This window comes from Peromyscus eremicus, chromosome 1 (assembly GCF_949786415.1).
Source record: "Peromyscus eremicus chromosome 1, PerEre_H2_v1, whole genome shotgun sequence".
Taxonomy (NCBI): Eukaryota; Metazoa; Chordata; class Mammalia; order Rodentia; family Cricetidae; genus Peromyscus; species Peromyscus eremicus.
The window spans coordinates 112,458,976-112,603,154 of record NC_081416.1 but is presented as its reverse complement, the minus strand read 5'-3'; the positions used below and the strand labels follow the sequence as shown (position 1 = coordinate 112,603,154).

Sequence of the window (144,179 nt, the reverse complement as noted above, 5' to 3'; positions counted from 1 at the left end):
CAGTGGAATGAATGATTACATTAGTCAAGAAGTGAGAGACAATACAAAAAAAAGATAAAAACAAAAAGAAAGAAGCTGGATTGTCAAAACTTTGATCTAGGAGCAAAATTTTCAAATGTGTGTGTTCAGATATTCTTCTTAGCAATGCAGCAGCAAACTCTTTTACTTGAACACAGATATAGTGGGGAAGTTTTAGAAGGAATATCAGACTACTTTCTTTCTAGGTTCTTGCCCTCATAATTGAATTAATCAATAACCAGACACAAAAGAACATTAGGCAAAAGTTTTAGTTGAAAGAGAAAACATTGAAATCTGAACACCACATAGAAGAGAGAGTGTTTTTGTGAAAACCATGCTAACAAATGAAAAATGACTTTTTTGTTGTTAACTACATCAATGTATATCTTTAGTGTGATGTGCTTTGTCTCTTATTTTAAAGTAGACCTTGAGATAACATTGAGGCCCAATCAAACAAAATCATGTACAGCTAGTGGTTTGAGCTGTCAAGCATCGCAGGGCCATTTCAGTATAAATCTGTGTTTATAATCAAGTATCCCATAGATAATTTAAAGGACAGCATGTCATTCATAAGATTTGTTATTAACAGTGGTTTTGAAGATGTCAGCATATATCCCAGAATGGAGAGTCACTTTGGTTTTTGCTTGGATGATAGAGATAAGTAATTTGTCTTATTATGTGTGAGGCTAAGATGAAATAGGGTAAGAGAAGTGGGCATGGTTTCAAATCACGACTTGGGGTCCAGTAACCCTTTGTCAGAGTGACTACAAAACGTTGTTAATGTAATTGAGAGAGACCATACATTCCAAATATTGTACTTTTTGAGAAATGAAAACTCAATTAAATATAGAAGATACATAATTATTCTGATAAAGCATAGTCTGTCCAAAGAGATTTCATACATCAGAAATAAAATATTTTGTATTTGAAGACACTGGAAAGTTTACCAAAGAAAATCTTTCATGGACTTGGATAGACTGCCTACCCCCCGACCCCCAAAGTTCCCCAGAGTTCTCTTGAGTAGGAGCAGCAGGAAATATTAGATAGAAGAATATAGAGGGGGGAGATAAAGATAGAAAATACAGGATAGCCTCAAGAAAGCTTGGAACCTATTCCATCAGCCCCCACAACTGTCTCTGCCCTCGGGTACTTATAGGAATGCCAAGGTGGTGCAGCAAAAGAGACCCCCCCATTCACACCACAGCCAATGCAGACCATCTCAGGCACCTGTACTCAGGCTCATGGTCCAATCCTCCCTTCTATGCAGACCTGCTGGGTAAAGACACTAGGAAACCTGAAAATGGGATCCCACACATAGACAGGTGATTTCCTCTGCAATTTTAGTTGGTTCCACAACTTTTTTCTATTCTGTTATAGGAAAATTCACCTGCACATAGTTAGAGGTATGGCTTTTTTGGCCTACAGACAGGTTAATAAACACATATGGAAAATTGTTGTGTTAGTTTTTCCTCTGGAGAAATAATACCTACTCACACCAGATACAGAATCAAAGAAATACAAAAGTTACTCCAGCAAAGTACAACATGGTAAACCAATGAATTTACTGAGGTTCCTTATTTATAGTGGCATGGAGGAGACAAATCCAGCTATATAACAAAAAGTGCCTATTCATGAAATTGGTTACAACTCACAGTAGTGCAATCCTGTAGCGGTATGCATCATGTTGAGGTCATTTCACAAATCATAGAGAATCATATGAGCACCCAGGAGAGTCACAGATTCCCTTCTCCCCAACAACTTTTTAACATTTCTATAATTTTGAGAGAGGGACTTGTCTATATTTTTTAAGTCTCTAGAACATGTTTAGATTATTTAATTCTTTAGACAAATGAACTTGCCTTCTCTCATCTGTAAATAATATTTGTATTGAGGAGAAGTGGCAAAAAAAAGAGCCACACAAATTTCCACCTCTCCACTGTCTGGCCCTCAACCATAGTGGCCACTATTTATATTTTAGAACTTGGCTCATATAATCTTTCTCTAGATTTGCCTTTGCTGTAAGCATTTGGTATTGCTTTACAGATTGGGTCAAGTCTCCAGAATGCTTTGGTTCTACTGGTTTAGTTTCTCTGCTGTTTTTCTCACTACTAGACAGACTGGCATAGGGACCATACGTGGATTTACCTTTATTGCTCGCATACTTTCTATAGCTCAATTGGTATTTATTTATTTATTTATTTATTTATTTATTTATTTATTTATTTATTTATTAACTAAATGAAACTGATAAGAAAGCATAAAATGACCTAACATGGAATCTTAGCATTAAAATTGATCAATAGATTTAGAAGGTTATATTTCTCAAATGAGAACAGCTTTATCATACAAAGGAAGAAACTAGTACCATGAGTTTATATGTTAGTCTGATGTAACCTAATTTTCTGATCTTATAAAATATAAGCCCTGTTCTGAGTTTTTATTTACTCTATCAAAATATGAATTCCTATAATTGTCTTTCTAAAGTCAAAAATTACAAATCTTGCTTGTAACTTGTGAGGTACTATACCACTGAAAAAATACTTTGAAGTTTTAAATGAAGTGAACCCCTTGGGCAGAGATTTTGCTGTAACCTCCTCAGAGCACACTTGACATCACTGTTCCTCAGGCTGTAGATCAAAGGATTCAGTGCTGGAGGCAGCACAGTGTAGAGCGCAGAAAAGAGCCTGTCTGTGATTGATGGTACATCTGAGGGAGGCTTCAGGTAGACAAAGCAAGCAGTAGCTATGAAAACAGTGAGAACAGTGAGGTGGGGGACGCACGTGGAAAATGCTTTGGACTGACCTTTAGTAGTAGGAATCTTAAGCACAGTGGAGAATATGTAAAAGTAAGAGATCACCACACAGATAAAGCAAGATATGCCTACACACACACCAATTCCAAGACTCATATAAATGCCCAAAAGTGTTTGGGGGCATGAAATCCTTAGCAATGAGGAAATAGCACAGAAAAACTCTGGGATCACATTGGAGCCACAGAAAGGCATGGAAAATGTGCCAGCTGTATATATGGCTCCAAAGAGTGCCCCAGTAGCCCAGGAAACACCCACCATAAGAACACAGGCACCACCATTCATAATGACATCATAGTGCAGAGGACTGCAAATGGCAACATAGCGGTCATAGGACATGGCAGTCAGGACAAATACTTCTCCTGCTGCAAATGAAGTCATTAAAAATACCTGGAAGACACAACCAAGAGTGGAAATGGAATTGTTGTGAGTTAGGCTATTGACAAAGAAATTTGGAATGGGAACAGACACAAAGAAGACATCCAACAAGGACACATTCTTCAAGAAGAAGTACATGGGTGTTTGAAGCTGCAGGTCAATGGTGATAAGAGTGATGATGATGAGATTGCTTATTACAGCTGCCATGTACATCCCTAGGAAGAGCACTCCACATAAAGTCTGTAGCTCCTGGATGTCAGAGAACCCCATGAGGATGAATTCAGTTATTGCAGTGACATTGAACATACTGGATTCCTTTCAGGCCCTGTCAGTAGGAAAGGGAAAAAAAATGAATAAATATAATCATCTCCCTAAGTAATAACACTGATGTACAGAAAGGCTCAGTGGAAAAGAATTCAAGAAAGTATGTAACTTACAAACACATTTTCAAAAATACTCTCATTTCTTTCTCTCTGCTTCTCAGACTCTTGCCTCCTCTCTCTCTCCTTATTCTTTTTGTGTATATCTCTCCATCTTTCTCCCCTCCCTGACTCTCTTCTCTCTGACTTACCTTCTCTCTCTCTCCCTTTCTCTCTCTCTTTCTCTCTCTCTCTCTCTCTCTCTCTCTCTCTCTCTCTCTCTCTCTCTCTCCAATCTTGGATTGTCCTTAAGGCTCTATACGTGCAAACTAAGTTTTCTATGATTCAGCTCTGGAATCTTAACTCTTCTGAGTAGCATAAAAAATATGTGCTATTAATTAGTGTATAATTTTAAGTCTATGGTCATAGTTTAGGATGAAATTTTCATGGTTTTAGGAAGGTCTTGTTTCCATTTAAGTATTCATAAGCTATTATTTATGAATATGTCAGCAGGAAATAAGAAAGGACTTTGAATATTTGAATGACAGTGTCATGATAGTTTTAAATATATATCTAAAATTTACCTCAATATGATAATTACACACATATCAAAAGATCATATTACCTCATATAATATACAATTACTATGCATCAATATGCATAAACAAAAGAAAATGAAGAAAAATAAATACGTAAAAGTTAAAAATAAAATGTAGTGGTTACTTTTAATCTTATAGAAACAAACTTGGATTTGTATTAGATGGCTATAAGTTTGGACAAAATAAAATTGACCATTTTACTCAACATTTTTGTCTACTCCTTCTTAAAAGTTTTCATCAAGAAATCTTAAGAAAATTATAACTTAGATTTATATAATGCTTTACCTAAAACCACTGCAAATGTGCAGTGGATTGCAAAAGGTGAGATAAAAGCTTAACATCTCTACCACAAATTACTTTGCATTTGATTGTCTTAAACATTCAGAGAAACTGAAGCTCAACTGAGGACAAGCACTGTGTCTACCTCTAGCCAGTGGTGCTCTCCCTTAAAGGTTGAAGAAAAGATAGATTAACTAAGATATTTCCAATTTATTATCAGCATCTTTTACATCATCTACAAAGGACCACCCTGAAGTCTTTATTTATTTCCATAAACCTTTCTTGAACAGTGGAGGATTATAGGCAGATGACTCACTGATGAGGCTGACCTGATTATTACTCATCAGGAGGAGTAACAATCAAACTTGGAAGAAATATCAAACCTTCCAAATAATACATCTGGCTTGTATACAGCCTGCAAAGCAAATCAGGATTGCTCATCCTGACATTTCTCTTTAGGTTAAACAGAGATTGCCTCTCTAAACAGAGTCAACTGTAATTACTTGGACATTGTTGAGACACTGTGTGATCAGACTGAGATAAGAATCAACCAGACCACAGCCTGACCCAGTAGTTATTATGTACTTTCCCTGTTTAATCTTGGAGTTCTTGTCAATGTTTCAGAATACAAGGCTATCCAATATAGTTATATTTGCTAAATCCCTTTCCTAACTTTCTCTTTTATATTTAATGCTTGATTTCTGCCAAGATCAGATTCTCTTAATGTGCTGTAATGAAGCCAGTATCCCGATTGCATAGGTTTCCTTTAAAGAAACTTCAACCAAATATTCCCTCATTTTCTTGAGTATTTTTATAATGCTATATTCTTTGAAATTCACTTTTCAACATTATCTGGTATGTCCTGATACAAGTCAAGTGCTATATGTTCAAATTATATTATTTGGTTGCTAGGTCAAAATTATTTAGATAATTCTATACTTCATTGAAATACAAGTAGGCAAATCTCTCATTCTCTCTCTCTCTCTCTCTCTCTCTCTCTCTCTCTCTCTCTCTCTGTCTCGCTCTTTGTGTATGTGTGTGTGTTTACGTGTGTGTCCCATGAATAAATGATTGAGAGTAATATATAGGGTATGGGGGCAATCTCCACTAGACTGGGCAAAGTTAAGCATGTACAAGCATTTACAAATATTTTACTAAACAACAAAAAGTCTTCAAATGGCATGATTGATTGCAACAAAAGATCATGATTTATTTAAGCAGTCAGTTGGCTGCTTAAGCTTAAGAAAATTCCACCAACGTTGCCAGGACAAGTACATAGGACAAAGTCTTGTAGAGATGGCATTTAGGAAAGCACATTTCTAATGCAACATAAGATGAATTCTCTCTGTAATATTTACAGAAAAGCTATCTGTATACATAGGAAAAAAATTGTTCTACTGGGCTGAGATTCCAGACACTTGTCAGAATATTATAACCCTCAGGCTGAGGAAATACAGAAAGAGGGCAAATATGAGATATAAAGGTGAATAAACCACTACTAATTTACATTGATTTTAATAACCTTCCCAATTTCCTCTATATCTATAATATTTTTAAAATGTTATAAAGAGCATATTTTAACATTTTACCAATGGAAATTTGAAATTTGTACCTTACGAAAATTCAGATTCTTCACATTCCTAGAAAATTTATTCTAGATTTTCCAGCAGGTTGAATTGAGAAGATAATTTTTTTTTTCAAATCTGTAAGAGCTCAGTATAATATTCGATCACCTGAAAGGAAAATAGAACATGTAGCTTCATTGGGAAATTCTGATATCATATTCATATCATATTGAGGTTGTTATAAACTTGAAATTCTGTATTCGTTTCTTGTCCAAAGAAAATATAAGCAACAAGGAAATATTTTACCTTTTTATAAATTTTGATGTGTATTCACTTGAATCCATATATTATAATGAACATATTCCTAACAGACCTTTTAAAGTCACTTGCTACTCCTTGGGAGTCCCAAAAGGCAAATCTTTCTGGATAGCCTTACTAAGAATCCATGTAAAGACAATTAGTGTTGCAATAATTGCTGTTTTCTAAAAATGATAGTTATCAGTTCCCAGAAGATACATTAAAATAGGTCAAAAAGAACATGGTCATATTTTCCTCAGAATTAAATTAATAATGTATTTGTTTAGCTACACCATGAATAGAGACAATGTTAGACTAGGAAAAAAAATTACAAAATATAAAAATTAGGGACTATGTTTAAACACTCCTGTAATCCCACTTGCATTAATTACTTTTCTCAAGGCTGTGGCAAAATATATGGGGGGAAAAAAGACAACACGAGAAAGGAAGGACTGAGGTTAGCTCATGCTTTGCAGGTGGAGTGCATCAAGGCAGAGAGTGAATAGTTCAGGATCATGAAACAACTGGACACAGTGTACCAACAATGAGAAGGCAGAAAATGACTAATTATACACCTATACTGGTAATCTTTCCAGCTTCTGTTTTTATGCCCAGGAATTAAATATAGAAAATAGATCCACCCACACCCAGGGTACATCCTCCTACCAAGCTCAAGCCTCACAGGAAATGTGTTTAGAGACACTTGATCTCTAAGTCTTTAAGCCAAAATTATAAATTTCATTAAATTGATAGTGAAAATTAGCCATCTCAACTCTATTCCTTGTCAACTTGATGCCCAAATACATTACTTTTAAATCATAACCCTACACAGTGGTTCTTTAAGTCTCATGTTAATTTTATAATGACAAGTATATTTACCATACCTCTAAATATCCCTAAAGTCTTAGGAGTTCTAATAATGTTCAAACATCTGTTTTCCATGGTCTCAGAGAAATGACTAAGTGGTTAAAAGATGGTACTGCTCATGTCGAGGACTGAAGTTTGTTTCCCACCACCCACATTAGGAAACCCACGACAGTCCATAACTCCAGCTCCAGTGACCTGTCCCAACTTCTGTTGATATCCACAACCACATGTACTCATGACTTCATAAACATACATAGACATAACTTTAAAATAAAATTGATATTTTTATGTGTATGATCCAATTTTCTCTGGAAACTCAGAGAAATCTCTTGTGCGGCCTTTATACATTCAATGACACAGACTAAAGATTCCCATTGTAAAACAGAATAATGAATGAAAAGTAAGGAAAGAACATTTAAAAGCAAGATTAAAATCAAATGTGGCAAACAACAAAACTTTTATGTCTGTATTTAGAATCTGGGGTTTATGATAGAATCATCTGCATTCCCATAGCCTTGAGCAATCCCACTCATGCATATCTCCAACTTGTAGCTCATGTCATTGTGCTGGCTCTACAGTACACCTGCAGCTTTCCTTGTTAGACACACCATGCTCTTGGTATTGCAAACACCTTGAACTTTCATTATATCCTAAGGTTTACTTTCCCAGTTCCTTCTCAAACCTTACTAGAAGGAAATCTAAAATAGCTAGTCACATATTATCTGGCCTCTGCAGCTTCCTAGAATCTTGGTTTGAGTCTCCCTTAACTTATCATTCTCCTATACTATATTCCAGCAAACTATTGTGTATCAAACTTGTGATCCTGGTGATTTCTACTGTCAACTAACATACAGCTTGAATCCTGGACCACAGTTTCACTGACCTGTTTATGCTTTTGATGCTGATCTTGGGGCAATATTTCCCCAAGTAGGAATTTTGCAGTAGGGAATCTCTAAAACATGCTTAGTTGACGATCTTTTCTTTCAATATGTTAACAAGTTCATAGGTGGTGTTTTACTCTCAAAGGACCTTCCTATTTTTCCATGTATGAAATGGTATTTTTGAATACTGGAAGGAACTAAAGATGTTTTGTCTGTATTCATGGTTCACAACTTTAAATTTCATTAAAATCATTTCTTACCATTTGCCATTTGTAAGCTATTCTTATCTTTCAGCAGGATCTTATCATATGTTTGACTAAAAGCCCTGATTAGTAACCACACCACTGTCTGAATGTCATGCTTTCTTTAAGGTCCTATACCAAAGAATTTAGTCTAATATGTTTGAACTGACTCAACATTTCAGGATATTGGCAGACTGCATGCAGGTTCATTGTTAGAGTACAACAAAAATGCTTTGAGGCCAGTTTACAATGCCAATAGATCCCATGTTTCCCTTACAGAGCCTCAGAAGTCTCCACTGTTCCATTTTGCTAGAAATTTTGACCTATGAAGATTTCTCCAAAAGGTCCACCTAATCTCTGCATTCTTATGCTTTAAATTCTCCCACTTTCCTCCTGTAAATAAATTCTCAAATATTAAGAAACATATACTCAGATTAATCATAGCAAGAAAGCCACTCCCTGATTCCAATGTTCTGCTATTTACATTTCAGGCTATTATGACAAAATACAACAACGTAAATTAAAACAACAACATAATGAAAGTATTGCTCTTTTGCCTCATTGTTTGCTCATAGAGTCTATCACAAGGGGGATGTGATGATGGCAGATTCATGAGGTAGATGGTCAAAATGCATCTGTGGTTAAGAAGTAGAAAGAGGTGAATTCTCACACCCCACTTACCCTCACATTTTGATTAGTATGGGATTGACCCTACACCACAGAATGGTATCCCACAATAAATGGATGAGTCTTTCCAACTCAGTCAAACATCTTTGAAAGTGTTTGTATCTGAGATGATTCTATTGCTTCTAAGTCACTAGCCAACAAAACCATCCACATCCATATTCCTAATGCTTTATCATCTTAATAATTTGATTCTGAGGGACTAGGTAAAGACACTGATATTAATGTATTCACATATTTGGTAGTAAAGAAACACACGATGCCTTGAAAAACTTTGCTCAGTCACCAAAGTCAGTAATCATGAAAAGGAAAATTAATAAACATATTTATTTGGTTATTTGGACCCTAACATTAAAAGATGCTCGTTAAAATATTTAGCCACAATAACTCTGAATTCAGGTCCCAGTTGCTGTCACAAAGAAATGAGTGGGACACACACCCCTTTTTAATAATATAATATAATATAATATAATATAATATAATATAATATAATATAATATAATATAATAACGTGTTGTAGTTGTCACCACAACTGTTAGCTAGTTTACAGATGTCTCCACTGAGCATCAAAATAAAGAATACCATGTACAAATTTAATAAATAAATAAAATAAAATTAGCTATGTTCTTCAAAGACAATTTTAGCAGCAGTATATAGTAAACACTTCTAGAAAGACTACCCATATGGGAAAACGAGCTTTATACTAGGACACTCCTTAATGGACATAGTTTTAAAATTGCTTATGATGACTTTAAGGTTATACACATAGATCTGTACATTTCTCAGCCTTCACTCAAGAAGCTTTAACTTACAGTAGATAGTTGTTAAAACAGATAACTAAAAGTCTCTGAGATGAATAGAATAAGAGTCAACAGAATGTTCAGCCATAAGGGAACAAAAACCTTTACACTGCACTTCCAGTCCCCAAGGTTCAGGGATCATTTCCAAAGAGAGCTGGAAAGAATAGGAGGATTGGATGTGGAGGATGACTGCAAGGAAGCAACTTCTGGACATAGAGGAACAGCTGCACATATGAACTCCTAGAGGTTGTGACAGTGTGCATACAAGCTATTCAGTCCTAACTCAGACCAATTCTCAGCATGGAAAGAGGACTTGAAAATTAAATTCTATCCCTAGAAGAGGAGAATTGCCAATTCTTAGTTACTGGGAAAGAAGGGGTCGGTTTTCTCTAAGAGTTTAGTACCCAGTAAGTTACTCACTCTCTAATGGCAGATCACCGTGCAAGAAGATTTGGGCAGCACACATTGGTCTTGAAGAGTTATAATAAAAACAGCAAAAAGTTGAGTGACAGCAAAGTCAGTTAGATCCAGGAAGAACTGGGACAAGAATGTGATAAAAGTCAAACTCTCAAGGAATTAATGAAACTGGAATAAATAAATAATCATCATAGAAAGATTGGCTTGGTAAGATGTCCTTTATAAACTGCAGGTTCCCATGAAGGTATTCAAATTAATCAAACATGGATTCTTTTATGTGTGTTATTCACGGTATTACTAAAAACCTAGGTAACAGAATAATATTTTAATACTCATTTCCACAGCTCTAATATTATTATTATCCTAAAATTATCTTATTTTCATATATTTTTATTAATATGTAACACATCAAAATTCAGGTCAGGGAGAAAAGTTAATTTAAGTAACAAAGCTAGTGTGTGGTTGGTGTTACAAGTGACTATTTACTTCGTGGGAATAAAAGTCTCACAGATTTGAACTAAGACACTGATTTTTCTAACTCATGAGCATTCTCTCTGCTTTAAGTATGACCATATAAAATTTGCAATTAGTTCATGAATTATGCTGTTTAAAATCATCTTTCACTCTAAGATATTCTAATTTCTAAATTTAGAATATATTCAAACTTAAAAATTGTAAGGCTGTTATGGATTACTAGCAATTAGCTTTTGTCTACATTTCCCATCTTCAAATACTTCTCCACATTTCAGACATCAGAAATAGCAAAGTTGAATATTAATCTAATAATTATGCCTAGTTTCTCTTTATGTTCATCTCCTTCTTCACGTACACCACAAAGTGTACTTTACCCTATTCTCACTTCTGGAATTGAATGACGTATGAAGGGGTCAGGTTTGATGGGGAGAGCCATGTTCCACTCGTCTTTTGTAATAATTTGAAATAATTCAGTGGTTCTTCAGTCTAGTTTTTCTAATCAGATCTTTGATAATATTGAAGACCATAATATAGTAAATTATTTAAGGACACATGCCTTCTTTTCTGATTCTCTGCACGTTATTCACAGTTGTATCTATGTTTGCATTCCTGGTCCACATGCTACAGAATCATCATCTTCACAAGCACACCACATTAACTTGTCTTTACTATTTTAGTGGGTCAAGAATCATTATTATTTAATTTAATTATATGCAGTTTTGTGGCTTCAGGGAGCAGATGCTTGGTTGGAAGTATACTTGTAAAATATTCTTACCACCTGGAAATGAAAGAAAAAAAGGAAGAGATAAATAAGTGAATGAGCACAATGGAAGGTGGTGGACAACATGAGGGGAATAAAATTATACGTGTATATCAACAGACCACCATGAAATGCTAACTAAAGAAAATTTAAACTGAAGATCTTCACTTGCACCTTGACTGTTCTATTCACACACCAACTTGATACACATTTTATGTAATTCATGTCATGATTCATACAGACTTTGTGATGTAAATTATTTCTTAGTGTTTGCTTATAAAGTATCACTCACAGGCTCATGTTCTTATACTTTGTCCCCAGATGATCAAGCTGCTTTTATGATGCTTTGGACTCATCACAAAGGAAGATCTAGCTTGTGGATGGAGAAAAGTAGGGAAATTTCCTGAGGCTTAGAGCCTAGCCCTTTTTCTAGTGCTGTCAGCCACCTGGTCAACCAGTATGTGAAGGGGGCACTGAAAATCCTCTCCAAATTGGGCAAATCTCTCTAGATGTAAGGCCTTTCCTGACATATTAGACTAGTGCCTACTGAAACCAGGAGCCAAACTGAATCCTCCCTCCCATAAGTACTTGATGTCAGGTTTTCTGACATAGCCACAAGAAGAGTTCTAATATGAAATTATCACAGGCTTCTTTTATGTCTTCGCTTTGTGTTGTCTTCTTTCTTTCCAGGAATGTCTAGATCAAAGAAATATCAAACATGTTCTCACTTGAACAATCCTAAAGTAGGCATAACTAACTTTTCAAATTTCTGTGATCACCCCACCCCTTTAAGAATCTTCCATATAACAAAAGAAGTTTTCTTTATCCTCCTTCCCCCTCTTAGATAGTGTATGTGCCAAAGGATCTTGCCTAAAAGTTATGTATATCATTTTCCTTTTATTTTTCATGTGGTTATGTGTTTCATTGGAAGCATTTATTTCTTTTAAGTTAATTAACATCAATTTTAAAGTACATTTTGTTCTAAACCTTTGATGACACATTTTTCACCAGTTAGAAAAATATGTTTCTTCAAACTAAAAGATCTATAAGACTATCAGGAACAAGAAATGCATAAATTTATGTCTTGGTCTAGGTCCCTGGATCAGTTGAGGGGGCCATGTTGGTATCTGAGGACCATGCTGTCATAGGAGTCATTCCAATCTTGGTGTCCTGAGCAGCCAACCAGGGCCATGGTGACATCCTGATCTATGATGTTGCCAAGGACCATGTTCATAGCCCTATGGAGGCCAGGATCTGTGTTAATGTCCCTGGCCCATCTTGCCACTAAGTGCCATATGGATGCACAGCATCTGGGCCACAACCTGTAACCACATTGGTATCTGAGGGCTGTCCTGCTACTAGAAGAGTCACTCTGATTTGGGTGGCCAGTGCTGTCAACAGAGGTCATGCTATCATCCAGACCTGGGCTGTGGACAAGGGCCATGTCTGGGTCTGTATCCCTGCCCCAGCCAGGGTCTTTGTTGATGCCTGTAGCTCCTGAGACCCTCAAAGATTATGCCAATGCCAGGGGTCTGGGCTACCACGGAGACACATGTCGTTGTTCTGGGGCCACTCTGCCTTGGGGGCCAGGCTGGGCCAAGTGCCCTGCACTGCCACCTGGGGCCATGCTGACATCTGGGTTCAGGCTGATGCCCAGAACCATGTCTGGGTACATGATCCTCCCACAACCAGGGTCTGTATTGATGTCTGTGGCCCATGTTGCCACTAAAGACCACATAGATCCTTGGGGTCTGGGCCACAATCTGCGGCAATGAGGGTATCTGAGAACCATGTGGCCACTAGGGACATGTTGATTTGAGTGGCCTGACTGTCAGCCAGGCCATGGTATCATCTGGGCCAGGGCTGCTGCCAAAAGTGCCATGTCTGGATATGTGGCCCTACAGCAGCCAGGGTCTGAGTTGATGCCCATGGCTCCTGTTACCACTGAGGGCCATGAAGATGATCAGGGTCTGGTCAGCCACCTAAGAACATGTAAATGTCCAAGAACCATGCTGCTGCTGTGGCCATACTATTCTGTGTGGCCAGAGCTACCATCCGGGGCCATGGAGACATCTGGGAATGGGCCACTGCCTAGGGAAGTATGTTTCAGAAAAAAAAAAAGCTGAAAGGTGTTGGAAAGCTGAGAAGTCCTTTGATATCAGATATGGAGATATGGAATTTTGAATTTGCTCTGCTGCTTTTCTGTTTTGCTTTGGTCCACTATTTTCTCACTATGTTTCATCCCCACCCATCTGAATGGCAATGTGCATACTGTGCCATTGTGTGTTGGAAGCATGTTGTCTGCATTTTGATTTGATGGGGGATTACAATTAGAAAAATGGCATGATTCTCACCGACTTTGAATTTTGGAATTTTATGTGGTGTTGAGAATGTGAAGGACTATAAGTTTGAACTGAAATTGGACTGAAAAAAATTTCGAATTATGATATTGCTAAAAGCCCATAGGTCAGGGAATGGAATGTAGTGTTTGAATGAGAGTTCCTGCCATAGTGTTATATCGTTAAATGCTTAGTTATCAGAGAGTGGTACTATTTGAAAGAGATTAGGAGGTATGGCTTTGTTAGATGAAATGTGTTAATGAGGATGGGCTTTAAGGTTTCAAAATCCTAAGGCAGGCTAAGTGACTCTCTCTGTTGCCTGAGGATCTGGACGTGGAGCTCTCAGATACTTCTCCAGCACCAGTCTGCATGTATGCCACCATTCTCCCTGCCATGATAATGTTGAACTAAACCTTTGAAACTGTAAGCAAGCCCTCATTAAATGTTTTCTTGAGTAAGAGTTGCAGTGGTCATTCTGTTTACAGCAAGAGAACAATGTCTAACACACATACTAAATCAAAAGGATAGGTAAGCATGGTGAAAGAAGGAAACAAGGGCTCTATTGTTAGTGTAAACTGGATGGGAAAGACTGCTTTTTAGTGTATATTGTCTTCTGGAGACTCTGTTTTATCAAAATGAGCTTCAGACCTAAAAAAATCCAGTTTCTATTACTTTTCTACATTATTCTCACTTTCAATTATGTTAAGGACATTCTATTATGGAAAAGTTGGCCTGACTGTGCCAACTCATGATTTCAATCACTATTTGTACATTTCTTTGGCTACATTATAAGTAACCACCACAGTTATCATGATTACAGATCATCTCATTAAACACTATGGCTGATCATTACAGTAAGCACTACAGCTGAACACAATAGTAACAATTACAGTTTACCATTACAGCTGACCATAGTAAGCACCAGAGATGACTGTCACACAGCTGATTATCACAGTTATCATTACAGCTAATCCTTATAACTGTCCATCTTAGTGTCCACTTTACCTGAACACTGGTGACCACTGCAGCTGACCAACCAAAACTGACTATCAAAGATGACCAGAATATTGATGACTATGGTTTTCCATCACACTAGACACTATTAATGATGACCACTAAGACAACCAGAGTGACCAGTATGGCTGACCATCACAGTGACATTTATGAATTACCATCACAGTGAACAATTATGGTGATACTTTATTTGTGCTGAAATGTGATTTTATTTGTATGTTAATAAATAAAGTTGCCTAGGGAACAGAGCTAAAAGCAAGCCATTTAGCAGAATTCTGGCAGTGGTAGCACTCGCCATTAATCCGATCACATGGCAGGCAGAGTCCCTGTGTGGTCAAGGACATAGCCAAGCAGTGACTTGAACCTTTAATCCCAGTACCAACCATAGAGACCTGGAGGTCTGTATAGAAAACAGTGATAAGGAAACCATGTGATTGGGTTTAGAGCTAATGAGAAGGTAGAACAGAGAGGCAATAAAAAGACAGGTCACACAGAATAAGGTCTCTCTTTCATGGGAAGGATGGCAGTGAAGGGTAAGCTAAAGGCTAATCACTAGTGTTCTGATCTCTGGGGCTTTTAACTCTGTATTTGGCTCTGTGTTTCTTATTTAAAAAGACCATTTAGAGTTTCATTTACAAACAATACAACTGGCAACCATAGTGACCATTATGATTCACTAGAGAGTGGCACAACTGATCACTACTGTTATCTTCATAGTGATCACTATGGTGATCATGGCAGTGAACACTAAAACTGACCTCCTCAGTGACCACTGTCTTAATCAATGTTCTATTGCTATGAAGAGATACCATAACCAAGGAAACTTATAAAAGAAAGTATTTAATCTGTGCTTGCTTACAGTCTCAGAGGTGTAGTTCTTTTTCATGGCAGGGAGCATGGCAGCAAACAGCAAACATGGTGCTGGAAAAGTAGCTGAGAGTTCTACATCCTGATCTGCAAGGAGCAGGAAGAGAAAGACACTAGACCTGGCTTGGGCTTTTGAAAACCTCTAAGCTCAACCCCACAGACACATTTCCTACAACTAGGCCAAAACTCCTAATCCTTCTCAAGTAGTGCCACTCCTTGATGACTAAGTCTTCAAATATACGAGTCTAAGGGAGCCATTCTTATTGGAAGCCCCACAACTACTATAACTGACCATCAGAGTGACCACTAAACTCATCTCCATACTGACCATTACATCGGACCAATGCAAATGAACACAATAGTGACCACCTCAGCTGACTATAGCCGACCATCACAACTAACCACCACAACTAACAGACCACTATGACTGATTATCACAATGACCAGCCACCACATGTGACCATTACATTGACAACCATAATTGACCTCTATAGCAAACCATAATATTGACTATAGCTGACCATAACCACTGACCTTTACATTAAACACTATAACTGACCCCCACAGTGACCATGACAACTGAGCTCCATAGTTTCCACTCTATATGACCACTACAACTGCCACCATAGTGACTGCAACAGCTACCACTACAAGAGACCACAGCTGTGACCACTCTGGCTCACCACCACAGTGAACATAACAATTGGCCTTTCCATTAAACACTATGATTGACCACCAAATTGACCACTATAACTGACTTCTATATACAATATTAAAAACCCCAGTTGACTGCTATAGCTGACTATTACAACAGACCAAAATAGAGATCACTATGTTCACTATCACAGTGACCATTACAGCTGATCACCAAAGTGTTCACCATGGCTGACCACCACAGTGACCAAGACAATTGGCATCCATAGTGGTTACTACAACTGACCAAGATAGCTGACAACCACAGCTGACCATAGTCAACACTATAACAACCAAAGTGACCATGACAATTGATCTCCAAGTGACTGTTACAACTTGCCACAACACTAAGAAAAACAGCTGATCACCACAATGACCTCCACAACTGACAATCTAAATGACCACTACATTTGACCACTAGATCTGACTGTAATTGTGACAACTACATCTGATCACTACAGCTGATCATTTAAATGAACACTATAACTGATTGTCACAGTAACAATGACAACTGAACACAATAGTAACAGCTATAACTGACCACTAACGTCAGTTGCACAGCTGACTGTCATATAAATGACTACAGCTGACCGTTACAACTGACAATCTCAGTGTCCTCTTCCACTTAAAAATTTATTTTATTGTATTATATTACTTATTTTAATGTGTATGAATGATTTGCCTGGGTGCAAGTCTTTGCATCATGTTTGTGTGTGTGGTGCCTGAGGAAGACAGAGAGGCCTTTGAATAACTTGGGACTGGAGCTGAAGATATTTATGAACCAAGTGTGGGTGCTAGGAATTGAATCCAGATCCTCTGGAAGAGAAACCAGTGTTCTTAACCACTGAGTTATCTCTCCATTCCCTCTTCCACTTATAATCATGGGTCTTCTTAGTCAGCAGCCTCCTCTTGATTGCTCAATCCCCAGTACTACTCAAAAGAGCAAATAAGCCCAGTACTACTCAAGAGAGAAAACAAGCCACAATAACACCATCAAATCAAACCACGTGTAGGAATACAGTAAAATGCAGTTAACAGTAAACATGCCACTACACTGATGACCATAGGAAAGAGCAAAGGTACAGACAGAATACATTAAGAGTTTAAAATCTAATAAAGGAAAAACAATAATAAAGTACTTAAATATGATAAAGGGAAGCCTGAGGAATGTAAAAACGAAAGGTACAGCCAACTGTTAAAAAGGAATGCATATGAGAAAGAACCAAAGAAAAGAGATGAAAAAATAAAAATAAGAAATGAAATCTGGGAACAGTGTGGAACAAAAAGAAAGAAAAAGAAATCAATAATTTTTCCTTTCAGCTGAGATACTTGGGTTGGATCAGAGAATTCTCTTTCCTGTTCCTGTGAATAACAATTGGAACTCTGTAGCTGATTTCTTCTGAACTGTTCATCTTTGCTTAGGAGGCCTCCCTACCTCACAGTGTTTGAATGAGAGGCTAGTATGTGTCCTTACATATTATGATGATACTGTGCACATAAATCTGTGTTTTGATGTTGCATAGTAATCTGGATGAATTGAATTATCAGAAAAATGAAACAGAAGCATATGGACATAAGAATCAAAATGATTAGTAAAGTAGTAGCTGCTAGTATGAGCCAGGAGGTCTAGGAAGAATTTTGATGGTATTTTTAATTGGATTTGTTGAAAAGGTATTTCAGGAAGCAGATTACATGTGTTAGAGTTTGCTAAAAGAGCAGAAGGGAAACCACAGAGAGAAGAGATGGTGGTCATTTACCAGTGGAATCATTGAGTAAAGAAGGCAACCTGGGAGGAGTTGGACTTTGGAATAAATGGACACAGACAGGACAATTCATCAGCAGGGTCCAGTCCAATAAAGAAGTGTTGTAAAAGAATACCTGTTCCTATGGTTAAAAATATCTTCCAGAATAGCATTTTACAATTAAATAAAGTGCATCTAAGTGGAGATTCGTTGTATGGGTGATACTGGGCAGCACCCATTATGGGAACTGTCAGGTCAAGAGGATAGGAAAGAGTAAGGGAACATGTTTCCTGTACCTTTTGCTTTCCTCTTGGACAATGTCACAACCAAGACACTAAGTGTACATCAATCACTCTTCAGCTTGACTATTTCAATCAATGGAGCTTGACTCAAAATATCCAGGGTAACCACTCAGCTTATTACGTATTCCGGAGACAGGTATATCCCAAACCACAGAGACTCACCAGAGGTCAGAGGATAGTGTTGAGCCAGGATAAGCAGCAGCAAATGTAGGGTGAGCCCTGGAGGGCAACTGGTCTAAGTCATATTTCCATCCGACTCACATTACCATATTAAGTTACATTTCTTAGGAGGACAATGAGTCAGACAGTCTTTCCTATATGTGGTTTAGGAGAATTATCATTATGGCAGAGATTCAGAAGAGAATTCATCCCTGTGAGTTGGAATGGAGTTTCACAACTGAGAACTGGGACTCACAGAGTAATATCAAACATAGAGATAAAGAGAGAGGCAGCTGCATATCGGTATGAGTAAAGCAGCATATAGTCTAAGATCTGACAACTTCTGGTTTTCTCTGTCATTGTCTGTCTTTCATAAACAATTCTTGAACTTCCCACTCCATCATCAGTCACATACCTTAACTCACTCAGAAAACAGTCATAGCATAAATTTCTGACAGAAATTGAAGGAAGCTAGTTGCTCTTTATTTCTATAACTTCTTCCATAGTAACGAGGGTATAGTCCCTTCCTAAATGTTACCAGAAACTCCCACCTCATTTTATCCATCTATTTTGGAGGAGGGTCCTTTAAGTTTTATCCATCTCTGAGGTAACATCTCATAAGAACCCTTGAAGGGACATCATTTTTTCTTGTGATTACCATTGAATTTTAGAGACTAGAAATTGTGTTCTTGGGTTTACAGTACAGAACCCAAGGCAAAAGCCAGAATCAGATGTATAAGTCCTAGAGATACCAGGTCTATTCTTCCCCATAGCCAGTTCCTCACAGATTCAAAGACTGAAAATCTTTTCCCATTCTACAGGCTGCCATTTTGTCCTATAGACAGTGTCCTTTGCTTTATAGAAGGTTTCCAGTTTCATGAGGTCCTCTTCATTAATTGTCAGTCTTAGTGGCTGTGTTATTGGTGTTCTGTTCTAGCTGCAGCAATAAGACAACTGAAGAAGACCAAAGAAAAACACATTGGAAAGCAAGAAATCAGTGTATCATTATTTGCAGATAATATGTTAGTATATATAAGTGACCCCAAAAAAATCTACCAGGGAACACTTACAGTTGATAAATGCCTTCAATGTAGTAGCTAGGTAAAAGATTAAATCAAAATAATCAGTAGCTATCCTGTATGCAAATGATAAGTGGCCTGAGAAACAAATCAGAGAAACATCCTCTACAATAGCCACAAATAATATAAAATATAACTCTAACTAAGTAAGTGAATGACTTATATGGCAAAAATTCCAAGCCTTTGAAGAAAGAAACTGATTATCACATGAAAAAGATATCAGATGAAAAAACTCTCCTATACTCATGGATCAAATTAACATAGTAAAAATGGCCATCTTACCAAAAGCAGTCTGCACATTCAAAACAATTCCCATTAAAATTCCAATACATTTCTTTACAGACATTGAAATAGCTCATCTTCACATGGAAAAACAAAAAGCATAGATAACTAAAATAATTCTGCTGCACAATAATGAAATCTTCTAGAGGTACTGCCATCTATAATTTTATGCTGCCCCACAGAATTATAGTAATAAAAATTGCATAATATTGGCATTAAAAACAGACAGGTTGACAATGGAATCAAATCAAAGATTCCAATGTAAGTCTATATATACACCTATGATTTGTGACAAAGAAGACAGAAATATGCAATGGAGAAAAGAAACCATCTTCATCAAATGGTACTACTCTAACTGGATGTCAGCATGTAGAAGAATGCAAGTGGATCTATATCTATCACTCTGCACAAAAATCAACTCCAAGTGGATCAAACTACCTTTAACATAGTAAAAATGGCCATCTTACCAAAAGCAGTCTGCACATTCAAAACAATTCCCATTAAAATTCCAATACATTTCTTTACAGACATTGAAATAGCTCATCTTCACATGGAAAAACAAAAAGATCAGACAGAAAACAGGATACACTGAACTTGATAGAAGAGAAAGTGAGGAATAGAGTTGAATGCATTAGCACAGGAGTCAACTTCCTTATTGTCATAGCTCTGTAGACCTTGCTGGGTTTAACCTATATTTAATACATATGATTCATCTAATTTCACCAACTCTGTACCTGACAAAGTGTTAATATCCAAAACGTACAAAGAATTCAAAATTAGTGATCCAGAGACAAGAGCCCCCTCTAAATGCACCCAAGAATAGCACTTGCACTTGTTAACCAAAGACCTCAAAATTCTCTTTAGAAGACAAAAAATAATTAATACAGTAAAGATTATTGCCATAGACAATCTAAAATACCCACTGCTCTGGATCATCTTATCTACTATAGAAACCATAAATATGAATGAGAACCTAAGAGATTTAATGCCCTGAAAGAATGAAATCACTGAATGCCAAACTCAAGGGACACAAGTTCTAACTCTTGCTTTTATTTTTCTTCCCCTTCCTTTATGAATAAAACATCTTCTGGTTTTAATTTTAACTGTGTGTCATATCTCATTAAATGTATCTGACTGATGGTTTTGTCTCAAGCTATGCCATTATCCTAGGAACAGCTACTTCTTAGAGACCTCCTATTCATAATGAAGAAAACAACACACTAAGACCAGATATGTGAGTTTCAAATATGCTCTACTTAATAAGACAATCCCCTGGGAAGGGAAAATAGAAAAGGTTTTGCGAGTGGACTGGGGGTGGGTATGGGAACGGCAGAGATCAGGTCCGGGGATGGAGGGAGAGAGTACTGGGAGAGACAACTGGAATTGGTGGGCATTCTGTGGTTTTTGTGGAAACAGTGCAATGGAAATTCCCTGGAATCTACGAGGGTGACCCTTGTGAAGACTCCTAGTAACAGGGGATATGGAGGCTGAAGCAGTCATCTTTTGTATCAAGGCAAGGCTTTAAATGAAGGATTGGGACACCAAAGCAGTCACAAAGCCTTCAATCTACAACCTGAAGTGCCTGCAAGATGTGGTGGTTTAAAGGTGGCTCAGAACTTGTGGGAGTGTCTAACCAATGACTGATGTAACTTGAGACCTATGCCACTAGAGGGAGCCCACACCTGACACTGCCTGGATGGTCAGGCACCAGGAGATAGATAGCCCAGAAACCTTTGGTGAAACCAAACAGGCCTGGCAAAAGAATAATAATAATATTAATAAAATTTTTAAAGCAATGAAATTATTCCTAATTACACTCTGATATATTCTTAGGTAGCCTGGAGCTTAGCACTCTTAATCAGAAATGCTTCATCTAGCAACTGATAGGACCAGATGCAGAGACCCACAGCCAAGCATGACACAGAGCTTGGGGAATCCTGTAGAAGAGCAAGAGAAAGGATTGTAGGAGCCAGGGAGGTCAAGGACACCCAAAAATGAATGGGGTCCACAGAATCAACTAACCAGGGCTCATAAGGGCTCAAAGAGACTAAACCAACAATCATGGACCCTGTATAGGTCTATACTAGGTCCCCTGCATGTATATTATGTTGTATATTTGGTATTCTTTTGGGACTCCTAACAGTGGGAGCAGGAGCTATCTAAGTTTTCATTTGTTTTTGGACCCTCTTTCTCCTACTGGTTTGCCTCATCCACCCTTGTTATGAGGGTATGTGCCTAGAATTATTGTAACTTGATACATGATGTTTGGTTGATATCTCTGGGAGGCCTGCTCTTTTCTGAAAGGAAATGGAGGAATGGATCTGGGAAAGAGGTGATGTAGGAAGAGGGACAGGGAGAAGCGCAGGGAGAAGACACTGAGGTTCAGATGTAAGATAAGAGAGAAAAGTAAATTAAAAAGAAAAAAATGAAAGTATGGATCACTAGAGGCAATAAGTAAATAGCTTCCACTTATTGAGTATTAAAAAAAGAAATATCAAATTAATTGAATATTAACCTAATATCTATGCCTACTTTCCATATCCACTCTAAACTGTGCATTATTTATCACATCCCTCACTTCTAGAATGGAATAATGTATGGGGGTTTGTGATCATGTATGATGGATAGTAGCCATGTTCCATTCGTTTTTCTATAATTGGAAGTAGTTCTTCCACCCAGTTTTCCATGAATGGCCTTGATACTTTTAAAAGACATAAGATAGTTAATTATTTAAAGATACATTTCTTCCCTGAAGAGTCTCTGCTCTTTTTTGACTACTGTATTTATCTTCACATTCCTGGTCCACATGCTATAGACAAATCACTTCATAAGCACCCTACAAAGCTTGTCTTTACTATTTTAATGGGTCATGAATGACTACTAATTAAATTTAACGTTGTGCCATATGTGGTCTCTGGAGAAAATGCTCGGATGAAAGTATACTTGTAAAAGATTACTACCAGTTGCAGTTTAAAAGAAAAGAAAAATGAGATGAAAAGTGACTAGTACAAGAAAAATAAGAGGATAGTAGGGGAGAATACAAAAGAAATAAAATTTTATTTGTGTATTAAATAGCATAATAAATGGTAGCTATAGAAAACCTTTAATTAAAGATTTTTACTTGGGCCTTCACTGTTGCTTCTTACTCATCAGTTTGACATGGGTTGGGCATTATCCATATCAGGAATTCATACTGAGTTTATGAGACCAATTAACTCTTAAGGTTTGCTTGTAAAAATGTAACTTGCGGGCTCATATAATTTCACACTTTGTCTCCAGATGATCAAATTGTTTTGTGATGCTTTGGAATCACTAAGAATAGAGACCTAGCTTATGGATAGAAAAAAAATAGGGAAATATCTTGAAGCTTAGAGCCTGTTCCTGTTTCTTGTGCTTTTGCCTTCTGGTCAACCAGTATGTGAAGCAGGGTATTGTATACTCCTTCCAAAATGGTGAAGCCTCTCTAGATGCAATGTCTTTCCTGCCATAGTGGACTGGTGCCTCCTGAACCTGGGATCCTAACTGAATTCTCCCTCTCGTAGTCCTTGCTCTAGGGATTGTGCCACAGGAATGAGAAAAGTACTAATAGGAGTTATCACAGGTTTATTTTGTATTTTTATTTGTTTCATTTTTCCATCCTTCCTTGGAGAATTTCCTGGATCCAAGAAATATCAAAAATGTTCTCACTTGCACAATCCTAATGTATGCCTAACAAAGTTTTAAAATTTCTGTGGTCACACCACCCCTGCAAGAATCCTCCATGCAACAAAAGCAGATATCTTTATATTTCTTCCACAATATTTGATGTTATATGTGCAAGAAATTCTTGTTTCATGTATTTATATATTTCAATTGAAGCATTTATTTCACTTAAGCTAATTCACATCAATTTTAAAATAGGTTTGTCCCAAAACTTTGAGGACACATTTTAGATAATTTAGAAAACAAATGTTATTTCAAAGTAAAAATCATACACAAATATTATGAACAATGAAGTGACTGATCCTTAACTCTTATTCTATTCAATAATCAATTTTATAGCTTTAATGTTTATTCATTTCAATTTTTGAATAGGAAAAATTACATGTTTCTTCTTGTATAACATACTACAATATTGGACTGGAGAGATGGCTCAGAGGTTAAGAGCACTGACTGCTCTTCCAGAGGTCCTGAGTTCAATTCCCAACACCCACATAGTGGCTCACAACCATCTGTAGTGAGATCTGGCTCCTTCTTCTGTATACATAATAAATAAATAAATCTTTTAAAAAAACATACTACTATCTCCTGTGATTAACTCTTTACTCATTAACTTAATATATGCAAGAGACCAATAGATATCAATCAGTTAGGGGAATTGATTTGAATTTTCCTTCATACCATGGCAGAAAAGTAGTTCAATGTAGTGGTGGTTTTGGTAGTGTTGCTGTTGATGTTGGTAATGGTTGTGGTGTGGTAGTTCTCTCTCTCTCTCTCTCTCTCTCTCTCTCTCTCTGAGTGTGTGTGTGTGTGTGTGTGTGTGTGTGTGTGTGTAAATAATAATTTCTACAAAGAGACAATTAATTTGTAAGTAAGTGGGAGAAAGACATGGAAGGAGTGAATGGAGGAGAGCCTTTATTGGTAATGATATAAACATAGTACTCACTTATGAAATTATAGAAAATTAAAATATGTGTGAAAAATAAATCTGGAAAATATCTTTGCCTGTGCCTCTACCTTGAAGTGTTTTCTCTGGCAGTTTCACAGCTTTGTGTCTTGCATTAAGGTCTTTGAGCTCTTTTGAGTGGAATACTGTCCTCTGTCTTCGATACTCTTTCTTTTGCTTGGTTGAATCTATTGAAAATACTTCCAAGCATGGTTTTAATTAGACATAATGAGTTTATAATTTCTAACACTTCTATTAGATCCATTTGTTTAAAAAATCATAATTTTCTTTCTTAATTATTATTATTTCTTGAATAATAACAGAGGCTCAGTATTCATGTGTCTGGTACCTGTATACTTCTATATGAGTTTAATACAGTGAATGCTTTAATATGGAAGTATTATTTCATTATATGTAGCCTGTGGCTGAGGGGGCTTACAGTCTTTCTATGTCAATGTCTGTGTGTTTGTTTGTTTTTCTACGCTATTCTTGATGATTCATTAACCTCTTCTGCATCCTTCTTTACTGTATCACTGAGAGCTAGATAAGGCACATGGGTTTTTTCACACTCTAGCACTGTATTTAAAATAAGTTATTTGAATTTTAATTCAGTGGAATGAATGATTACATTAGTCAAGAAGTGAGAGACAATACAAAAGTAAAAAGATAAAAACAAAAAGAAAGAAGCCAGATTGTCAAAACTTTGATCTAGGATCAAAATTTTCAAATGTGTGTGTTCAGATATTCTTCTTAGCAATGCAGCAGCAAACTCTTTTACTTGACCACAGATATAGTGGGGAAGTTTTAGAAGGAATATCAGACTACTTTCTTTCTAGGTTCTTGCCCTCATAATTGAATTAATCAATAACCAGACACAAAAGAACATTTGGCGAAAGTTTTAGTTGAAAGGGAAAACATTGAAATCTGAACACCACATAGAAGAGAGAGTGTTTTTGTGAAAACCATGCTAACGAATGGAAAATGACTTTTTTGTTGTTAACTACATCAGTGGATATCTTTATTTGTCTCTTATTTTAAAGTAGACCTTGAGATAACATTGAGGTCCAATCAAACAAAATCATGTACAGCTAGTGGTTTGAGCTGAGTCAAGCATCGCAGGGCCATTTCAGTATAAATCTGTGTTTATAATCAAGTATCACATAGATAAATTTTAGGACAGCAGGTCATTCATAGGATTTGTTATTCAGAGTGGTTTTGAAGATGTCAGCATATATCCCAGAAAGGATAGTCCCTTTGGTTTTTGCTTGGATGATAGAGATAAGTAATTTGTCTCCCTATGTGTGAGGCTAAGATAAAATAGGGTAAGGGAAATAGGCATGGTTTCAAATCATAACTTGGAGTCCAGTAATCCTTTGTCAGAGTGACTATAAAACATTGTTAATGTAATTGAGAGAGGCCATACATTCCAAATACTGTACTTTTTGAGAAATGAAAACTCAATTCAATATAGAAGATGTATAATTACTCTGATAAAGCATAGAGTCTCTAAAGAGATTCCTTATATTATAAATAAAATATTTTGTATTTGAAGACACTGGAAAATTTACCAAGGAAAATCTTTCATGGATGTGGAGAGGCTGCCTACCCCCCCCCCAGTTCCCCAGAGTTCTCTTGAGCAGCAGGAAATATTAGACAGAAGAATATAGAGGGGGGAGATAAAGATAGAAAATACAGGATAGCCTCAAGAAGGTCGGGAACCTATTCCATTGCCCCCCCCACTGTCTCTGCCCTAGGGTATTTATAGGAATGCCAAGGGGGTGGAGCAAAAGAGACACCCCCAATCCTCTCCTCTATGCAGTCTTGCTGGGTAAAGACACTAGGAAACCTGAAAACAGGCTCCCACATGTGGACAATTGATTTCCTCTGCAATTTTAGTTGGTTCCACAACTTCTTTCTATTCCATTATGGGAAAATTCACCTGCACATAGGTGTGGCTTTTCTGGCCTAGAGGCAGGTTAATAAACATATGAAAAACTGTTGGGTTAGTTGTTCCTCTGGAGAAATAATACCTACTCACACTAGATACAGAACCAAAGAAATACAAAAGTAACTCCAGCAAAGTACAACATGGTAAACCAATGAATTTACTGAGGTTCCTTATTTATAGTGGCATGGAGGAGACAAATCCAGCTATATAACAAAAAGTGCCTATTCATGAAATTGGTTACAACTCACAGTAGTGCAATCCTGTAGCGGTATGCATCATGTTGAGGTCATTTCACAAATCATAGAGAATCATATGAGCACCCAGGAGAGTCACAGATTCCCTTCTCCCCAACAACTTTTTAACATTTCTATAATTTTGAGAGAGGGACTTGTCTATATTTTTTAAGTCTCTAGAACATGTTTAGATTATTTAATTCTTTAGACAAATGAACTTGCCTTCTCTCATCTGTAAATAATATTTGTATTGAGGAGAAGTGGCAAAAAAAAGAGCCACACAAATTTCCACCTCTCCACTGTCTGGCCCTCAACCATAGTGGCCACTATTTACATTTTAGAACTTGGCTCATATAATCTTTCTCTAGATTTGCCTTTGCTGTAAGCATTTGGTATTGCTTTACAGATTGGGTCAAGTCTCCAGAATGCTTTGGTTCTACTGGTTTAGTTTCTCTGCTGTTTTTCTCACTACTAGACAGACTGGCATAGGGACCATACGTGGATTTACCTTTATTGCTCGCATACTTTCTATAGCTCAATTGGTATTTATTTATTTATTTATTTATTTATTTATTTATTTATTTATTTATTAACTAAATGAAACTGATAAGAAAGCATAAAATGACCTAACATGGAATCTTAGCATTAAAATTGATCAATAGATTTAGAAGGTTATATTTCTCAAATGAGAACAGCTTTATCATACAAAGGAAGAAACTAGTACCATGAGTTTATATGTTAGTCTGATGTAACCTAATTTTCTGATCTTATAAAATATAAGCCCTGTTCTGAGTTTTTATTTACTCTATCAAAATATGAATTCCTATAATTGTCTTTCTAAAGTCAAAAATTACAAATCTTGCTTGTAACTTGTGAGGTACTATACCACTGAAAAAATACTTTGAAGTTTTAAATGAAGTGAACCCCTTGGGCAGAGATTTTGCTGTAACCTCCTCAGAGCACACTTGACATCACTGTTCCTCAGGCTGTAGATCAAAGGATTCAGTGCTGGAGGCAGCACAGTGTAGAGCGCAGAAAAGAGCCTGTCTGTGATTGATGGTACATCTGAGGGAGGCTTCAGGTAGACAAAGCAAGCAGTAGCTATGAAAACAGTGAGAACAGTGAGGTGGGGGACGCACGTGGAAAATGCTTTGGACTGACCTTTAGTAGTAGGAATCTTAAGCACAGTGGAGAATATGTAAAAGTAAGAGATCACCACACAGATAAAGCAAGATATGCCTACACACACACCAATTCCAAGACTCATATAAATGCCCAAAAGTGTTTGGGGGCATGAAATCCTTAGCAATGAGGAAATAGCACAGAAAAACTCTGGGATCACATTGGAGCCACAGAAAGGCATGGAAAATGTGCCAGCTGTATATATGGCTCCAAAGAGTGCCCCAGTAGCCCAGGAAACACCCACCATAAGAACACAGGCACCACCATTCATAATGACATCATAGTGCAGAGGACTGCAAATGGCAACATAGCGGTCATAGGACATGGCAGTCAGGACAAATACTTCTCCTGCTGCAAATGAAGTCATTAAAAATACCTGGAAGACACAACCAAGAGTGGAAATGGAATTGTTGTGAGTTAGGCTATTGACAAAGAAATTTGGAATGGGAACAGACACAAAGAAGACATCCAACAAGGACACATTCTTCAAGAAGAAGTACATGGGTGTTTGAAGCTGCAGGTCAATGGTGATAAGAGTGATGATGATGAGATTGCTTATTACAGCTGCCATGTACATCCCTAGGAAGAGCACTCCACATAAAGTCTGTAGCTCCTGGATGTCAGAGAACCCCATGAGGATGAATTCAGTTATTGCAGTGACATTGAACATACTGGATTCCTTTCAGGCCCTGTCAGTAGGAAAGGGAAAAAAAATGAATAAATATAATCATCTCCCTAAGTAATAACACTGATGTACAGAAAGGCTCAGTGGAAAAGAATTCAAGAAAGTATGTAACTTACAAACACATTTTCAAAAATACTCTCATTTCTTTCTCTCTGCTTCTCAGACTCTTGCCTCCTCTCTCTCTCCTTATTCTTTTTGTGTATATCTCTCCATCTTTCTCCCCTCCCTGACTCTCTTCTCTCTGACTTACCTTCTCTCTCTCTCCCTTTCTCTCTCTCTTTCTCTCTCTCTCTCTCTCTCTCTCTCTCTCTCTCTCTCTCTCTCTCTCTCTCTCTCTCTCCAATCTTGGATTGTCCTTAAGGCTCTATACGTGCAAACTAAGTTTTCTATGATTCAGCTCTGGAATCTTAACTCTTCTGAGTAGCATAAAAAATATGTGCTATTAATTAGTGTATAATTTTAAGTCTATGGTCATAGTTTAGGATGAAATTTTCATGGTTTTAGGAAGGTCTTGTTTCCATTTAAGTATTCATAAGCTATTATTTATGAATATGTCAGCAGGAAATAAGAAAGGACTTTGAATATTTGAATGACAGTGTCATGATAGTTTTAAATATATATCTAAAATTTACCTCAATATGATAATTACACACATATCAAAAGATCATATTACCTCATATAATATACAATTACTATGCATCAATATGCATAAACAAAAGAAAATGAAGAAAAATAAATACGTAAAAGTTAAAAATAAAATGTAGTGGTTACTTTTAATCTTATAGAAACAAACTTGGATTTGTATTAGATGGCTATAAGTTTGGACAAAATAAAATTGACCATTTTACTCAACATTTTTGTCTACTCCTTCTTAAAAGTTTTCATCAAGAAATCTTAAGAAAATTATAACTTAGATTTATATAATGCTTTACCTAAAACCACTGCAAATGTGCAGTGGATTGCAAAAGGTGAGATAAAAGCTTAACATCTCTACCACAAATTACTTTGCATTTGATTGTCTTAAACATTCAGAGAAACTGAAGCTCAACTGAGGACAAGCACTGTGTCTACCTCTAGCCAGTGGTGCTCTCCCTTAAAGGTTGAAGAAAAGATAGATTAACTAAGATATTTCCAATTTATTATCAGCATCTTTTACATCATCTACAAAGGACCACCCTGAAGTCTTTATTTATTTCCATAAACCTTTCTTGAACAGTGGAGGATTATAGGCAGATGACTCACTGATGAGGCTGACCTGATTATTACTCATCAGGAGGAGTAACAATCAAACTTGGAAGAAATATCAAACCTTCCAAATAATACATCTGGCTTGTATACAGCCTGCAAAGCAAATCAGGATTGCTCATCCTGACATTTCTCTTTAGGTTAAACAGAGATTGCCTCTCTAAACAGAGTCAACTGTAATTACTTGGACATTGTTGAGACACTGTGTGATCAGACTGAGATAAGAATCAACCAGACCACAGCCTGACCCAGTAGTTATTATGTACTTTCCCTGTTTAATCTTGGAGTTCTTGTCAATGTTTCAGAATACAAGGCTATCCAATATAGTTATATTTGCTAAATCCCTTTCCTAACTTTCTCTTTTATATTTAATGCTTGATTTCTGCCAAGATCAGATTCTCTTAATGTGCTGTAATGAAGCCAGTATCCCGATTGCATAGGTTTCCTTTAAAGAAACTTCAACCAAATATTCCCTCATTTTCTTGAGTATTTTTATAATGCTATATTCTTTGAAATTCACTTTTCAACATTATCTGGTATGTCCTGATACAAGTCAAGTGCTATATGTTCAAATTATATTATTTGGTTGCTAGGTCAAAATTATTTAGATAATTCTATACTTCATTGAAATACAAGTAGGCAAATCTCTCATTCTCTCTCTCTCTCTCTCTCTCTCTCTCTCTCTCTCTCTCTCTCTCTCTCTCTGTCTCGCTCTTTGTGTATGTGTGTGTGTTTACGTGTGTGTCCCATGAATAAATGATTGAGAGTAATATATAGGGTATGGGGGCAATCTCCACTAGACTGGGCAAAGTTAAGCATGTACAAGCATTTACAAATATTTTACTAAACAACAAAAAGTCTTCAAATGGCATGATTGATTGCAACAAAAGATCATGATTTATTTAAGCAGTCAGTTGGCTGCTTAAGCTTAAGAAAATTCCACCAACGTTGCCAGGACAAGTACATAGGACAAAGTCTTGTAGAGATGGCATTTAGGAAAGCACATTTCTAATGCAACATAAGATGAATTCTCTCTGTAATATTTACAGAAAAGCTATCTGTATACATAGGAAAAAAATTGTTCTACTGGGCTGAGATTCCAGACACTTGTCAGAATATTATAACCCTCAGGCTGAGGAAATACAGAAAGAGGGCAAATATGAGATATAAAGGTGAATAAACCACTACTAATTTACATTGATTTTAATAACCTTCCCAATTTCCTCTATATCTATAATATTTTTAAAATGTTATAAAGAGCATATTTTAACATTTTACCAATGGAAATTTGAAATTTGTACCTTACGAAAATTCAGATTCTTCACATTCCTAGAAAATTTATTCTAGATTTTCCAGCAGGTTGAATTGAGAAGATAATTTTTTTTTTCAAATCTGTAAGAGCTCAGTATAATATTCGATCACCTGAAAGGAAAATAGAACATGTAGCTTCATTGGGAAATTCTGATATCATATTCATATCATATTGAGGTTGTTATAAACTTGAAATTCTGTATTCGTTTCTTGTCCAAAGAAAATATAAGCAACAAGGAAATATTTTACCTTTTTATAAATTTTGATGTGTATTCACTTGAATCCATATATTATAATGAACATATTCCTAACAGACCTTTTAAAGTCACTTGCTACTCCTTGGGAGTCCCAAAAGGCAAATCTTTCTGGATAGCCTTACTAAGAATCCATGTAAAGACAATTAGTGTTGCAATAATTGCTGTTTTCTAAAAATGATAGTTATCAGTTCCCAGAAGATACATTAAAATAGGTCAAAAAGAACATGGTCATATTTTCCTCAGAATTAAATTAATAATGTATTTGTTTAGCTACACCATGAATAGAGACAATGTTAGACTAGGAAAAAAAATTACAAAATATAAAAATTAGGGACTATGTTTAAACACTCCTGTAATCCCACTTGCATTAATTACTTTTCTCAAGGCTGTGGCAAAATATATGGGGGGAAAAAAGACAACACGAGAAAGGAAGGACTGAGGTTAGCTCATGCTTTGCAGGTGGAGTGCATCAAGGCAGAGAGTGAATAGTTCAGGATCATGAAACAACTGGACACAGTGTACCAACAATGAGAAGGCAGAAAATGACTAATTATACACCTATACTGGTAATCTTTCCAGCTTCTGTTTTTATGCCCAGGAATTAAATATAGAAAATAGATCCACCCACACCCAGGGTACATCCTCCTACCAAGCTCAAGCCTCACAGGAAATGTGTTTAGAGACACTTGATCTCTAAGTCTTTAAGCCAAAATTATAAATTTCATTAAATTGATAGTGAAAATTAGCCATCTCAACTCTATTCCTTGTCAACTTGATGCCCAAATACATTACTTTTAAATCATAACCCTACACAGTGGTTCTTTAAGTCTCATGTTAATTTTATAATGACAAGTATATTTACCATACCTCTAAATATCCCTAAAGTCTTAGGAGTTCTAATAATGTTCAAACATCTGTTTTCCATGGTCTCAGAGAAATGACTAAGTGGTTAAAAGATGGTACTGCTCATGTCGAGGACTGAAGTTTGTTTCCCACCACCCACATTAGGAAACCCACGACAGTCCATAACTCCAGCTCCAGTGACCTGTCCCAACTTCTGTTGATATCCACAACCACATGTACTCATGACTTCATAAACATACATAGACATAACTTTAAAATAAAATTGATATTTTTATGTGTATGATCCAATTTTCTCTGGAAACTCAGAGAAATCTCTTGTGCGGCCTTTATACATTCAATGACACAGACTAAAGATTCCCATTGTAAAACAGAATAATGAATGAAAAGTAAGGAAAGAACATTTAAAAGCAAGATTAAAATCAAATGTGGCAAACAACAAAACTTTTATGTCTGTATTTAGAATCTGGGGTTTATGATAGAATCATCTGCATTCCCATAGCCTTGAGCAATCCCACTCATGCATATCTCCAACTTGTAGCTCATGTCATTGTGCTGGCTCTACAGTACACCTGCAGCTTTCCTTGTTAGACACACCATGCTCTTGGTATTGCAAACACCTTGAACTTTCATTATATCCTAAGGTTTACTTTCCCAGTTCCTTCTCAAACCTTACTAGAAGGAAATCTAAAATAGCTAGTCACATATTATCTGGCCTCTGCAGCTTCCTAGAATCTTGGTTTGAGTCTCCCTTAACTTATCATTCTCCTATACTATATTCCAGCAAACTATTGTGTATCAAACTTGTGATCCTGGTGATTTCTACTGTCAACTAACATACAGCTTGAATCCTGGACCACAGTTTCACTGACCTGTTTATGCTTTTGATGCTGATCTTGGGGCAATATTTCCCCAAGTAGGAATTTTGCAGTAGGGAATCTCTAAAACATGCTTAGTTGACGATCTTTTCTTTCAATATGTTAACAAGTTCATAGGTGGTGTTTTACTCTCAAAGGACCTTCCTATTTTTCCATGTATGAAATGGTATTTTTGAATACTGGAAGGAACTAAAGATGTTTTGTCTGTATTCATGGTTCACAACTTTAAATTTCATTAAAATCATTTCTTACCATTTGCCATTTGTAAGCTATTCTTATCTTTCAGCAGGATCTTATCATATGTTTGACTAAAAGCCCTGATTAGTAACCACACCACTGTCTGAATGTCATGCTTTCTTTAAGGTCCTATACCAAAGAATTTAGTCTAATATGTTTGAACTGACTCAACATTTCAGGATATTGGCAGACTGCATGCAGGTTCATTGTTAGAGTACAACAAAAATGCTTTGAGGCCAGTTTACAATGCCAATAGATCCCATGTTTCCCTTACAGAGCCTCAGAAGTCTCCACTGTTCCATTTTGCTAGAAATTTTGACCTATGAAGATTTCTCCAAAAGGTCCACCTAATCTCTGCATTCTTATGCTTTAAATTCTCCCACTTTCCTCCTGTAAATAAATTCTCAAATATTAAGAAACATATACTCAGATTAATCATAGCAAGAAAGCCACTCCCTGATTCCAATGTTCTGCTATTTACATTTCAGGCTATTATGACAAAATACAACAACGTAAATTAAAACAACAACATAATGAAAGTATTGCTCTTTTGCCTCATTGTTTGCTCATAGAGTCTATCACAAGGGGGATGTGATGATGGCAGATTCATGAGGTAGATGGTCAAAATGCATCTGTGGTTAAGAAGTAGAAAGAGGTGAATTCTCACACCCCACTTACCCTCACATTTTGATTAGTATGGGATTGACCCTACACCACAGAATGGTATCCCACAATAAATGGATGAGTCTTTCCAACTCAGTCAAACATCTTTGAAAGTGTTTGTATCTGAGATGATTCTATTGCTTCTAAGTCACTAGCCAACAAAACCATCCACATCCATATTCCTAATGCTTTATCATCTTAATAATTTGATTCTGAGGGACTAGGTAAAGACACTGATATTAATGTATTCACATATTTGGTAGTAAAGAAACACACGATGCCTTGAAAAACTTTGCTCAGTCACCAAAGTCAGTAATCATGAAAAGGAAAATTAATAAACATATTTATTTGGTTATTTGGACCCTAACATTAAAAGATGCTCGTTAAAATATTTAGCCACAATAACTCTGAATTCAGGTCCCAGTTGCTGTCACAAAGAAATGAGTGGGACACACACCCCTTTTTAATAATATAATATAATATAATATAATATAATATAATATAATATAATATAATATAATATAATAACGTGTTGTAGTTGTCACCACAACTGTTAGCTAGTTTACAGATGTCTCCACTGAGCATCAAAATAAAGAATACCATGTACAAATTTAATAAATAAATAAAATAAAATTAGCTATGTTCTTCAAAGACAATTTTAGCAGCAGTATATAGTAAACACTTCTAGAAAGACTACCCATATGGGAAAACGAGCTTTATACTAGGACACTCCTTAATGGACATAGTTTTAAAATTGCTTATGATGACTTTAAGGTTATACACATAGATCTGTACATTTCTCAGCCTTCACTCAAGAAGCTTTAACTTACAGTAGATAGTTGTTAAAACAGATAACTAAAAGTCTCTGAGATGAATAGAATAAGAGTCAACAGAATGTTCAGCCATAAGGGAACAAAAACCTTTACACTGCACTTCCAGTCCCCAAGGTTCAGGGATCATTTCCAAAGAGAGCTGGAAAGAATAGGAGGATTGGATGTGGAGGATGACTGCAAGGAAGCAACTTCTGGACATAGAGGAACAGCTGCACATATGAACTCCTAGAGGTTGTGACAGTGTGCATACAAGCTATTCAGTCCTAACTCAGACCAATTCTCAGCATGGAAAGAGGACTTGAAAATTAAATTCTATCCCTAGAAGAGGAGAATTGCCAATTCTTAGTTACTGGGAAAGAAGGGGTCGGTTTTCTCTAAGAGTTTAGTACCCAGTAAGTTACTCACTCTCTAATGGCAGATCACCGTGCAAGAAGATTTGGGCAGCACACATTGGTCTTGAAGAGTTATAATAAAAACAGCAAAAAGTTGAGTGACAGCAAAGTCAGTTAGATCCAGGAAGAACTGGGACAAGAATGTGATAAAAGTCAAACTCTCAAGGAATTAATGAAACTGGAATAAATAAATAATCATCATAGAAAGATTGGCTTGGTAAGATGTCCTTTATAAACTGCAGGTTCCCATGAAGGTATTCAAATTAATCAAACATGGATTCTTTTATGTGTGTTATTCACGGTATTACTAAAAACCTAGGTAACAGAATAATATTTTAATACTCATTTCCACAGCTCTAATATTATTATTATCCTAAAATTATCTTATTTTCATATATTTTTATTAATATGTAACACATCAAAATTCAGGTCAGGGAGAAAAGTTAATTTAAGTAACAAAGCTAGTGTGTGGTTGGTGTTACAAGTGACTATTTACTTCGTGGGAATAAAAGTCTCACAGATTTGAACTAAGACACTGATTTTTCTAACTCATGAGCATTCTCTCTGCTTTAAGTATGACCATATAAAATTTGCAATTAGTTCATGAATTATGCTGTTTAAAATCATCTTTCACTCTAAGATATTCTAATTTCTAAATTTAGAATATATTCAAACTTAAAAATTGTAAGGCTGTTATGGATTACTAGCAATTAGCTTTTGTCTACATTTCCCATCTTCAAATACTTCTCCACATTTCAGACATCAGAAATAGCAAAGTTGAATATTAATCTAATAATTATGCCTAGTTTCTCTTTATGTTCATCTCCTTCTTCACGTACACCACAAAGTGTACTTTACCCTATTCTCACTTCTGGAATTGAATGACGTATGAAGGGGTCAGGTTTGATGGGGAGAGCCATGTTCCACTCGTCTTTTGTAATAATTTGAAATAATTCAGTGGTTCTTCAGTCTAGTTTTTCTAATCAGATCTTTGATAATATTGAAGACCATAATATAGTAAATTATTTAAGGACACATGCCTTCTTTTCTGATTCTCTGCACGTTATTCACAGTTGTATCTATGTTTGCATTCCTGGTCCACATGCTACAGAATCATCATCTTCACAAGCACACCACATTAACTTGTCTTTACTATTTTAGTGGGTCAAGAATCATTATTATTTAATTTAATTATATGCAGTTTTGTGGCTTCAGGGAGCAGATGCTTGGTTGGAAGTATACTTGTAAAATATTCTTACCACCTGGAAATGAAAGAAAAAAAGGAAGAGATAAATAAGTGAATGAGCACAATGGAAGGTGGTGGACAACATGAGGGGAATAAAATTATACGTGTATATCAACAGACCACCATGAAATGCTAACTAAAGAAAATTTAAACTGAAGATCTTCACTTGCACCTTGACTGTTCTATTCACACACCAACTTGATACACATTTTATGTAATTCATGTCATGATTCATACAGACTTTGTGATGTAAATTATTTCTTAGTGTTTGCTTATAAAGTATCACTCACAGGCTCATGTTCTTATACTTTGTCCCCAGATGATCAAGCTGCTTTTATGATGCTTTGGACTCATCACAAAGGAAGATCTAGCTTGTGGATGGAGAAAAGTAGGGAAATTTCCTGAGGCTTAGAGCCTAGCCCTTTTTCTAGTGCTGTCAGCCACCTGGTCAACCAGTATGTGAAGGGGGCACTGAAAATCCTCTCCAAATTGGGCAAATCTCTCTAGATGTAAGGCCTTTCCTGACATATTAGACTAGTGCCTACTGAAACCAGGAGCCAAACTGAATCCTCCCTCCCATAAGTACTTGATGTCAGGTTTTCTGACATAGCCACAAGAAGAGTTCTAATATGAAATTATCACAGGCTTCTTTTATGTCTTCGCTTTGTGTTGTCTTCTTTCTTTCCAGGAATGTCTAGATCAAAGAAATATCAAACATGTTCTCACTTGAACAATCCTAAAGTAGGCATAACTAACTTTTCAAATTTCTGTGATCACCCCACCCCTTTAAGAATCTTCCATATAACAAAAGAAGTTTTCTTTATCCTCCTTCCCCCTCTTAGATAGTGTATGTGCCAAAGGATCTTGCCTAAAAGTTATGTATATCATTTTCCTTTTATTTTTCATGTGGTTATGTGTTTCATTGGAAGCATTTATTTCTTTTAAGTTAATTAACATCAATTTTAAAGTACATTTTGTTCTAAACCTTTGATGACACATTTTTCACCAGTTAGAAAAATATGTTTCTTCAAACTAAAAGATCTATAAGACTATCAGGAACAAGAAATGCATAAATTTATGTCTTGGTCTAGGTCCCTGGATCAGTTGAGGGGGCCATGTTGGTATCTGAGGACCATGCTGTCATAGGAGTCATTCCAATCTTGGTGTCCTGAGCAGCCAACCAGGGCCATGGTGACATCCTGATCTATGATGTTGCCAAGGACCATGTTCATAGCCCTATGGAGGCCAGGATCTGTGTTAATGTCCCTGGCCCATCTTGCCACTAAGTGCCATATGGATGCACAGCATCTGGGCCACAACCTGTAACCACATTGGTATCTGAGGGCTGTCCTGCTACTAGAAGAGTCACTCTGATTTGGGTGGCCAGTGCTGTCAACAGAGGTCATGCTATCATCCAGACCTGGGCTGTGGACAAGGGCCATGTCTGGGTCTGTATCCCTGCCCCAGCCAGGGTCTTTGTTGATGCCTGTAGCTCCTGAGACCCTCAAAGATTATGCCAATGCCAGGGGTCTGGGCTACCACGGAGACACATGTCGTTGTTCTGGGGCCACTCTGCCTTGGGGGCCAGGCTGGGCCAAGTGCCCTGCACTGCCACCTGGGGCCATGCTGACATCTGGGTTCAGGCTGATGCCCAGAACCATGTCTGGGTACATGATCCTCCCACAACCAGGGTCTGTATTGATGTCTGTGGCCCATGTTGCCACTAAAGACCACATAGATCCTTGGGGTCTGGGCCACAATCTGCGGCAATGAGGGTATCTGAGAACCATGTGGCCACTAGGGACATGTTGATTTGAGTGGCCTGACTGTCAGCCAGGCCATGGTATCATCTGGGCCAGGGCTGCTGCCAAAAGTGCCATGTCTGGATATGTGGCCCTACAGCAGCCAGGGTCTGAGTTGATGCCCATGGCTCCTGTTACCACTGAGGGCCATGAAGATGATCAGGGTCTGGTCAGCCACCTAAGAACATGTAAATGTCCAAGAACCATGCTGCTGCTGTGGCCATACTATTCTGTGTGGCCAGAGCTACCATCCGGGGCCATGGAGACATCTGGGAATGGGCCACTGCCTAGGGAAGTATGTTTCAGAAAAAAAAAAAGCTGAAAGGTGTTGGAAAGCTGAGAAGTCCTTTGATATCAGATATGGAGATATGGAATTTTGAATTTGCTCTGCTGCTTTTCTGTTTTGCTTTGGTCCACTATTTTCTCACTATGTTTCATCCCCACCCATCTGAATGGCAATGTGCATACTGTGCCATTGTGTGTTGGAAGCATGTTGTCTGCATTTTGATTTGATGGGGGATTACAATTAGAAAAATGGCATGATTCTCACCGACTTTGAATTTTGGAATTTTATGTGGTGTTGAGAATGTGAAGGACTATAAGTTTGAACTGAAATTGGACTGAAAAAAATTTCGAATTATGATATTGCTAAAAGCCCATAGGTCAGGGAATGGAATGTAGTGTTTGAATGAGAGTTCCTGCCATAGTGTTATATCGTTAAATGCTTAGTTATCAGAGAGTGGTACTATTTGAAAGAGATTAGGAGGTATGGCTTTGTTAGATGAAATGTGTTAATGAGGATGGGCTTTAAGGTTTCAAAATCCTAAGGCAGGCTAAGTGACTCTCTCTGTTGCCTGAGGATCTGGACGTGGAGCTCTCAGATACTTCTCCAGCACCAGTCTGCATGTATGCCACCATTCTCCCTGCCATGATAATGTTGAACTAAACCTTTGAAACTGTAAGCAAGCCCTCATTAAATGTTTTCTTGAGTAAGAGTTGCAGTGGTCATTCTGTTTACAGCAAGAGAACAATGTCTAACACACATACTAAATCAAAAGGATAGGTAAGCATGGTGAAAGAAGGAAACAAGGGCTCTATTGTTAGTGTAAACTGGATGGGAAAGACTGCTTTTTAGTGTATATTGTCTTCTGGAGACTCTGTTTTATCAAAATGAGCTTCAGACCTAAAAAAATCCAGTTTCTATTACTTTTCTACATTATTCTCACTTTCAATTATGTTAAGGACATTCTATTATGGAAAAGTTGGCCTGACTGTGCCAACTCATGATTTCAATCACTATTTGTACATTTCTTTGGCTACATTATAAGTAACCACCACAGTTATCATGATTACAGATCATCTCATTAAACACTATGGCTGATCATTACAGTAAGCACTACAGCTGAACACAATAGTAACAATTACAGTTTACCATTACAGCTGACCATAGTAAGCACCAGAGATGACTGTCACACAGCTGATTATCACAGTTATCATTACAGCTAATCCTTATAACTGTCCATCTTAGTGTCCACTTTACCTGAACACTGGTGACCACTGCAGCTGACCAACCAAAACTGACTATCAAAGATGACCAGAATATTGATGACTATGGTTTTCCATCACACTAGACACTATTAATGATGACCACTAAGACAACCAGAGTGACCAGTATGGCTGACCATCACAGTGACATTTATGAATTACCATCACAGTGAACAATTATGGTGATACTTTATTTGTGCTGAAATGTGATTTTATTTGTATGTTAATAAATAAAGTTGCCTAGGGAACAGAGCTAAAAGCAAGCCATTTAGCAGAATTCTGGCAGTGGTAGCACTCGCCATTAATCCGATCACATGGCAGGCAGAGTCCCTGTGTGGTCAAGGACATAGCCAAGCAGTGACTTGAACCTTTAATCCCAGTACCAACCATAGAGACCTGGAGGTCTGTATAGAAAACAGTGATAAGGAAACCATGTGATTGGGTTTAGAGCTAATGAGAAGGTAGAACAGAGAGGCAATAAAAAGACAGGTCACACAGAATAAGGTCTCTCTTTCATGGGAAGGATGGCAGTGAAGGGTAAGCTAAAGGCTAATCACTAGTGTTCTGATCTCTGGGGCTTTTAACTCTGTATTTGGCTCTGTGTTTCTTATTTAAAAAGACCATTTAGAGTTTCATTTACAAACAATACAACTGGCAACCATAGTGACCATTATGATTCACTAGAGAGTGGCACAACTGATCACTACTGTTATCTTCATAGTGATCACTATGGTGATCATGGCAGTGAACACTAAAACTGACCTCCTCAGTGACCACTGTCTTAATCAATGTTCTATTGCTATGAAGAGATACCATAACCAAGGAAACTTATAAAAGAAAGTATTTAATCTGTGCTTGCTTACAGTCTCAGAGGTGTAGTTCTTTTTCATGGCAGGGAGCATGGCAGCAAACAGCAAACATGGTGCTGGAAAAGTAGCTGAGAGTTCTACATCCTGATCTGCAAGGAGCAGGAAGAGAAAGACACTAGACCTGGCTTGGGCTTTTGAAAACCTCTAAGCTCAACCCCACAGACACATTTCCTACAACTAGGCCAAAACTCCTAATCCTTCTCAAGTAGTGCCACTCCTTGATGACTAAGTCTTCAAATATACGAGTCTAAGGGAGCCATTCTTATTGGAAGCCCCACAACTACTATAACTGACCATCAGAGTGACCACTAAACTCATCTCCATACTGACCATTACATCGGACCAATGCAAATGAACACAATAGTGACCACCTCAGCTGACTATAGCCGACCATCACAACTAACCACCACAACTAACAGACCACTATGACTGATTATCACAATGACCAGCCACCACATGTGACCATTACATTGACAACCATAATTGACCTCTATAGCAAACCATAATATTGACTATAGCTGACCATAACCACTGACCTTTACATTAAACACTATAACTGACCCCCACAGTGACCATGACAACTGAGCTCCATAGTTTCCACTCTATATGACCACTACAACTGCCACCATAGTGACTGCAACAGCTACCACTACAAGAGACCACAGCTGTGACCACTCTGGCTCACCACCACAGTGAACATAACAATTGGCCTTTCCATTAAACACTATGATTGACCACCAAATTGACCACTATAACTGACTTCTATATACAATATTAAAAACCCCAGTTGACTGCTATAGCTGACTATTACAACAGACCAAAATAGAGATCACTATGTTCACTATCACAGTGACCATTACAGCTGATCACCAAAGTGTTCACCATGGCTGACCACCACAGTGACCAAGACAATTGGCATCCATAGTGGTTACTACAACTGACCAAGATAGCTGACAACCACAGCTGACCATAGTCAACACTATAACAACCAAAGTGACCATGACAATTGATCTCCAAGTGACTGTTACAACTTGCCACAACACTAAGAAAAACAGCTGATCACCACAATGACCTCCACAACTGACAATCTAAATGACCACTACATTTGACCACTAGATCTGACTGTAATTGTGACAACTACATCTGATCACTACAGCTGATCATTTAAATGAACACTATAACTGATTGTCACAGTAACAATGACAACTGAACACAATAGTAACAGCTATAACTGACCACTAACGTCAGTTGCACAGCTGACTGTCATATAAATGACTACAGCTGACCGTTACAACTGACAATCTCAGTGTCCTCTTCCACTTAAAAATTTATTTTATTGTATTATATTACTTATTTTAATGTGTATGAATGATTTGCCTGGGTGCAAGTCTTTGCATCATGTTTGTGTGTGTGGTGCCTGAGGAAGACAGAGAGGCCTTTGAATAACTTGGGACTGGAGCTGAAGATATTTATGAACCAAGTGTGGGTGCTAGGAATTGAATCCAGATCCTCTGGAAGAGAAACCAGTGTTCTTAACCACTGAGTTATCTCTCCATTCCCTCTTCCACTTATAATCATGGGTCTTCTTAGTCAGCAGCCTCCTCTTGATTGCTCAATCCCCAGTACTACTCAAAAGAGCAAATAAGCCCAGTACTACTCAAGAGAGAAAACAAGCCACAATAACACCATCAAATCAAACCACGTGTAGGAATACAGTAAAATGCAGTTAACAGTAAACATGCCACTACACTGATGACCATAGGAAAGAGCAAAGGTACAGACAGAATACATTAAGAGTTTAAAATCTAATAAAGGAAAAACAATAATAAAGTACTTAAATATGATAAAGGGAAGCCTGAGGAATGTAAAAACGAAAGGTACAGCCAACTGTTAAAAAGGAATGCATATGAGAAAGAACCAAAGAAAAGAGATGAAAAAATAAAAATAAGAAATGAAATCTGGGAACAGTGTGGAACAAAAAATAAATAAAGAAGGACTGACTCTAGTTCATGGTTTTCAAGTACAAGCGCGTCATGGCACAGATAACACAGTGTGGGTTCATGAAAGAGCTGGTCGCAGTGGTCCTACAGTGAGAAGGCAGAAAATGACAAACTATACCACTCCAGTGATATTCTTCCCAGCTTCTTTTTTCTGCCCAAGACTTAAATATAGAAAATAGAGCCACCAACACCCAGAGTACATCCTCCCTTAAGCTTAAGCCTCACTAGAAATCTTTGCCCTTAGAGACACTTGGTCTCTAAATTTAAATTCTAAATCTCATCAAATTGACAGTGAATATAAGCCATCTCAACATTATCCCATGTCAACTTGATGTTCAGAGGCATAACTTTAAAGCGTAACACTACACAGTGGTTCTTGCAGTATCATGTACATGCATATGAATTGCATGATGTTTTTCAAGGCCAGACATACTACGGCTTTGAGTTTCAGTCGACAATTAGATCATGGACAGATCATGAACTTAAAAACAGTTATTTTATTTTAAATTATGTCATTGTATGAGTTTGACTTAGTGAGTACACGTGAGTGAGGATGACATCAAAAGCCATAACAGATCATTTGGGCTGGAGTTATGGGCAACTCTGCACAGCCTAATATGAGCACTGAAAACAAAATCTGCCTCCTCAGCAGGATAAGTATCAACTCTTAACAACTAAGTATATTACTCCAAGACTCTGGACCATAGATATTTTAATAATGTTATAACTGTTAAGACTTTAGGTATTTTAGAGGCTTATTAAATTAATTTAGCCTCATGAAATGAACATGAAACTTTCAGAAGTTTGGTATAATGTTAAGCTTAAAAGTGATGCATTTGGGCAGCAAGTAGTCAAGGCATAGAGTTGAGATGGCCAATGTTTCTTGTAATTTGATGAGGTTTAATATCAATGAAGAAAAACAATTTGAGTAGGTCTCTAAGGACATTTTTAGAGAGGATTGACCTTAGTAGGAAGATGTATCCTGGCTGTGGGTGACTTTTTTGGATTTGTATCCTGGGAAGAAAAAGATAAGTTGACTAGAATACCATTAGAGTGATATAAGTAGTCATTTTCTGCTTTCTGATTGTAGATACACTGTGACCAGTATTTTGTGATCCTGAAACTAAGCTTTTGCTGTCATTTGGACTGTACCTGCAAACCATGAGCTAAAATTAGTCTTTCCTTTCTTGTGTTGACTTTTATCAAATATGTTTTGGGACACTCATGAGAAAAGTAATTAACACAGGATGTATGATTGGAGTCTTTATTCAAAGTTCCTAAATTTTGTATTTTGGAACATTTGATTAAAACTTTAATGTTGTCTTCAATTCTATGAACCAAGTTTTAAGAATTAAGAAAATACATAATTAATTTAATTCTTGAGAAAATATTAGCAATTTTTCATGATGTATTATAGTATATTATCATCAGGCTGAGTAATCTGGTATGTAAGAAACAGCAATTGTTACAACACTAGCTATTGTAGATGTAACTAACCGTCTTTTTAAATAAGAAACACAGAACCAATGCAAAGAAGAAAGCCAAGAGATCAGAGCTAAGAGCCTTATCTGTCTGCTGCAGCTAGCCTCTTCAGCCAAGAGACCTACTTCCTGTGTTTTTGTCTTTATATAGACTTTCTGTTCTGCCTTCTCATTGGTTGTAAACCCAACCACATGACTGCCTCATCACTGCCTGTCTGTACAGACCTCCAGGTCTTCTATGGTTGGTATTGAGATTAAAGGCGTGTGTCTCCAATGCTGGCTGTATCTTTGAACACACAGAGATCTACCTAACTCTGCCTACCAAGTGCTGGGATTAAAGGCGTGTACCACCACCACCCAGCTTTTGCTATGGCTCTAATAGCTCTGACCTCCAGGAAACTTTATTTATTAACACACAAATCACATTTTAGTACAAATAAAATATCACTATAAGCCATCTTAAGAAATGCAGTCTTCATGAGGATATCCAGAAAGATTCTCCTTTGTGGATGCCCAGGATATAGCCATAGTCACAAGGGGTCAGAGCAACTTTATTTATTAACACACAAATCACATTTTAGTACAAATAAAATATCACTATAAGCTATCTTATATTTGTGGCTGTCAGATGAAACCTGTAAATAGGAGGTGGAGGTTAAGCCATCCTTACTGAATAGTTCTTAACCACAGGCTCCAAAGTTATGTTGAGGAGAGAATATTTTGGAAGCTGTTTACTGTGACAGAAACCAGGCATTTGAAAACAAAACTGAACTTAGGCATATCATGGAGTATCAGTTACAGTTACATGGCTGTTTGGTCATGAGAACTTTCCCATGTCAGGTGTTTGGATTCAGGTTTTACACGGTCAGTTAACTCAGAGATATTCCACTTATCATGAACTCCTTGAAATTGGATCCAAGTTTTAAAGTCATGCTTAGGATTTCACCAGTGCATGATAGGACATGTTTACAGCAGATGGCCTGTTGATCAAATCTCCATGCCTCTGATTTATATGTGTATCTATACTATAAAGCTATCTCCTAAGAAGTGTGCACTGACCCCCTCCTATTTGATCAGACTGTAGCTCAGATTCTACTTTGAGGGGATAGCTTGTTAACAGGGAAAGTCCTTGTCTATTGCAGTTGTCAGAAAAGCCTTAGGCATTTAGATTTTTTTCCTATGATAAGGAAGATTCAACTGTCACTGGGGTATTATTACAGAATCCCAAGGATATCAAAATGAAGTATCAGCTGTCAGATTCTTTTAGCAGACTCCAAAGTTTTTATTTTAAAAAATGCCAAAAAAATATTTAATTTTCTCATTTCAAGTCAATTAAATATTATGGGTGAGACAAATCACTCATTTGCTTCTGACCTTCTAGAAGAAGCTGTTCTTTTGTTGAAATACTGTATGTAGGCTCAGTCTAAATTTGCGTGGACTATGCTTTAGTGTATTTATAAATGATGAACTTGGATTCTGAAATTAAACTTTTTATTTGCAATTTTCTAAAAAATTCTTTTGGAAACAGTATGATTAAGTGATATTTCAAGTGAATCCACATTAAAGATTATAAAAATGAATAATATTTCCCTGCAGATTATATTTGCACTCTCATGATAAGAAATTATTACAGTTTAGCTAAGAACTTTGAATTTTCTCAAAACTCTCAAGACACAACAGATTTCAATGTTTCTAAATGGGGCTACATGTTCTATATTCCTTTCAGATGATCCACTGCTGAATTGAACTCTAATGTATGTGAAAACAATTGCTACCTCAAATTGATCTGCTGGAAAAATCTTCCTACATACAGCTGAAGTGTAACTCCTTTTTTAGGAACATGAAGAACCTGAAATGTTCTAAGTTTTAAATTTCAAATTTCCACTGGCAAATGATAAAAAAAATGCATCTAAAACAATTTTTAAAACATTATAGATATGGAGGAAATTGGGACAGCTATTAAAGCAATGTAATTTAGTAGTGATCAATTCACAGTTACTTTTCCTATTGATATTTTTCTGTATTTCTCTAACCTTAATTCTGTTGGAACAGCCTGGTAAAAGTCCATGTATGATAGGATCTGGTGTCCTCTTCTGGTGTAAAGGTGTACATACAGATAGAGCACTCATATATACATAAAATAAATAAAACTTTAAAAAATGAATTAAAAGATGAAATAAAAATAAAATTAAAATATGACATGGCAAAGAACAATACTCAAGAAAAAGATGGAATATTTTGTCTTAGTTACTTTAAGGGAATCCTATGCCACAAGGAGCCTGACTTTAGAAAGTCATAGCACATTAGGGATAGTTAATCTCCACAGACAACAAACAGTAAACACAATAGTGAAAGATAGGAAAGGAATTTAATTGATATAATTGTGTTGGATAGGCTTGTCTTTAGAACTATTAAAAAGAACTCCAATATTAAACAGAAAAGGAGCTAAAGAACTACCAGTGTTGAACAGACTGTCTCAGAAAAAGAAGACAAATTGGAAACATTTTAGTTAATTTATCTTTTCTTCAGCCTTGAAGAGAGGTGTAAACTTGGGGTAGACACCATACTTATTCTCAGAGTTGGGCAACAATTGTCTCAAATTTAAACAGAATCGAATACAAACAAAATAATTGGAGATATGTCAAGCTTTTATCCTACCCTTCGCTATCCATTGGGCTTTCACAAGACTTTAGATAAAGCAGCATGTATGTGTCTTATAGTTTTCTTATGATTACCATTAAAATGTTTTAAGGGTTGACAATGTTCATTAAATAGGACCAACTTCTGTTACACAAACTCATAGCCATCTTATACAAAGGCAAGGTTTAGGCAATGGGTTAAATGAAACGTTTAAATTTTATTTTTATACTTTTTGTATTTTTTTTCATTTCAGTCATTTGTTTATGCTTATTGATACATATTAATTGTACATTATATGGGGTAATGTAATCCTTTGATACATGTGTAAATTAGGTAATGACCACACTGAGATACTTTTATACCTATCCACGCTTCTACAGTCCAAACATTCAAAATTCTTTCTAAAGTTAACTTAAATATAAGCTATATTTATAAAAGAATAATTCATTACTACATAAATGGAAACATGTCCAAACTAAAATCATAAAATTTCTTCCTAAAGTTATTATGAAGATATCCTAAAAATAAAACAAGACTAATATATATTACATCTTGCTAATCAGATTTATTTTAAAATAGTGGTGAATTAAGGTTTTATATATTTTTATATCTCAATTTTTCTGTATCAGTTTTATATCTCAATTTAAAAACTCACATAGCATGTACAGAGCCTTAAGGAAAATATGAGAATGAAAGAGAGAGAGAGACAGAGAGAGACAGAGAGAGTCAGAGAGACAGAGAGACAGAGACAGAGAAGAGAGGGTGAGAGAACAATTAGAAAGGAGTGAGGGGAAGAGAAAAGGGGAGAGAGGAGAAACAGGGATGAAAAAGAAGGAAGAGAGAGCAGAGTAGGGAGTGTTATAAGAGGGAGGGATAAAGAAAGGACAATTTTATGGAAATGTAGTAGTACTTTATGTAGTTTCTTGGCTCATTTGCTACTCAGAGGTTAAAAGCTGGTTCTGTTCATGCTAAGAACTTGAATTTTTTTCCCCAACACAAAACTACCCATCACACCAGCTGCAATAATTTTTCTGGCCTCTGAGGGCATTGTCTGTCACAAGTACTCACCACCTCAAACACATACGTAGACATAATTCAAAATAAAATAAATATTATAAGCAAATAAAATAAATGAAAATTGTTATGTGTATGATCCATTGTTTTTCTGGAAATTCAGATAAATCTCTGGTCTGGCCTTAAATATTAAAACACAATTTATATATTTCATACAAACCAGACATTTCCATTATGAAAGAGAAAAATGAGGAAACAACAAGGATAGATTATGTCAAATCACGACTAAAATTGAGGAGGGAAAAACAAAAGTTTCAGCTTTTCATCTAGCATCTGGGGTTTCTGATGGAATCATCTGCACCCCTCTAGTCTTGGGCCATCATCCCATTCATCCCGTTATGCAAGTTTTAGTTCAGGTGACTTTTTTTTTTATCTTTCTCTCATAACACATCTACAGAATTCTTTTCTAGACACTCCATGATCTTGGTATTTCCAGTGTCCTAGGGTTTCAATACATCCTAAGATTTAATATCTTAGTTCACACTACAGACCCTCTAACAGGAAATCTATATAAACCTGTCACACATTATCTGGCTTCTTCAGCTTTCAGAATCCTTGGTTTATGACTCCATCATCCTTTATTTTAGTATACTTCATTCCAACAAAACCAGTATCACGTTTGTGGCACTGGTAAGTTCTACTGTAAACTCAGATGTACCCTGGACACTCAAACACAGTTTCATTGGCCACTATATGCCTTTGATGCTGATCCTGGGGAAATGTTTCATCAAGTGAGAATTTTGCAGCAAGGAACCACTAAGACATTTTTTGAGGGTCTTTTCTTTCAATAAATTTACACGTTAACAAGTTGATAGGTGGTATTTTAATTTCAAATGACCTTCTTATTTTTCCATGTATGTAATGGCATTTACATTTTTTTACTTTTTTTTTGTATTTTATAATTTAATTTAATTTTACATATCAGCCATGGATTCCTTGTTCTCCACCTTCCTCCCCCTCAACCCCCTGCCTTCCTCCCAACCCATCCCCCATTCCCACCTCCTCCAGGGCAAAGCCTTCCCCGCGGACTGAGAACAACATGGTAGATTCAGTCCAGGCAGGTCCAGTCCCCTCCTCTCAGGCTGAGCCAAGTGTCCCTGTATAAGCTCCAGGTTTCAAACAGCCGACTCATGCAATGAGCACAGGACCCGGTCCCACTGCCTGGATGCCTCCCAAACAGATCAAGCTAATCAACTGTCTCACTTACTCAGAGGGCTTGATCCAGTTGGGGCTCCTCAGCTATTGGTTCATATTTCATGTGTTTCCATTCGTTTGGCTATTTGTCCCTGTGCTTTATCCAACCTTGGGCATTTACATTTAATGGAACTAATTCAAGAAGTTTTTCTGCCATGTCATTACCTACAATGTTAAATTTCCACACACTCATTCTTCACCTATTTGCATAGTTTTATATCTTACAGAAATTTCTTGCCATAGGCATGACTAAAAGTCCTGATCAGTAACCACACCACTCCTGAATGTCATGCTTTCCTACGGTCCTATGCCAAAGAACTTATTCTATTACTATTGAACTCAGTCAACTTAACGTTTTATGATGTGGGAAGACTGACCAGAGCTTCATTGTTAGACTATAACAAAAAATGCTTTGAGTTTAGTTTACCAACCAATAGAGCTCATGTTTCCCTTATGCAGCCTTATGAGCCAAATCTCCATTGTTTTCCTTTCTCTAGGAATTCTGCCCAATGAAACTGCAACAACAATGACCAATTTAAGCTCGGAATTTACAGACTTCTCTAAAACACAGCTCTGAATTTTTCCATTTTCCTTCTGAAAATCAAATCTAAAATATTCAGAAAAAGATATAAAGGCTTATCACAGCAAGACATCCACTCCTTGAAATCATGTTCTTTATTAATTACATTTCTTAGTACTGTAACTAATACTTAAAACAATAATATAATGAAGGAATTGCTTATTTGCTTCCTGGTTTGCTAATACATTCCATCATCATGTGGAAAGGATGCTGGAAGGGCCACGAAGTAGGTGATCACAATGCATCTGTTATTAAAAAGCAAAGAAAGATGAATTCTCTCACTCCTATTCCCTCCTCACTTTGATTCAGTATGGGATCCTAGAGCACAGAATTGAGTCACACCAACTGGGTGAATCTTCCCAGCTCATTAAGGTCTCTATGAAAATGTATTCAGAATTTTGTGTCTCAGATGATCGCTATCCAACAATAACAGCAAAACTATTCTTTTTTTTTTTTTTTTGGTTTTTAGAGACAAGGTTTCTCTGTGTAGCTTTGCGCCTTTCCTGGGACTCACTTGGTAGCCCAGGCTGGCCTTGAACTCACAGAGATTCGCCTGGCTCTGGCTCCCGAGTGCTGGGATTAAAGGCGTGCACCACCACCACCCAGCAAAACTATTCTTAATGACTTCTCATCTTAGTGACTTTGACTCAGAGGTTTTAGTTAGAAAACCATGATATCAATATATTCAAATATTTGGTAGTAGAGAAACATGCAATGCCTAGAAAAAACTTAGTCAATCATCAAAATCAGTTAGCATAAAAAGCAAAATTAATCATGATGGTCATTCATTGTTTGGTTACTTGATGCATAACAGATTTTAAAAGTGTTATTTTAAAAAAAATTAGTGATTTTCTTCAAACACAGTTTTACCTTTAGCAAACAGTAAGAACTACTGGCAAGACAGTTCATATCTTCTAATGGAGAGTTTTTGCTAGGATGTTTCCATATGGACATAGAATTAAAATGATCTATAATTCCATATAGTTGTTCCCATTGATCAACTCATCTCTCAACCATCATCAAAGAAGTTTCTATTTATAGCAGAAGGTGATTAATACAGATAATTAAAACTGGTCAAGGTAAAGAGGATGAGATTCTACAGAATACCCAACACTAAGGGAACAAATATACTGCATCCTTGGGTCCCAAGGTCCAGGCATCATTGCTCAGAGGAGGTGGAAAGTATATAAAAGTGAGATGAAGTGGATGAATCAAGGAAGCATCTTCCGGATTAAGCAGGGCAGTTGTACATAGGAACTCAAAGAAGTTGTGGCAGCATTTACAGAGCTTATTAAATACTAAGCCAGACCAAAATACAGCATGGGAGGGAAATTAAATACAAAATTCCACTCCTAGCAGAGGAAATATTGGCAATTCATAGCTGCTGGGAACTCAGGGGTCAGTTTTCTCTAAGAGTGTATCCCCTGGTAGGTTAATCAATCTCTGGTGCTGGATCACATATACGAGAAGATTTGGGGAGAGCAAATTGATCTTGAACTGTATAAAACAAAACAAAACAAAGTTGGGTGGATAATGAAGAAAGATAGATCTCAGAACAGTTGGCTCATGAATATTAAGTTTATATAAAATTATAAAAACTCAAAATTCTGAAAGAACTAATAAAAATGTAATAAGTAAATAAAAGTCATAGAAACACAGACTTGGTGAAATGTACTTTGTAAACTACACATTTCCTATAAGGTATTCAAATTAATGCATCTTTGTCTTATTTATGTATGTTGTTCCTTATATCACTAGAAACAGAAAACTAAATGTTATCTTTTATGCTTTTATTTTATGCATCCTCCTCTTCCTCATCATCATTATTATTTACCTCCCAACCTCAGTTTTCCCTCCCTCCTCTCTTCCCAGTCCTTCCTGCCAACCACTGTGGATATCGCTCTGTATGCTGTGAATTTGTTGCTCTGATTGGTTGATAAATAAAATGCTGATTGGCCAGTATCCAGGCAAGAAGTATAGGCAGGGTAAGCAAACAAGAAAAATTGTAAAAAGGCTGGAAGGTTGAGTCAGGAGACGCCAGCCCACCATCCAGGGAGCAGCATGTAATGGCACACAGGCAAAGCCATGGAAAACGTGGTGGCATATAGATTAACAGAAATGGGCTGAGTTTAAGGGTAAGAGATAGTCAGTAGTAGGCCTGAGCTAATGGCCAATCAGTTTTAATTAATATAAGCCTCTATGTGTTTACTTAGGTCCAAGCAACTGCAGGACTGGCAGATGAGAGATTTGTCCTGACTGTGGGCCAGGTGGGACACAGGAAAACTTCAGCTACAGCCAACCTCCCCTCTGTACTCCCCACATTCACTCATGTTATATTTCTTTTCAGAAAAGAGCAAGTCTCCCATGGATATCAACCAAACATGGAATATCAAATTACAATAAGACTAGGCATCTCCCCTCTTATTAAGGCTGAACAAGGCAACCCAGTATAAGGAAAAGTGTCCCAAAAGCTAGCAAAAGAGTCAGGGGCAGACCTTGCTCTCACTGTTATGAGTCACACAAGAAGACTAAGCTACAAAACTGTAACATATATACAGAGAGCCTAAGTCAGTCATCCCCACGCAGGCTTCCTGGTAGTCAGTTCAGTTTCTATTGGATTCTATGAATCAAGGTTAACTGATCCTGTTTTTTATTTGTTTGTTTGTTTTTGTTTTTGTAGTGTCCTTGACCCTTAGGCTCCTACAATCCTTCCTCCCTGTCTGTAGCAAGATTCCCCAAGCTCAGGCTAATATTTGGCTGTGGGTTTCTGCATCTGTTTCCATCAATTGCTGGATTATGTAATCTATTTTTGGGGCTTCTTGTTACCTCTTTCTGTTTATTTAGCATATACTTTAGAGTTCAGTTTGATCTTTCTATGACTGCTTGCCCTATAGGATTATGTGGTATACCTGTAATATATTTTATATTTTAATAAACAAAAAACTGTTTCTTTTTACCAGAGATATATGCTGGAGCATTGTCAGTTTTAATTTGTACAGGTATACCCATCATGGCCATAACTTCCAGCAAATGTGTGATTACAGAACTCAAAGAAGTTGCCCATTGAAAACATGAATAGGTATCAATGGTGTGGTGTACATATTTCAATTTTCTAAATTACACAAAATGAAACACATCCATCTCCCAGATTTCATTCCTCTGAGTACCCTTTGGCTTACATCCTGATGTCAGTGGAATTTTATTACATAAAGAACAAGTAGGATATTTCTTTATATTTTCCTTGGCTTGTTGCCAGGTTATGGAAAATTCTTTTCTAAAACACTACTAGCACATTTCCTATCAATAGTCTATCAATCTTGTCATTATCTTGTGCCTGAGGGCCTGGCAGACCCATATGAGATCGGATGTGAGTTCTATATAAGGGATGATTTATGTAAATCTGAATAAATAACCAAGTTAATTCTGACTCATCAGGGATAAATTCAGCAGTTTCAATATGTAAGACTACTATTTCAGCATACTGAGGGTCAGTAACTATGTTGAGACTTTCTATAAAATCCATTAATATCATTAGTATAGCATATAAATTCTGATTTTTAAACAAAATTATAAGAACTTTGAACCACTTTAGTTAAATTTTCTGATTTGTAACCTCCCTTTCCTTGTTTGTTTGCATTGCATAAAATATAGGGGCTCCAGATATTGATGTTTCCCATACAATATGAGGCAGGATCCAATTAGCTCTCTTTATAAGTTTAATTTTGTCACTTTGGGGATATCTGTTGTTAATCTCTCCCAAATAATTATCGCAAGCTTTTTGCCAAGATTCACTTTCTGCCCATAATATGTCAATTTCATCATTAGTTAAAAGAACCACGATTTCTGCTAGGTCTATTCCTGCTAATTGATGAAGTCTCAATTTTCCTTTTAAATTCAACTCAGAGATCTTTTCCACATAAGTTTTTACATTTTACTCTGTTTATTTGATAGAAATACCCATTCCAATAAAATATTCTCCCTCTGAATTAAAATTCCAGCTTAGAGGGTAAAATAACCAAATTGCAGTCAAGCTTTGGATCCACATGATCCACATGTGCATCCAGTACTTTCTTTTCCACCAAAGCCAATACCTTTTCAGCTTCAGCTCATAAGTCCTTGTCACCCTCTAAAGTTTTGAACAAATTTCTCAGTTCATCATTTTTTACCCAATAGTGGTCCATATACTGGAAATGTCTCTGAATAATCTTTAAAAGTCATTAAGAGTCCATAATTGATCTCTGCTAATTTGCACCTTTTGGGGTCTAATTTTTTTGTAGACCTATTTTTATATCCTAAATAATTAATAGAATCTCCTCTTCGTATCTTTTCAGGAGCAATTTGTAATCCCCAACCAGGCAAAATTTTCTTTATTTTTTCAGACATTCTTTCTAAAGTATCCACATTTCAATCATCTAGTAAAATGTCATCCATGTAATTACAAATTATAGGTTTTTGAAATTGTTTATGTATTACTTCCAATGGCTGTCATATAAAACATTGGCACAGAGTTGGGCTATTTAACATTCCCTGTGAAAAAAACCTTCTGTTGATATCTCTTGACTGGCTGGAAATTATTATAAGTAGGTACCATGAAAGCAAATTTTTCTCTGTCTTTTTCTTGTAAGGGTATTGAGAAAAAACAGTCTTTCAAATCAATAACTGTAAGAGGCCATACTTTAGGTAACAGAGCAGGCAAAGGAATTCCAGATTGTAGAGAGCCCATTGGCTACATTACCTTGTTAATAGCTCTTAGATCTGTTACCATTCTCCACTTACAAGATTTCTTTTTAATAACAAATACAGGAGAATTCTAAGGACTGGTTGATTCTTCAACATACTGAGCATTTAAGTGCTCTTTGACCAGCTGTTCTAAGGTCTGTAGTTTCTCTTTTGTTAAAGGCCATTGCTGAACCCATACAGCCAGGGCTGTTGGTGTCTTTGAAAGATTAGTGGCTATTGTGCCCTGTTCTTGTACAATCTGGATGGTTGGTGACTGTTCTTTATAATGCATTTTATTTTTCTCTAATATTTTGCTCAGAAACATATGTTAGTTTATGGTTTCTTTCTGAGATTGGAAGAATGTTAATCTGGGTATTCCATTGTTGTAATAGATCACATCCCCATACATTGATAGCTATATTAGCCACATATAGCTTCAAATTTTATTTTCTGTCCTTCTGACCCTATACGTTCGACCCATTTCATGCTCTGTTTCACTTGAGATAATGTTCCAACCTCTAGCAGCTGAGTATTTACCTCGTGAAGAGGCCAATTTGGATACCAAGATTCTGGTGCAATTATTGTTACATCTGCACCTATGTCTACAAGACCTTCAATGACAATGTTATTTATTAACATTTTTAATTTTGGTCTTGGTTCATTTATAGAAGTTTGCCAAAAAATTGTTTTTTGGTTTGTCCTGAGTTTTTTTTTCTCTCTTCTATAGTTGTTCTATCACCCTGAGCATTACGATGTTTTACAATAAACATTAGGTTCTTTAATTGCTCCGAGAAGGGGTTTCTTCTATGATGACAGGAAAGGACTGAACTGAATTTGTCATGGGGGCCTGACAGAGGCCCCTCAGAGAGATTCCAGATGGTAAAGGCAAAGTTCTATCATGTCTGTCCCATGTTGATCTACATTTGTTTGCCTTTACCACACCTTCTGCATAATCCACAAGGGAGGGGTGTTCTGTTACTATTGTTCCTTGAAAAAACATTGTTTATAAGAAAACTGTTTACAGTCCCTTTTTATGTAACTATGTTTACCAAAATTAACACATCTGATATTGCTATTTTTCTTCAAACTTCTGGAAATCACCTATCCTGTCCAAGACTTATCATGGTAAGGAGATTCAATATTCATTGTATCTTGGATCCATTCCTCCAAGGGTGATGATTTTGCTTTAATGGCCTAATTACTCTTTTGCATTATGCATTAGCATTTTCAAAAACAAGAGTTTCAACTATTATTTGTCTAGCTTCTGAATTTGGTATCATTCTATTTACTGCTGAAGACAGCCTTTCTAAGAAATCAGTGAAGATTTCTTTTGGGTCCTGTATAACTTTTGTAAATGACTCAATTTTCTTTCCTACTTCTTCAATTCTGTCCCAAGCATTCAAGGCTGCCATTCGGCATAAAGTCAGGGTGTGGTCATCATACAGAGATTGCCTTTCTACATTAGCATAATCTCCCTCTCCAAGAAGTTGATCTTGGGAGATTTCCATACCTCTAGCCCTACTTTGTTGTTCAATGGTTTAGCCTCATCCTTCCACCAGGTCCTCCAATGCAATTGAGGACCCACTTCTAAGACAGCTGTAACTAAATCTCTTCAGTCTTGAGGAATAATTCTATTACAAGTTAACCATGAGTTTAATATCTGCTTCACAAATGGGGAATACATACCATATGACATTATAGCTTCTTTGAAGCTCCTCAAATCTAACATTTGCACAGGAGTCTAGACAGCTCTTACACAGCCTTGAGCAATTGGCACTTCCTATAACGTTACTGGATAGATTAATGTTGGCTGTTTGAAATCCTTAGGCTGTTTCTCTGTAACCATATAATGCAATGTTGAGATTGGTTTACATTTAAATTCATCTGTCTGGGTTTGAATTTTTCTATGATCTATTCTAACAAGGTTTTCTAAAATTTTTATCTTGGCACTTACATTAACAAATTTTTTATAATAAAACAAAAATGATCAAACAAATAATGTTTACAATTAACATTATGTAAATCCCATCTAGATTAATTATCCTCTCATTTAATTGTTCCATTTTCAGACTGTCTGTTGTATTATTAAACAAAGACCAAATTCCCTCCATTGTAAAAATGTTTCTCATTTTTAATGTAGGAAAAAATCTTTTTTAACTAATTTCTCCCTTTAAAAAATCCCAAATATATCACCAAATCTGCTGACAATGATGATTTGAATGTGAGGCTGACTGCTTCTGTGAAGACCAGTAGAAGCCTGAACAGGTTTCAAGACAGATACCTAGTGTGACAGCAGCCCAAGATGGGGATCCAGGGAGAGCCCATAGCCCACCAGGAGAGTAGAAGCCAAAGAGCCATCCATCTACATGGAACTCGAGAAACCAGCTAACTCCTGTGGTTTTGGGAGTCAAAAAAACAAAAAACAAAACAGAACAAAAAACTAATGGAGTTTGCTGCAGAGAGGCTACAACAAAAACTTAGCCTATGTGTTAGAGACTCTGGCCCACATGGTGTGGAGACAATGGCCTCATGCTGCTTGGGCCTAAGCCAGAGCCTGCAAGGCCACAGGCAAGTGGCTTTTTCCTGAAATCGAGCCCCACAAGTTGGACACCAGATGTTGTTTGAATCTTAGATGATCTTTTAATAAAAAACCCAGAGCCAGATATCAGGGTAAAAGCTGAAAAATCAGAGAAGCAGAACAGCCAGCCACTAATTCTTACCTCTACGAAATCCTCAGTCTAAAGAGAGTGAGTTCATGTTTCCTCACACCTTTCATACTTTTCTCTGCCCTGTCATATTGCTTCCTGGGATTAATTTGTGTGTGATTCCCAAGCAAAGGCATGAGATCTCAAGTGCTGGGATTAAAGGTGTGTGCCACCACTGCCTGGCTCTGAGTCTAATCTAGTGGCTGGCTCTGTCCTCTGATCCTCAGGCAAGTTTAATAGAGTATATAATATATCACCCACAAAGGGACCTTGTCTTCTTGTTTTCCTCCATCACCTCTGACTCTTGTACTCTTTCTGCTACCTCTTTCACTAGGCTCCTTGAGCCCATTCGGGAAGAATTTGATGAAGACATTCGTTTTGTGGCTTACTGCTCCAAGGTGTCTGATCTCTCACTCTCTTCATAATTTCTCTGTGTGAGTTTCTGCATTTGTTCTCATTTATTGGAGGAAGAAGTTTCTCAGATGATGGCTGAAGAAGGCACTTATCTATGAGTGTAGCAAATTGTCATTAGGAGTCATTTTATTTTTGAGGTTTTTCAATTAAATTAAATTTAATCTTTATAGAACAGTAGTATTTGGTTTTACCCTGGGTTTTAGGGCTATCTAGTCTCATGTTCTTGGCCACCCATGCAGTGATGGATATGGCTGTGGATCTTAAGTCAAGTTAGACAAACTCTGAGTCACCATTTCACTAGCATTCTTGCAGGCCAGGACACATATGTAGATCAAAGCATTTGTGGCTGGATTTGTGTTTATATTTCTATTTGGTAATGTGTAAAGAACTTTCCTGTACCAGATACTCTAGAATATTACAGTTAAGGCACTCTGTAGACACCAGTATTGGTGTAATTATTAAGGCCAGTCCATGTAGTTAAAAGGGAGGTTTATTTAGTGGTGTAACTTACAAATGAAGGGATAGGTAGGTTGCAGGGTCTGGGAAAGACATAGCACAGTCCGGTGGTGTTCTCTGGAGAACTCTCCTCGGTATACTTCCAGCGTCCAGGGTCCAGGAACCAAGAGAGAGGGCACATCCTGATCTCAGGTCTTTAGGGTCTTCTCTTGGCTCTGCCTTGTAGGCGTGACAGTTACTAAAGCCTCAATGGGGGTTGGAACTTCCAGATCAAGGTTGGAATGGCTTCCCACGACACACCAGATTGACTTTTTTACCTTCAATAGGTTTGTCTTCAGCAATAAAACTTGCTGTCAGTTCTGGAGAGCAACCTACAGTATTGACAATGACCTGGGTTGTTTTGCTGGTCCACATGGGACCCCTTTGGCCAACAATTCAATTGAACAGACCCCAAACCTGGTACTGGGAGCTTCATTTGGTGACAACAGATGGCCAGTTTGGAGTCATTATTTTTTGGTTTCCTTTAGATTCCCTTCATGTGCATAGATATTTTAAGAAGCCTCTAATCTATTAGGTTTCCATTATGCACTTCCAAAGGCTGTTATTTTTAGCTATGTCTCCCCATAATTACCCCTTTCCCCCTCTTCTCTTCCCCAACCAGCTTAATCCTCCCACTACAGTCTCCCACTTCCACCCACAATTATTTATTCTATTTCTATTTTCTAATGAGATCAATCTGTCCCACCCTACTCCCTTACTCTATACGAAACTATGATTCTATTGTAGCTTGGTTATAATTGACTTGAAGGCTAATATTCACATAGAAGTAAATAATACCCTCTTTGTCTTACTTAAGACATTTTATTATTTCATTTTTTAACAGCTGACTAATATCCCATTATGAAAATGTACCCCATTTTCTTTTCCCATTATTCAGTTGAGGAACATCTTCAAATTTCTGACCATTATGAATCGATCAGGAATGAACATGGTTGAGCAAGTGTCTCTATGATAGCATGAGGATCTGGAGATAGAATGATTCCATCTTCCTGAAAAACTGCCACACTGAGTTCCATAGTGACTGTACATTTGCACTCCCACAAGCAAGATTTGATTTGAAGTTCCCTGATGACTAAGTACACTGGACACTTCTTTACATATTTCTCAGCTATGTGAGTTTCTTTTTTGAGAATTTTCTGTTTAGAAATATACCCCATTTTTAACTGAGTTATTTGTTTTCTTGCTAGATGCTTCTTGAGTTCTTTATATATTTTGAATTTAGCCCTCTTTTGGAAATGAAGTTATTAAAAACATTTTCCATTTCTATAGGCTGCCACTTTGTCTTCTTGATGGTGTCCTTTGCTATCCAGAAGCTTCTCAGTTTCATGAGGTCCTATTTATTATTTGTTGATCTTAGATTGTGTGCTAGTGGTGTTCTGTTAAGAAAGTATTTTCTTGTGCCAATGAGTTCAAGGCTATTCGTCATTTTATCTTCTATCGTGTTGTGTATCCAGTTTTATGTTAAGGTCTTTAATCCTTTTGTAATTGAGTCTTGTTCAGGGATATATGGATCTATTTAGATTCTTCTTTTCTGTGTAGCCATCCAGTTTGACTAGCACCATTTGTTGAAGATGCTGTCTCTTTTTTCAATGTGTATTTCTGGCTTCTGTATAAAAAATCTGGTGTCAATGGGTATGTGGATTTATACTTGGATTTGCAGTTTGATTACATGGATCAATATGTCTGTTTTTGTGCCTTTATCATGCTTTTATTTTTTTAAGTATAGCTCTATAGTATATTTTGAGGTCATCAATGGTGATACCTGTAGCAGTTTTTTTTTTTTTTAATTCTGGGTTCTGGGTTAACTATCCTGTTGTATTTGTGTGTGTGTGTGTGTGTGTGTGTGTGTGTGTGTGTGTGTGTTCATATTAAGCTGAAAAATGTTCTTTCAAGATCTGTTATGACTGCCTGGAAGGCCAATCTCCAGCAATACCTAGGGTAGGCAAAAAAAAAAAAAAAAAAAAAAAAAAAACTCCACAAATGTGGCAAGGGCTAAACTTTCCTTTCTGAAGGGTAAGGAAGGAAACACACATGTTTTGATGGTGCCTTTCTCTTTCATTTCATCTTGAAAGATCTTCTCAGAAAATCTCTCTGTCTCCATACAGCTACATATGTCTCCACACAGCTACATCTCTCTTCTACACAGCCACACATCTCTATTCTACATATCTCTCCCCCTGAAGAAACTCTGGACAAATATATGAGTTACATTTTGAGGGTCATATCTATTCAGGGAGTTTTCTTTAATGTTCTCAGCCAGACTTTTACAAGTGAAGAACTGGCACTAAAGTTGCTTCATGCCTGACATTGGTTCATTAGGCAATTGGGACTCTGTCCTTGGGCAACTCATTTGCAGGGGCAACTAGTCTGCTTTGAATTTGTTTTGAAGTCTTAAATTAACTAAGGGTGTAAAAAGTTGTCTTTGTAGCTGAGAATGCTGTTATTTTCCTGTGTCCACTGAGATATGAAAAATATCCTAGTAATACTAGTAATATTTCTATTCATCAAGATTAAGAGGAAATCATCTTTCTGACAATCCACAGATATGTGTGTCCCAAAATTAAAAGAACACACCACCAATGAGCTGTGGAAAGAAACTCACAGATGTTCTTTTTAGGGAGGAATTGTGGCAGCACATGAGAAAGTTACAGACCAAAACAACCAGTTTTCAGAGTCAGTGGTCCCATAAGCCTTTCTTGATGAGATTCCTCCATCATAGAGTTTTTCATTTGGTGGGTTGACAGTTGAATTATTAATTGCTATTTGTGGTATTTATGACATGGCCCATGGCAATCTGTGAAGAATTGTGTCAAAATTTTTATGAGAATGGCATTGAATTTCTAGATTGCTTTTGGTAGGATGGCCATTTTTATTACATTAATCCTACCATAAATCCATGAGCATAGAAAATCTTTCCATCTTCTGGCATCTTCTTTATTTTATTTCATCAATATCTTAAAATTTTTTATCATACAAGTTGCCTTAGTCAGTGTTCTCTTGCTGTGAAAAGACACCATGAACACAGAAACTCTTATAAAATGAAGCATTTCATTGGGATTGTTTACAGCTTCAGAGATTTAGTTTATTATCATCATTTTGGAGAGGATGCCAGCACACAGGCAGACATGGTGATGGAGAAGTGGCTGAGAGTTCTACATCTATATCCATAGGAAGCAGGAAGAGACATTGGGCTTGGCATGGGCTTTTGAAACTTCATTGCCCATCCCCAGTGATATTCTTATTCCAACAAGTCCACACCTACTCAAACAAGGACAAACTTCCTAAACCTTCCCAAGTAGTGCTACTCCTTGATGACTAAGCATTCAAATATCTTAGCCTATGGGGACAGTTCTTATTCAAACCATCACACAAATTTTTCACTTGGATGGTTTGAGTTACCCCAAGATAATTTGTGTTAGCTCAGGTTATTATAAAGTTGTTTCCCAGTTTTCTTTCTTACCCTGTTTCCTGTTTTTGTAGAGGAAGACTATTGTTTTTTGTGAGTTAATTTTGTATCTAGTGACTTTGCTGAAGTGCTTACCAGCAACAGGAATTTTCCAATGGAATCCTTAGGGTCAGTTATGTATACTATCATATCATCTGTAAATAATGATATTTTGACTTCTTCCTTTCCAATTTGTACACACTTATTGTCCTTTATTTGTGTTATTGGTCTAGCTCAGATTTCAAGAACTATATTAAATAGGTATGGAGAAAGTGGACAACCTTGTCTTGTTCCTGATATAAGTGGAATTGCTTTGCATTTCTCTTCCTTTAATTTGATATTGGTTATGAACTTTTAGCATGTTGAGGTATGTCTCTTGTGTCCCCAATTTTTCCAGGACATTCATCATTTGGAGGCCATCTTTCCAAAGGACTTTTCTGCACTTAATGAGATAATTATGTAGGTTTTGTTTTTATATCTGTTTATATGATATATTACTTGTTAATTTGCATGTGTTGAATCATTCCTGTATCTCTGGAATGAAACCTATTTTATTATGGTAGATGATCTTTTAGATATGTTCTTAGATTTGATTTGTGAATATTTTATTGAGAATATTTGTATCTATGTCCATAAGGGAAATTGGTATGCTATTCTCTTTCTTTGTTGAGTCTTTATGTGGTTTCCATATCTGGGTAACAGTGGTCTTTGTAAAACAAAGTGAGTAATGGTCCTTCTATTTCTATTTTGTGGCCTCATTTCATAAATATCTTCAGTATGTCTTCTTTAAAACCTGGTAGAATTATCCAATAAAACCACCTGGCCCTGGACTTATTTGGCTTTTTATGCTTTTAATGTCTGCTTCTAATTCACTAGGGGTTTAATTCAGATAAGCTTAATTTGCTTATCTGATCTTGATTTAACTTTGGTAAGTGGTACCTATCAAGAAAATGATCCACTTCTTTCAGATTTGCCAGTTTTGTAGAGTACAGGATTTTAAAGTATGTCCTTATGATTCTCTGGATTTCCTCCATGTCTTTTCTAATTTTGCTAATTTATATATTCTGTCTCTCTGTCTTTTAGTTAATTTGAAGGAGGGCTTATTGATTTTCTCAAAAAAAAACCCCAAATGTTTGTTTCATTTATTCTATGTATTGTTTTATTTTGTTAATTTCAATCCCAAGATTATTTCTTACCATCTATTTCTTTTGTGTGTGATTTCTTCATTTGTTCTAGAACTTTAAGATGTGCTGTTAAGTTATTTTTTAATATAGATAACTAGTGATATGACCTTGCCTCTTAGAACTGCCTTAAATGGGAACAAATAATTAAAATCAAAATAAACAAACAAAAAACATGGAATTGATAGTTTTGGCCAACTACTCTTAGGTCTGGGGCCTGCCCTGGAGTGTGGTTGACACTGTATTTGAGAAAACTGATTTTCCCTTTCCCAGGAGATCTCAATTGCAAATACCTCCTTGGTTAGAAGTGGATGTTTTTATTGACTTCCCCTCCCTGCTCTGGGATTTGTTCACCTTGAACATGTGCAGGTCTTTTGCATGCTGACACAATTTGAACTTTTTGCCTCATTGGTTTTTTGTTTGTTTTGATTTTTGGTTTTGGAATTTGTTTCTATTTTTTGAGAGAGAGAATGTGCATGAAGTTGGATGGGTAGGAAGGTGATGAGAATATGGGAACATAGGGATTGTCAGTATAGGTGACCATTTCTTATAGCTTCTATAGATATCTAAAATTCTCATTACTTTTCTCATGGCAATGATTTAAAGTATCAGTGCTGATATAACTTGTCATTCTTTCTGATGTCTCTGCTTGTTCAAATAACTATTTGATTATTGCTTTCTTTTCTTCAGCCCTTACTGATAAATGTGAAATTTACTCAAGGCAGTTTGGTGTCACAAGAAAATCTGATAAACTACAGGAATAACTCAAAGGCAAATAGAAAAGATGAGCACTACAAAATACAAATGTATGATTTTAATATAAACATATATTAAATATATATATTCATGTAATGAATGCAACCATGTTTGGTGAATTTTGTGTAAAAAGAAGGAAATGATAAACATAAAATTCAAGATTGTGATTACTTTTGACAGAAAAGACACAATTGTTCAGAAGTGTATGATATGATTACTGAGATTGCACATGTTAACTAATTATTAACTATACTAGTATGCTGTACATAATTTTAATAAAGTGAAATTTTTATTAAGTATAACTAATCGTGCTTTATAATGCAGAGTGATAAGGTTTATTAGAACTATGAATAGATCAGAAATCATCAGCTAGTCTCTCAGCTAGTGTTTGGTCAGGCAGCACCTAAGCCTCTGGATGGAGCAGCTTTGTACACTGTCCCAGGTGTATTCCATAATGAAATGATGCTTGTTTACATTGAAATGACAGGGTTACATGCTGTATTAGGTTTCTGATAACTATCTGCTAATGTCAGGTAAATGTTTTTGCTATATTGCACTGTTCACTTTGGTTTTAATAATTAAATTTCAAATTTCAGAAATATATTCTAAAAATAAAATATAAAATATTTATCCATTTTTCTTTTTTTGAACCACAAGGAAAAAGAAAAGGAATATATATACATATACATACAGATATTACACATAATCATAAAATCTCAAACATTTATTTTTCTATGCAGGTCCTCCTAATAATCATCCCTACTCAATATGGATTCTCTGAAGTACCCTTAGGCTACTTCTCTCAAAGTCTCTGCTGCAGCTTGCACTGTGAAGGCTGCAATAGAAATCTGTCTCTTCACTTCTCTCCAGGCCTTGGAAGGGTCCACTTTGCTATCAATATCAAAAAGAGCATCATAAATCCCTGGGAATGACTCTCCTGCATACTTGTTGTGGCTGCTTGGAGCGTAGATGATATGCCTGTTGATAAAACAAATTTCTGTCCATTCATTGCACAAACAATATATAAGAAAAAGAAGGCACTATATTCAAATTGCATATTCCTTATTTTGTTACTTGAATTATTCAGTTGTTTTCTGGATTTAAAATGCTATAATCTCCAGGCACATTAATACACATAATTTTTACTTTTAATGAATAACTCAAAGTGCTTCAGAGCTATACAAATAATAGTAAGGATTGCTAGTATGAACTGTCCTTATTATTTAAAAAAGTAAGTCACTATTTTCTTTAATTACTAAAAATAAACTGTATAATGCTGATAACAGTGTCCTCAGAGGACAAAAGTGATCTGAGAAAAAAAAGTCATAAAATAATTAGTCTCCATGCACATTGCCAGTAAGTGATAATGTTTGCATCATACTCCCTGCTAAACACATCATGACATCAAGCTTATAGCCAGCCTAGTATGCACTAGTGTCAACTTTTTATTGTTTTGTTGGTACTGGGATTAAAAGCGTGTGTCACCACACTTGGCTGTTCCCTAGGGTGTCCTTGAACACACAGAGACTCTGCCTGCCATGTGATTGGATTAAGGGTGTGTGCTACCACTGCCTGACTTTTGTTTATGACTAGCTATGACCTCTGGTCTCCAGGCAAACTTTATTTATTAACATACCAATAAAATATCACCACATTTCAGCACAAATAAAATATCACTATAGGAGACATGACAGCAGAAGTGTAGGGCAGCTGAGCATATTGTATCTACTCAGGCAGCAGAGAGATGAATGCTGATTATCCAATTACAGTCTTCATTTATTCCATCCAGACCTTGCATCATGTCATGATGCCACCTATATTAAGTATGAGTGTTCCCAAATTGGTTAAACATATCTGTAAACAACCTCACACCCAGAGGTTTGTCTCTTAGGTCATTCTAAATCTCATCAAGTTGACTATAACATTAACCATCACAGTTTCCAACAATTCAAAATGACTCTGAGTAGAAATAATAATGCTGGATGTATCATAGTACTTAATTTGAAGCATAATACAGAGCCCCAGTACCAAAAAAGCATATGACATGAAATAATACAGGGATTAAAGGAAAAGAAGAGATGACCCAGAAATAAAACCTCACATTTCCAAAGATGTCAAAATATTCTTTGAGAAAAATAAAATAGCCTCTTCAACAAATGGTGTTGAGTAAACTAGGTAAAAGAATAAAATTATATACCTGTCTTTCACCCTACACAACAAGCATTTCATAATGGATCAATGACCATAACGTAAGACCTAAAGCCCTAATAATGATAAAATATAGGGAAAACATTTCAAAGTGTAGGTATAGACAAGGATATTTGAGAAGAACTCCAGCTGCTAATAAATAATGCCAAGAATTGACTAATATGTCTTAAAGAAAATTTAAAGGTTTTGTTACAGCAGAGGACAATCAAATGAAGGGAATATTAATGAAATTGGAGAAAATCTTTTGTAGTTAAACACCTAACAGAGGATTGATTTCCAGAATATTTGAAGAAAACACTCATTAAACACCCAGACCCTAAACAACTCAGTTAATAAATTGGTAAATGAAATAAACACACTGTTCTAAAAAAATGAAGCATAACTATCCAATAAACATGTTAAAAGGTGTTTACCACACTAATTATCGGGGAAATTGAAATTAACCACCTTGAGATTCCAGCTCTTCCCAATAACTAACAAACAAGAACAAATGCTGATAAGGATGTAGGGAGATGGGAACATTTATACAGTAATGGTTGGAGTGTGCTTAGCCAAATTACTATAGGGATAAATATGAAAGTACCTCAAGAAAACTACAAATAGAATTACCATATGAATCAGCTACCCCACTTCTGGGTGTATTTCTGAAGGACTCTCCACCTATGACAGAGATAAATGTATACCTGTGCTTATTGTATCACTGTTCATTAAAACCGAGTCATAGGACCAGCCTAGAGAGCTATCAATGATTAATAGAAAAGAAAGTGGTATAAATACTCATTGTGTGTGTGTGTGTGTGTGTGTGTGTGTGTGTGTGTGTGTGAAAAACAATGGGGTTTTATTCAGTTACCAAGAGGAATGGAATTATGCTGTTTGCTAGAAAAATGGATGTAATTAAAGATCATAATATTATGCAAAATAAGCCAAATACAGAAGGATAAGTTACACATGCTTTAATTGTGGGTCCTAGAACTCCTTAAAGACATGCAAAAAGCAGAAAGGACATTGGAGGAATGAAGGAAGCCAGTGATAAGGGACAAGGGGACAGGGTACTTAGAGTGCTAAATGAGACTGGGATGAAGGACAAAGTGTTTATGTTTGAAACAAACATTCTTTATAGAACATTCACTGTGTACAGTGAAATTTAAAGGTTTTGTTACAGCAGTAACAAAATTTTACCTCACTAAAATATTTTAAATAATAAAATTAAATAAACGATATTTTTTACACAATGTGATATTAGACTAGAGAATTATTTATTTCCTCACCTGTAGAAAGACCTGCCTGGTAACCCTAAAGGATCAATAAAGGCACGTTCCAGATACATCAGCTGGTCATTCATAATTCTCAGTGATATAGGGCTAAAAAAGAAATTAATAAAGCTGTATCCCCATGAAGTTATGAACACCAACTGATAAACTATAAGTATGCAGTAAAATTAAACTCACTGATGCATTTTAAATCATTGTAACATTCAAATTAAGAATATCAGTAACATTATACAGACTGAGCAGATTGTATTTATGTATTTAGGAATATTGTAACAACAATTAGTCGAAAATGAGGTCATGAATTCCAAAAGAAAAAAAGAAGAGTATGAATAGATTGGAGAGAGCAATGAGAATGTAGAAATGATATAATTGTTTTATTATCTCAAAAAAAGTAATAAATTAAAAAGAATATCAGCATGCATAATCCTCATATTTCAGAAATCACATGAAATACTATTCAAATAAAATATGAACTATAAAACAGTAATGTGTAAGTGGTGAAACATGATACTAACTTTAATGCACAGGGAAATGAGAATTAATAATCCTGGGTTTATAATTATGGTCAGTTTTTTTCACCTTACAGATCCTAACAATCTACTCTCAGATTTAACATAAAAATCGAAATGTGAAAATATATTAATATCTATTAAGTTTATGAAAATTAAAAATATTGAATAAGTGACAATTATAATATTCTTATTATTAAAGTTAAATTTGTCAAGTATATAATCCTTACTTTACATTTTTATCAGTATTCAAATATAGTGTAGCAAATATTCTTACAGTGTTCACATTCTCAAGGGAGATTATGGGATTGATGTAGGAGGTTATTATTGTTAATAAAAATGAATCAATGCAATTAAAAATCTACCACCAACACCCAAATAACTCAAAGATTAATTGTGGAATATGGTATTCTAATTACCTCATGATATAATTAGTGAATATTATAGTTTTAATAAATAGCTGTTTCATCCACGAATTTATCTAGATTTTCATTTTATATTACTTTTAACAATAGTAGCATGTAATAGTCCTTCACTCTTGTAAATGGTTTTATAGTAAGTTTAACTTCAGAGCAATGCTGAACATTATAGAGGGTTATAACTCTATGTCAGAAACTAAGGATCAGTTTAGTGAAGTTTATAATTTTACAATTAACCAGTGAATTTTGTAAAATTTGTCAAATTCTGTTTACAGTTTTGGTTTTACACAGAATTCTTCCCATTTGTTCAGCATTTCTAAAAATAATGACTTCCCAGTATTTATTGTTCCTGATAAACTGAATTTTTTTACTGGAGATGGAAAGGATCATATGTGTGCGTGGACATAATGACTTTAAGCAAAAGTAGAGAGAAGATCACTCCAAGAACAAAGGAATCGAGTTGGATTACAATGCATGGGAGTGAAAAAGGAACAAGTGAAACCAAAGCATATTGGTGTCAATGTGAGTTTTATGTAAGAGGCTGAAGGGAAAGAGGCACTGCGGTCTAGTTTCATTACGTGTAAGAAATGAAATTTCTAAATGATACAAAACCCTGAACAGGACATATTAGAGTGAAGACAGAAAACAAAGGAATTTCCCAAGCTATTTCTGCAATAAAAATGTAAATTTGTATTATTTCAATTATATCTAACATATAATTAAATATATACAAATAAATATAATATAATATATGACATACTTGCTTTTGTCTAAGTCTTGAAGTTTCTTGTTGAATTCAGATGTAATCTCTGTAAAATTATTTACTGCAGAAAACAGTGAATCTGAAATGGAAATCCAAATTACCAAAAGCTTTAAGAATATGATTTCTAAAGCAGGAAAGCTGGCAATGCCTGCAGTCTCAGCACTCAGGGAGCTGAAGCAGGAGGATCACTCCAGCTCAGAAGTTTAATAACAGCCAGTGCAAGATATGAAAGCACCATTTCTATAAAGGAAAAAAAAACCGCATGGTTTATGTACAATTAAAGATGTGCGAGGCCGGGCGGTGGTGGCACATGCCTTTAATCCCAGCACTCGGGAGGCAGAGCCAGGCGGATCTTTGTGAGTTCGAGGCCAGCCTGGGCTACCAAGTGAGTTTCAGGAAAGGCGCAAAGCTACACAGAGAAACCCTGTCTCGAAAAACCAAAAAAATAAAAAAAAAAATAAAGATGTGCGAACAATATAGGAAGTAATTTTTAATTCTATGAGGTATTTATATGTTGTAGCAGATCTATGTAATTATAAACATATTTTTAAAAAAAGATCTTACCTGGTGCAATAGAAACAATGATAAGAAATCATTAAAAACACAAAAGTGAATTTGAAAGATAAATTGCAACATACCAAATGATACCATATATTTCTTCATCTCTTGTGGATGTTTCATTGAAATGTTGTAGATATTTTCAGCATGCCTTTTCAGAGCTACAGCATAATCCTGACAGTCAAAGGGAAGCACTAAAGAATTGGCCAGTTCAAACACCAGCCCTCCTCGAACCTGGGCCACAGTGAGGTGATATTTAAATGTTGGATCATAAAATTTTTCCACCAACTCGTATGTTTCATAGACACTGTGATAGAGTGGATAGCTTCTGAATTTGTTTGTTTTCTACAAGAAAAAAAACAAAATGTATCTCTTGTAAGATAGCTCATAACAAGACCCACAACATGGTATTTACTGTGGATATTATTAAGTTTGATCACTGATGAACAGGAACCATGGAAACTTAGGAACTTAGAATTTAGTAAAGTGCTACTTTAGCTATGTGCAAATGAAAATACATGTACATATGCTGCAAAAAAATTAGTGTGAAAATATTCTTTGGGAGACACTCAAGAGAGCTGCCAGTCAACAAAAGAATACAAGAGATATGGAAATGTGTTGAGAGTTCAAAGAATGGACTATACAAGTTACATTAGAAGAGAGTATTTAAGAAGAGATTTGGGGAATTATTAGACCAGTGAAGTAATATTACTGAATAGAATATAGGGGACTATGTCAAATAATTTATCACTGAAAATTCCACAGAAGAAGCTCTGAAAAGCAGCATGCTGCACAGTGGAGGAACCAAGCAGTGAGGACACCATGGTGATCCTGGAGTCTTACTGATGAGAGAGAAGTGATGCTCAATCTGGCACAAGGAAGCTGTGTATATGAAAACTGAGGACTTTTCACACAGTAAACTGCTGACTAGTGTCTTGATCTTTTCTCAATATACTCCTTTGTTACTGATATAAAGAACACTTCATTTAGTATTATGCTGAAGAGACAGCGACTCGGGCATTATTAATGATGGAAGAGTTTAATTCTGACTGAAAAATTCATTACCAAAGACTTACAAACATTCACTGCTGTCTGAATAATACCATCTGGCTTCAGGATTGGAACACAATGGGAAATCAGAGTTGGGTCTAATCTATTTTCGCTGTGACTATATCCCTGTTTGAAATAATCTTAACTAAAGTCTCTCTTGTATTTTCATAATTGTACTGGCTGGTTTTATGTCAGTTGACACGAGCTAGAGCCATCAAAGAGGAGGGAACTTTGATTGATAAAATGCCTCCATAAGATCAGGATGTAGACAAACCTGTAAGACATTTTTTTATTAATTAGTGATTGATGGATAAGAGCCCAAACCATTGTGGGTGGTGCCATCTCTAGACTGAGAAAGTCAGAACAAGCAAGCCAGTAAGCAACACTCTTTCATGGCCTCTGCATCAGCTCATACCTATAGATTCCTGCCCTAACATTTTTCAGTATTGAATAATCCTTCCCAAGCTGCTTGGGTCATGGGGTTTCATCACAGCAATCATACCCCTAAATAAGACAATAACTATGACATTCTTTCCTTGCTAATGTATATCTGAAAAATAAAAAGCAGACATAAATTATTACTTACAAACCTTGAAGTAAGTGAACATTAGAAAAAATTAAAAGGACAGAAGACTTTTCATTGTAAAACAAAACTCGGGGGTGGTTTGAACACAAAAATAACAAAATCTCTAGCTATAAGCTTTCATAGAACTAATTAAAGATTTTAGAAAATATACACTTTTAAAACTTAAAATTGATCTAACACAACAAGAAAGAAAATGGAAAATGGCATATGTTTTTGTTGTATTATACCAAAATTTTCAGAGATTTGTTATTTATTTGGTGATCTGAGCTACAATAACAGGCAAAAATCCAAATACTGCTAGGTCTTGCTGATTTGGATTAATTTTGAATAAAAACTGGGAAAGACGAATCTAAGATAATTCTCACTAACTTAAATGATGAAGTGATTACTGAGTCACCAAATAAATAAACCAGAATACATTTAAGGGAAATCATGGAAGTTCTAGACAGCAGGAAGCAGGATGAGTGCCAAGTGGAATGTGAAGACAGGCTCAGAAAAACAGACAGACAACCAGCCAATGAGTCATGCTAATTGGCTTTCTAATCCTTCCTCTATGCCAGAAGTACTTTTTGAAATAAAATTTATTAATTTAGTTAAAAATATACCCACACTTAATCCTTAAGAATTCGTTCATTTAGACTTACCCAATTTTTAGTGTATCGTGCTCTGCCTGAAGCAATTCCAAGTCTTTGGAAAAACACTTCAAAATCATTGCCAGACCCCAGCTTGCTAATCCTTTCAGAGAGAAAGTTTGTAGAATTAGTTTAGAGTGCCATGTTCATTCTATGAAGATCAAATGTCATTGCTAAATTCTAGTTGTACCATTACAAATATGATAGCCTTAGACATATAGTTCAAATAGGATATTCACTCCAGTTCTGAAAACGTGCTTCCTCTGTAATACAATTCTATGGAGTGGCATGTTTATAATTCACAGATTTATTTAAGGATTTTGGAAGTTGGAAAATACTTTCCTTCAAACTATTTGCTTCATTTGTTTCTGTTGTACATTTTCAGATAATTAGAACAAAATGAATTCTACCTGATCATTTTAAGTTATTGACACTGTGGATGTCTGCATTTACAAACTATTGAATACTTATTTCCCTTCTGTTGCATGTAAAGACAACCACACAGTCATAGTTATAATTTATCAGAGTAAACAAAATATTTGTTAACTGCATGATGCTCGGGAAAATAAATAACTATAGATAGACATGGCATGGATATTTGACAGGAATTGTCTTTCATTTCCTCCATTGTGACCTTTTACATGTACCATGTACAAGCATCGTGTATCCTTAGGGCACCGCTGTTCTCCCTATCCTTTCTAAATATTTAAAGATTATTTTTCACAGTGTACTTTGAAGGGGCCAGGACTTTAGAACTTTGGCTGCTGTCTCTTGTATGCAATGCAGCTTGCTCAAAAAATCAGCTTTGGAAACTCATAGATTTAATTTCAAAACACAGGGTAATATTTCATTGCAAATCTAGCCACTGCATTCATTTGTCAGATATCAGAGCATTTTAAAAGTTACTGTTTAAGGACCCCAAGAAAGACACAGGGATCGCCCAATGACAGAGAAATGGAATGAGATCTACATGAACAGCCTGGACAGGAGTGGGGGTAGTGAAGGGCGAGGGTCGAGGGAAAGAGAGCTTGGGTGAGTGGGAGATCCCAGCTGGATCAAAAACAGAGAGGGAGAACAAGGAATAGGAGACCATGGTAAATGAAGACCACATGAGAATAGGAAGAAACAAAGTGCTAGAGAGGCCCACAGAAATCCACAAAGATACCCCCACAACAGACTGCTGGCAATGGTCGAGAGACAATCCGAACTGACCTACTCTGGTGATGGGATGGCCAAACACCCTAATTGTCGTGCTAGAAACCTCATCCAACTACTGATGGATCTGGAGGCAGAGATCCATGACTAGGCCCCAGGTGGATCTCTGGGAGTCCAATTAGCGAGAATGAGGAGGGTTTATATGAGAGAGAATTGTTGAGACCAAGGTCGGATAAAGCACAGAGACAAATAGCCAAACAAACGGAAACACATGAAATATGAACCAATGGCTGAGGGGTCACCAACTGGATCAGGCCCTCTGAGTGGGTGAGACAGTTGATTGGCCTGATCTGTTTGGGAGACATCCAGGCAGTGGGACCGGGTCCTGTGCTCATTGCATGAGTTGGCTGTTTGAAACCTGGGGCCTATGCAGGGTCCCTTGGCTCAGCATGGGAGGAGGGGACTGGACCTGCCTGGACTGAGTCCACCAGGTTAATCTCAGTCTGTGGGGAGGGCTTTGCCCTGGAGGAGATTGGAATGGGGGGCGGGCTGGGGGGAAGGTGAGGGGGGCGGGAGGGGGGAGAACAAGGGAATCTGTGGCTGATATGTGGAACTGAATTGTATTGCAAAATAAAAATTAAAAAAAAAAAAAAAAGTTACTGTTTACTAAAAATTGAAAAAAGGGTACCCTTTTATTTCCAAAAAAAACCCACAGAACAACCAAACTGGGTAGGATGGTTAGGTTGTTTGTGTACCTGGGCATTCCACTGAATTCTGGTGAAGGACTCCTTTCTCTCCAGCTGTCATAAAGAGATTTGTCTTCAAATCCTTCATCCGGGCTTTGCAGCTACACATATAAAAAGACGAGAATACTCACAAATCTGGTGCACAAACTTAAATGTCCCTCAATGAGAAAGTGGAGAGTTAAACTACATTACAGCAAAACAAGAGATGAGATCTCTACATTTGAATTGGTGTGAGCTATGGGACTGTTGTGTGGTGCAATGTGAGAATGCTTTTCTGGTATGCCGGAGGCTTTGGTTTCAATGCCTAGCACAGGAATTTGACAGTTACATTAAGAAATTTCTGAAGGGAAAACGTCTGTGCATGTGTAGTTGTAAGTGTGAAGATGTGAAGTGCATAGAAAAGAATTCAACAAACTATTAGCAAGGCACAAGTCATTGTCTGTGGAAGAACAATCGTAGATCTGTTTTAAAAACAGAAGGAAACTACTCTCAAAATCATATACTTCTGCTACTCCTGTAAATAAACATATGGAACAACCTTACTAATGGAAATATTCCTGTTAATATTGCTTCTTGTCAGTAGGATTGCTGAAATCTTACATGATATTTAACGAAGTCATTAAATAACATAAAAATATGCAATGTAATTAATGGTATTTTTTAATTGATCTCTTGTTGTAATTGTGCTAAACACTAGGCTTGAAACTTATTATCTGTTTTGTTGTTGTTGTTGTTTGGTATAAAATTTAAAAAAGAAGCCAGGCAGTGGTGGCACATGCTTAAAGAGATGCTGGGTGGTAGTGGCACATGCCTTTAATCCCAGCACTTGGGAGGCAGAGCCAGGTGGATCTCTGTGAGTTCAAAGTCAGCCTGGTCTACAAAGCGAGATCCAGGACAGGCACCAAAACCACACAGAGAAATCTTGTCTCAAAAAACAAAAAACAAAAAACAAACACAAAAGAAACTTAAAAGAGTGAAGCATAACCTATTACTGAATTTTAGAATTAGAATATTTCAAGTTGTATAAGGAATATTTGATAAGCTAAGCATAACTAAGGTTTCAAAGTGGAAGAATTATACAATATTTTAATTCATACTTAATAACTGTCAAGTGTACTAGTTCTCAGAAAGGTCAACTCAAAAAATTATTGACCACCTACACTATTTAAAGTTTTTATACAAAAATGTAGAAGTCACTGTACTATATACTGAAACAAATATATCTATAAATAATTATCCAGACACAAATTAGATTTTTCTAGCATGGGAAGAGATTAAGAAGATATATCAGCATCTTCAAATATAAAATATGATTAAAGAAAAAATCGTTTCACTCACACAAATTCATCCTCCATTTTCTTAAGAAGCATACATTTAAAGGTATAATACTGTATTAAATTATCAGTTTATCAAGCAAACCTTTGTAAATAACTGCAAATGCTCTCCCCCAAAAGTGATTTTTGCAGTACATTCCAGGTGAGTCTCAAAAATCTGTCATGCAGCTGGAATGATGGTACACTCCTGTAATTCCAGCACTCTGGATGCTGAGACAGGAAGATCTGGAGCTCAAGCCCAGATACATCTGGACTACCTATCAAGACCCTTTCTTAAAAAAGCCTTTCACATGAAAGTGTTAGTGCTGCCTCTCAACCACCTTCAGTATCTGTTGCTGCTAAGAGAGTTAGAAAGCATGTCAGGCCCTCTTGATGGACCCACAGGTTAGAGTACAAGGCAAAAGATAAGAAGGCATCTATAAGGCATCTTCTAGTCTTTGTCCCAAAAATGACTCTGCATTTTCACTTAAGACATTGTTTTTCCTACATTCTGAGTTAATTGATTTCACCATAAAGGGAGTATAAAGCAGTTATAGAGTATAGGAATTAAACTTTAGTTTAAGTAACTGTGTGACTCTAGTGACTGCTTTGAAAGGTGTGTTTACTTATTATCAAGCTGAGAATGGTAGGCAGAATGAGACCTAAAGGCTGCCTTACAGAGGTAAGGGAGATGAGAAGTAGTATCTGGAGAAAGAGTTGGTTAACTGTGACAGTTCAGGAAAATAAAGTTGGCTATAAACAATATCAGTGTGTAACATAATAATTGCACCCCAAGAAAGTATCATTTGCAGCATTCCTAAGATGTTTTGTCTTTCTCTTTACCTCTTTTGTTAGGTTGTACACTAAGCTGTGCATCAGTGGTGTGCAATCGACTCTTAGAGTATAGTTTCCTGAAACAGAAGGGATAGAATGGTTTATTTGTTTTGTTTCTGTTATTATTTATTCAGATTGTTGCGAAACTCTATACAGAAAGATCCCTTCAAACATGCAATTAATGAAAACTCTCTAATGTTCCCCTCTTAATGTAAAAGTCCAATGTCTTTGCCACTGACAAAGCTGAAACTAGGCCTGAGGTTGGGAAGAGAGCTAAATTGTAGGCTATCCGTCCAAATCATCGCATCCCACGCTATCCAAGACCTCTGCCTTAAGGTCTTTGCAAATACTGTTCCCTCAGTCTGGATCAGTGTTCTACGTCGTATTAGCATGACTTCTTCACCGTTTGGCCTCATGTTACATTTTTTTGAGTGATCTCCTTCACTCCTCTATGTGACACTGCATTGTATCCACTCCATACCAACTACTGTCCTCCTTTCTTACCCTTGGTCTGTTTTTAACGTCACTCACCTCCTTCACTAACTGTCTTATCATTGCTTTCCTCCAAATGGACTGTTAGAGAAGAGCCTATACACATGAGTCCACAGCATGAGATTCCTTCCAGAAATGTTATGTATCTTGTGTTCTCAAATTAAAGGATCAATGTCACTGAAGGCTGAATAGTGCAGGCCTGCAAATCTAACACTCGGGAGACTGAAACAGGATTTTCAGGAGCTCCATGTCAGACAGGACTACAAAGTAAGAATTCTATCTCAAAAAATATAGAAGAATAGATATATAGAAATGTAATTTTTGATACATACATGTATTTATATGAGAGTGCTGAAAGGAGGTGGTTTGGAGTCATTTAATGCAATTTAAATGCTCTATTCTTGGGACCAAAGAATTCTATTTGCGGCTCTCTATTAACTTTAAACTTCATATAGAAAAGTGCATATACATAAAAAGATACTTGCTGCAATATCAGCTGCAGAATTGAAATGTAATTGTTCTATTGAATATACCACAGAAGTGCTTTATTTGTTGTCACTGTTTTCTTTTTCATTAAGGGATTATAGGTTTAGTAATTCAATATATATTCAGCATATGTTATGGGAACCCACAAAGATTCCAACTTGTGGTTTGTTTCCCTGTTGACTCAAGGTCAGAGTATCAGAGTTTGCTTTGCCCTGTAAGGCTGCATAACAGGATGTTTTGGCCAAAGGCATGGTTACCAGGTGTATTATGCTTCAAGGCCTAATTACAAGATGCTTTTCCATAAGGCATGGTTACCAGATTTTTTAGAGAATTAAAAAAAAGGGGGGAATCTATACTTGTTTATACTTTGTACCTTGATCTTGAAAGCAGGAGATCTTTTTTCTCTCTCCTTGCTAGTGTATAAAAAGTCCATTAGGAAAAACTTGAGGCGACTGGATATAGACCCATAGCCCTCCAAAAGCTATCCTGTGTTTCTGTCTTTTTATTCATCTACGTCTGTTTTTTTTTTTCCTATCTAGCATTTCGCAGTTCCTCACTCCCCTCTTCAAGAACTGTTCAACAGGTCAGGGGTGAACCCTGACACATATGGAAGTTTTATATAATGTTTTCTGAATGAAAAGATGGGTCTAGAACCATTTATCTGTAACATAATGCCAATGTCCTGTAAGAACTACCAGGAGGTAAAAAGCATAATATTTAGGGTGGCTGTAATTCAACCTTTCCCTAGCAGGTGACCTGTGGGGAGTTATTTGACTTCTCTGAGTCACAGCTTCCTCTTTGCACAATAGAGGTAATAATATAAGTACCTACATCACATGATGGTTACATTACATACCACTTAAATGGAAGGTATGTATCCAAAGACAGCATCCAAATCACTTCTGGTATATGTGTCAGCTAAATAGTCTGAGAACCCACATGACAGAAACACATGCTCTCCTCCAAATGGACTGTTAGAGAGAAGCCTATGCATATGTGTCCACAGCATGAGTTTCCTTCCAGGAATATTATGTATCTTTTGTTCTCAAATTAAAGGATCCATGTCACTGAAGGCTGAATAGGGCAGGCTTGAAAATCCAACACTCAGGAGACTGAAACAGGATTTGAAGATGACAGTTCTTTTGGAGAGGACATTAAGAGTTGTTTATGTATTGCTTTTAATTTTTTTAATTTTATAAACTCCATTATTAACAAAATAATTGAAAATAAAAAAAATGTTTTTTTCGTTATATGTATATGACTGCATTTTAACATAAATTCAAAAATATGTGGTTTATTTTATCTCTTAAGAAATGAACATCTAACCAAAAAATGCAATATCAAATGAGATATGTGGTATCTCAATCACACTGTACCTATGTGTACTTGTTATTGATCCTAAAAAATTATGATCCAGTTCCACATATGACATAGTTATCTAAGGCCAGTGATGTATTAAAAATACCAGACAAGTCAAATGGTTGAATCTATCAGTAAAGATAACAACATAATTTTGCATTATTTGAAATACTTACTTGGAGTATTTATTCTGTAATGCACACATGTGCCATATGATCATATTTGTACTTGCATTTTTATAATGTAGGAAAATAAATGCAGGACATGGGGCATGCTAGGTAACCTCTTTGTCACCGTGCTATAAATAGATCCCAGAACATACGATTTATGTAAGGAAAGAATGATAATCACATTGGAGATTTTGAATCACTGTATGCATGTCAGATATCATGGAGTTTGCAAATACCAATTCATTTTAAAAGCATGATAAAAGCCTTTGAAATAGGTACTTTCTTTAGAGGTAAACAAATTCAAACACACACAAACACACCCCTTAAAACACAAAGAAAGGAGACGGCAGTCTGCTCTCAATGGCACTTCCATTGTCCATTAACTGAGAGAAGGAAGGGGAACTGACCTGCACCAAGAAGGCTAAACTTTGAAACAATGGTACTCAGAAATGCAGATGAAGAAGAAAATGTAAATGTCAATGTGACTCCATCAAGACATTATGTTACCATATTGGCATGGTAAATTTACACTGTGTGTGTAGGTGTGCGTGTGTGTGTGATTGTGTACATGTGGAAGTCAGAATACAACTTTATGGAGTCAGTTCTCACTGTCCTACTTTAAATGGGTTCCTAGGATACAACTTAGTTTGTCTGGCTTGCCTGAAAGTGCCTTTGCTGGCTTAGTCATCTCTCCAGTCTCTATATTTAAATATCATACATCATTCAAAAGTAAAAGATTCTTCAAGTTCATGACTTAAGCATTCAACAGGTAATTGTCACCATATTTAAGAGAATCTGATAGAGGAGGCAAAGTAAGGAATACTGCCTTCCTGGACCAGCACTGCAATACGGAGTGAGGGAATGTCTCTTAGTCACTCATGCAGTCATCCCTGAATCAATGGAAGTGGTGTGAAACAGCCACATATATTTTAACTCCATGTTAATTCTGTACTAGAATACAATTCTTCTACTAAACTGTTACCTCCAGAGTAATAATATGTTCTCTATTGAAGCCAACAATATTCACCTTCTATGGAAGAATCAGCGTTAATATAAGCCACACCACGTTCTTGGAGGAGTCTGGAATGTTCCTATAATAAGATATTAAAAAACAAACAAATAAATAAAAGAAAAACTATAAGCTTTATATGATTGCCTCTGACCCAAGACCCATCTGCCCTTTTTGAATGTAGATGTTTGAATGAAGGTGGATCATGTGTCCCACAAGTTCGGCATATAAAAATATCAAAAGAAAGTTGGTTTGAGGAAGTTCTACAGTGGTTGCCAGTGAGAAACAAGAGCAGCAGTTTCTAAATTACATTTGAAAGCATGAACACACACTATAGATGAGAAGGCAGTTGGGGTTTTGAACACGCACAACCATCCCTCATAATTTTTCTCAGTAAACATCAATTTAGGAGTCTTTTCAGTAGAAATATACTTTAAAAAATACTGTCATTATTTAAACAGTGATGATTTCTGCGATTCACAAGGAATGAGCTGTTTACATTTAGTGGTCAGGAAATTTACAAAGGAAATCTGACCATGAAGCCAATTTCTCTTCTATTTTGCCACCTACTGGTAATTTGACTGATTGCACACTTTTAGAACTAAAGTGTGGCAAAGCTCTGCTAAGACATTTTGAGTCTCTAAAACATTGCATTTCCTGAGAATTTTGATTGTAAGGAAGAAAATAAGGAAAGTCTATGCAACTCTGAATGATAAAAGACAATATGATCACAATGTAGTGGTTCAGGGGTCGAGACAGGAGGATTGTGGGAGTTCCAGGGCATCCTGGGCTAAATAACAAGACTGAAAACCAAAATAATAATAATAATAATAATAATAATAATAATAATAACAATAACAATTCTATAGACACAAACCATTGTAGCTTGAGTTTTCCTGCCTGGCCCACAGTCAGGACAAATCTCTGTCACCTGCCAGCCCCACAATCCCTCAGACCCAACCAAGTAAACACAGAGACTTATATTGCTTACAAACTGTATGGCCGTGGCAGGCTTCTTGCTAACTGTTCTTACAGCTTAAATTAATCCATTTCTATTAATCTATACCTTGCCACATGGCTCGTGGCTTACCAGCATCTTCACATGCTGTTTCTCATCGTGGTGGCTGGCAGTGTCTCTCTGACTCAGCCTTCCACTTTCCAGCTTTATTCTCCTCCTTGTCCCGCCTACACTTCCTGCCTAGCCAATGGCCAATCAGTGTTTTATTTATTGATCAATCAGCAACACATTTGCCATACAGAACATCCCACAGCAAACCATTTCCTGAAATATTCATAGGTTTGCCTGACACAACGATAAAACTTTTCTGTGGAGAAAAACTTCACCTTGAACAACAGGAATTCAGCAGGTTTTCAGAGAAACCTGTAAGGCTTATGTTTAACAGGAGTCACATGAGCGTTCAAGCAACAAGAGGAAGCTGGCGGAACAGATAGCAATGCTGCGTGTATTTACTGCTGTGTCACTCTAAGCCAATAATAAGTTCTGATGGAGTTATTTAGGGGTCCTGTTAAATACTCTGTCTGCCTCACTGTCTGCAGTATTTAATAGAGAGGGGATAAGAAGATAAATGTAAACCAAGCCTTACTACAGAAACTGAGGGCCCATTGTGACTAGCACCTGAAGCAATTTTGAGTGGAGTGGAAGAAACCCATTAGAAACTTCCATGTTCTTTTTTTGTATTTGGTGTCCAGTACCCTGATTTATTTACTGTATTGCATTGTCAAAACATAAAGATAAATTAGTTTCAATAGTTGACATTAGGTGTTTCTCAAAATTCAAATAAAACTGAATTCTTAAAATAAGATAATTTTTGCTGAGTTTTAAAAAATTATTATACATTTATTGATTGGTTTAGTGTTTGTGTGCATGCTATGGGAGCATCCATGCCATGACACATATGTGGTGGAAGGAAGACAGATTGCAGCTGTCAGCTCTCTCCCCCACCATCTGGGTCCCAAGAATTGGACTCAAATCATCAGCTTGGCAGCAAGTGCCTTTATCAGCTGAGTGATCTTCTTGATCTCTTGTAGATTTTTGAGCAATAATGCTATCCTTTGGGATAATTAGGCATGTCCAACTTGTCCTGTGAGCAATATGCAGTCAAGCATAAGTATCAATGCAATCCAATACAAAATTGTAAACATTATAAAATGATTGTCATTCAGTGACTCTTAATAACTTGATTGTGCAATTATTCAGAATGAATTTTGTCTACAGGAGATTATGTTGCAATGTCAAAAGGTTGAATACACAACAGAGATGTTTTAGGAAAACTCTAAGCATTGCCTGACTGGAATCATTTGTTACTCACACACACACACACACACACACACACAAAAAAAATCCCAATTGCTTTGTCATTTACATGGAAGCAAATTGTCAACCTACCTCTGCCCACTCAGTAGAACCAAGAAGGCCAAATTCTTCTGCATCCCAACTTGCAAACAGAATCGTTCTTCTAGGCCTCCATCCTAAAATACATGTGGATAACACATAAATGCTGGCAAAGTATATCATACACCCAAGACATGGAGAAGTCTACAAGATGGGCAAACCTGAAGTGCTGGGATTTTTTTCCAGTTAGAAAATAGGAATGTGGATCACATTCTTACTTATACAATTTCTTTTTGTGTATTTTAAAAATGGATTCAGCTAAAAATCAAATAGTGTACTTTAATGGCAAAAAGAATGTAGAGGAAGAAATCCCCAGGATGCCATGAGATATTCCAAATGTTTTACAATTGGCCATGAGTAGGAAACCACAGTGATCTGCAGATGCCTGACAGACTGAGAAGCCACAGGTACAGCTAGTGCTGCAGATGTAGACAGAACTATGGGAGACTATGCAGAATCCTGCCAAGTTATTCTGCAGTAACATCATCCATACCTCAGGGCCATCTGATTCTGTGATTTTTTTCTCTACTATCTTGTAAATTGGTTATCAATGGCTTATTTTGAGGTAGCAACATCTATTGATATTGAAAGACATGCAATTTGATAAGTAGAATTTATGATTTTGTGGTAATAGACACTGCCCCTAGAATTGAAGAAAGATATAGTTTTAAATCCTGATTTTCTCACTTCCTAGATGCAAGTGAGATTGTGCAATACAAACTAAGCTTTCATGTCTTCATCTAGAAACCAGAATAGCAGAGCAAAGAAGAGACACCTTTTGATTGTCAGGAGTATTAAATGGAATACTGTTTATGAAGCATTTAGTAAATGCTATCAGGTTCTTGTAATTCTGATAAATATTTTGTTATATTTATTAAGCATGTTTTCTTTATAACTGTTAAAACCAAAGTTTTCTTATTGTCCAATGTGTTATGGTATTATTAAATTCCCTAACCATTTATTCTTTGAGCATATACTTTATTTATGACAATGTGGATTTGTATACAATGTAGAAATTTTCTTGTGAAACCATGAAACCTTTGTAATGAGGTTAAACACAACCAAGTTCATGAACTATGTAAACACCCATCTCCCAAATTGTGTTTGTTGAAATGTAAATGGTGCACCTTTTATTTTCAACAGAGATGACAGGAGTTTTGTTTTTTTATGTTTTCTTTTTTTTTCATTTTTCTTTATTAAGAAATTTTCTACTCACTCCACATACTATCCACAAACCCATTTCCTCCATCCTTCCACCCCCCAGCCCTCTTTCTCAAGCCACCCTGCAACCCCACATCCCCAAAATTGAGGTCTCCTGTAGTGGGTAGCCATTCCAGCTTTGTTCTGGAAGTTCCAACCCCCATTGAGACTTCGGCAACTGTCACGCCTACAAGGCGGGGCCAAGGGAGGTGCCTGGGGACCCGAGATCTGGATTGGCGAACACTCTCTTGGTTCCAGGACCCTGGATGGTTGAGGTAGACCAAGCAGAGCTCCAGAGAACACCGCTGGACTGTGATACACCTTCCCCAGACCCTGCGACCTACCTATCCCTTAATTTGTAAGTTACGCCATTAAATAAATCTCCTTTTAACTACGTGGAGTGGCCTAAATAAGTTCACCAATAGTCTCCCATGGGGAGTCAGCAGATGTACCAAATCCAGTCTTCAACCTCTGTCACACATTACCTATAAAACCCTGGGCTAATATATGTAAAGTGGGAACAGAACATGGAAAATGTCTCCATGGTTGCTGTGGCATCAAAATAGATGACATATGTAAACAGTTTCTCAGAATATAGCACCCAAACTAAACATGCTTTCTTATTGTTGATTAATAGTTAAGGGGTACAAGATGATTCTGCTGGTAAATGTACTTGCTGCTAAGTCTGACATCATGAGTTTGATGCCTGGAATCCACATTGAAAGAAAAAACAGACTTCTACAAGCTGTCTTCTGATTTCTACACACTCTGTGATATGCATGCATGTGCACACACACAATAAATAAATGTATACATGTATATGTATATAAACATTACACATATATACACATATATGGCCTACATTGTACAGAACCCAGTTACCTTGTTTGAAGAATCTGTTAAGAGAATAAATTATTGGATCTCTATATGTAATGAATATAAACCTATCAAGCCAGACCATAGCCCAACAGAGAGATGGAATCTGTGCAGAAAATTGCACCCTAAACCTTGGAGCCAGTGGCAATTGATAGCTTCTGGGAGAGGGTTGGAAAGTTTGCTCTAAGATTGTAGTTCCTACTAAGTGGACCATGCTCCAAGAGAAGGCTACACATCCAAGAATATTTAGGCAGCACAAATTTGTCTTGATAGGTTAAAAAAAATATGGCATAAATGTGGGTGAGAAGGGAAGAGTTGGGAAAGAGTGATAATGATTTAAAAAAACACATTTTAGGAAATTCACAAAGAATGGATTAAAATAAACTCTAAAGGACACAAAATATTTCTTAATTAAAAAATATTTCTGCAAAAAACCACAACTATCTCCTTTTGTTTAAATTTTAATATATCAATTGAAGATTCTAAAGACTTACTTAATGGTGGTAAGTGTATGAATGGGAATAAGATGATGTGGACATCTAGTTTAGGACAGAGGGCCACTTGGAAGAACCATAAAAAATTTTCTAGTTAGATCCTTTTTCTCCTGAGTTACATAGTACAGGTGACCTGAAGTGCTATGATGGATGGAGGACAAAGGGATTGTCTCTCCCAGTTCTTGACCAGGAAATTCTTGACAGAGCAAAAATAGCCAATGACTTATTTCAGATTGTCAGATAATGTATAAATATTTTATAAACTAATTAAAAATAATAAAAAAATAACCAACATTAATGTTTGTACTGCTGTTGTTACTAAATAATTTATTGACATTATTTAGTTTGTATTCATGTATTTACTTTTTTCCTTTTTTATTTATAAATTTATTTATTTTGCATCCTGACCTCAGTTTCCCCTATATTTTCTCTCATTCCCTTCTCCTCACCTCAACTCTGCCCTGCCTCCAAATCCACTCCTCCTCTGTTTCTGTTCAGGAAAGGGCAGGCCCCCCATGGATATTAAAAAGTTGTAGTAAGACTAATCACCTCCCCTTGTATTAAGTCTGGGCAAGGCAATCCAGTATAAAGACTAGGTTCTCAAAAGCCAATCAAAAGTTAGAGACAGCCCTGAACCTACTGTTAGGAGTCTCACAAGAAGGCCAAGCTACACAACTGTCATATATATGTAGAGGGTGTAGATAAGTTCTATATGGGTTCCCTGGTTGTTGGTTCAAACTCTGAGCACCTGTGAACCCAGGGTAGTTGATTCTGTAGATCCTCTTGTAAGTCCTTGACCACTCTGGCTCTTAAAATCCTTCTTCCCTCTCTTCAGTAGGATTCCTGAGCTCAACTTAACGTTTGGCTGTTTCTGTTTCCATCAGTAACTAAATGAAACAACTCTGATGACAGGTGGGGTAGGCACAAATCTGTGAGTGTAGTAGAATATCATTAGGCATCATTTTTTTTTCACCAGTCACGTTTGGTTCATTCCTAGTTCTCTGAACCATCCAGCCTCTGGGTTCTGGCACTCCAGGTAGTGGGCTCACTCTCATGGATTGGATCTCAGGCTGGACCAGTAACTGGTTGGTCACTCCCACAGTCTCTGCACCACCCTTGTCCCAACATATCCCATAAGCAGGACAGGTTGTATATTGAAGGTTGTGTGGCTGGAAGTCTCACCTAGTTATAGGAGATGGCCAGTTCAGGTTATGTATCCACTCTTCCTATGAGTATTAGCTGGAGTATCCTTGGAGATTCCTGGGAGTTTCCCTTGACCCAGGTTATTGTCAGAACCCTAAAATGCACCCCCTTTCCACATATCCCTTTTGAAACTGTCCTATTCCATCCACACTCCAACATGATCCATGATGTTTACTTGTCCCCAGTTCCTCCAAGAAATCTCTTCTATTTCTCCTTCCCAGAGAGATCTGAGTGACCCCTACCCCTTGAGCTCTTCTTGTTAGCCAGACTTCCTAGGTCTATAGATTGTAGCATAGTTATCCTTTACTTTAAGGCTAATATCCATTTGTAAGTGAGTACATAACCTGTTTGTCTTTCTGGGTCTGGGTTACCTCACTCAGGATGATTTTTTTTTCTAGTTCCATCCATTTGCCTTCAAATTCTATAATGTCATTGTTCTTAACACCTGAGTAGTACTCCATTGTGTAAATGTACCACACTTTCTTCATCAATTCATTTGAGTGACATCTAAGTTGTTTCCGGGTTCTAACTCTTACAAATAAAGCTGCTATAAACATAGTTGAGCAAGTGTCTTTGTGGTATGATTGAACATTCTTTGGGTATATACCCAAGAGTGGTATAGCTGAGTCTTGAGGTACATAGATTAAATTTTCTGAGAAACCACCATAGTGATTTCCAAAGTGGCTGTGCAATTTTGCATGCCCACCAGCAATGGAGAAGTGATCCCTTTGCTCCGTATTCTTGCCAGCATAAGCTGTCTCTAGTGTTTTTTATCTTAGCCATTCTGACAGGTGTAAGATGGAATCTAAGAGTCATTTTGACTTGGATTTCTCTGATAGCTAAGGATGTTGAATATTTCTTTAAGTGTTTCTCAGCCATTTGATATTCTACTGAGAATTCTCTGTTTAGGTCTGTAATCCATTTTGTAATTGGTTATTTAGTTTTTTCATGTCTAGTTTCTTGAGTTCTTTACATATTTTGGAAATCAGCCCTCTGTCAGATGTAAGGTTGCTGAAAATCTTTTACCATTCTGTAGGCTAGTATTTTGTCGTATTATAGTGTCCTTTGCCTTACAGAAGCTTTTCAGTTACATTATGTCCCATTTATTAATTTTCAGTATTAGTGGCTGTGCTATTGGTATTCCCTTCATGAAATTTTCTCCTGTGCCAATGTCTTCAAGGGTATTCCCCAGTTTCTCATTGATCAGGTTCAGTGTTCCTGGGTTTATTTTGAAGTCTTTGATCCACTTGGTATTGAGTTTTGTGAAGGATGATAGATATTTGCATTCTTCTACATGCCACCCTTCAGTTAGACAAACACCATTTGTTGAAGATGCTTTTTTTTTTCCATTGTATAATTTTGGCTTCTTTGTTAAAGATCAGGTGTCCATAGGTGTGTGCATTTACTTCTGGATCTTTGATTCAATTCCATTGATACACCTGTCTGTTTTTGTGCCAGTAACATGCAGTTTTTCATTACTATAGCTCCACAGTAGAGTTTGAAATCAGGGATGGTGACACCTCCAGAGGATCTTTTATTGTACAGGATTATTTTAGCTGAGTTTTTTGCTTTACCATATGAAGTTGAGTATTGTTCTTTCAAGGTTTAAAAAAAATTGTTTTGGAATTTTTATGGGGGTTGTGTTGAATATTGTAGATTGATTTCCATAAGATGGCTATTATTAATATGTTAATACTACCAACCCATGAGCATGGGAGGTCTTTTCATCTTCTATTATCTTTTCCAATTTATTTCTTCAAAGGCTTGAAGTTCTTGTCATACAGGTCTTTCACTTGCTTGGTTAGAATTACTCCAAGATAAATTATATTACTTGTGGCTATTATAAAGGGTTTTGCATACCTGATTTCTTTCTCAGCCCATTTATCATTTGTATGTAAAAAAGCTACTGATTTTTTGAGTTAATTGTATATCCAAACGTTTGACTAAAGGTGTTTGTCAGCTGTAGGAGTTCCCTGGTAGAATTTTTGGGGTCGCTTATGTATATTGTCATAGCATCTCTAAATAATGATACTTTGATTTCTTCTTTCCTATTTGTAACCCCTTAATCTGCTTTAGTTGTCTTATTGATCTATCCAGAACTTCAAGTACTATAATGAATAGATATGGAGAGAGTGGACAGCCCTGTCTTTTGTCTGATTTTAGTGGAATTGCTTTATGTCTCTCTCCATGCAATTCAATGTTGGCTGTTTGGCTTTCAGCATATTGGTTTTATTATGTTTAGAATGTTTCTTGTATCCCAGATCTCTCTAAGACTTGTATCATGAAAGGGTGTGAGATTTTTGTCAAAGACTTTTTCAGTGTCTAATGAGATGATCATGTGTTTTTTTCTTTCAGATTATTTATATGGTGGACTACACTGAGAGACTTTTATGTTAAACCATTCTTAAATCTCTACGATGAGGCCTATTTGATCATGGTGGATAATCTCTTTGATGTGTTCTTGGATTTGGTTTGTATTTTACTGAGTATTTTTGTATCAATGTTCATGAGTGAAATTGTTCTGTAATTCTCTTTCCTTGTTGAGTCTCAGTGTGGTTTGGGTATTAGAATGACAGTGGCCTTATAAAAAGGATTCGGCAATGTTCCTTCTGTTTCTATGTCCAGGAAACCCTTGGCTAGGAAAACCTTGACAAAGCAACAAATATCCATTTGATTTACTTCAGATTGTCAGATAATATATAAAAAGTATTTTACAAACTAATTTAAAAATAATAAAATATAATCAACCAACATTAATGTTTGCACTGATATTGTTCATTTATTTACCATGTTGAGCTTATATTCATTTATGTGGTTTTCTATTCTGTACTGCAGATTGAGAAGAGGGCTTCCAGCACACACAAGGCTTGTGTTCTAATATGGAGCTACTTCCCAGCCCCTGAAACAATATTTCCACACTTACTTTTCCAAAGATTAAACTGAAATTTCCAGAATTTGGTTTTTCCCTAGCTGTTTCTCTTACCTTCCTTCTTCAGTGTTCCAAAGCTCCTCACAATTTCATGAACAACAGCTGCTCCACTCTGAGGGTCAATTCCACCGAAGACCCAGGCATCTCGGTGACCTCCAAGAATGACATATCGGTCTACACATCAGCAGAGCAAGGGTTGCAAACAAAGAAAATTGCAAATGACTCAAAAGCATTCACAACTCAAAGTTAAAGTACCAAAGTTCCTAAGGCTTAGGTACATAGATAGGTTAGTGTCTCATATTTTAGTTTTGGTTTTACCTATCTGGTGAAATTATGAATGTGATTTAAAAATTAATTCAATGTATTATTGAGGTAATATGCATATGGATAACAGGAAAATATGAAATTATCTCTGTTTACCTCCTCACAATTCTATAATATCTGTTGCCAATTTGTGTCCATCATTTTCAGAGAGAATACAGCTCTCCACTTTCTAGTCCTTCCTATGTCCCAATCAATAAATGTTCTTCTTCTATGATACTTTCTGTCTATTATAGAAAGAGGAAACTCCTTGGGCTGAAAGTTTTAGGACCAATGTTTTCATATTTGATTCGATATTTATCATCCTTAAATGTCAAATTCTTCTTTTAAAACATGATCCCCAAGTTCCTAATTTCTGTGTGTTTCAAATCCTCAATTCCAAAGTTTGTCACAGTCCCTGCACAAAGTAATTATCTAATATGATCCAATAAGCAGCTTGTGTGTGTGCGTATCCATATATATATGCAGTTTAGTACTTATAAGCCTTAATTTTTTAAATTCTTGGTTCTTAAGAAAGAGCATATATTTATTCATAGCATAGTACAACACATAATGTCAATTTCAGCATTTGGGAGGAGATAACATAAAATTAAGTCCAAACCCAGCCTACTCTATTTACTCTGAGATCTTGTCTCTGAATAACAAACAATTAATACAGTTGTAAGAAATATATTCAACCTAATTGTACTATTTATGCTAAATATAATAATAATCAACTAAATCTTTTTTAATTTTATAATTAATTTAATTTTACATATCAGCCACGGATTCCCCTGTCCTCCCTCCTCCCCCCTCCCCCCAATCTACCCCCTATTCCCACCTCCTCCAAGGCAAGGACCTGTCCTTAGTGCATGAGAATCAACTAAAACTTAAGAAACCAAATCTAAATTTTAAAGAATTTAAAGATATAATAAAATATGTATAATTCTTTAACTGAGTCTCACAATGTTTGCAAACCACACTTAAGGGAGGTCCCATGCCTGGCAGGAGTTGGCCAACAGAAAACTAACTCCTTGGTACTTTGTGATAGTTTTGTCTCATATTGCTTTGTTTGGACACGTTTTAAACTTTTCTGATGGTTTCCTTATATATAATACTTTCTGATGTTGTGTTTTTGTGGTGTGTGTGTGTGTGTGTGTGTGTGTGTGTGTGTGTGTGTGTCTACCTGTGTATGTGTGTATATACTGCTCATGCTTCTTCTTTGTTTTCTTTTTTTTACTCTGTTTATTTTGTTTTGTTTGATTTTTTTGCTTGCCTGTTTGTTTTCTAAAGGGAGGAAGAAAGAAGGCATGGAGTTGTATGCATAGGAAGGTGTGGAGAACCTGGTAATAAATGAGAGAGGGGAAATTAATTAGAATATATTGTATAAATTATTTTTCAACAAATAAATAGTTCAGCTTATCACTCTCATCTATCCTCAAACTTCCATGTCTCTTTTCTTGCAGTACATATTATGATATACAATACCCAGAAAGTCTTACTCTGTGTTCAGGTGTGTTTCATTAGGGAAGCAACTTGAATTCTTAGTTCATTCTGCACCCAGAGTAGTAGTGATACTATTGATTCACCAATACTTGCCAAACAAATGCTCCATTTACCTGGTTCCACAGCTCCTTTGAGGGTGCCAATGACATTATAGATTCTTGTCACTTTACTGTAGGAGTGTATGTGAAGCTTGACTTTTCTAATTCAAAGACAAAGAACATATTCTTTGAGAATAATGGTTACATATCTAATACTCACACTTCTTTTTATATATATATATATATATATATTTATATATATATTTATATATATAAATATATATATTATAATTAACTTGATTTCACATATCAGCCACGGATTCCCCCATCCTCCCATCCCCTATCCCTCCCCCTCAATCCACACCCCATTCCTACCTCCTCCAAGGCAAGGTACCCACACTTCTTAACTCCATCATCATTATTTAAAAAGATTTCTAGTTGTACACAGGGGGAAAGTTACATTTGCTAATTTTAATGATAAGAAATCATTATCCTCTTCAACTTCTAGTTTTATTTTGATGATACTAACTAGACTTTACATGTTTTTTCATCCTCCTAAATGTCTCCTTTTAAAGCCTTCTGTGTAAATAAGATTATAATAATAACTTAACTGTGTTGAAAAGTTTCCAGCAAAGCCAGGTCCCACATTGTAAGGCACTTTGAGCCCTCCCTTCCAGCTGCTGTCAGGGGGTGCTGGGCCACCCATGTGTCTGTTGGACATTAAAAAAATATTAGTTGGATAAACTTTAATACAGCAAGTCAAAATACCAAGGAATCTATTGTCTGGGGCATCTTCTGCTAATAGTTTCTATGAATGAAGAACAGACCAAAGTGCTTTACATACAATAGCCATTAACCCTTTCTGCCACCCCTGTAAGGCAGTGTACACTATCAGTTCTACATTACAGATGAGGAATGTGATGACAAAAGTGAATTCATAGCAATGGCCAAAGTTATGGAGGTAAGAGGTACTGCTGATACTAATTATTTAAAAGAACTCAAAAATTGTGTTACTAATTATGCAAAGGTAAACCATGTGTTTCTTGTGCTTTTCTTTTTCTTTTTTGTTTGTTTGTTTTCTTTGTTTTATTCTTTTTTATTTTTTTATTTTTGGCCTATGTGTTTTCAAAAAAAAAGGAGTGAAAGAAGGCATGGAATTGAATGGGTAGGGTGTTGAAGAGGACCTTGGAGGAGAATAGGGATGGAAAATCATGATCAGAATATACTGTTTGAAAAATTTTGTTTCAGTTGGAAAAAATACAACTCTGGGAGATGGAGAGATAGCTCATTGGATAAGAGAACTTGTTCTTCTTGCAGAGAGCCTTTATTTTGTTCCCATCACCCACAAGTTGGCTCACAAACATCTGTAACTCCAGTTCCAAAGGATCTGATGCCTTCTTCTGACCTCTGTGAAAACCAGGCATGCAGATGGCACATATACATACATGCAAGTAAAACAACTGTATACATAAAATTTAAAAATCTTACAAAGGCCGGGCAGTGGTGGTGCATGCCTTTAATCCCAGCACTTGGGAGGCAGAGCCAGGCAGATCTCTGTGAGTTCGAGGCCAGCCTGAGCTACAGAGTGAGTTCCAGGAAAGGCGCAAAGCTACACAGAGAAACTCTGTCTCAAAAAACCAAAAATAAATAAATAAAAATAAAAATAAACATCTTACAAATAAAATAAAAAAAAATCTCTGGGCATAATTTGGCAGCTGTATTGAGGAACTTGCAACAGTTGTGACTGCATGCACGAGTCCTACACAACATCAAATCAGAGGGAATCACAGTGTGAAGTTGTGAGGAGGCCAAAGTGGCCTATTCTTAGCTCAGGAACTATTGCAATTGATTGTTGCTGGAAGAGATAGAGTTGGTATTCTTTAGCAATGTGACTCTAGAGCGACTGTGTATGCTTTTTACAATCTATGCACATACTGAGAGCCCTAAATGAACTCTGGGCATTTAAAGAATAAAAGTAATAAAAGAGCACATGAAGTTTGGATGGGATAGTAGTGGTGCGATGTTGGAGGACCTGGAAGGGAGAGGATGGGGGGTGGGGGGATGTTTCACCAAAGCACAGTATTTGAATGAATGAAATTCTCAGTCAACAAAAAACAAAAATGATTAAGATTATCTCTTCCTAGAAAATATTACAAAGTGTAATCTGTTTTTAAAGCTTTATGAATGAGTAAATTTGCCCTCTCTTTTTTCCCTGTCTCATCAGTTTGGCTAATAGACAGAATTCCAGAAAAAAAATACTATAAAATGTATTTAATTTATTTTTCACTACAAAGCATATAGTGTGCTGGGGAGATCCTTGCTTGGTAAATATTTGCTGGATAAGCATAAGAATGTGTATTTGGACCTGCAGAGATGCTATGAAAGCTAAGTCAGATAACATGTCAGTATCCTGAGCAATGTAGGATAGGGAGACAGGTGAATTCTGGGGCATGATGGCCAGTCAGTCTTGTCAAATATTTGAGTTTCAGGTTCAGGGAGAGAGCTTGACTCAAAACAAAAAAGGTGGGGATCCATAGAGGTAGACACATAACACTGACCATAAGTTCATGTACAGGAAAGCATATCTACATACCCACAATATGTACACACAAGCATACATCACAGACACACAACACACAAGCAATTAAATAAAGAGAATACATGAAGTATGAAAAGATTTATCTACATTGCTAGAAAGTATAATCCATATTCAAAACAACAGAGTATTCAAGAGACAAAATATTATAGGACATAAGTGAAATTATACCCATATTTTATTGTGAATAGAATATTTTGCCAAGTATATGTTAATAGAGCTTTTGGAGAAGAAATGGGTAAAAAGAAACTTCATTATAAATAGCATGTACACATAAGTCTATGCACATACATATAGGCATGTATAGACATAGAAGAGAAACATAAGAAAGGTAGTGACTATACTCCTCACAGTCTCAGCCTGTACCATGAAGAACACACGAACTAGTAATTACACTGACAGCAAATGATTAGAACAAAACAGTTATATGAAAGTCTAACAATGATCAAAGAAACACAAGCCATGAGAATAGAAGTTTTAGTCAACAAATGTTACTGATGAATATACTGCTCTTGGAAAGTAAAAAACTTAAATATTAAAAGACAATGTTAATTCATTTTGAAAATATGTTAGGATTTGACAAATGTTAGATACTGGAGAAATAAGTATAAATAGTCCTAATTTTTAAAATCAGTATGATATAGCTCATTCATTTTGATCTCATCATTTGCCAAGCATTTATTGTTTACTGTGATAAATGTGCTCTGTTCTACTCAATAAGACAAACATATATATAATATGATCTTTCGGCCTAAGTTTAAGTCTCTCAAAAGAAAAACATACAACCAACAACAAAACAAAACAGAACACTATCAATGTTATATTACAGAAACCTCTGCTGCTATAGACCATGTACAAAGAAGTGGTTAATTTAGCCAATGGGATGAGGAACACATTTCTAAATGAGGTTTCACTTCCTCATTTTTAAATAAGTAACAAGAAAAGATGAAGGTAAATGGCAAAGTGTGCAGAGGAATCCAGGTAAGGAGCATAGAGCAAGAGTAAGGGATGACAGATGATGTGACTGCCATATAGGACGACTGTTGAATTTTGAGAAGCAAGCTTGCAAATGAGTGGATCTTTGCCTCTGGGATGATGCAGAAATGTGGTTTCTGTAGTCTATTTACTAAGTGCTACTAATGTTGGGAATTTCTATAAAAATTACTCTAAAGATCAATCAGAAGAAAATGAACCCTCTAGGTGTCTAACAACACAGGGAATGACATGGTGAGTCTTCATTGTGGTCTGGTTTTGTTTTGAGTCTCTATTTAGAATTGAAGCCACTGATATTGCAACACCTGAAATGCCAAGCAGATTTTCCTGAACATTCTGCTCAACCCAGACCAACTTCATATTCTTCTTGAGGACAATGAGAATATTTTCTTAAGAAAGGCCACATATTAGGCTGTAACACAAGTCTGAATAAACATAAAAGGCTGAAATTATACATCAATTCAACCCCAACAAAAATATTTTTGCAACAAATGATAGATGGAAACACTAGAGAAGTATATAGAGGAAAAGACATATTTGTGAACATACATATTTAAATAAGTGATCATACTTCAGCTGGGTGAAGGATGGCATGATATTTTCTTCAGTGGTATAGCCACAGATAAGCTGTCTTAATATGACTAAATAACTAAGAATAAATTAATAACAAATAAGTAAATAATAAATAAATAACTTGGGCAAGTCACTCAATTCAACTCAGTGAAACACAAACAAAAAGAAGGCAAGGTAGTAGGAGGGGGAATTGTTGAGAAGTGGTTGAGCTTGGACTTGGAGGAAGCTGAATGAGGGAAAAGGAAATGACTGAAATTTATTATATAAATGCAAGGAAACTACAAAAAATTAAAAATTTAAAGGATATTTTAAAATATCTTTTAAAACAAAACTATGCAATAATAAAGAATAAGCTATAGAGACACAAAAAGATGAAACAGCAGTGGCAGCATAGTTTCTCAAATCAACAGACAAACCATACTGAACACTTTAATAGTGGAGGTGACCTTAATTACTAATCTCAGGAACACAAGAAGACATGCAACTGGCTTTACAGAAACGCAGAGACTTACCAATGAACATAATGAAGAACTATATACTAGTAAATTACACAACCTCCCTGAAATGAATAAATTCCTAGAAAGTTGCACATTCCCAAAACTGGCTCAAGAAGAGAAAATATGATCAGACTACAAGTAAAGGGCATGAATAGCCATAGACACCTTCCAGAAAGATAATTGGCCTTACTATTTCCTATGGCTTTGCTTTAAAGGCCAAACACCAGTTCTCCAGGTATTCTTCCAAGAAATAGATAAAGGAACATTGACAAATTAATCTTGTGTAGAAAATACCACCCTGACACTGTAAAGAAATCATAAGAAAAGATGATTTTAAAAAAGGCTCATAAAACTAGCAATACTCAAAGAAAATACAAAGTGAGAAAGTGAGCCAGGTACTTTTAGATATCACCATATAAGATTTGCTTTTGTAAAAGCATGAAAAGTGTGTGTGTATGTATGTGTGTGTGTGTGTGTGTGTGTGTGTGTGTGTGTGTGCTATTCATATATTGGTGAGGTATACTGTAATAAAAATCACTTATGGGTCTTAGTTTCTTTTTTCTTTTTTATTTATTTATTTTATTTTTATATTTATTTTTTAATTATTTTTCTCTCATATATTACATCCCAACTGAAGTTTCCCCTTACTGCTCTCCTACCAGTCCCTAAACCCCCATTTCCCCTCTTCCTTAGATCCACACTTCCATTTCCCTTCAGAAAAGAGCACACCTCCCAGGGATATCAACCAAACATGGCATATCAAGTAACAGCATGACGAGGCATCTCCCCTCATATTAGGGCTGGACACGGCAACACAGTAGGAGGAAAAGGGTCTCAAAAACAGGTAAAAGAGTCAGAGGCAGCCCCTGTTTCACTATTAGCAGTTTCTTATCAAAGTCAATCTGTTATGTTTGTGTGACTCAAAACTGTACACCAGAGGAAGGAAGAGTATAGTGACAAGAAATTCACACACAGTTATTATAGTGTTTCCTTCCATAACAACAAAAACAAGGAACAACTCCAGTTGTCCTTCAACTAGTGAATGGTTAAACAAGCTGCAGTATCATCATGTGTTTTAACAGCTCAGTAATAAAAAAAAGAAACCTCATGCACAAAACAGACTATTTAGAAGCTAGATGCAATTTGAGATAAAGAACATTTATAATTTTTCAAAAAAATAATTATCCTACCTCAGTTAGGACACAGCTAATATTTATCTTTTTATCCAGACCAAAGAATTAGTAGACATGACTAAATAAATCTTATATCTAATTCTATGAAATTCCATGTGTTCTTTTTCTAATACAAAGAAAATATGGGCTCATTTTAATAGGTTCTATAACTGGAATAATTTAGTATAGTGTTTTGAAAAATCTGCTCTTTAACTTAACATATCATAAACATATTCCATGTTATTAAATATTCTTGGCCACTATTATTCTGTATTTTATTGCTTTGTACAGTATCATAAACAATGACATGCTTGAAGGGGCTGAAGTTTTTCCTCCTTTGAATCCTTCCACTATCACAAGTAATCTTGTAATCATATTCATCTTTAATATAAATGTTTAGACTTCATTTGTCGACACATTTGTCTAAATGCAGAGTCCTTGGTGCTTGTAAATGTTGTACGACATACTTAATCTTTACCCAAGTGGCACAGTTAACAGTAGAAATCTAAACATGATCTGCTCTTAGATAGGACACAGCTCCAATTTCTAGATAAAGAGATCCTCACTTGTGAAACTGGTGGCCTTACACTAGGTCATGAAATGCTTTCTCACAGATGTGATAATGAACCAATTAAAACTGCTTTGAAGTCATGCACAATGGAGTACCCTTTTAGTTCCAGGATGTGGGAACCTGAGCCAGAATTATTGACAAGATGCTTTTACTCTACCAACTTTACTTTCAGAGAAATTCTTTTCTCTTTCTTCCACAGGGAAGTGAATCATGAAGGGCAAACAGAAGAGAATAAGACAGGAACAGAGAAAAGCTCAAGAATGAAGTCATAAGTGGAGGAGAAATACAGATTAAAAACTGAACATCAGTGGCTCTTACATTGTTATTCTGTTCCTCAAAGAGGTAGAAATTTAAAAAATAAGAATGAAAAGATTGATAAATAATAGATACATGGAGAAAAGCCTAGGGAGAGAGCAGAATAGGAAGCTAGAGAAGGTTGGGAAAATGTCCACAGACTCAATGCCATTCTGACATAAGGTAAAGGATAAAGGGAAGGAAGAAAAGGAAAGAAAGAAGGAATGTCAGTATGATATTTAATTGAGCAAGCCTATCAAGTAGTTATCAATCAACAGCCTTGCCTCTAATGAGTACCATGTTTCCCAGAAAAGGCTATCTTATCATCCTTGACACAATTGGCCACTGCCTGCCTGAGAACAGTGTCACAAGCAGGGAGATGGGCCTCCCAATATCATGGTTCCAGGAATTATCCATGATTCACCCTTCAGCTGGAAATCCAGAATGATAATTTTCATGGCTCTCACATATTGGATAGCCAAACACAAAATAAACTCCAGAATTATTTAAAATTGTAAAATCATTGTAGATTGCATCCATCACTGAGGACAGATTTCCAAGATTTGAAGATTAAAGTAAAACATTTGAAAATTCTCTAGAATGAAATACCAAAACAGGCATCTTTTATTTTTTTTCTAGGAAACTTACTCTAGGAGTTTCTGTGCATCATCATATCCAATTGGATGGACAGGAATACTTGGAAGTCCAACCGCTTCTGTTAAATCACGCCTATAAGCATATTCTGAGAAAAAGAGCATATTTGTCACTAAAAACAGCCTTTTTCAAATGAATTTCTGCAAATGAGATAAAACACATTCTCTCATACATTCTAGAAGTGATAAAATTCCACGTGTCAAAAAACATGGAGAAACTGAAACTCACATACATGTTTACGAGAGTATGAAGTCACCTAATGGCCTAGTATAACTCTTCTAAAAATGCTAAACAGAAAAGTACTTCATTGAGCACCTCCACTGCTAGTTATTGACCCAAGAAGAGAGGGGAGAGAGGGAATATGGGGAAGGACAGCTCAACTGAAGGGCCATTTGAGGGGCCATGTGGAAACACAATGCAGTAGAAGATTCTTAAAATATATACGCAATGAAAGAATTCTAAATGAAATCACCTAGTTATGGTGGAGACAAAGCTCCAACTAGACATCTTTCATCATCAGTGTTTGAAATGGGTTACACGTAATTGAGTTGATAGCCAAAGGGTCCCATGGGAACCTCCAAACATCCTATGCTATTGTTCTGGCTATTAGTTGCTCTCCACAAACTAACGGTAAGGCCCTATTGCTGAAAACAACATCTACAGAACTCACTGAACATGGAAAAATTGAGTTGGGGACTATAGAGCCTTCACTCTTACAGATTAGTGTTCATAGTACAGGAAGGTACTCTATATGGAGAAAGGTAAACACTGACCCAACTATACAAACCATTCAATCTAAAGTAATGAATGACCTGCTGCAAGATACGCTAGTGAAATAGAGGCAAAAAGCTTGTGGGAGAAACAAACCAATACCTGATCAGACTTAGTCTACTCGATAAATTGGGACCCATCCCTGACACTGCCCCTGTGGCCAAGAACCTAAAATAGGATATAACAGGGAACAAGAGCAAAACCAAATATTACTTTTCTGCTACAGGAAAGTGTCAATAAAATGACTCCTAATGGCATTCTGCTATACTCATAGATCAGTGCCTCGCTCAGAAAACATCAGAGAAGCTTCCTTCTATAGCAGATGGGAACAAAAACAAAGAACCACAATGGGAAAGTATGCAGAGATTGAGAGAACTTAGAACATTCAGTCCTAAAACGGATGTTTACATCACATCAAATCCCTTCCTTCAGGGATCAGGAAATCCTCTGGAAGCAGAGGCAGAAAAGATTTAAGAGCAGAGGTGATGAAGAACATCAAGAAAACAAGGCGTTCGAAACAGAAGGTGATCCATATATAAACTCACAGAGACTGTGGCAGCATACACAGGGCCTTCACATGTCTGTGACAGATGAGGTCTTAGAGCTGAAAGGAGAAGTGGGCAAAAGCTCCCATCTCTAAACCAGATGTTATCTTCAATTGATAACCAAACACAATGAAAAATTAGTTTTCTCCAAGGGAATTTCACTGAGAATACAAAGCACTCTCAAGGATAGGCTTAATGCCTAGTAGTAAATGGCCAACAGAAAACATACTCTGTAGGCATCTCTGTAGGTTCTTGGTCTCATAAGATTTTTTTTTAACCCTACAAGACTGTTGCATTTATTTTATTGCTTCCAGTTTTTTGTCTTTTATGGGATTCCTGTGTGGCAAATGTTTGTGTCTCTGCATCTATATGTGTTTCTTGTTATTTTTCTTTGGCTCTTTTTCTTCTGTTTGTTTTGTCCTATTTGGATTTATTTGTTTTTATTTTATATTATTTTGTTCTGTTACAATTTGGATACCTATTTGGTTCCTAATGAGAGATCGAAAGTTTGTGTGTTCAGATGGTAGGGAAGGTGGTGAAGATCTCAAAGGAATTGGGAAAGATGAAAGAATATCAGAATATATTGTATGAAAAAAAATAAATTTTCAAAAAAATTTAAAAAAACAAAAATACATAATGCACACAAAGTGACAAATGTTATCTCTAGGGATTACATGCCTTCCCTCTAAAATTCAATCATTTTAAATTTTCAAATCATGGACAGAAGTTCCAGTTAATCTAAATTTTATTTTAGCTTAATAGAAAGAACATGAGTTGGAAGAGGTTTGTTTTTTGTTTTTTTGTTTTTGTTTTTTTTTTTGTTTTTTTTTTTTAATGTGGAAATGGGAAGGTAAGAGTAAATAAAAGTCATGCAGGACAGATTTGTGGGTTTTCATTCCATTTATATGATCAATGTTCTGTTTAATATTTGAAGTTGTTTTCTTTTTTATAATCTTTGAAAATTCATTCATGTATACAATTTATCTTGCTTGTATTCATCCCTGCTCCCTCCAACTCCCCATGAACTTCCACACACTTCGCTCTCCCTATTTCATGAATTTTATTAAAATCCCACTGAGCCCAATTAACACTTTTCATATGTAGATGATGTGGGGTCGCATGCTGGAGCATGGGGAGCCTAACAACGGCCCTGCACCACCAACATCACTACTTTATGGTAGAGTAATAAAAAGTGGTTTTAAAGAATGGAAACAGCTAATGGCAGTGCTCTGTGTTTTAAGGAAGGTTTTCAAACCCTTCAAACGCATAAGCCTTAGATAAATATGTGATTTGATGAAGCAGAGATGAAAAATAAATATGTAAGTGTCATGGGTACTTTGACAAACTCCTTTTTCCTAAATTATGAGAATTTGCTCTGTCCCAAACTATGCAAACTAAATGAACACAGATTTTGAAGATATCGTCTGATAGTTGAATGCATCCAAAACAACTTATCCGTTTAATTAATGTTTGACCAAGCAGCATTTCAGCAAAGGAGAAGAACGTGGACTCTGAGGCCACACTGGGACTTTGAACTCCAGTACCCTGGTTAGTGATGTGATGACTGTGGGCAGACTGCTTGCATCGTTTCATTTTCCTCCAAGTAAGAGATCATAATACCCTGTTGCCTGTAAGGTTGATAAGGCATGCAGAAGCTGCCATGTAGGAAACGTGACTTAGTAATTATCATTTATCTTGGCAAAGCAGCAAAAGCTATTGTATCCTTAGTGCATTATCTAACCACTTTAGACATTTTGCTCTTCAGCTCATTACTAGAAAAGTAAAAACTCTACTCATGAGAATTATAAGTTTTGTGTGAATTTCCTTAACAAGAGAAGACAACCTGGCCAAAACTCATGGGAAAAAGAAAAAACACCAAAAAAAAAAAAAAAAAAACTAGACTAGAACAGACATGAATATACTTATATTCCTTTTTAACCCATGTTCATTGCTGATAATCACACACTTTGCTGAAGAATTATTTTAAATTCAATCGTTGTATTCTATCTCCACCCCATGTAAGTGTGATGCATTATATTATACATGAACCATATTATATTTTAATATCTGAAACAGTCTGAATTCCAAGCTTATCAGGTCCAAGCCTTCAAATATGGTGTAATGAACATGATCCAATAATTTTCAGAATTTGAAACTTTTTATTTCTATGATTCAAAAAGTATGAGAAAAAATATACCCTTAGTCATTTTGCCAAAGAAATCCTCTACAAAAATAATTTGAAATGATCAGTTTCGTATTATGTTTGGGGTCTGATCACTCACCATTGGCTGGGTAACCTGGTGTGAGGGGGTCACCTGCACCATTAAGATTTAAGACATTCCCACGTTGGACACCACCTCCAGGGAGGTTCCAGCCATCTGGATAAGACTTCACCCCAGGAACAAAGTAGTCAGCAGGATCTGAGTACAGAATGACTCCTTTCGCACCTGCCAGTTGAGCATTTTTAACCTAGAAGACATGGTGTTCTTTTCTCAGTTTAGATTAATTTGCTCCAGACTTAGTAATGGCAGATGCCAAGATCACATTAAATAAATAGCTAAGCTCTATCTTCTATTTTAAAGGTCAGGTCTCACTGAGTTTTAAAGGCCGAACTTGAATCTACTCTGTAGCCCAGGAAGGCTTTGAACTTGTAATTCTCCTGCCTCAGCCTTTCAAGGGTTACGGCTATGTGACACTAGTCCTGGATACTACTTTAAAATCTCAAAGGTGGATTTGCAGAGCTCCAGACCTGGAACATTCTCATGACAGTAGGAATAAGGATTTGCTGCTCCCTCTAGTTTTCTAGAAACATAATAAGCAAGTAGAATTCCCAAGCCAAATTCCTATTAAATCTACATCAGAAGAGGAATATTTTGGCTTTTTTTCACTACCTATAGTAATGGTCCACATTAAATTTATTTTAGTAAGTCTTTGGAGATAACATTTAAAATAAAGTTACTGGAAATTAGTAGGAAATTCAGTGTGAGGGGTTTTGTGTTTCTTTTTAAGTCAGAGAAACTTGCAGGTACAGAAAAATCTGCTGCATTTGCTCTTGCCAATAAGGTCAGCATTCAAGAACACAAGAACACAAATATGTTAGGTGTCTTCCCTGTAAGGTGGGAGTTTATAGAGTCAAGGGAATAATAATCTCAGAAAAACTTTAAGGAAATGGTTCAACATGTATAAAATATATACATTTTAGATTAGGGCAAGAGATAAATATTAAAAATGTCATCAGCATGTACGCATCGTAGAAAACAGTGAATTCATTAGAGCAAATTCACACATGAACATCACGTGCTTTCATTATTATCCTATAATTTCCTATTACCCTCTTCTTTATCCCATCATCCTTCCTGTTTCTCTCCTTTTTACTAACAAATAGGTCCCCACCCTTCTATTTTCATGTGTATTTATTGATTTTGCTTTTTTGACTCTAGATTCCACTTATGAGACAAAATTGCGATATATGTCTTTTTTAGCTTAACATGTTGACCTCCAGTTCATCCGCTTTCCTGCAAGTACATCATTTCCTTACCTTATTTCCTCTGAACACTTTCCCATATCTGGCGATCACAATCTTTCCAGAACAATTAATCTTCATGTCCCGTTCCAGTTTAAAGAAGTCTTCAGTTCGTGCATAGTTAACATACACTAGATCCCCCTGTTGAGATCAAGAACAATTTATAGAAAATGTAACATATGGAGGCATGTACGGATGAGGGACATCTGTTATTGAAATAGATACAGATAAAGCAAAAGCCCCCAAGAGGGTCAGGACAGATCAGTATCAGATAAGACAAAGGAGAAGTTAGCTTAAATTGAAAATATAATTAAACAAGTTAAGATACATATGAGTTAAATAATACATTTTCTTTTACCTATCTTTTATTGAGTAGCTATACTCAATAGCTATACTTTATATATATATAAAGATATATATATCTTTTATTGAGTAGAAATACCCCCACAGAATTACATCAGTATTCAAGTTGCTACATGTAATCTGGAAAAAGTCCGGTCACCATAGGTTGACAGACCCTTGGTGAAAGAAAGCTTTTTTCACTTTAGACTGTACAATCAAATAGGAACATAGTGGGTCTTCACAAACATCAGAGACCAAAAATTGGCATTTGACAGGTTTATTTCCAGTCATTTGTGTGATCATGCAAGCATACTGTCATCCCTAAGTCTCAACATTGTCATTTGTAAAGTCATTCTCTGAAATGTTTTTTCCTCTAATCTATACATAAACATATTCTGAAAAGTAATGCACACATCCATTTATTTTGCACAGGAATCTAAAAAAAATGCTCATCATACCTCTATGACATAAAGTGCCTGCAAGGAATATAATTTCCAACATACTATAAATAATATTTCAGAATCAGTGACACAGCTGCTCATTTGTAGCTGAAGGAGTATAAATATTCATGCTTATTTACTACTTAACTTCTTCCATTTAAAAAATAGATGAACACAATCTGAGAATGTAGCATCATGGTATAGTATCTACTCAGAATGTGCTAGGCTCTAGGCTCAATGAACAATACCACAAAAATATTAATTATGACCAAAGCCTCAAATCTACACAAGTATATATTTCTGCACTTTCACAATTTTGTCAATTCCTTTTTTTTCCTTAAGCATCAACTTAGAAACCTTTGTGATGGGCTGGCCCTAAAATACACGCCTAGACTGTTCTTCAGGGAATGCTCTGCTTCAAGTGCAGGGAAGGCTCTTCAAAAGAATGTAAGAGCTGAGGATGGAGATACATACTGTGAAATACTGTCTCCTGGACACAATGGCTGTTCCACTCAGGAACTCAGACTCCCCATAGTTACCAGCAGGAGATCAAGCTAGCCAAAATTCCTGTTACTTAGAAACTATTGGCAGTTGTTAGCTGTTAGAAGAGGAAGAGTCATCCTCTCATGAACAAGTGGCCACTGGTAGGTTTCTCTATGCTCCAGAAGATAGCTGCCCACAACTGTGCATGTGTAGGCAGGACTAACTAGCATTATCATCCAAGAGCAAAGAGATAAAGAAAGAGTAGACAGAAACTGAGATGGGAGAGAGAGAGAGAGAGAGAGAGAGAGAGAGAGAGAGAGAGAGAGAGAGAGAGAGAGAGAGAGACAGAGAGAGAGAGAGAGAGAGAGACAGAGAGAGAGAGAGAGACGAGAGAGAGAGATGAGAGAGAGAGAGAGAGAGAGAGAGAGAGAGAGAGAGAGAGAAGTTAAATTGGTCTGTTCACATTTCTTGATTGTACCAATAAGCAATTTGGGAGAGATTCCCCCCTTAAGTATTACAAAATGACAGCTATCTTTTGATAAACTGGTAATCATCATAAGACAAACTATTCTGGAGAATGGATTGGAGATGACACAGTTTAAAATTTTGCAAACAAAAGTAGCCAATAGATATGCTTCCCTAGGCAAGTGGTATTCTCAGTTGAAAAACCACTTTGTTTTAGACAATGGCCTTCTTGTATGACTTACACTGTGCTGTTGTTCTGTGATTGTAAATATAATCTGGCCCTGGGCTTGGAATTTTCCCTGATTTCTTCAAGCTTCTATTTTTCTGCCCTTATCACTGTGGAAATTTGGGTGAGAAAAGCAGTGGTCCTCAAAGATTGATCCTGGAGTTCAGCCTTACAGAGGACCCTGTGAGAAGCACCCATGAGCTCTTGGGTACATCTGCAGACATGCTGAAACTCATAGGCTAGAAACCAGAATCTGTGCTTTGCAAACCCTCCATTTATGACACATATTAAAACCTGAGAAATACTACAGTATGTTTATAGACGTTGTGAAATTGCAAATTTCAAATTGCCTAATGCATGAGCCAGTGTTATATGTTCCACAGGACTCAGATCACATAGATTCAAGAATTAATGATGGAGAAACGTATTTCATACACATAAAAGACCTATACAATTAATAGAGAAGTGTTGCTCTACTGGCTGGGTTACAGATCACCCAGGAAATCACAACAGTCAACTCATGTGCCTTCTATTTGAATGTAAATAGTGATAGCATAGATAGTGAAACATTCTACATCACTGTTCAGTATTGTGGAAGAATTTAAGCATGTTTGCAAGAAAGAAAAATAATGAAGTTTGTGATTTCTTTTGAGAGAGGAGAAAAAAACTATGTAGGTCAGACAGTTTAATTATTGCCTAACTGTATGAGGAAATAGGACTTCTGCTCATCATTTGTATTGTGCTGTGCTACATTGTTACCTCTGGCATCCCTGGTGGAGAGAAGGCACTGAAAGGTGGCACTACATCTGAGATGTTCTCATAGCCTGGAGGTGGCAGTTCAGATAATGACGTGTTGAAAATCTAGAGAAACAAACCAGATAATCAAGAGTAAATCAGTTCAAGTTTATCACAAGCAACCAAGAAAAATGCATCCATCTCTTGGGTCAGTTGTCTCACTTGTTATACACAGGTGCTCCACAGTAGAATAGAAGAGATTCATCCTCTTGAGGGTCCTAGAAGAGACCACAAGCACCAGCTTCCATTTAAGGAGAAAATGTCTGCAGACATCATTTTAAGATCCTCAAATAGAACTATAGCCTTGCATAGTAAAAGTGGTCATTATTATAATAATCCTGGAACAAGTTAAATATCAAATTTACTTTAATAAAAAGGTCACATAGTTAAGAGATGTACCCCCAATAGTACAATAGTACTCAGATACACTGAAAAACATTCATACTTGAAAGAATGAAAAACATTTAGGGTAGACACCAATCTGAGTACAGGGGAAGGCTAGTTCAAGAACCCTCTCCACCATTGCTATGAATCTTAGCTGGGGACATATTGTGAGTTTCTGGGGTTTTCCCTGGCTGTAGATTTCTCCCCATCCCCTTAATGGTACACTCTGTCAAGATATCTCTTTCATTACTCTCCCTCCCAGTCTCTCCCCTAACTCGGCCATCTTGAGCCCTCATGTTCCTACCTCCCATCCCCTCCCCTCTGTTCCCTCCTCTCAGTTTGCCCAGAAGATCTTAACCTTTCCCCTTCGTGGGGAGATCCATGTGTATGTCCCTCTTAGTGTCCTCCTCTTTACTACACTCAGATTGGTGTCTACCCTAATTGTCATCATAGAACCTATATCCAGTGACTGATGGAAGCAGATGAAGAGACCCACAGCCAAGCACTTGGCCAAGATCCTGGAGTTCAGTTGAAGAGAGGGAGGAAGGATTATACGAGCAAAGGGGATCAGGATCATAATAGGAAAAACCACAGAGATAGCTGATCTGAGCTAATAGGAGCTCATGGGCTCTGGACCTATAGCTGGTCAGCCTGCATGGGACTGAACTGGGCCCTCTGAATGTGGGTGAAAGTTGCATGGCTTGATGTGTTTGTGGGTCCCCTGGCAATGGTACCAGGACTTACCCCAGGTTCACAAACTGGCTTTTTAGACACCATTCCATATGGTGCAATGCCTTACTCAGCCTTGATGCAGGGGGGAGAGGCTAGGTCTATCCCCAACATGGTATAACAGCCTGTTATACTCAAAGGAGGCCTTACCCTCTATGAGGAGGGGATGGGGGTGGGATGGGGGTAGTGGGAGAAGCAGGAGAAGAGGAGGGAGGGGGAACAAGTTGGTATATAAAAAGAAAGAAAATCTTTTTTAATAAAAAATTACATTAAAAAATAAAAAACAAAAAAATAAAATAATTTAAGAAGGAAAAAAGAATAAAAAACACTAACCAAAATTTGTATCTGTTTATCTAAATTAAATTGGAAAAGCAAGGACTATTAAGAATCTCCCAAAATAGCAAACAAATAAAAACATATATGCAACAGGAATTCTGAGATGTAACACTAAAATCTGTATTATAGTTTTGGATACTGAATATCCCTCAATGTCTGCATGTTAAAGGATTAGTTGTGAGGCTGGCATGATCAGGAGGAAGTGCAAACTCCATGAGATGGGGCCTTGTGGGTGATCTCTCAGGGGAAGGTATGACCTTAAAGGAGCATCTGCCTCACACTTTTCTTTCTTGTTGTGACACTAGTAGTTTATGCTACCGCTCCCTTCACTATTAGTCACTGCCTCATTAGAGGTCCAAACTGATGGAACCTTTTGATTATGGACTGGAAACACCAAAATAAAATAAACTTTAATAAGTTAATTAACACAAGTAATGAAAGCTGACTAGAACAGAACAGTCCATTTTTGTCTCCGTTGATCTTATCAAAGTATAAGGGCCCATAAAGAGAGCATAGACATTATTAATACAGTATGACTACACTTCAGGAAATAAGAGTCTTACAGGAGAATCCTGCATAAATCAGTCTCCAATGAACAATATATTTTAGAGTTATGGATAAATTAGACATAAATTGATTCCACAGAAAGTGATGGTTCAAGGCCTTAAAGGATCTACATTTTCCCACTCACTACTTAGATAGTACAAAATGCTTCTAGGTGAGGAGTTTATTTTAGAGTAGTGTCCAGTTGGTAGTGCTGCTTGAAGCCCAGCAAAAATTGTCACAATGTCATTATCCTTTAATTTAGACCTTTAAAAACCCTAAAAGAAGTCGTAAGGAAGAACTCAGAACCCAAACAAAAATCACTGAACACACACAAAGTCCTTTGGGAAGGAGTAGACATAGAGAACAGAGAATAAACGAAATGTCTTGTACTTATTATATAGATGACATTGGTTTAAAATTTTAATGAAAAACCTTTAAATAAATGTAGAAAAAAAAAAGAACATGTAGTGTCCACACACAGGAACACTACCTGAAATCTCAGCATGAGGATACCCAGGCAGGCAGATTGAAAACTCAAGGCTAATCTGGGCTACATAGCCAGAAAATATCAAATAACAGAGACAAAATTTAAAAGAGGCAAAGCTAGCAAGCTATAGAAATTAATAAATTTAGGAGACAGACCTATAAGCATAATTTATCTCAGCGTAGAAATTAGAAACAAAAGAAATATTAAGAGATTACAGGGACAAAATATGGAGGTTCAGGGCACCCACGAAGTTCTTAAAGAGGAATGATAGAAATGCTGCAAAAGAACTAAATTTGAAACAATATGCTGAAATTGATAAAGTATTATATGAGATTAGGCATGTCCAATAAGTTTTGTCCATAATACAATAGATGTATGCCCTGTCTATCAGAGTATAACTTCAATGCTCAGTTTAATACTTAGCTATCACATTAATCTTCATATGATTAATAAAGACAGAAGGAAGTAATATTAAGGAGAGGTCTCAGCCAAATAATGATACAAACTACTAAACCAATATGAAAGATGAAGTCCCCAAACTAACAAGTATGCAATTTTGCCAAAGAAACAGAGCATTTATACAAATTGACCCATACTAATTTCTAATGGAAACCTTAGTTTGATTTTTATTGCTGTGATAAAACACCATGTCAAAAGCAATTTGGTAATAAAAAAGTTTCTTTCGGTTTACAGTCTATCACTGAAATCGGGAATGGAAATCAAGGCAGGAACCTGGAAGAAGGTACTCAAGCAGAAGCCGAGGAGAAACTCTATTTAATCACTTGTTCCTCATGACTTTCTCAGCCTACTTTCTTATAAAACTAGGTACACCAGCCTAGGGATGACATGCCCACACTGAGGTGGGGCCTGTCACATCAATCACTAATTAAGACAGTACCTCAGAGACTTGTGTGCAGGCCAATCCTATGGAAACATTTTCTCAATTAACATTCCTCTTCCAAATATGTTTCTATTTGTGTGAAGTGGGCAAAAAACAATCAGCACAATTCTTTACCTATAAACCATATTACCTAATTAGGTAATCACATATTACCTAATTACCTATATATATATATATATATATTTGAAACCATATTAAACCTGACAATGAGAACAGACATAAAAATTCTAAACACTCAGTAATGCATATGTGCAATCCCAGCAAAAGGATTGCAAATTCTAGGCTAGTCTGGGCTAGCAAGATGCTGTCTTAAAGAATGAACAAATAAATAAGAAAATAATTTAAGAAGAAAAATTGAAATTAGAAATAAATAAGACATCAGTGATTACTGAAATACCTCTTATCCAAACTTGAAAGAATTAGTTGAAGCAGTTATGAGAGAACTTGACCCTCACAATTTATTAAAGACTGGATATCAGTAAAATGAGCATTCTTCAGAAGATGCTACAAGGAATAGCAAAGTCAATACAAAGACAGCAATAAAAGAAATCTAAAGTAAGGGCATAATCAATAAACCATGAAGTTAAGTTACAAAACACTGCTAAAGACGAAGTTTAGTATTTGAATACATTAGCAAAAATGACATACCTCTGACAAAATCAATAAGGACAAAATAGAAAAATCAATATTGGGCATGTCTTCAGATATTTTACAGATATTTTAAAATGTGAGAATATATAAAGAATAATGGAGGCCAAAAACTTAGGATTTAGACAAAGTGGAAAGACACTTCTCATTTTTATTTCACTCTTTTAAGTTTGTATTTCTGTATCTCATTGTAGTGCTGTGTTAACGAAACATCTGTGCACCAGCCCATAAATATATCAACAGTAAGATGTAACTTCTTATCATACCACACTTCTGCAATATTACTATTATTTTCAGACAAAATTTTCAATGTGTAATCCAAGCTGGCCTAGAATTCATGAGATAGCCCACCCTGGCTTTGAATCTCATGATTATCATCCTTACTCAGGTTCCCTAATGCTGAGATTAGGTCAGAAACAGACACTATCAAAACTGAATAAAAATGTGATTAAGAAAGTAAAAATTGATATAAAGAATACATATTTTAAATATATAGCAGTATTATGCCAATCAAAATTATACTAGCTGTTTTAGTTCTTCCATACAATAAATGTGTCAACACCAAGTGGTTTTCATTGAGCTTGAAATATTAAAGAATAATATAGTTTTTGAATATATAATTTTTCAAAAAAAATTAATTAAAATTTTTCATTTATTTTACATCCTGATCACTCTTCCCCTCCCTCCTTTCCTCCCATTCCCTCCCCTCCTGCCTTCCCTCTATCCCCACCACCATCCACTTCTCCATCTCCATTCAGAAAGGAGCAGTCTCCCATGGGTGTCAACAAAGGATGGCACATCATGTTGAGGCACTACCAAGCTCCTCCCCCTGCATCAAGACTGGGCAAGGCAACCCAGGATGGGGAATAGGTTTTCAAAAGCCAGCTAAGTGCCAGGGACAGTTCTTTATCCCACTGCTAGGAGCCCCACAAACAAACCAAGCTAAACAACTGTCACCCACAACATGCCGAGGATCTAGGTTGGTCCCATGTAGGCTATCTAGCTGTGGGCCCAGAGTCCTGAGCTTCCACGAGTTCGGGTTAGCTGTCTCTGTGGGTTTCCCCATCATAATCTTGACTCCCTGCCTTGCTCATATAATTCCCCCCTCCCTCTCTTCACCTGGACTCCCAGAGCTGGACCCAGTGCTTGGCTGTGGATCTCTGTATCTGCTTCCATCAGTTACTGGATGAAGGCTCCCTGATGACAATTAGGGTAGTCACCAATCTGATTACAGGAGTTGACCAGTTCAGGTACTCTCTCCACTATTGCTGAGAGACTTAGCTGGGGTCATCCTTGTGGATTCCTGAGAGTTTCTCTGGCACCAGGTTTCTCCCTAACCCTGAAATGCCCCCCTGCATCAAGACATCTCTTTCTTTACTCCCCTCACTCTGTTCTGTCCCCAACCTGACCAACCAGATCCCTTCTGTTCCCATCCTCTTATCCCCCTTCCCTGACCCTGCCCTCAGTTTATGCAGAAGATCTCTTCTATTTCATATTTTTTTTATAATTTTAAGAAATGAGTAATAGTACTTGAACATTGGTGTTAGGCTAGAGTGATAAGCATGGGCCAGAATGATCACAACTCCAACAAACACTGCATGACTCTGAAATAAAAAGCAATGCAAGCATACTACTTATGGAAAATAAGTAAGTGTTAAAAGAATCAGCTCATAGTTTGAATAGTAATTGCCCTGGAAAGGGGAAGAAGCATGATGCGCTCTAGAACTGTGTGATTAAAGTTAGAATTGTACCATATCAGTGATTATAATATACGTGTGTGTATACTTACATATGTTCATTACAAGAAAAGATTGATACATTGTTAGTAAGAGAAGTTAAATAACAATTTGAAAAAGTCAAATGTGAAAACATTTTAATTTGTAAATAGCTTGAAAATGCTATTTATAACAGGAATTTCAGTTGCAAGATGACTATCTGAAGCTATGTAGACTGTACTAGATATATTAGGTCTGCTATGGAAAATGTATTGATAGTGATAAATGTTTTTGTTATACTTTATTGTTTTTGTATTGAACATACATATGGATCAGACCAAATTCAACTAACTGTATTATAATCTGTTTGGCAAATATGCACCCTGACTTAAAAACAGAATTATAAATTCTTTGCTGTAGATACATTATGCCTCCAAATTTATTCCCTTCCAAAGGTCCAAGACAAGGTCTTAGCAAAAGCCTATGTACAGGGTCATTTGAAAAATTATCATTCAGTGCAGCTAGAACTTTTAGCTAAAATCAGGTGGAAATAGAACCTTTTAAACCAGTACATCCTTGCTACCTCAAACCCACACTGGTTCTCTAAATATCCTGGCAAACTCTAAATCTTTGCAATGTCTTTATGCTTTAAGGCATGAAAGTCTGTTTAGCTGGTCAGAATCTTAACCATATATTGCATTTCAAATTGGTATATAATACTAAAAAATAGAAAGTAACTATAATGAAGCATTTATTTAAGAAAATCTTCCCCAAGTCACACTACATTCAAACACTCTAAGAAATGAACTGACATTGATAAGGAGATTTTAAAAGAAATCACAAATGTCAATAATAATGAATTTGATAAATATTTAGAGATGATACAAGATTGAGGTGGAGTGTTTCTTGTATTTTTTTTACCTCATTTCCATCTTCATCAATTATTGAGATGTAGTTGGGTTGAGTCTTATTTGGGTAGGATAACAGCACATCATAATGGGACAACTCAACCGAATCCAGGCCAAATTCTTTCCACTGGGCATGAATTTGCTTTGCAAGCTCAAAATTGTGTACTGTTCCTGCCAAGTGTGGTGTCCGTGTGAAATTACTGGTGAAGAAACATTGAAAATGTTTAAACATTAAAGGTTAGTTTGTCTTCATCTCCGATAAGCACCAAGACAAAACTACTTCTGTCATGCCTATAATGCAAATATGGTGGAGTAAATACAAGATGCAGAGTTTTTTTTCAAAAAGAAGTTTAAGCCCAAAGCCTCTTATTCAACATGGCCCTTCTGAAACTGAGGAAGCAATGGTTTTTCATGGTTTTTAACTCCATTGTAATTGATATAAGATATATATGTATATACCTACAGATATAGAACTCAATCCATATGTTAATATTTAATAGTCTTTTTATATCAAATTACTTTGTATTCATTAGGAAATCCTTCAATCATTAGAGGGATTTCACATATTTTTGACACATACTATTTTGATTTGTTGAAAACTATAAAGCATTGTAAGTGGTTACATACACTAAATCTATATTTATTCACATATTTTACTTTTAACTAATTATAAATTTAACTTTGTGACACCTTTTAACTTTTAGTTTCTTGCATGGTTGAGACTCAAACACAGGGCCTTGTGTATGCTCAATGGCAGAGCTCTTGCCTAGAATATGCAAGGCACAATACTTTTAAAATTTATTTATTTATCTCTTTCGCTTTAAACTACTTCAGTAAGAATAGAATTAGTCTTTAAATTTTTAAAAATTCTGCTTTTCAGTTTTATCCTTATCACAGCAGTATCTTTACCCTCATCTCATAGATATGAGAATAAAGGCTTAGGATGCTTCATTATTCACTCAGTTACTTTCCTGTCAATGAGCCCAGGTGGAGTTTGAACTGATTTCTATGTGATTTTAAAGTCAACCTTTTCTTGATTAAAACATACTATCTTTCTTTAAAGGATGAGTCAGCAAAGTAAGTTCTGTGATTCATATTTGGCCATGATCTGTTTTTTTTTTTTGTACAGTCCACAGGCAAAGAACAGCTTTACATTTTAAGTAGGTGAGGAGTAAACATGATGGAATTTTGTAATACATCAACACATGAGAATCAAATTTCAGTGCTCATGAGTACAGTTTTATCAGACCTGGAACATGTAGTTTCCTCATACTTCCCATAGCTTCTTTTGTGTTGCAGGAGCAAAATTAAGTAGTTGCGACAGATATTTGCTGGCTTGCAAAGGCTGGTCTTTGTATATTCAGTGTTTGCTAACTCCCACTCTGAGAGCTTTCTAATGATATCAAGTTAAAGCTGAAGCTGTAATCTTCCCTGTATGGGAAGTAATACAAGATCCTCAATAAATAAAACATTGTGAAAAGCCAAGTTTTATATATAAAATGTTGTATCAAAACATCTGTACACAACAATGTTTTTGCAATATACTGCCCATATCGACTTTTAAGCATAAGCTTACTATAAAAATGTTTTGATGTTCTCAGCCTTCAATTCATGCAAAAATGCCTTCTTCATGCCAGGATGGGAAACAATATTAGTCGATTCACTGGAAGATTTTATAAACCACCCTGAAAAATACAAGCAAAGATATGTGAGATATGAACTCATGGCTGGGTCTTGTTTTTATGTAAGACACAGTTATTTATCTTTTGTATTAGCTGGGATTTTGTTGTTTTCTATCCCTTGCTTGCTTCTATGGGGAAAAGAGCATATCAGTATTTTTTTTGAATTGCAAAACAAGTACAACATATTTTAACCAAATTTCAATTATGTGCATTGCTGTTACTTTCAGAAAAGTTTAATAAGGAAATTCAATTTGGTATTATTGTTTCAACTCTTGGAAATAAAATGTTTTGAAAATGTATCTTTTTCTACATTAGCTTCTCTTGCCAGTAATTGCTTGCTTCTTTGCAGAGCTAGAATAAGCATTTAACAAATGATTATAATGAATTAATTATGAGTACAGTGACTAGAGAGATTTGCTCAGCAGTTAAGAATATGTACTGTTCTTGCAATGGACCCAAGTTTGATTGTCAGCACCAACATCTGGCAGTTCAGTTATCTGTAACTTAAGCTTCAGGGAAAGTAACGCCATGTCCTGAACTCTATGGGCACCTGTTCTCACATCTCACACATGGGCATTGCCACAGATATAAACATACGTAGATAATCAAAAAGAGAATTTTAGCTATGACTATATTTCAAGTATATCAGTTATCTGAAAGCATTAAAGAAAACTCAGACTTTTAGTCTGCTTTGAATTTAAAATTACAACAAAATGTACTGATATTTTTTTCCAAATGAAACAGGCTTGAGAAATTGAAGTTTAGAAGCCTACAAAGAACTATAATGTACCCAATAACCCTGTAAGAAATCCAATTAACAGAAAACTGCAAACAGTTTATAACCAGTTCCTTAGTCCCTGTCTGCATGCGTTTATTTTAATCTGAAAGGAATAGGGCATCATTGGAAGTTTACAGAGTACCTGGTCTGGGAATGCAGAAGGTTACCCAGCCAATCGTCATGGAACTTTTCCAATTTTTGATCACATATGCACACATACAGAAGCATATAAATATGCACATTGAGACACATGGTTGGGCAACAAGGAATATATTATCCCTGTGTATAAAACTAAGGGAACCCAGAGATGACTGTGAGATTAGGGAAGAACACCCTGTGGATGATTGATTAGATTCAAGGTCTGAAAAAAATATACAAGAAGATAGAGTCCTGTGGAGGAGACAGAACATTAAGACACTAACAAGCAGAGTCACTGAGCCCTGAAACCAAGGATCACAGTGAGGGCAACAAAGTAAAAACAATAAATTGACATTAGGATGTGTAGCCTTTTGAATCCCATGCTAACCTTTCCAAGCCTTGTTTCTCACTTTGAAACTGAAATAATGGAAACTCAATTTAAGTCGTCTTTCTGAGAAAATACCTCATTGAAGTCCCACAACAGCCGTAGGACTAAGGCTACCCAACTGGCCTATAGCCTGTTTTTACAAATCCCAGAGAGGTGACTCAGAATTCAGAGCACAGAAGGCCGACTTGGACGACATCTTAGACTGGCCTGTGTGTTAAAATCAGTTAGGAAGAAGACCTGAGCATTGCTCCAGGAAAATTCCGCATGCTGTTTCATGTTCTATTATCTATAAGTTACTCATATTAGCTTCATCATTAAAGATAGGGAAACTAAGGCTTAAAGAGACTCAGTAACTTTTTCGCAGTGAGAATTAGTGATACAACTTCTGAATTCACAAGTGTGCTAGCCTGTGCTGCTCACGTTTTCTTACAGTTGGGTGAAATCCGAACTAAGCACAAAGACCTCCTGCTGAGAATGTGTTCAGAAAGTGCTGACAGTAATTAACATTCCCCAGAATGTGCCTCTCTTAGGTTCAAGGAAGAATGTGAACAGAAAGAGACTCCTTTCACAGAGATGTCCTGAACGCGCTGGTACCCCAGAATACGCCCCAGGTCTGAGCTAGATGAAACCCCAAGCCATCAAGAGCCACTCAATGCCAAGCTTGCTGATTGATCTGGATCAGCAGCCATGGGTGGGATCTCTTCTGAGAAGTGTGGTGGCGTCTTGCAGGGTTTCAGTACCTCAAACCTAGCTCTAGTTCCGGTTTTTTTGTTTTTGTTTTTGTTTTTTAAATCTGACTTTAATTGTGCAGCTCAATCCTACAAGCAGTTTATTCAAAACTCAATCCGGCACCGACGCCAGCAAATCACAGCTTAACTAACAGGGAATGTTCCCTCCTTCCCCCACCCAAATCACGACATTCCCGGGAGTCCCACAACAGGATCGCCTCTGGTGCAGACGGAGCTGCGGAGTGCAGAAGGGAAGAAAAAAAGGGGGTCGCCGAGTTGGGGTTCTGTGGTTTTCACCGCAAATACACCCTACCAAAGACGAAGCCAACAATGAAGATTCCGGAAAAAGCCAGGACCAGAGTTCCGACGCAGAGCCAGCGCTGGCGGCGTCCAGGGCCCACCACGGAGTCACTGTCCTGCAGCGGGTTCCACATCTCAAGCAACTCTGGTCTTCCTTTCAGGTCTTCTGTGGCCCCGCAGCAGCGCCTCTGCTGGCCAAAATTTCCTCCCACTACTGCCCTGGGGAAGAGGAGTGTTGCCGAGACTTTCTCCTCCCCCAGATCATTCTGGCTTACTCAACCAATTGTAGTTAGGCTAAGGAAATGTCTGCCGCCTAAAAAGAAAACCCAGCCTCTTTTAAGTGACACTTTCTCTTTGAAACTTTACTGACAGGGGCTATAGAGAGAGATAAACAAAGATAATGAGCCAAATAGCACAGCCTGTATTTAGGAAAGTATGAGCTCCTTAATCTTGCTTAATGATCAATATTAACCACAACAAACCTTGTTTGAGGGATGGGAGTGACTTCATCCTGAAGAGCCAACATTTATGCACATGCGTGTGCACTTTTCTTTCCCTAAGAGCTTCTCTTTCTATTAACCCTGTCCTTACATCTATGTTAAATTATCTTCTTGATAAACTTTAACTCTCCTTAATTATTTTCCCTCTGTAATATACACACTCACACACTCAAACACACACACACATACATGCTATCTTTGGGTAGGTAAAGTTGAACTGTGACCTGAATATCACCTTTCTTTTCTTAGTGAAGAAGTAATAGATTCAGATAGAAATATTGAATAAAGAAAAAAATGGTTTTATTAACCCCTGGCCATCAGCTCTTAGAGAATTCTATGGAAGTTCTCACAGGGTAAGGATTGTTTCTGGCAAGCACTTGGCAAACAATATGCATGCGGTGAATAGGGGTGAATGAACTATACAGCGACTTTTGCTGCCCAAGCATGAAGAGGTATTAGTATGGAGAGCTTCTTAAAGTAATAAAGCAAAACCATGCAGAGTAGAAGCAAGGCAGGCAAGCACATGAGATGGTCTACCCTGAGACTCTGATTGGTTTGGGTTATGTACAGCACCACGCCTTTTGTAAAAATGCAGTTGGTGTACTACTTCCTTCACATCCACGTAAAATGTACACATACTCCGTCCAAAGAATGAGCATTGAAACCTTAGAACTCCCTCAGCCCCCACTGTAGCCGATCACATCTACTCACATCCCGAACAGTAATTTAGATTTCCCTGCTCCTAGTAACAATCATATTTAGACATTTTCTATTCAAGTATATTCCCAATGTACCTAAATATGAGGAACGGAACAGTGGAGCCAGCTGTAAAGCAAAATTATGTCCTATAATAACTTGTATAAAGAATATCATTTTGTCCCTATGTGTAAATGGGCACACATATGATTAAAATAAAATATATAGTAGGAAGAAACACATATAGTAGAGAAATATATGTCATCATTAATCAGTCAAAATAGAGAACCACCCAAACTACATGTCTTCCCCACTTTAGATTCCATAAAAGTGACCCTGGGGTACCCTCACGCATATGGCTTGCTGTCGTTCTTGACAGTATATTCCTCTATAGTTGGTAATCTGAATAAAGTTATCTTGATTATTTTGCAAACATGTATGAGATCTTATTTTCAGTATTTTGGACAAGAGACAAGGATCTGGAAATAGCTGGCCCAGACACTGACCACCTGTAACAAAAATGCATTGATTTAATTCAGTGATTTCCATCTCTAGCAGAAACAAGAGACAGCTCCATGCACCTACCCACAGTTGCCTGAGGCATTCTTTAATCCTTTATGGAGTTAGACCCTGGTTAACCTGTGTCTTTGGCTTTTACACAGAAAAGACTTTCAGGATAAGCCAGTATATGGCAGAAGTCGGGTTCATTAAAGGGCATTTCTAATATATATAAGAGAGTGGAGGATTTCTGGAAGAAGTTAACACATACACCAGCATGGGTGTGGCTTCACTAAGAGAGCTGCAATTCCTTCTTCCCTATGCCATATGTGCCAATTTTGGTTGGTTTTTAATGGGTTTTGAAGCTATAATCTTCAGAGTGTTGCTAACAAATCTAAATGATATAATAGAGCTAATTCTTTCACCCACCTGACAAAATTGTGATTGATAATTTTACAGCATAGATCAGCAGGATGCAGGAACCTAGAATATCTTCATTGTAAACAAAGTTAATTATCTTGTTTGTGAGACTTCCAGAAAAATCACAGAGTGTGGAATGAGGCTATTCCCAAGATCATAAGCATTTAGGCCTGAGCCTGGATCTTTGCCACTCATTAGTAAATACCTACAAATTTTTATATGAGAGAAATATCACCTCCACTGACAGCAACCTTCACAGGAAATGTTAATTGGGCAGTAACTCTCAATTCTCAGCTGGTAAGAGACATAACCAAACTGCAGGATGAGGCCTTCTTTCCCTTCTCATCTTCCCATAATGCTTGCCAATGAGTATCCTGCTCATGAGGAGATAAAGCACCCTGATCTTTAGCAGAAAGAGTTCATCTACTTATTTTATCTAGTTGGAAATCTAGTCTTATCACCAACAACCATACACTGGCAGAAAACTCACACATGTCCAAATCTTTATTGGTTCAGTTCTTTCTGAGTCAGATATTCTGACTGATGGGACTATAATGTTATACACAAAACACTAGTTTGTGGGTAATACGATCGCATTCTGGGTCTGCTTTGCACTGGGTACGTGGAAATGAAAAGGTGCAATTATATTAGCTAAGCAGTATTTGAGAGTGGGTAAATATACTCTAACTCTTCAGCTGAAATGATTTAAAAGTCTTTTTGAAATGGGGTCTCACTCTCACTGTGCAGCTCTGACTGGCCTGAAACTGACAGAGAACCACCTGTCTCTGGCTCCTGAATACTGAGATTACAGGCATGTGCTGCTACATCTGGCCTTAAAATGATTTTTCTTCAATAAATCTTAGAATTAGACTTGTAACAGGACTTAGAAGACTTGAAGACATAATAGCATACTATTGTCAGATTAATTCTCCAAAACTTCTGCTTTGTGTTTTTAATCTCCCAATGCAGAAAGCTTTCAGTGGTTCCCACCCAGTTAACTATCAAATGAGTCTAAATTCTGGAACAACACGCAAAGGCTGTCTACACTTTAGACTTTTTCCAGCAGCTCTTCCATTAACTGCCATGTGTTTGTGTGCTACTTCCTTACTCTTGGTCATTAAATTCACTCACAGAACAGGAATAATAGTAGAGTCTGTCTAATACTGGCATCAGAAGGGCTAACATAGTGTTCTGGCCCCTAGAAATGAATTTGTGGATTGATCATGCTGCATCCTCCTCTTTCAAAACAAGATTATTTAAAAGTAACTATTTACCATCTCTTTGTTCAAGTATTTTCAAATTCAACTTAACATATATATCCAGAAGTTGCCTCTGTTTAAAACCAATAAAGTACATTATGTTCACCAACCTTGAATGAAACCCATTGTTTTTAGAACAATGAAGAAATACACTCCAAGCAACAAAATGAGATAGATACATGTAAATTCAAAGGGATGAAATCAGTTGAAATGAAAATTAGGCTGTATAATCTTTGTACACACATTGGTTAAGTCAAAGTATTTTCCTCTGTGGGGTTCAGTTCTTGGGGAAAGAGACTAACTCAGTGTGTCTTATCTGTAATCTTCAAGAAAGAAATTTGCTTCTGAAAACAATTTAACTTAATAAAGAAAAATTCTTCTATTCCAGAAAAGCATAGATTTTATTGTCATTTTTGATCAGAAAACTGGAGCATGGAGCCCTGAGTACTTAATTAGGGTGTTGCCCAGTTGTTGCTGGTAGAAGGTGGCAGCAGGACCTTCAGCTGCTATGGGCACAGCCTTCTCAAGATGGTTGCCAAGTCCAGGCACTGAGCTGGAGTCAGTAGCCACCAGTGGTGCCAGCTAGTGCCTTTTTGCATTGAGTATCCCTGAGTTAGGAAGGAAGAGGCAGTGGTTACCAGGAAAACCTGTGTTGGGACATAGGAAATAAGGACTCTGGATCATTGGCAAAGAGATGAAGCATGTCCTTGTCCTTCTAGAATATTCTGATACAGAGGCCAGTGCTGGCCACTCATCTAGCCCAGTCGTTAACCTTCTAAATGCCCTTGGGTGGCAGTGATCCTTGTTTGGGCATTGGTCTTTGGGTTGTCTAGTTCTGGTATTGAAGGTCTTGCATCCAGTCTCCAAGTGCCAGGAATGGCCTCCACAAGGCAATTACAGTTGGATAGAAGTTGGTTCCAAAGTACCTTCCAACAGAGAGCAGCTTGGGCTTTAATTATTTCATGGAATGCTACTCAAGGTTAGCTCCTGGGATCTGGGTGGCTGGGCTGTCAGCAGGAACCAGACTCTGAGTGGCTAGCTACCAGGACACCATGTCCATCACAGGCTTTTGGACCCCAAGCATGGTGATGAAAGTGCTGACTACCAAGGGGATGAGCTTGGAAGTATCCAAGTTTTTTAACTAGGCATGCTTAACTAGGTTGTTAAGGTCCAACTTTAGAAGCAAGATAAGAAGCACAGCCACTCAGATCTGGAGCACCAGGAAGACAAAGAAGAGCACCATGAGGGACACAAAGAATGAGAAGACAGGGACCTGCTGCACCTCAACCTTGAGGCAGCATGCCATTCAGCAAGCCCTCAACCATGCTGTTTTAGTGTGGTAGCTCATGTTACTGTTTTGGTGTCTCTGGATTTAGTTTGTGGAGCACAGGTGCATGTCAGGTTTGAGCTCCTACTCCTAGGTGCCAGACTGCAAAGTTCAACAGCCCCCATCTCTATCCTGCCCCTAAACACATCAGGAATCTTCTGCCACATCCCCAGCTGTATATCTGTTGGAAGTAATGTTTGACATACATAAGAAAATTACTATATTATTCTCTGGCTTTGTTTTAATTTGTAAACACGATATTCTTACATTCTAAACCACTCATTAATAAGATAGTTCTAGAAATTAAAAATCTTAATAACCCAAGAAAACTGTTTTCAACAAAATATAGGGGCACAGATTGTGGGATGACTCATCCCTAAGAGGCTTGAGGGCCAGCTGGCCCAAACAAGTAAAAAAGATACTTTCTGAGAGCCAGCCTGGGTCTGCCTAAGGGTCTTAGCAACAGCAGCTGAAACAGGATCTGGAGATGACCTGGACCAATGAGAGGCAGCCGTGTCACACCAGTGGATTCATATTCATTAGACCTTCTCCCAGGGTGGGGTGGAGTTTATATAAGGCTTGCCTCTTCCTGAATAAACTGAGCTTGTTGTTTGGACATTCTCCCAGAGTCTGTGTGGTTTGATTCTATGCCTAGTTGGCCCCCTCCCCAAAAGGGAACAAAAGCACAGGACCCTGCCACAATAGATACATGATAATATCTTTTATAAACTTACCTAAAGTTCACTTCTTCAATAATTATTTCTCATTTTCTTTGTGGAAGGTGCCCTAAACAAAGAGTGTCTTTACAAATGATATTTTTCAGGCAAGTTTCTTTGCTTTGGAACTTTAAGATATAAAAAATGACAATATTCTTACTAGTCAATGAAGAAAATATTTAAAAATGCATTTTAGTAAATTTAGAATATAAAAATAAAATATCTATTTCCCATTCATTTTTTATTGCTAAGTATTCTAAAAATGCATAAAGACACAAAAGAAATAAAAAGCTCATATACCATTTTCACTGCTCCCTCGTCATATTGTATCTTCCTCCATAGGCAGGTATCACAGTTATTGAGACTTTTTTCTGTTCCTATACAGCAATTTGTAAATACAAAATATCATGCTCTACCATTATTAATTAGTATTTTAAGAAAATGTTTATATAACATCATGATTATAATGGTGATGAATAAACACATTGCTCATTCAGCATCAAGGTGGAAATAGAATGTTCATAAACCTCCAGAACACCTCTTCACATTATCATGCTGTCACTACTTTCATAATGGAGAGCATCAGCTGTTTTCCTCTTCTGATTCTGGTACCAATGTTTACTTAGTATTGCAGGGTTTCAATAACTACAATACAATGTGCTAAACACTCTTTTTTCAAGGAAGGATGAGTCCTAATTTATAGCATTCACTGGATGAATTCCATGATGTATATACTCCTACCATTGCCAATTTAAAGTAGTTATGTATTATATAGTGCATCACTGAAAAGAGTTGCCAGTAATTCCTTTTGTGAGCTGATAGGAGCAGGATTCTGCATACCACAAACTATTTTCTGGACCATAATTGTCCATGGGGCAATAGTTAAAGTTTTCCACACTACCCAAGACTAACCAATATGTTCTTTCTCTCTCTCTTCTGCTCCCTTTCCCCTTTTCAGACTCTCTCTCTCTCTCTCTCTCTCTCTCTCTCTCTCTCTCTCTCTCTCTCTCTCTCTCTCTCTGTCAGGCTCTCTCTCCTCTCCTCTCCCCTCTCTTTCCTCTCTTCTCATCTAATATGTGTTGTCTAATGTCTCTCATTCTTGATCATTAATAATATACTTGCTCAAAGTTTTCTAGCCTTATCATTTGGGGTTTACATGTATTTATGTTTCAAGATGTATATCTAGAAGTCATTATATATATGTATATATATATATATACATATATATATATATATATAAATTTTCTTTTTTTCTTGAAAAATTTCAGTCAACTGAAGTGCTATTGTGTAAGTGTTCACAATCCAGGTTCAGGAAAGTGTTGCTTCTCCATACCCTTGTTAATGAACTTTCCTTTCACTTGTTATTAAGGAGCATTTCCAAAGCCTACTGCTCATCTAAAACCCTCTTTTTTGTACTGATTTTTTTCTTTTTCTTTTTTTTGCATTTTCTATTGAGTATTTTTTCCTTTCCTTTTTGATTTCTAGGAAGTTTTGTAATTCTTTTTATCTATAATTTTGTAATTTGTTTTATTCAGTAAGACAGTCTTCAGAACACATACACATAGCTCTACCTCACTTTTCTGCTACTTTTAAATATTTAAAGATCAATGTGAGAATGAAAAGTAGTCATTTCTACTCATTAAAAATTGCTATGTATGCATGGTGCACAGAAGTATTCACTATATCGAGTTGTGGCAATTTATCTTGAAAAATAGCAAAAGAAATCATGTCATTTGGAAGAAAGACATGTCTGTGTCATTTGGAAGAAAAAACATGTCCTTGAAAACATTGTTGAAAAAGGAAAACAAGGCAGAAAGACTCCATTGAGTCCACAAACAGTGGAATACTCACAGAATAAGGATGCTCAGGCATTAGAAAACAACCTGAAATCAGCACAGAGAACTATGAAACTGTTTCAAATTGTCTGGAACATAAAAGTACTATCAGTCAGAAGCAGATTGGAAAAAATATTAGGAAAAAAATCAACATTCAACATCTTTAGACACTAGGGAATTGAAATCAAAGCCACATTGGGCTTCCATGTCAGCCTGGTCAGAATGGCTCCCCTCAAGAAAACAAATGACAAATGCTGGCGAGAATGTGGGGGAAAGGAACTCTTACTCACTGTTGGAATATAAATTAGTCCTCCACTGTGGAAATCTACTGAAAGCAGAACTGCCATTTGACCCAGCTATACCATGCCCATTGCTGTAGTGTAGGGGAAAAGGTCCCAAAAGAGACAAGAGTGGGTAATGGGGGATTAATATGGCCAAGTATGTTATTTGTATATACATATGAGACTGTGAAAAGGAAATAAGTTATTTTAAAAATAATTTTCTGCCAGGCTGTTGTGGCACATGACTTTAATTCCAGCACTTGGGAAGCCTAGGCAGGTGGATCTTTGTGAGTTCAAGGCCAACCTGGTCTACAGAGCTAGTTCTAGAGCAGCCAGGGCTTCACAAAAAAAATCCTGTCTCAAAAAAAAAAAATTCTGGCATATAATTTCATCCGGTTCTATGGCTTTGCTGAAAATACCATGTGGCTTGAAAATAATAAGCCTGAGTTGCATTGGCTCCATTTCTTTGCTCTTTAATACTGGACTTACAACTTCTATATTCAGAATTTTTACTCTTTGCTCGTCTTTAAGTTTGCTGTAAGTAGATAATTCCCATAGACCTCCATATCTCCCTAATGACTGTAGAGATATGAACACCATTTCTGATTAGTAACTCAGGAAAATATCACAAGAATATTGACACCAGAGAAATACAGCTAATATGTGTGGATGAAATCACAAAAGCATAAAAGATTACAAGAAATTATTTTGGACAAAGTCCCTAGTCTGAATTCATGGCAGACAACCTTTGGCTTGTTCATGAGTATAAAGTTTGGAATAAATAGTAAGAAAAATCAAGTCACTTTTTAAAAATGTAACCACTTTATTGTAGAAGCATTCCTCAGGAAATCACTTAAAAACCACATTGTGCTATATATGTACATTCATGCAAGAACATATTAGAAGATAATAAAAAATAAAATCACCCACAGAAAGTTACAAAGACAAAATGTGTTATCTAAGAATATGACCATTGCTAAATTGCCCAAGAAACCATATTATATCATGCTTAAAATGTTTTTTTAATGTTTTTCATAATGCCTCTATAAACAAGATCTTTTACCTTCCAAATATAGTCATTGAAATAGAGGATAATATAATGCTTTACAGAAACATCGAGATAGTTTATGATTTCTTAAGGCTTTCATTAAAAAATTACTTATTTACTTGGTTTCAGTGAGTAGATTGTTGAACCTAATCATCCATGACACTCAGCACACCTTGTGAGAAACTGAGGCCGACCATTTTAGGATCCATTTTATCTGACCAAATGGAATGATGATGTGGTGCTTCATCTGATACAGGACAGTGTCCTACAGATTGGTCAAATATATGAATTCTCTACTAGCAATTTAGGAAGAGATCTGTCATCTCGTCAGAATATGAACCTATATGCTGCTTTCCCTATCAGTAACAATTACTATCAAAACAAATCTTGCCATTGACCTAATAGTACATCTATATTTTAAATTTTTATTTTTGGTGTGTATGTGTATGGGATATGTGCATAACTGTATGGTTGCTGGTAGAGACTAGAGAATTCAGATCTTCTTGGAGCCTCCTAACATATTCACTGGGAACTGAACTTGGGTCCTCTGAAGATCTTGAAGCATTCTTAACTTCTTAGCCATCTCTCAAGCATCCATATCACATGATTTTATACCTTGGACTGAACAATACTTATCCATTAAGAAAAACTATAAATTTCTGATATGTCTAAGGATCATTACTTTTTAAAAGTTATTTATACTTGATATTATTTTCCTTCTTTTATTTATATCTGTAACATTAATTTTATTGTATCAGCTGAACTTAAAGCACCCCTCCACAACCGTTACCAATGCACAGCCCAAATAAAAACATCTAGATTTAAAACCTGAGCAGCTAGGGTTGTAATATAGTTGTGAAAACATGTTCTAGGAAACTGCAAAGCCCTGAGAACAATCCTACAATAGTATTTTTAAAATGTTAATAAAATAATTAAGTGGCCAGGCCTAGCAATAAAGCATCTATAATCCTAGCATTAGAGAAGGAAGAAACAGAAGAATCCCTGGAGATGCTCCCCAGCCAGTCTAAGTGAATCCATGGACTCCAGATTCAGTAAGACACCACCTCAAAAAATAAATTGGTGATGGCCATTTACATGTGCATATGCACACACATATACCATATATACGCACACCCCAAAATTTAGAAATCCCATTAACCCACAGAATATATAAATTTAAACATAGAAATGTCTACATAATTGAACTCATCAACTATTAAGAATTTGAGACTTATTTAGTATATCAAAACTGTAATGTATTTTGTTTCAAAGAATTTAGTTAGTATTGATGCTAATGTAAGATCTGTAATTAAGTAATTGAGTTCATCTTTTTTGTTTTAAAATAAAATTATTCATTATATTTATATTTGCCACTACTGAAATTTGTAAAAGAGGATGATTATCCATAATAATAAATTAAATTTATTAGACATTTAAGAATCAATCTAAGGTAGTAAAGTAGGTCCATTAGACATCTGAATTACCTAATATTTAATACAATGTATTCAATTTATAATAGCTATCTTAATTTCTTAGAGTATTTAATTAACTATAGTATAAAATAAACATTGTGAAAAGTCCTATAAATTATTGTTAAAATTCAGTAGATTTATAAATATAGTAAGACTCAAAGAACTCAGGCCTTGAAAAATCACTTGACTCCAATCAACCAAATATTGTCTATTAAAAAAACTCACAGTAAAATTTAAATCACTTTTCTATATAAAATATGGTGGTTTGATGGAAAAAGCCTCCCCACACATAACCTCAGGCATTTGAACACTAAGGCCCCAGCTGGTGGCACTGTTTAGCTGGAGAAAGCATGTCACTGGGAGCAGCAGCAGCAGCATCTCTGCTTCATGCTCACATTTGAAGATACGAGTTCTCAACTTCCTGCTCCTGCAGCCAGCTATGGCTGCTGCTTGCTGCCATGCTTGTCTGCCATGGTGGACTGTTATTCCTCTGGAACTGTGAACCAAATAAACTCTCCTTACAAACTCCATAAGCTGCTTTGATCTTTGTATTTTTTCACAGCAAAAGAAAAGTAACTAATGCATAAACCATGAAGTACAAACAAACGGGTTCCGGAATTGGGAACAAGCTGTGATGTGACACTTGCTTCTCATGCATGCATCCCTGGGTTCAGCCTCAACATCATTAAAAAAATAAAAATAAAATAATAAAAATAAATGGCTTCTTGAACATTCTTAGCTGTTTTGTAACATTAGGCTTTGTAAAATCTATCTCAACTTCCTATAATGCTCACTAAACTGTCCTCATCTTGTATTACAGCTCATATCAAAAATTATGGATGCACTGGACTTACACTGAATTGCTACAAGATTTTTTTTTCTGCAGTCTTCTGTGCTGTTGTGCTGACACAAAAAGCCAGGAAGTGAGAGAAGTGTGAGCACCAGTTATCCAAATTTAATATTTCTTTCCCTTAGTATTTCCCAAGCTTTTTTCCTGCTTATATTTAGGGTTTCATGATATAGAGAGTGAACTTAAGATCCTTGTGCTTCTGTGATTAGAAATTTTTAAAAAATGAATTAAGGTTGGACACCTAGAACAATTCAAAATATTTTAAAATTAATTTAGACCCTGTGAAGCTAGAGATACAGGTAGTTGTGAGAACTTGAAATGAGTGGTGGGAATCAAACCCATGTTCTCTCCACAAAATGTAGACAATCCTAACTGTAGAGTCATCTCTCCACAATTCACAATATTATTTTAATGTTCTTCTCCCAAATATCAGTCATATTTTATTAAAGACTAAATTATCAGAGATTATTAAATTTCCTTTCAGTGATATTTTTGTCATATATCTTCAGTAACCATAACAAAAAACACTAGTATTAACTGATTATCAACTACAGAGTCGTGCTCTGGGCTGTGTTTAATATGTTTAGTATATATGGCTATATGTACTCCTGATGCCAACCCTATGATTGGCTAATCCTTTTTATGGAAAAGTATTTATCAAATCAAGTAGAGCAAATCACAGAATGTCCCTCTATACACCCATTGTGTATGAATGTGCCCATTTCCAATATAAAGTATGTGTTGGTGGAGAAACTTACAATGTGTTCCTGTATTTTGCCAAAAGGTTATGTCTTATTTAGACTTAGCAAAAGTTTAGATTTCTTTGAACTGAACAGCTGTTTCATTCAGGTTATTAGCCAGTACATGCAAACACACTCTTTGATCCTAGTAAGATTACGAAGTAGGGCAGATTGGTAGAAGGAAAAGGCCTCTGCTCTTCATGTTGGCAGAATGGTCCTAACTGTCAGCAAATCTGGTCTACCCTCCTGGGGTTCCAACATGATCGTATGAAGTGATAAAGGCCTACGCTTGCTTTCTTTGGTTATGAGAACAGGTGATGATTGCTGTCACTTTTTGGTGAGGGATTTGTTCTGTTCCACTCCATCTCCGCATCAACAGTAAGTCAACGGGAATTGAAACCTCAAAGGAGGTCACTTCCATGGAGCACACTTGAATATACTGAAAAGGTTATGCCACCCATCAAATGTTGAGGTGTTATATTTGGTCAACATTTTTCTCAATTCTTCACATTTTTTTCTTTAAAAAAATTAGTACAAATTAGTATACATAGAAAAATTGTCTATCCTAAATGAACTTATAAGAAAGAGAATGTTTCCAAATGTCAGACCTGAATAAACAGGAACAGCATATCCTTAGAATGCAAGCCAACAGAGAAGGCCTTATTTGGAAGGTGCAATGAGGAAAGCTGATATGAAGTAAGGGCCAGGGATTTCTCTGAAATGTAATTCTTTAACTTCAGTTCATAAGGAAGGACTTATTCTTTCTAGATAGTCCCAAGACTTCACAGCTCCTGCTAAGCATAAAACAACAAATTGGGGAAGGGGACTCAGTGGTTAAGAACACTTAGTGCTCTACTAGAGAATCAGAGTTCTGTTCCCATAGCCCATGTTAGGCCTATAACATCAGCTCTATGGGATTTGACATCTTCTTCTAGTCTCTTCAAACATACATACATATTATACACACACACACACACACACACACACACACACACACAGAAAGAGAGAGAGAGAGACAGAGAGACAGAGAAACAGAAAGAATTGAAAAAAGAAGAAATTTTAAAAAGGAGATAGAATAGAATAAGCCTATATGTGGGTTAGAAGAGAAGTGTCTACAACCAGAGCACTGCCAGACCAGGAATGTATCATTGTACTTATTTTAGTGTTGAATTTCTTTTTTCCTTAAATAATTTTTTCATACATCATAGTTTGATTATAGTTTACCTCCTTCAACTTCTCTCAGGTCCTTGATTTTTTTCTTGTTTGTTTTGTTTTTAAAAGAAAGAAAACATGAAATTGGGTAGGTAAAGAGGAGGAGGATGATCTGGGAAGAGTCAGGGGAGGGGAAAAACATGATCAAAATATGTTATAAGAAAAAAAGGTATTTTTATTTTTTTAATTTCAAAAGGTTCATTGTATATTAGCCAAATTAGCAGCCTGGGGAACACGGCATGTCAGGATGGGTTTGCAGGAGGAGGAAAGAGAGACATACTTATACTAGGAATATAGAGCTAAGATCTTTAAAAGGAGTGCAGCTTTCTTGTTTGTTGAAGGATTTGTATTTGTTTTCCTCTTGTTCAGTAGAACAAACTTCAAGTCATAAAAAAATTTTTGTTCAATTTTCATTATTGACTTTATACATAGGTAAAGGGTGTTATTTAAACACCCTTTAAAAGCCTGTTAAAAGCCCCATTGTAGCTAAAGATAAACATTTTTATTCAATTAATAGTACACATCCCCCAACACTACCTCAGTGACCACCTGAGCCACAGTCTCCACCTGCACCCAACTGGCAGAAGAGGTGAGTGTCTGTATACCCTGGGGATACATACCAGGCCCCTCTCCCACCAACCTCAGTCCCAGATTGGCAGAAGAGCAACCACCAGAGCCACAGGCCCCACCTGTACCTATTGGGGAAAGTTATAGGTAGACAGCAGTATAAGAATGTATTCAACAACATAAGAGCAATATGGCACCACTAGAAACTAGTGGTTCTACAACAGCAAGACCTGAACATCCCAACACAGATGAAACAGATGAAAACAATCTTAAAAATGACTTTATGAAGATGATAGAGGCCCTTAAAGGGGAAATGAAAAATTATCTTAAAGAAACAGAAGAAAAGACAAACAAAAATTGGAAGAAATCAATAAAACCCTTAAAGAAAGTCAAGAATGTGAAGAGAAAATAATCAAACAGGTGAAGGAAACAGTTCAAGACTTGAAAAGTGAAATAGAAGCAAAAAAGAAAACACAAACTGAGGGAATGTTGGAAATGGAAAATCTGAGTAAATGAACAGGAACTACATACATGCATAACCAACAGAATGCAAGAGATGGAAGAAAAAATCTCAGGCCTTGAAGATACGATACAGGAAACAGATTCATTGATTAAAGGAAATGTTAAATCCAACAAATTTTTGACACAAAACATTCAGGAAATCTGGGACACCATGAAAAGACCAAACCTAAGAATAATAGGGATAGGAAAAAGAAAAGAATTCCAGCTCAAAGGCACAGAAAATATATTCAACAAAATCATAGAAGAAAATCATCCCAACCTAAAGAAGGACATGCCTATGAAAGTACAAGAAGCTTACAGAACACAAAAAAAAATTCCCTCACCATATAAAAATCAAAATGCTAAACATTCAGAATTTAAAAAAAGAATATTAAGAGTTGCAAAAGAAAAAGGCCAAGTAACATATAAAGGCAGACCCATCCGAATAACAATTGACTTCTCAATGGAGACTCTGAAAGCCAGAAGGTCCTGTAAATACATTTTGCAGATACTAAGAGACCATGGATGCCAGCCCAGACTACTATACCCAGAAAAACTTTCAATCACCATAGACAAAGAAAACAAGATATTCCATGACGAAACCAGATTTAACCAATTCCTATCCACAAATCTATCCCTACTGAAAGTACTAGAAAGAAAACTCCAACCCAAGGAAGTTAGCTGTACCCATAAAAGTGCAGCCAATAGATAACCTCACACCAGTAAATTCCAAGGAAGGGAAACATACACACACACTACACCACCACTAACAAAACCAAAGATAACAGGAATTAACAATCACTGGTCATTGATATCCCTGAATATCAATGGTATCAATTCACCTATAAAAAGACCCAGGCTGACAGAATGGGTACAAACACAGGACCCATCCTTCTGATGCAAAAAAACATACCTCAACCTCAAAGATAGACATTACCTCAGAGTAAAGGGTTGAGAAAAACTTTTTCAACCAAATGGACCTAAGAAACAAGCTGGTGTACCTATCTTAATATCCAACAAAAATAGACTTCAAACTAAAATCAATCAAAAGAGATGGAGGACATTTCATATTCATCACAGGAAAAATCCATCAAGATGAAGTCTCAATTCTGAACATCTATGCCTCAAATGCAAGGGCACAAACATTTGTAAAACAAACATTCCTAAAGCTTAAGTCACACATGAAAACCCACACAATAATAGTGGGAGACTTCAACATCCCATTCTCACCACTGGACAGGTCTGCCAGACAGAAACTTAATACAGAAATGAAGGAACTAACAGATGTTATGACTCAAATGGGCTTAACAGACATCTATAAAACATTTCACCCAAACACAAATGAATATCCCTTCTTCTCAGCACTTCCTGGAACCTTCTCTAAAACTGACCTCATACTCAGTCACAAAGCAAACCTCAACAGATTTAAAAAAAAAATAGAATAACCCCTGTAGCTAGAAGTTTCTCCAGTCCCACCCAGCCCTGTGATCCTGCAGCCTCTTATAAAATAATCACTCAGAGGCTTATGTTAATTACAAACTGTATAGCCAATGACTTACTTTTCTTGTTAGCTAGCTCTATCATCTTAAATTAACCCATTTCTATTAATCTATGTTTTGCCACATGATTGTGTCATTACTAGTCTACTGGCATGTTGCTCCTTAGGCAGCAGGCTAGCATCTCTCCCTCCTCTCCCTTTCTTCTTCCTCTCCCTCCCTTGGGTTTCCAACCTAGATATAACCTGGCTTGCCATAGGCCAGAGCAGGCTCTTTATTAACCAATCATAGCAACACATATTCACATCATACAGAAAGACCATCTCACAGCAACCCGGTGCATCTTATCAGATCACCATGGCTTAAGATTAGAATTCAACAACATTGCAGAAAGCCTACAAACTCAAGGAAATTGAACAACACTCAACTGAATCACCACTAGGACAAGGAAGAAATAAAGAAAGAAATTAAAGACTTCCTTGAATTCAACAACAATGAATGTACAACATACCCAAACATATGGGACACTACAAAGTAGTGCTAAGATGAAAGTTTACAGCACTAAGTGCTTACCTAAAGATCATGGAGAAATCTCACACTAGCAACTTAACAGCACACCTGAAAGATCTAGGGGAAAAAAAGAGAGGCAAACTCACCAAGAAGGAGTAGATGACAGGAAAATAATAAAATTTAGGGCTGAAATTAATGAAATAGAAACAAAGAGAACAATACAAAGAATCAACAAAACAAAGAGTTGGTTGCTGGAGAAAATCAACAAGGTAGACAAACCCTTATCCAAACTAACAAAAAAGCAGAGAGAGAATATCCAAATGAACAAAATCAGAAATGAAAAGGGGGATATAACAACAGACACTGAGGAAATCCAGAGAATCATTAGATCATACTAAAAAACCCTGTACTCGCCCGGACTTCATTCTGAAGCACAGGTGAGTGCCCTAGCTTGCCCCGGACCCCATCCCTGGGCACCAGCCACTCGGGAAGACCTGCCCAACTTGGCCCCAGGTTCTGGTCACCGGGCAGGTTCCCTTCTAGCCCCACCCGGAAGGATCCCCTTCTCCAAGACCCCTGGCAGACCCTGCAGTCTCCACGCCCTGCCCCCACGCCCATCCGCCTGAGCCCCAAGCCTCTTCCTGAGACTTAGAGGCCGGCCCCCAGCTCCCATCTTGCCCCGGACTTCCCTTCTGAAGCACAGGTGAGTGCCCTAGCTTGCCCCCGACCCCATCCCTGGGCACCAGCCACTCCGGGGAAGACCTGTCCAACTTGGCCCCAGGTTCTGGTCACCGGGCAAGTTCCCTTCTAGCCCCATCCGGAAGGATCCCCTTCTCCAAGACCCCTGGCAGAACCTGCAGTCTCCACGCCCTGCCCCCACGCCCATCCGCCTGAGCCCCAAGCCTCTTCTTAAGACTTAGAGGCTGGCCCCCAGCTCCCATCTTGCCCCGGATTTCCCATCTGGAGGAGAGAGAGAGAGAGAGACAGAGACAGAGACAGAGAGAGACAGAGAGAGAGAGAGACAGAGACAGAGAGAGAGAGAGAAAGAGAGAGAGAGAGAGGAGAGCACACATCCTCCCCAGACTTCCCTTCTTAACAAGAGCTCCCATCCTGCCCCAGACTTCCAATTTGGACAAGAGAGCTCCCATCTGGACAAGAGAGAGAGACTTCCTGAATCTGTCAGCTCTGTCTGAACCAAGTGTGCGGATAAGGCCAAGAACAAACCACAAGGAGATGGGCAGACGTCAAGGCAGAAACACATACAACAAAATGAATAGCAATACACCATCACCAGGCCCTAGCCCTCCTCCAACACCTAGACCTGAACATCAGAAATTGGAAGAAGCAGAAGAAAATAGCCTTATGAATGTCATCATGAAGAAGCTAGAGGCTCGTGTAGAGGAAAAGACAAAAAAATGTGAAGAACGCTGTAAACAACTAGAGGAAAGGGCAAACAAATTAGAAGAAATCAAAAAAGTCCTGGAAGAGAACAATAAAATACTGAAAGAAAATCAAGAAAAATCAATGAAACAAATGAAGGAAAACAGTCCAAGACCTGAAAAGGGAAATAGAAAAAATGAAGAAGACACAAACAGAGGGAATGCTGGAAATAGAAAATCTGAGAAAACGATTGGGAACTTCAGATGCAAGTATAATCAACAGAATGCAAGAGATGGAAGAGAGGATCTCTAGCGTTGAAGATACAATAGAAGAAATAGATTCATCAGTCAAAGAAAACATTAAAGTCAACAAAGTCATGAACCAAAATGTCCAAGAAATTTGGGACACCATGAAAAGACCAAACCTACGAATAATAGGGGTAGAAGAAGGAGAAGAATACCAACTCAAGGGCACAGAAAATATATTCAACAAGATCATAGAAGAAAACTTTCCCAACTTAAAGAAGGAAATGCCTATGAAGATACAGGAAGCCTATAGAACACCAAACAGACTAGACCCCCAAAAAAAGTCCCCTCGCCACATAATAATTAAACAATAAAACGTACAGAATAAAGAAAGAATATTAAGAGCAGCAAAGGAAAAAGGCCAAGTGACATATAAAGGCAAACCTATCAGAATAACACCCGATTTCTCAATGGAGACTTTGAAAGCCAGAAGGTCCTGGACAGATGTAATGCAGACACTAAGAGACCATGGATGTCAGCCTAGACTAATATACCCAGCAAAACTTTCAATCATCATAGATGGAGTGAACAAGACATTCCATGACAAAGCCAGATTTAAACAATATTTATCCACAAACCCAGCCCTACAGAAAGCACTAGAAGGAAAATTCCAACCTAAGGAAGTCAGATACAACCTCGAAAACACAGGCAATAGATAAAGCCACAGCAGTAAACCCCAACGAAGAAAAGTACACACACATCACCACCAAAAAATAACAGGAATGAACAATCACTGGACATTAATATCCCTCAATATCAATGGACTTAATTCACCTATAAAAAGACATAGGCTTACAGAATGGATACGAAAGCAGGACCCATCTTTCTGCTGCATACAAGAAACACATCTCAAATTCAAAGATAGACACTACCTAAAAATAAAAGGCTGGGAAAAGACTTTGCAATCAAACGGTCTTAAGAAACAAGCGGGTGTAGCCATCCTGATACCCAGCAAAATAGACTTCAAACTAAAATCAATCAAAAGAGATCAAGAAGGGCATTACATACTCATCACAGGAAAGATCCACCAAGATGAAGTCTCAATTCTGAACATTTATGCCCCAAACACAAGGGCACCCACATATGTAAAAGAAACATTATTAAAGCTTAAATCACATATAAAACCCAACACATTAATAGTGGGAGACCTCAACACCCCACTTTCACCACTGGACAGATCCCCCAAATCGAAACTTAACAGAGAAATAAAGGACTTAATTGATGTCATGACTCAAATGGACTTAATCGACATCTACAGAACATTCCATCCTAACAAAAAAGAATATACCTTCTTCTCAGCACCCCATGGAACCTTCTCTAAAATTGACCACATACTTGGTCACAAAACAAATCTAAACAGATACAAAACAATTGGAATAACCTCCTGTGTTCTATCAGACCACCATGGTCTAAAGTTGGATTTCAACAACAAAAACTACAGAAAACCTACAATCTCATGGAAACTGAACAATACCCAACTGAATCACCAATGGGTTAAGGAAGAAATAAAGAAAGAAATTAAAGACTTCCTAGAGATCAACGAAAATGAAGACACCACATATCCAAACCTATGGGACACTATGAAAGCAGTACTAAGGGGGAAATTCATAGCACTAAACGCCCACATAAATAAGCTGGAGAAATCTCACACTAGTGACTTAACAGCACACCTGAAAGTTCTAGAACAGGAAGAAGCAAAGTCTTCCAGGAAAAATAGATGCCAGGAAATTATCAAAGTGAGAGCTGAAATCAATAAAGTAGAAACAAAGAGAACAATACAAAAAATTAATGAAACAAAGAGTTGGTTCTTTGAGAAAATCAACAAGATAGACAAGCCCTTATCCAAACTAACCAAAAGACAGAGAGAGCATCCAAATCAAGAAAATCAGAAATGAAAAGGGGGACATAACAACAGACATTGAGGAAATCCAGAGAATCATCAGGTCATACTTCAAAAACCTCTATTCCACAAAACCGGAAAACCTAAAAGAAATGGATAATTTTCTGGATAGGTACCACATACCTAAATTAAATCAAGACCAGATAAACTATTTAAATAGTCCAATAACCCCTAACGAAATAGAAACAGTCATTAAAAGTCTCCCAACCAAAAAAAGCCCAGGACCAGATGGTTTCAGTGCAGAATTCTACCAGATCTTCAAAGAAGAGTTAATACCAATACTCTCTAAATTGTTCCATACAATAGAAACAGAAGGAACATTACCAAACTCCTTCTATGAGGCTACAATTACCCTGATTCCCAAACCAAACAAGGATACAACAAAGAAAGAGAACTACAGACCGATCTCCCTCATGAACATTGATGCAAAAATACTCAATAAAATACTGGCAAACAGACTCCAAGACCACATCAAAACAATTATCCACCATGATCAAGTAGGATTCATTCCAGGGATGCAAGGATGGTTCAACATACGAAAGTCTGTCAATGTGATACACCATATAAACAAACTCAAAGAAAAAAACCACATGATCATCTCACTAGATGCTGAAAAGGCATTTGACAAAATCCAACACCCCTTCATGATAAAGGTCTTGGAGCGATCAGGAATACAGGGAACATACCTAAACATAATAAAGGCAATTTACAGCAAGCCAACAGCCAACATCAAATTAAATGGAGAGAAACTCAAAGCAATTCCACTAAAATCAGGAACGAGGCAAGGCTGTCCGCTCTCCCCATACTTATTCAATATAGTACTTGAAGTTCTAGCCAGAGCAATAAGACAACATAAGGAGATTAAGGGGATACAAATTGGAAAGGAAGAAGTCAAGCTTTCCCTATTTGCAGATGACATGATAGTATACTTGAGCAACCCCAAAGATTCCACCAAGGAACTGATACAACTTATAAACACCTTCAACAACATAGCAGGATACAAGATCAACTCCAAAAAATCAGTAGCCCTCCTATATACAATGGACAAAAAAGCGGAGAAGGAAATCAGAGATACATCACCCTTTACAATAGCCACAAATGACATAAAATACCTTGGGGTAACACTAACCAAGCAAGTGAAGGACTTATATGACAAGAACTTTAAGTCCCTGAAAAAAGAAATTGAAGAAGATGTCAGAAAATGGAAAGATCTCCCATGCTCATGGATAGGCAGAACTAACATAGTAAAAATGGCAATCTTACCAAAAGCAATCTATAGATTCAATGCAATCCCCATCAAAATACCAACACAATTCTTCACAGACCTGGAAAGAATAATACTCAACTTCATATGGAAAAACAAAAAACCCAGGATAGCCAAAAGAATCCTGTACAATAAAACAACCTCTGGAGGCATCACAATCCCTGATTTCAAGCTGTACTATAGAGCTACAGTAATAAAAACAGCTTGGTACTGGCATAAAAACCGACATGTGGACCAATGGAATCGAATTGAAGACCCTGACATTAATCCGCACACCTATGAACAAATAATTTTTGACAAAGAAGCCAAAAGTGCACAATGGAAAAAAGAAAGCATCTTCAACAAATGGTGCTGGCAAAACTGGATATCAACATGTAGAAGGCTGCAAATAGATCCATATCTATCACCGTGCACAAAACTTAAGTCCAAGTGGATCAAGGACCTCAACATAAATCCAGCTACTCTGAACCTGCTAGAAGAGAAGGTAGGAAGTAGTCTTGAACGCATTGGCATAGGAGACCACTTTCTAAATAGAACACCAGTAGCACAGACACTGAGAGAAACAATCAATCAATGGGACCTCTTGAAACTGAGAAGCTTTTGTAGGGCAAAGGATACGGTCAACAAAGCAAAGCGACAGCCTACAGAATGGGAAAAGATATTCACCAATCCCACATCTGACAGAGGACTGATATCCAGAATATATAAGGAACTCAAGAAATTAGACATCAAAATGCCCAACAGTCCAATTAAGAAATGGGCTATAGAACTAAACAGAGAATTCTCAACAGAGGAAACTCAAATGGCTGAAAGACATTTAAGGAATTGCTCAACATCCCTAATCATCAGGGAAATGCAAATCAAAACAACTCTGAGATACCACCTTATGCCTGTCAGAATGGCTAAGATCAAAAACACTGAAGACACCTTATGCTGGAGAGGATGTGGAGCTAGGGGAACTCTCCTCCACTGCTGGTGGGAATGCAAGCTTGTACAACCACTTTGGAAATCAATATGGCGATTTCTTAGAAAATTGGGAATCCATCTCCCCCAAGATCCAGCTATACCACTCTTGGGCACATACCCAAGGAATGCTCAACCACACCACAAGAGCACTTGTTCAGCTATGTTCATATCAGCATTGTTTGTAATAGCCAGAACATGGAAACAACCTAGATGCCCTTCAACTGAAGAATGGATAAACAAAATGTGGTACATATACACAATGGAATACTACTCAGCAGAGAAAAACAATGACATCATGAGGTTTGCAGACAAATGGATGGATCTAGAAAAAATCATCCTGAGTGAGGTATCCCAGACTCAGAAAGACAAACATGGTATGTACTCACTCATAACAGAATATTAGATGTGGAACAAGGATGACTGGACTGCTACTCACAACACCAGGCAGGCTACCTGGAAAACAGGACCCCAAGAAAGACACAGGGATCGCCCAATGACAGAGAAATGGAATGAGATCTACATGAACAGCCTGGACATGAGTGGGGGTAGTGAAGGGCGAGGGTCGAGGGAAAGAGAGCTTGGGTGAGTGGGAGATCCCAGCTGGATCAACAACAGAGAGGGGGAACAAGGAATAGGAGACCATGGTAAATGAAGACCACACGAGAATAGGAAGAAACAAAGTGCTAGAGAGGCCCACAGAAATCCACAAAGATACCCCCACAACAGACTGCTGGCAATGGTTGAGAGACACTCCGAACTGACCTACTCTGGTGATGGGATGGCCAAACACCTTAATTGTCGTGCTAGAAACCTCATCCAACTACTGAGGGATCTGGATGCAGAGATCCATGACTAGGCCCCAGGTGGATCTCTGGGAGTCCAATTAGCGAGAATGAGGAGGGTTTATATGAGAGAGAATTGTTGAGACCAAGGTCGGATAAAGCACAGAGACAAATAGCCAAACAAACGGAAACACATGAAATATGAACCAATGGCTGAGGGGTCACCAACTGGATCAGGCCCTCTGAGTGGGTGAGACAGTTGATTGGCCTGATCTGTTTGGGAGGCATCCAGGCAGTGGCACCGGGTCCTGTGCTCATTGCATGAGTCCGCTGTTTGAAACCTGGGGCTTATGCAGGATCGCTTGGCTCGGCCTGGGAGGAGGGGACTGGACCTACCTGGACTGAGTCCACCAGGTTGATCTCAGTCTGTGGGGAAGGCTTTGCCCTGGAGGAGATTGGAATGGGGGTAGGCTGGGGGGGAAGGTGAGGGGGGCGGGAGGGGGGAGAACAAGGGAATCTGTGGCTGATATGTAGAACTGAATTGTATTGCAAAATAAAAATTAAAAAAAAAAAACCCTGTACTCCACAAAATTGGAAAATGTAAAAGAAATGGACACTTTTCTGGATAGGTACCACATACCAAAATTAAATCAAGACCAGATGAACAATTTAAATACATCTATAACTTCTAAGGAAAACGAAACAGTCATCAAAAGTCTCCCAACCAAAAAAAAAATCCCAGGGCCAGAATTCTACCAGAATTTCAGAGAAGTACTAATAACAATACTCCTCAAATTGTTCCACACAATAGCAACATTGTCAAACTGTTTTTACAAGGCTACAGTTACCCTGATACCCAAACCACGCAAAGACAAACTAAGAAAGAGGATTATAAACCAGTCTCCCTCATGAACATTGATGCAAAAATTCTCAATAAAACACTGGCAAACCGAATCCAAGAGTGCATCGAAAAAAATCTTCCACCATGATCAAGTAGACTTCATCCCAGAGACGCAGGGATGGTTCAATATATGAAAATCAGTCAGTATAATCCACCATATAAACAAACCGAAAGAAAAAAAAACACATGATCATCTCATTAGATGCTGAAAAAGCCTTTGACAACATCCAACACACTTTCATGATGAAACTCTTGGGGAAATCAAGGATATAGGGGACACATTTAAACATAATAAAAATATTATACAGCAAGCTAATTGCCAACATCAAATCAAATGGAAAGAAACTCAAAGCAATTCCACTAAAATCAGGAACAAGCCAAGGTTGTCCACTCTTTCCACATCTACTGAATATAGTACTTGAAGTTCTAGCTAGAGCAATAAGACAACTAAAAGAAATCAAGGGGATACAAATTGGAAAGGAAGAAGTCAAAGTATAATTATTCACAGATGATATGGTAGTAAACATAAGTGACCCCAAAAACTCTACCAGGAAACTTGTACAGCTGATAAACACCTTTAGAAAAGTAGCTCAATACAAGATTAACTTGAAAAAAAGTCAGTAGCTCTCCTATATACAAATGATAAATGGGCTGAGAAAGAAATCAGAGAATTAACATCCTTTACAATGGCCTCAAATAATATAAAAATGTCTTGGGATAACTCTAGCCAAGCAAGTGAAAGACTTGTATGACAAGACCTTAAAGTCTTTGAAGAAAGAAATTGAAAAAGATACCACAAGATGGAAAGATCTCCCATGCTGATGGATTGGTAGGATTAACATAGTAAAAATGGCCATTTTACCAAAAGTAATTTAAAGATTCAGTGCAATCCTCATTAAAATCCCAATACAATTATATACAGACTTTGAAAGAACAATACTCAATTTCATATTGAAAAACAAAAAAAAATCTAAGATAGCTAAAATAATCCTGTACAATAAAAGAACCTCCTGGAGGAGTAATCATCCTTCCTGATTTCAAGCTGTACTACATAGTTATAGTAATAAAAACAACACGACATTGGCATAAAAACAAACAGGTGAATCAATGGAATTGTATAAAAAACCTAGATGTAAATCCACACAGCTACAGGCACCTGATTTTCCACAAGAAATTCAAAATTATACAATTGAAGAAAGAAAACATCTTCAACAAATGGTGCTGTTCTACTTGAATTTCAACATATAGAAAAATGAAAATCAATCCATATTTATCACCCTGCACAAAATTCAAGTCAAAATAGATCAAAGACTTCAACATAAATCCAGATACACTGAACCTGAAGAGAAATGGGAAATATCTAGTCTAGAACACATTGGCACAGGAGAAAATTTCCTGAACAGAACACCAATACTATGGGCAATAAGCTCAATAATTAACAAATAGGACTGCCTGATCTTGAAAAGTTTCTGTAAAGCAAAGGACACCATCAATAGGACAAAATACCAACCTACAGAATGGGAAAAGATCTTTAACAATCCCATGTCGGACAGAGGGCTGATCTCCAAAATATATAAAGAACTTGAGAAACTAAATAACAAACCAAATAATACAATTTTAAAAAAAATGGATGCAGATCTAAACAGAGAATTCTCAACAGAGGAATCTCAGATGGCCTAGAAACACTTAGGAGATGTTCAACATCCTTAGCCATCAGGGAAATGCAAATAAAAATAATTCTGAGATTCCATCTTACACCTGTCAGAATGGCTAAGATCAAAAACACAAGTGACAGCTCATGTTGGAGAGGATATGGAACAAGTGAAATACTCCTTCATTGCTGGTGAGAGTGCAAACTTGTACAGACACTTAGGAAGTAGGGTGGCCATTTTTCAAAAAACTGGGAATTAACCTAACACAAGACCCAGCTATACTGCTCTTGAGTATATATCCAAAGGATGGTCAATCATACCCATCACTGTGCTCAACTGTGTTCGTGGCAGTTTTATTTGTAATAGCCAGAACCCAGCAACAACCTAGATGTCCCTCAACCAAGGAATGGATAAAGAAACTGTGGTATATTTACACAATGGAGTATTACTATTAAAAACAAGGACACCAGGAAATTTGAAGGCAAATGGATGGAACTAGAAAAAAATCATCCCGAGTGAGGTAACCTAGGCCAAGAAAGACAAAAATGGTACGTACTCACTCATAAGTGTAAATTAGCTGTAAAATAAAGGATAACTATGCTACAATCCACAGATCCAGAGAGACTAGTTAACAAAGAGGGTTCATGGGGAACACTCAGATCTCCTTGGGAAGGGGAAATAAAAGAGATTTTGTGAGTGGACATGGTGATGAGAACATGAGTAATCAGGTTGGGTGGGGCACAGAGTGAGAGAGCGCTAAGGATGGCTGTTGGGAGGGATTTGGGGGTTACTTGGAAGTCTGGTGCAAGAAATCTCTCATAATTCTACCTGGGAGGATCCCCACTTAGACTTCAAACAACAGTGGATAAGCAGCCTGAATTGGCTGTCTCCTGTGACCAGACTGGTATCTGGCCCAGTTATCACCAGAGAGGAGTCACCCAGCAACTGATGGAGGCAGATGCAAAGACCCACAGCCAAACATTAAGTGCAGTTTGGAGTTTGGGAATTCTGCCAAGGAGGAGGAGGAGAAGGAAGAAGAGTAGGGGGAGAAGGAGGCGGAGGGTAGGAGGCAAATGGGTCAAGGACACCACAGGAAGTCTCACACAATCAACTAAACTGGGCTCATAAGGGCTTACAAAAGATTGAACAAACAACCAGGGAGCCTGCATGGGACTGACCTAGGCACTCTGCATATTGGTTACAGTTGTGTAGCTTGGTCCTCTTGTGGGAATCCTAACAGTGGGAATAGGGGTTGTCTCTGATGCTTACTGGCTTTTGGGACCCTACTCCTCATATTTGGTTGCCTTGACCACCCTTAATACATGGGACGTACTTAATCTTACTGCAACTTGATATGCCATGTTTATTGATACTCATGGGATACTTGCCCTTTTCTGGATGAAGACAGAAGAGGAGGGGACTTGCAGGGCGGGGGGGGGGGGGGGTAGGGTGGTGAGAAGGAGAGACTACCGTGACCAAGATGTGAAATAAATAGATGAAAAAAAAACTCTACACACAGAAAATTTATTTAGATTAATAATCAAGTGGCATAAATGTTTGTGCCAAGTCATATATTCCTGATAGCATGCTTCTAATTTGTTTCTTTTGAGAAGTTTTCTTTGTATTCTTATTTTTGTCACAGATTGGAGTAAGGGAACCAATCCTGTTGACACTTGATTTTCAACTGTGAGCCTTTCAAACTGTAAGACAACTAAAGTATGTTGCTTTAATCACCTTATGTGGAATAGTTTCTTATGATACTCCTGGAAGACTTATGAAGTGCATTTATTAACCCATCTAGTTCACTCCAAGGTTATTTTCTTTGTCAAACACTATGCACTCATTAAGAGAAGTGGATTTGCTGTAATATATTCCATGCTGTAGGAATTTGTCTGGGATATAAAACATAAGACATGATATTTTCCCTCATATGCAGTGTTTTTCATGAAACATGTATTGAGTGCCTATTAGGATATTGGTTTTCCCATGACAAACAAAAAAGATAATGTTTCCTTCTCTCATGGAGCATTGTGGGAGATGGTTAGGAGTAATATTAAAATATACACAAAAGATAATAATTGCATATAATAATAAATGGTATGAAGGAAACATAAGGAAAACACGTTTATAATAGTAATTTCAGGTCATGCAAATATTTAACTCCCACTTTGGAGAGAAACAGCTAGGTGCAAAACAGAGTAATCCCAAGTCACCCTTGGCCCAAGAGGATTTCAGAAGGCTTCCAGTGTAGGGAACTTGAGTTCATATAACGGTCAGTCCATTTCAATAAGAAAAGAGAGAGCCTTTAATTTCTTAGGATGAGATTAGGGCAAATCTCCTGGGCTACTAGCTGTTTGTTAGCTTGTATGTATAGAAACAGAATAAGTAGAAAAATATTAACAGTGACAGGAATGACAGTTTTTTTTTCTTTTTAATGTTTTCTAATTACGACGGACTGAAATACATATTTTTACTATTTCATTTGTTCTCATTTTCTTTGAGATTGGCTGTGTTTATTTCAAGTGATAGATGAATATGCTTAGCCTTGCTTAACTGATGTTTTAAGTTCATGTTTTTGTGCCATGACAAATGCCACTAGACTTTTTCCCAGAAGCTACAATGTGGGAGGGTCTCTAAATCCATAGCTTTGCTCCTTAACCCAAACAGCTCCTCTACAGCACAAGATTACCCCAAGTACAAGGTAGAATTATAGGTTGCATAATTTATTTTCTATTCCTGCCTAAGGACTGAAAGTTTAGTCTGTAGGGAAGAAAATAGCATACTGACCTTCTTTAGTTAATAACATGGGATATGCATGCTGAATTACTGATTTTGCAAAATGAGGAAGTAAAAATCCATAGCATTTACTAAAGAAAAGATCAGATGAGGAAACTATTCCACTGTTAGTATTTCTCTGTGCAATTGATAAAAAATAGTGGTACCCGTACAAGGTACCACTATATGGAACTGCCAATGTGACCAGGATGTAGATAATATACTATATCATCTAGCCAGAGATTAGAAAGGTGGTGTAAACTAAACTTTCCCTCACAGCAAGTCCTCAGTCTTCTAGGATAAAATTTCCATTCATATTTCACTGTCTTTCCTCCTAAATCCCTGTGGTGGTTTGAACAAGAATGGTCCCCATAGACTCATGTGTTTGAATGCTTGGCACATAGGGAGTAGCACTATTGGGAGGTGTGGCTTTGTTGGAGTAGGTGTGGTCTTGTTGGAGGAAGTATATCACTGTGGAGACAGGCTTTGGGTCATGGTGTTTCTTCACAATAATAGAAACCCTAAGATAGGCCCTAACCCATTGCTCTTATGGATGAGCAAGTATGACAACCTAGTATAATAAAAAAATTCTTTCCAAAGAAGAATCATTAGCATGTGTGAAATAAGTAAGATATCAATATAAGTATTTTTAAAATATATAACTGCTAAAAGTTCCTAAGTCTATCTCAATCAGTCAATTAGCCAGTTAGTAACTAGATTCTTATCAATATCCTAAGTTTTATTTAACATTAGATA

General features: G+C 36.8%; 3 protein-coding genes across 3 annotated transcripts; all 3 read right to left on the bottom strand.

The window, feature by feature from the left end:
- Positions 1 to 2,539: 2,539 nt before the first annotated feature.
- Positions 2,540 to 3,511, bottom strand: LOC131902215 (olfactory receptor 14A2-like). The gene has a single exon (XM_059253255.1). The coding sequence runs from the start codon at positions 3,509 to 3,511 to the stop codon at positions 2,540 to 2,542; it is 972 nt and encodes a 323-aa protein (XP_059109238.1).
- A 24,101-nt stretch (positions 3,512 to 27,612) lies between these two features.
- Positions 27,613 to 28,584, bottom strand: LOC131902204 (olfactory receptor 14A2-like). The gene has a single exon (XM_059253246.1). The coding sequence runs from the start codon at positions 28,582 to 28,584 to the stop codon at positions 27,613 to 27,615; it is 972 nt and encodes a 323-aa protein (XP_059109229.1).
- A 35,068-nt stretch (positions 28,585 to 63,652) lies between these two features.
- On the bottom strand, positions 63,653 to 115,704 carry Folh1 (folate hydrolase 1). Its single transcript, XM_059267519.1, has 19 exons — positions 115,584 to 115,704; positions 113,133 to 113,241; positions 111,570 to 111,756; positions 104,867 to 104,968; positions 102,167 to 102,292; positions 100,911 to 101,097; positions 97,307 to 97,400; positions 90,574 to 90,672; positions 90,038 to 90,123; positions 88,173 to 88,292; positions 81,411 to 81,493; positions 79,022 to 79,085; positions 75,497 to 75,564; positions 73,350 to 73,441; positions 71,452 to 71,542; positions 69,252 to 69,516; positions 68,611 to 68,692; positions 66,920 to 67,012; positions 63,653 to 64,421 (listed from the first exon to the last, which is right to left on the bottom strand). The coding sequence occupies exons 1-19, from the start codon at positions 115,702 to 115,704 to the stop codon at positions 64,232 to 64,234; spliced, it is 2,259 nt and encodes a 752-aa protein (XP_059123502.1). The 3' UTR covers positions 63,653 to 64,231.
- Positions 115,705 to 144,179: the final 28,475 nt, after the last annotated feature.

What these genes read in the sequence shown, in the direction of transcription:
- LOC131902215 (XM_059253255.1), bottom strand. Translation starts at nt 3,511, where the DNA reads ATGTTCAATGTCACTGCAATAACTGAATTCATCCTCATGGGGTTCTCT.
- LOC131902204 (XM_059253246.1), bottom strand. Translation starts at nt 28,584, where the DNA reads ATGTTCAATGTCACTGCAATAACTGAATTCATCCTCATGGGGTTCTCT.
- Folh1 (XM_059267519.1), bottom strand. Translation starts at nt 115,704, where the DNA reads ATGTGGAACCCGCTGCAGGACAGTGACTCCGTGGTGGGCCCTGGACGC. An exon ending in CATTGTTGGCTTCGTCTTTG is followed by an intron (nt 113,242 to 115,583) that starts GTAGGGTGTATT and finishes TGTATTTTTCAG; the next exon opens with GGTGGTTTATAAAATCTTCC. An exon ending in GAAATATATGGTATCATTTG is followed by an intron (nt 68,693 to 69,251) that starts GTATGTTGCAAT and finishes TTTCCATTTCAG; the next exon opens with ATTCACTGTTTTCTGCAGTA.